This window comes from Marmota monax, unplaced genomic scaffold (genome assembly GCF_021218885.2).
Source record: "Marmota monax isolate L192 unplaced genomic scaffold, Marmota_monax_Labrador192_F-V1.1 WCK01_AAM20220418_F8-fsc00025, whole genome shotgun sequence".
NCBI lineage: Eukaryota > Metazoa > Chordata > Mammalia > Rodentia > Sciuridae > Marmota > Marmota monax.
The window spans coordinates 13,641,601-13,785,779 of NW_026691950.1; the positions used below are offsets into that span (position 1 = coordinate 13,641,601).

Consider the following 144,179-nt stretch of genomic DNA (forward strand, 5'->3'; position numbering starts at 1 on the left):
ATGGACTCCTGGACACATCCCTTAATCATCTTGGTCTTCTCTCTATAAATGGATCTAGCCCATTGTAGACTACTTCCAGCCCTGGGTTTGAATTCTATGCTCTCTCTTCCCTGTGAATTCTAATGGGGATCAGAGGCCTATATAGTTCCTTGATGCCTTTTTCATAGGTGATACCAAAAGCTTTCAGGATGAGGGATGATAGGTCTGTTCTTCCTTGTTTGGTCTTTTTTTTTCTCACATTCTGATACTTTTCTGCATTTTGGTAACAAATGCTGTTGCTAAAATAACTGGAGTTTTTCTTTCAGGGAACAGTTAAGTACCAATGTGATCATCATTGCATGATGCTGGGGAATGAGTAAAGCAGAGACCCTAAACTCGAGATGCTCTCAGGCTAGCAATGCAGGTCATGTCACAGGGGTTTTCAATGGAAATGGTACTCATCCAGGACAGATTGGTGTGATGTCAGAGAGGCTGCTGGCTGGTAGTCTTCCCATCAGGCCTCAAAATGAAACACTTAATACTTTGGAGGATTTAACACAATCTGGTGTTGCTGCCAGTCTTCTTGACTTAGAAACCATAGATTTTGTTACTGAATCAAATAAGTGATTTGGCCTTTTCATTTATTCAGAAGGTCAACATTTATTAAGCACCAACTAAGTGCCAAGAATCTTTCAGTTAAACAGGATGGGAATTCAACTCAAATTTATGTGTGCACAGGGGCTAGGGTTGTAGCTCAATGGTAGAGCACTTGCCTAATACATGCAAGGCACTGGGTTTGATCCTCAGCACCACATAAAAACAAATAAATAAAACAAAAGTATTAAAAAATAGATCCTAATTTATTTTAAAAAATTTGTTTGTGCCCCAAAGAAAGGGTGGTTTGGGGAAACTCATCATACTGAGAAACCTGAGCATGAGTAGACTCAGGGCTTCAGAGATAGTAAGACTGTCTTTCCATCTCTTGGTCCTGCTAACCTCTGCCTGGATTAATACTCAGACTCTTGTTACCCTCACCAAGGTAGTAAGATGATTGCTGTTGACATCAAGCCTACGCTATTCATATAGTCCATGATATCAGGATATTATGAACCCTCTTTCAACAGCCAGACAGCAAATCTCATTGAGGGGCACTGATTGGCTCTGCTGAGGTCACATCTTTATACCTGAACAGATTATTGTGGCCAGATTGGCTGGATCCAGAGTAGGAAGGAGGATTAGCTCCCTCAAACCATATGAAATCCATGTTCTCATAGAAAGGAGGTGGTCTGCTTTCAAAAGAAGAGGGAAGGGAGTCTAGGCAGGAAAATATCAGTTGTTCCTAGTCATTCACTGTACTTGGTACTAGAATACTTTAAAATTAATATGGGCTGGACATGTTCTTGGATAAGCAGAATTAATATTGTCAAAATGGCCATACTACCAAAAGCAATATACAGGTTTAAGGCAATCCCCATCAAAATACCAAAGACATTCTTCACAGAAGTAGGAAAAAAATCCTTAAATTTAATTGGAGGAATAAGAGACCCAGAATAGCCAAAGCAATACTAAGCAAGAAAAATGAAACAGGGGTTGGGGTTGTGGCTCAATGGTAGAGTGCTTATCTAGCCTGTGTGAGGCACTGGGTTTGATCCTTAGCACCACATTAAAAAATAAATAAACAAAATAAAGGTATTGTGTAAATATACAAATAAAAATATTTTTAAAAAGTGAAGCAGAAGGCATCAGAATATCTGATCTGAAATTATATACAGAGCTGTAGTAACAAAACCAGCATGGTACTGGCAACAAAATAGACATGAAGACCAGTGGAATAGAAGACACAAATACAAACCCACCTACTTACAGCCATCTGATACTTGAAAGAGGTGCCAAAAATATGTTGGAGAAAAGACAGCCTTTTAAACAAAAGGTGCAGGACAATGGCATATCCATATGTAGAAAAACAAAATTAGACCCTATCTTTCACCCTGCACAAAAGTCAAAGTGGATCAAAAATTTAGGAATTAGACCAGAAATCTTGCAACTTTTAGAAGAAAACATAGGGTCAACATTCTATCATATAGGTGCAGGCATCAATTACCTCAACAAGACCACTAAAGCTCAAGAAATAAAAACTAAGACACTCAATAGTGCGATGTCATCAAATTAAACAGAAAAGGAAACAATCCAGAGAGTAAAGAGAGAGTCTATGGAATGAGAAAAAATTTTTTGTCAGTTACTCCTCTGACCCTGGATTTTGATTAAGAACTCAAAAACTCAACCCCTCAGAAAAATAACAAAATCAATAAATGAGCAAAAGAACTAAATAAATTTCTCAAAAGAAGAAACACAAATTGTCAATAATTATATGAAAAAATATTCAACATCTCTGGCAATCAGGGAAATGCAAATCAAAACTACACTAAGATTTCATTTCACTCCAGTCAGAATGGCAGTTATCAAGAATACAAATAATAATAAATGCTGGCAAAGGTATGGAGGAAAAGGTACACTCATACACTGTTGGTGGAATTGGTGGAATTGCAAATTAGTACAACCTCTTTGGAAAGCAGTGTGAAGTTTCCTCAAAAAACCAGAAATGGAACCACCATATGACCCAGCTATCCTACTCCTCTGTATTTATCTGAAAAAACTAAAACTAAAATCAGCATACTATAGTAATAACAGCCACTACAATGTTTATAGTAGCACAGTTCACACAAAGCCAAATTATGGAATCAACCCAGATGCTTGTCAATAGATGAATGGTTCAAGAAAATTTGGCATATATACACAATGGAGTTTTACTCAACCATAAAGAACAACAAAATAATAGCATTTGCAGGTAAATGGATAGAAATGAAGAAAATCATGCTAAATGAAATAAATCAGACTCAGAAAATTAAGGGTGGAATGTTTTTCTTGTGTAGGCTAGAACAAAATAAGGGGAGAAAGGCAGTGGGGGGAGGGGATTGGATATCAAAGATAAAGGGAAAACCAGTGGAGGAGAAAGAGGAGAATGAGAGGGACAGAGGGAGGACAGAAACAAAGAAATATGGGATGAATTTATTTAATTTTATTAAATTATGCTATATACACATATAAATGTACCAGAGGGAATTCATCCTTATGTATAGAAAACCTCAATCAAAAATAAAGGAGTTGAGCTGGGGATGTGGCTCAAGCGGTAGCGCGCTCGCCTGGCATGCGTGCAGCCCAGGTTCAATCCTCAGCACCACATACAAACAAAGATGTTGTGTCCGCCGAAAACTAAAAAATAAATATTAAAAAAATTCTCTCTCTCTTAAAAAAAAATAAATAAAAATAAAATTGTTAAAAAAAAAATAAAGGAGTTAGGGGCGGGAGTTGTGGTTCAGCGGTAGAGCGCTTGCCTACCATGTGCGAGGTACTGGGTTCCATCCTCAGCACCACATAAAAATAAATAAATAAAATAAAGGTCTTGTGTCCAACTGCAATTTAAAAAAAATGAAATCGAAGATCAGTAGAGGAGGGAGAAAAGGGGGAGGAATGAGGGGAAAAGAAAGGGGGATGGGGATTGAAATAAAATTTCTGCTATGTATAATTTTGTCAGAGTGAACCCAAATACTACGTATAATTATAATACTCTAATAAAAATAATAATTAAATTTTACTCTTTAAAATCCTAGCAGCTGAATTCTGTGCTATTGAAAATATTTTATTATGTTCACTGATAAAATTGTACATATATACAAAAAATTAATAAGAGCTGGAAAGACTCTTTGAGTGGGTAGTATTGAACCTGAGAGTTACAGCATAGAAAACAGCCAGTATGGGAAGAGTGGTGAGAAGTGAACTCCAGACAGCAGAACAGGTGTAGGAAAAGGCTGAAATGGAAAAAAGTTTGACAAACTAGAGAAGAACAGGGAGACTAGAATGTACAGAGCAAGGGTGTAATGACCCGAAGAGTGGACTAGAGAGAAAAAGGACTAGATTGTGGGACCACTTATACTACAAGTGTGTCCTCTCTCTCTTTCTCTCTCTCTCTCTTTATGAATGTTTGGAATGTTATGACTGGAGCTGGACAAAGGTAGAAATCAGAAGGCCTACTGGATGGGGTGGACTAGGTCAGTGACTGGACGTGGAGAGAAAGGGATGCGTTGAAGACATGTATTTTCAGAGTTAACTGGAGTTGCTTATGTATTGGATGTGGGGAGAAGGTGATAGAAAAGGAGAATAAAGATTGATTCCTAAATTTTTCTCAGGAAAGACATTAGTCAGATTCATGTGATTGGTGTATAAAACCAGAGTGTCAATATATAACTGTGAAGTGGACCAGATTTCTTTCTGTGTGATCATTACTAATCTCTCCCAGTAAACAGACTCCCTGGGAAGCTGGGAGCTGCCAGAAAGTTGTCTTGGGAGCATGGATCTTTTGAAGTATAGTGGTGCCAGATCATATATCCATATCAAGAGGACCTGAAGAACAGGATGTAACAGTTGCTTTCTGTTGGCTTAGGTCCTTTCCCCTCTGCATTTTTGCTGGGGAGGGAGTTGTTGGAAGAGGTGCTGGGGATCGAACCTAGGTCCTCCACATAAACAAGCCCTCTGCTACTAAGCTACACTCCAGGCCCCAACCTCTGCAGTTTTTGATAGGTGCAGTCTCTTTGACTCCCATACATCCATTTTTAGCTGAAACCCCTTTTTCAAAATATTTCTGATATGCTCTTTGGCTATTTAAAGACATTTCTTTTAGTGGTGGGCAGCTTTTTCTGATTTAGGGGCCATCCTGCTTTTTAAGGTAAGTTTATATAATTCTTTCCTGATTGTTTATGGGTTGAGTTATAAAACTCCCTGAAGATAGCTAGCTATTGAATCTCAGTACAATATTGCACTATATCAAAATGTGTCTGAAGGAGTAGATTTCCTGATTTACATATGCATATGCCAGACTAGAAAGAATCTCCTAGTTTCATTCTAGATAACATTCACAATCCAAAATGTGAATATAGATGTTTCACATCTATAAGACAAAGTATATCTAAGGATTATCTAGTAATATGCAAAAGGGGTCCTTAGTTTACTATATATTTTGACAGATGACTTGTTCCTTAACACCTCTAGTCCCCTCCCTTGAAAATAAACACATTATTGAAAGCCACCACTTCTTTCCCACACCATCATGGACTTAAAAGGCTAAATGCAGTTCTCAAAGATTATGAAAAGCCCAGGCCACTTACATTTTTAAAATATATTGGCATATTTGTTTAAAAAAGAAGGGTGAGGGCAGTGCCAAAACCAAGATTACAAAAATTGTGGTATACTGGGTTTAAAAGACATCACACTTGCTGGGCATCGTGGCACACACCTGTAATCTCAGCAGCTTCAAAGGCTGAGACAGGAGGATAGCAAGTTCAAAGCCAGCCTCAGCAATTTAGTGAGGCCCTAAGCAGCATATGGAGACCCTCTCAAAGATTTTAAAAAAGGTTAGAGGTGTGGCTCAGTTGTTAAGTGCCCCTGGGTTCAATCCCTGGGGTGTGTGTGTGTGTGTGTATCACAACAAATTAATGTACACACAGAGGACACAATTGTGTTCTTCACAAGATAAAAGTAATGATTTGTAGCAAACTTCAATGGATCATATATCCTGAGATGGGACACAAGTTGTAGGATTTTAAAACCTATCAGTGTTTCCTTGCGACAGCTTGTAGAAATTCAGGTGGAGATAAAATGGAAAAATCTTTCTGAAATGATAAACAAACATCACACTGCTGCCGCCCTCTCCCCACAATCCTTATTCGGTTGATGTGCATTTACTAGAAACTGTCTTAGTGATTGAAGGTCTTAATTTTCTGCATCTGCTCCCAGCCTTTATGTAGAGGAACCTCTGAAATCTAACCCATCTGCCTCTGCTGAGTTGTAAAGCAACTAGATGGGAAGCTGACAGGTTCTGCCCCAGGGCTGTGCAACCAAGAGTTTCAGTTCGGGGATCTTGCCTGGTCCCTGCAGACAATTGCTCTGGATGCTCTGGCTGCCGGCTGCGCTGGGGTTTGCGCTGGGGTTAGGCCCAAGGTCCCCATGACAACCGGACAACGCGAGGGGAGGGGGGAGGGGCGGGGCCAAGTCGGCCTCGGGGCGGGGCGTGGGCTGCCCCCACCCAGTTCAGTCTCCTGAAGACCTTGAACTTGGCTTGGGCCACCCTCCGCGAGAGGGTTTCTGACACAATGGCGGGCCAAGGGTTTTCAGGTTCATCCGAGTTGTCTGAGGTGACGCAGACAGAAACGTCCTCTAACTCCGAAGCCTTCCAGAAACCCTTAGTGCTCAGGATTCTCGATTTGCAGGACGATCTGAAGGAGGAGGCTAAGCGGCGAGACCAGCAAGATGGGGATGAGGGGGACGACGAGGATGACGAGGACGACGAGGACGACGAGGACGACGAGGATGAGGAGGATGAGGAGGTCGACAGGTATAAGGAATCCGAAGAAACCTCTGAGCCCATGGAATCCACCAAATCCTCTGAGTCCGGCCAAACTTCTGGACCCCACAAACTCTATAAGGAGCGCCCACCACCCAGGGCCCAGGTACACTACGCATCCTCTGAGACCCTTGAGTCAGGTGCACCTCACAAGCTCCTTAGGCCATGTGTTAGGCCATGTGAACAGCGCAAGCTCCGCAAGTCCCGTGAACCCTTCCATCCCTGTGAACCCCTCCACCCCCACGAGCGCAGCCAGCCCCGCAAGCCCCACGAGGCCAAGGAGTTAAGGCTGTTTCACAACCCTGCGGTGATGTTCTCCCCATCTCTGATCACCAGATGCCCAACACGGTATCGGGGGTCATCCCAGAATGGTAGGTGTTGCTCCCCACACCCCTGCGACCTTGCACATCTAGAACTGGAAGTCTAGGGTCAAGTTGTGCATGCAAGAATTTGCAGTGTTTTGTGTCATCTACCCACTGCTCTGCAGTCACTCTCTGCACTTCAAGGGACTCTGATGGGATATTGACACCTTGGCAATGACAAACTCTCTTCTTCCTCCACTATCACCTGATGACCCCTTAGCTCTCCTTGAAGACCTGCTATTACCTTATTGAAGCCCTTCTTAATTCTCCTCTGCAGCTAGTCACTGCATCCCTCTGGTTGGTCCTTCCATCATTCCCCTTTATTGCACTTAAGACTTAAGATTACATCATTTCTGTTACTGTCCAACTAATGGTAGGGACCTTGGAAGACAGGATATTTTTGTCAGTGTTTGGCACATGCTGCCAGTGAAGAGACATTCTTGGAGCAAATATTCCTCAGTGCACCTAAGTGCCCACTATCTTTCACTCTTCCCCAAGTTCAAATGGTATTGGGGCTGATGGGACTTGGGATAAACATCCTTGCTCAGGAGCTGGCTTTGGTTGTGCATGCTTATAATCCCAGCATCTCAGAAGGCTGAGGCAGGATGATGGCAAATTGGAGGCCAGCCTCAGCAACAGTGAGATTCTGTTTAAAATAAAATAAAAAGGGCTGGGGATGTGATTCTATGATAGAGGGCCTCTGGGTTCAATCCCCAGTACTGACCCCCCCCCCCCAATCCTTGCTCTGACTACATCAGTTCACTCATGACCTTTCACTAATGATCCAACCCCAAATAATTTTCTTATCCATATGGGACCTCCAATCCCTTGACTGACCATTTTTTTTTTGTTTGTTTGTTTGCTGGGGTTGGTCAGGGAGACACTGGGGATTTAACCAGGGACAATTTACCACTGAACTATATCCCCAGCCCTTTTTTTTGCATGCAAGAGGTGCAAATAAATATTTTTAGACAGAGTTTCATGAAGTTGCTTAGAATCTTCCTAAATTGCTAAGGCTTCCTTGAACTTTTGATCCTTCTGGCTCAGCCTCTCAAGCCATTGGGATTGCAGGTGTGAACCCCCATGCCCAGCTGACTAACCAGTTTTTATCCCCTGTTCTCACTGATTCCTCCTTACCCAGCCTCAATTCCATGGTCCATCATTGCGGTTGCTCTTACAACTTTTCTGCCACTCCTTTGGCTCTCCTGCTATCTGCCATTTCTCTGCCCAAAATCTCAACTCTGGTTAAACCCAGCCATCCATCTACTTTCTTCCTACACCTAGCAGTTACTCTTGCTATACAAATTGCACAATCAGTCTGATGGTTTTATTTCAGTTGCATTACCACAAATCACAACTGGTCATGTAGTACTTCCTAGCAAACTCAATTTGCCTAGTAGGTTAGTTTTCCCAGTCTCTGAGATGATGACTAAATACCTTCTTTATCTCCTCTGACCTTCACATCTTTGACCCTCATCCAGCTACAGACTTTGCCTCAAATTTTATCAAGAAAATAGAAGCAATCAATCATGAATTTATTTCCTTACCATTAATCTATTGCCTTACCCACATCTGGTTCGTGGATTCTGCTTTTTCTTTTCTTTTTTTTTTCTGGGAAGACGTGTACCTTTTGTTTGTTGTTTGTTTTGGTGCTAGGGATTGAACCCAGGTATGCTTTACCACTGAGCAACATCTAGGTCCTTTTTCTTGTATTTATTTATTTATTTTGAGACAGTATCTCCCTAAATTGCTGAGGCTGACCTTAAACTAGTGATCCTCCTGTCTTGGCCTCCTGAGCTGCTGGGATTACAGGCATGTGCCACCACACCAGCTTTGTGCCTTGTTTTATGAAAAGCAAAATCCTTTATTTGTGCTTTAGATTCCACTATTGTCTCCTGAAGAACTTTGTTCCTACTGTTATCCCCTCTTCCTGCAGAACTACTTTGTCCCTTTCTAATGAATCTGTCCTATGAACATACACAAGTACTGTAGAATCTCTTATCTTGAAATAACTCTTGATCCCATGTCTTCCTCAGACCTTTTCTCCCCCACCGTCACCACCATTTTTCTGTTCTTCACTGCAGAACTTGTCAAAAGAGTTGTCTGTGCTCAATGACTCCATTTCCTCACCTCTCATTCTCTCCTCAGCTGTCACCTGGTTGGGCCTCTTTCTCCTCTACTTCACTGAAACTGCTCTGGTTTACTGCCACCCCTGCCATTGCGTGTGGAGATTTCAGTAACCCCATGGATGATCCACTTGGCTCCTCCCAAAATCTCAACATCCCTTGACATCCTCACGTGGAATGATCTGGTTTCTCTCCCCATCTCAGACACCCCCCACTCTATCCCTTGTCAATTGCTGTTCCATTTCCCGAATCTCTGTCATGAGCACTTTGATCTCTAACCATGTCCTATCTTTCCTGCTCAGTGGTTGGAGGTCTGACCCATTGATGGTCGGAGGTCTGATTCATTGATTCTACTAAACCTGTTTTTTTTGTTACTGAGGATTGAACTCAGGGGCACTCGACCACTGAGGCATATACCCAGCCCTATTTTTTCTTTTATTTAGAGATGGCGCTTCACTGTGTTGCTTAGTGTCTTGCTGTTGCTGAGGCTGGCTTTGAACTTGCGATCCTCCTGCCTCAGCCTCCGGAGCCTCTGGGAATACAGGCATGTGCCATGGTGCCCAGCTGATTCTACTAATCTTTATTACTACCTTGCATTCTTCTGTCTCTCCTTACTCATCTTCCGTGGTTTGCCAGCTCAGTCACCCACTTGTAGGTGTCCTTAACTCCCTCATCTGTCTCTCATCTGTCATTTGTGCCTGGTTAAATTTAACTCTTGCCTATACTTATAAAACAGACCAATTCAAGAGAAAGGCAAACAGTATGTGGACTGATCTTTAAATTCATGACCTTGAACTTCAAATGGGCTTTCAGTTGTTGTTGTTTTACCCATTGAGAATAGGAGAAATCACCATATCTTTTCACCTTGCAATCTACTAAACTACCAGCACCTATAAACATAATCTACCTTTTGTCCTGTTAATCATGGATGAATTTTCCTCTCATCTATTAAAGGCCATTCCCTCATTCCATATGTTGGATCTTGTCCCATTTAAGTTCTTTAAGTTCTTTGCTTCTAAAATTAGCCCCTTTCTCTGCTGCATCACTATATTCTCTGTTTTTCCATCAGCACAATAACTATTAAAAAAAGAAAGAAAGAAAAGAAACAGGAACTGGCGATATAGCTTAGTGGTTAAGCACTTGCCTAGCAGATACCTAGTGCTGGGTTTGATCCCCAACGTGGCAGAAAACCAAATAAAAGGTAAACACACACACACACACATACACACACACACAAAGACACACACCCCTTCCATTAATTCCACGTAACTCCTCCAGGTACCACTCTATTTCTTTACAGGAAAAAAATTACTCGAAATAATTGCCTGTAGTTATTATCTCCACATCCTCTTTTTCCATTTCCTTGAGGGCCACTTTAATTAAGCTTTCTAAACTCTATTATTTTTCCCCAGTCCTGGGGGTTGAATTCAAGGGCACTTTACCAGTGATCTATATCCCTGCCCTTTTTATTTTTTCTTTTGAGGCAAGGTCTTCCTAAATTGCTGAGGCTGGCTTTGAACCTGTCTTAGCCTCCCACGTCAGTGGGACTACAGTTGTGTGCCGCTGTGCCCAGCTTAGATTAAGCTTTCATCCCCTCTGCTTACCTAAAGTTACTTTTAATGAGGTCACAATGACCCCTGCCTGGCCAGAGCCAAAGACTTATTCTTCATCCTCACCAACCTCGTTTGGCACCTGCCTTGCCTTAGAACTCTTTCTGATTCTCTCCTGGGATACTAGCACCACCATTCTCCTACCTCATGGATTGTTCCTGACTCAGTTTCTTTTACTGAATTCCCAGTCTTTGGGCTGATGACTGATGACTAACTCACTCAGATTCTTCTAGAACTTTCCTTATTCTCTGGGTGATGTCATTAGTTCCATAACCTTAATTAAACTCTGGTAACTTCTCAGATTATCTCTAGCCTCAGTTTCTCCTCTGAAATCCAGAGTTTTCTAACCAATTATCTATTCAGCATTCCTGCTTTTAATATCTATTAGGCACACAACACTTAATGTTTCTAAAACTTTGACCCATTTTTTTTTCTTATACCCTGCCTCCAAACCGTTAGCAAATCCTAACTTTGAGTTATAGTCTGATTCTATTTCTTTTTATTTTTTGTCCTGGGGATTGAACCCAGGGTGCTTAACCATCAAGCCATGTCCATAGTCCTTTTTATTTTTATTTTTTTTATTTAGAGACAGGGTCTCTATGTTGCTTAGGGCCTTGCCAAATTGCTGAGGCTGGCTTTGAACTTGTGATCCTCCTGCCTTAGCCTTCGGAGCCGCTGGGGCTCTGTTTCTTAACATCCAAAATGTCATCATGGTTGCAGGTCATCATCGCTTGCCAAATCCACTGCAGCTGGGCTCTTGCTTCCACTCCTGCTCACCCTCCAATTCACTGTACTTACACTGGTCTCAGGAGTCCCTTAGAAATGTGGATTCCATGCAGCTGTGTTGCTCTCAACTCTCCAGAGAGGGTTTCCATATCATGAAGTATGTAATCAGAAGTCCTTAGCAAGGCCCACGTGATCTGCCCCCCCCACCACCGTTCACTTGACCTTGCACTTGATCAGACATGCCCGACTTAATTTCCGACCACTCTGTATATAGTTTGTGCTTTCCAGCCACATTTCTTTTCTCTTACCTCAGGATCCTTTCACTTTCTTTGTCTTCTGCCAGGACACTTTTCCCCTCTGAAAGGAAAATGACCACAACATTGGGAGTGACCAAGAGATCTTTATTGCAGCCGTGCAAAAGAGGAGAAAAATAGAGTGGGGGAGGGGGAGAGAGAGAGAGAATCGAGAGAAGAAAGAGAGAGAGAGAGAGCAAAAGCAAGAGCAAGAGAAAGAGAGAGCAAGAGCAAGAGAGAGGGGCCCGGCAGGAGGGAGTTTTTATAGCTCAAATCTAATGGGGTCTCTGGGTCTGCAAGCTGCCTTGTTGGCATACAGTGATTGGATCATACAGTGGTGTCATCTTCTGCCTTCAGGCAGATGGGGCAGGGGCTAGATGTAGGTTTCCGTTGCACCAGACAGGTGGGGGTCGAGTGTTCAGATTTGACGCAAACAGGTGATAAAGGACCAGACAGGGGGGTTTGAGTGTGTTGGTTATCCTGCAGCTAACATGCATTCAGCCTGCCCTGCAGACAACTTAGTTCAGCCTGTCCTGCACCTAACACCCTCAAGTATTTGTCACTTCTTTATGCCAAAAAAGAACACTGTGGCCTGCTGATTTTCTTATCTGATTGTATTATGTATCTCCTTGTTTAGGAGTTTATATTAAGCTCTCAATTACTGTTGAATGAAGAGTCTTTTTCATTTGAACTCTGTGTCACCAAGTCCAGTGGATCTTTCTCTATCCTGAGGGTTGTTAAGAAGATTCAAAGAGTTAATTCATGTAAGGCATTTAGAACAGCTTTTGGTACATGGAGAGAGCTCAGAAGGTGTCAGCTGATGCTAGCAGATGTTTTCCTATTTGACTCTTGGCAGCACAATCAGCTTGTCAACAAAATTGCCCACTTCTTCTCACAGCCTCTATGACACCACAGTCTTCAGTTTATCACATCCCTGACTGACTGCTCTTTCTCCGGCTTGCTTACTGAGCCCTCCTGTATTTCTGAATTCTAATGGGCTCCGTACTGCCCCTTTTTCTTTTTCTTTACATTGTTTTATTTATATTCTTTTATTACATCCTTAGGTGGTCATATTCACATCTTGACTTTAAATAGCATTTTTATGCTGCTGCCTCCTAAAATAATTATTTTCCCTGATAATGGGGATTGAACCCAGAAGTGCTCTACCACTGAGGTACATCCCCAGACCTTTTTAGTTTTTATTTTGAGATAGGGCCTTGCTAAATTGCTAAGACTTGTCCCAAACTTGCAATCTTCGTGCCTCAGCTTCCCAAGTTGCTGGGCTTACAGGTGTGCACCACTGCATGCGGTTTGCCTCCTAAAGATTTTTACGTACAAGACTGAGATGGAGACTGTTTAGTCTCAAGTATACCTAACCTAGAGTGTTTAATCTGGATTCATAAGTAATTAGGGAAATGAGTTGAAAGAAAAAATCTTAGGTAAGAAAAGAAATCAAACCAAGTTTTTTTTTTTTATATTTATTTTTTAGTTCTCGGCAGACACAACATCTTTCTTTGTATGTGGTGCTGAGGATCGAACCCGGGCAGCACGAATGCCAGGCGAGCGCACTACCGCTTGAGCCACATCCCCAGCCCCCAAGTTTTTTTTTTAAATTTAAAACGTTTTAAAATTTATAAGAAATTCACAGTGTTCAAATGCTAAAACAACATAAAAAGACATGCAATGAAATGTCTCACCCCCGCCCTGTGCCCTCTGAAGTCCTTTCATACCTTTTACAGTGTTTATTTTTTCAGCCATTTATTTATTTTTTATTTATAGTTTGTGTTTAATGCAATCAATTCCATAACATGAGTTATTATGAATCAAAGCATAAATACACAAACACAATAAAAAATCCAAATAGATGTATGGCATTCAGGTATGAAGCAAAGGGGCGTGTTCATTCACACACACAGTAGCTTTAGATCTGTTTGATCTGGTTGTTCCTGAGTAGGTTTCTTTTCTTTTTCTTTTTTTTTTTTTTAAAGAAAGAGTGGGAGAGAGAGAGAATTTTTTAATATTTATTTTTTAGTTCTCGGCGGACACAACATCTTTGTTTGTATGTGGTGCTGAGGATCGAACCCGGGCCGCACGCATGCCAGGCGAGCGCGCTACCGCTTGAGCCACATCCCCAGCCCCCCTGAGTAGGTTTCTAAAGATGAGAAAAAATGAGTTGGGTTATCAAGATTACTGTGGCCCTATTAGATATCAGACCATGTAAGCATCAGTGTGTGACCTTGTGAACAAAAGATTTCAGGGAGTTATCTATTTTTAAAAAATGTTTCTGTGTATCAAGGCATTTGTAAAAGATTTATAGGATCAAGACCACTTTTAGGCTTAGGATCAAGTTCTAATTACCTAAAAATATTGACTGATAACAGAAAGTGTCCCAAATATGGCTACTCTGATCCATAGTTTTAAAAAGAAGTATTTACAGAAAAAGTATAAAGGTTTTTGTGAATTTAATATGCAAGCTAGCTTCCAGTCTTCACTTCCCAAATGCTTGATTTATAAATTTGTCTTCTTCACATAGTTGCCTTTATAATTTCCAGATTACCTTCAAAACTGACCATTTTAAATTGTTAAAAGTATTCAACAAATGCAGAAATAAAAAGCATTTTGAAATTAGTTGAGGCCAATGTAATTCTACTCTTTGGAATCAGTTTTGCTAAAGGAATCTGGCACTCTTGTTGAATGAAAACAGGACATGGGAGATGCCTACCATTTGACTTTGAGAGGATAAGTAAGATTGACTCAAGATCCCTGGATTTGGGGTGGATTCCGATCTATCATTGCCCTGGCACATGTCAGTTAGCATATGAAAGTTCAAACAAAATGTCAAATCCAAAACTACAGAGGAAAGAGTTCATTTCCCAAGGGAACAGAAATAGCTTAACAATGTGAAACTTTATCTAGAATATATCAGCATTGAATTAATACTGCTGATAAAATACATTGAGGATTTACAGTAACACCTGGAAGTTCCTTCTAATGTACATATAAATTGCATCATGGAAGCTTCTTATATTACCTGTTTTATGGCCTTATAGATTTCATGAACCAAATGAAAACTGAAATCTCCATTCCACATTCCATCCTTTACCTCTAGATAAAATCTATTCTGGTTTTCAAGATAGAGTTTGAAGTGTCCATATTTCTTATGCGTCATTCAAGGAGATGGTGTCTCAGTTTTAGATGTATTTATTTTTATCTTGTATGTAAAACTACAGCAGATTTAATATTGGCATTCATCACCTGCAAAACCCTTCACGTGTCCTTCAAACCAATCAATTTGGAATTCCAAAAATTTGGAATTTTTCTGTATCAATAAAATCAGGTGTGGAATTGGTAGATTTCATGCAGACTTGCTTCTTCCTTGACACAATGGACTTCTAGTTACCCTTTGGATTGGGTTTAGAAGGTGGGGAGCAGAGACGTTTCTTGGCCTGAGTCTCTAACAGTAGAGATGTAGAATAGAGAGCGGGATCACAAGAAGGCTGGCTGGCTGTTGACTGCAGGGCACTGCCACCTGCCTTGAGTGTAGGACTAGTTGGACTGGGGGCAGCAGAGGTACTCTGTGAGGAGTTATTTAAAAGTGTCACAACAGCTGTTTGGTTTGGATCAATCTGTGTGGGTAGGAGCAGTGCCAAGCAGCAGCCCCAGCCTCCGCCTGGCCACTGTCGCTCTGCCTACGTCCGCTCTGTCGGTGGATTCTAGATTCGAGGAGACAGGACTGCTCTGGCAGCCAATAGGCAAGGTCTGTGTGTTTCTTTATATAAATGCAAGAAAATAACTGTACGAGTGCGGGTGCTTTGCCCTTTTCTCACCGCGGGTGCGTTGCTGTTCTTCACTCTTCCCCTGGACAACATGTCTTTACACTCTAACACATACATGGTTTCCTCCTTTGTTCAAAACCACAGCTGCATCATGTTCCATTATTAACCTCCTCTTGGTTGCTTCTAGGACCTTATTATTATAAACAATGTCAATAGAGAAACCTGTGCATGTCAGTTAGTGCACACGCAGGTGTATCTGTAGAATTCCCAGAAGTGGGCGCTGGAGGGTAAACGCGCTTGCAATTTTGGTTTAGGGAAATTGCCCTCCGTACAATTGATTCTCGTTGTATGCTGAACAGCAAATGGAAGTGTCTTTGTCCCCATAGTCTCACCATTGTAGAATGTGGTTAAACTTTTTAACTTTTTGAAAGGTTAATAGATGAAAACCTATTTTGTCAATTAAGTTGTGATTTGCATTTATCTCATAGGAGTAATATTGGACTTTTTTTTGTTGTTGTTGAACATGGACACAGTACCTTTGTTTTATTTATTTATTTATTTAATGTGGTGCTGAGGATTGAACCCAGTGCCTCACATGTGCAAGACAAGCGCTCTACCACTGAGCCACAACCTCAGCCCCTGGGCATCTTTTTTTGATATATATGTTTTCATATCCTTTGCCTATTTTTCTTTTGGCTTAATAGGTTTGTTTTTTTTAAATTATTTTTAGGGAGATGAGCTCTTTGGGAATTGTGTGACAAATTTTTTTCACTTTGTTGATGTTCTCTTTGTCTTTGGTTATGTTTATTTTGTTTCACCATAAAAACATTTTTGTGGTAAAATTTGTCAAATTTATGGCTTCTGTACTGAATCATAATTAGGATTTTTTCCTACTTCTAGATTATAAAGGACTTGATCCATGTGTTTTCTTTTCAAATATTTTAAAAATTGTAGATGGGCACAATACCTTTATTTTATTTTATTTATTTTAAAAATATTTATTCTTAAGTTTTAGGTGAACACAATATCTTCACTTTACATTTATGTGGTGCTAAGGATCGAACCCAGTGCCTGGTGCATGCTAGGCGAGCACTCTACCACTGAGCTACAACACCAGCCCCATATTTTATTTATTTTTATGTGGTGCTGAGAATAGAACCCAGTGCTTCACACATGCTAGGCCAGTGCTCTACCACTGAGCCACAACCCTAGCCCCAATCCATGTGTTTTCTTTTGTAATATTAAAATAATATTATTTAAATTTTTGGTCCATTTGGAGTGTATGCAGTATATGGTGTAAATTATAAATTCAGTGTTCTCAGGGGCTGTCCAGTGGCCTGCACCATCTTCCCATGGATGAACCAAATGAAAGTGAACATGAAAAATAGATTTGAAGTTAAAGGGACAAAAAGTGACATCTGTGGAAAGTTAGGGGTGTGAGAGGAGGCATAATTTATCCTTTTTCGAAATAGGTAGTGTGGCAATATGGTGTTTCTGAGCACTAGTTGGAACAGAAACCTCAGCCTTGTGGCTTAATATATGAAAGGACTCATCCTCTTTCTCCCTCTGCAGTCTCAACCTTCTCCCATGCTCTCTCTTTTCTCTCTCCCAAGTGACCCTGAGCTAAGGTTCTAAGGCAGCAGCACCAGGTAGGGAGGTGTGCTTAGAAGAGGAGCAAGAAAGAGTGAACTGTAGTAACAGACCCTGCCCTAGTATTTCAAAGAGAGTCCCAATGTTGTTTGTATGGTGATGCCCATTATATAACAGGACTGCACAACAGTGCACCTAGAGCAAGCAGGAATCTTACTTTAAAGAGCCTTTAAGGTTAGTAGAGGATAGGAAAGGCAGCAGAACACAACAGACACTAGTATGGCAATATGTAAATCAATGGATGTGTAACTGATGTGATTCTGCAATCTGTATATGGGGTAAAAATGGGAGTTTATAACCCGCTTGAATCAAAGTGTGAAATATGATATATCAAGAACTATGTAATGTTTTGAACAACCAACAATAAAAAATTAAAAAAAAAAAAAGAGTCTTTAAGGGCTGGGGTTGTGGCTCAGTAGGTAGTGCACTTGTCTGGCATGTGGGATGCACTGGGTTCGATCCTCAGCACCACATAAAAGTAAATAAATAAAATCAAGGTATTGTGTTCAACTACAACTAATAAAAAAAAAAAGAAGAAGAATTTAGAGAGAGAGCACGCCTTTAAAAAACAATGTAAGGATAGGTCCTGCCGCCTACCTGTAATCCCCAGTAGCTCAGGAGACTGAGGCAGGAGGGTCGTAAGTTCAAAGCCAGCCTCAGCAATTTAGTGAGGTCCTAAGCAACTTAATGAGATCCTGTCTCAAAAAATAAATAAAGAAAAAGAGTTGGGGATGTAGCTTACTGGTTAAGCACACCTGGATTCAATCCTGAGTAAAAAAAAAAAAGAAAAAGAAATGTAGGTCTTATTGATGTATCTTCAAGGGAACTAATTCCAACACAGAACAGAACCTGCCAAAATCTTGGGACATTTCACTTCCCAAGTGTCTCATCATCATGACAGCTAATCCCCTCAAATACCTGCGTGATTTCTCTCAAGCTGCAGCCTGCCTCTTCCCAGGCTCTTCTGCCTCCTGGCCCAGATCTGTTGTTGTCTTTTAGAGGCCCTCCTGCCTTTTCTCTGTGGGCCAGCTGTGTCCCATGAAGTACTCAAACACAGCCTTCTTAGGGGCAGGGAGGAGGGTTAAATGGTTTGCTCTGCACGTAGCAGGGCCCGGTGCCAGCACCCGGTCCCCCTTCCGGGAACGACAGCTTTTGAATCCTGCTTTCGCCCAGCAGATGGCAGCCTTCTCCACAGGTGACGCGGAGCCCGGGGTGCTCAGCCTGCTGTGAGCCGCAGAAGTCAGTGTGCCCGACGGGGTTTGCGTGGTGCAGAATAAAATTCAAACACAGAAAAGGAATAAAACAGCCATAATGTCGTGGTGGTCTCCTGTAGGGCATGCTCTTAATCATCTTGCTCCAAATCCTTCAGCGACTTCTTTCTCTTGCCCCTAAAATAAACAGGGAACTCTTCCAGGTCTCGCGGTGATATAACCACAAATCCTGCCGCCCTTTCCCTCCTGCCACCACTTCCCGGCCTGTGCCTCTCACTTGGTTCCCTGTCGGGGCTGCTTCCACCCTCTGAAATGTTCTTCCTTTTGCATTGTTTCTTCTTCTCTCAGATCATCAAATACCTGCCACCTTTATTTCTTTCCATAGTTCAAGTGTTATTTGTTCCAAGAAGCCTTTCTCCATATAGTAAGGCATCTCTGCTTTCTACCTCACCAGGTGCATCACACGAATTAATTTCCTTCCTATCGCTTATCTCTGCCTGAATCTGTTTGCTTTCTTCTTGTCTCTCCTTCTTCCTAAAAGTTAAACTGTGTGAGGGCAGGACAGAGCCTCCGGCCAGGTACTGGGGATTTCAGAAGCTGGATGCTGTTGGAAAGAGCACTGACTAGGAGGAGGAAACTTGGAATTTACTTTTGGTTTTGTAAAGACAGGTGTGCCTTAGCAATTTGGTGAGAACTTGTCTCAAAATAAAGAAGGGCTGGAGATGTTGCTCAGTGGTAGAGTATCTGAGTTCAGGCCCTAGTACATAAAAAAAAAAAAAAGACAACCCACTGAAGTAAGTACTATATGTGTCCTCATTTTACAGATGAATAACCTGAGGCACAGAGGAGTTAAATGACTTGCCAAAGCTCATACACACAGAAACAGAGCAGAGACGGAACCCAGGCAGACAGACCCCATAAAAATAACCTTGCCTTCTTCACTAGCACACTGTTCTCCCCCTCACTGCACAGGGAAGCCTGTTCTAGGTGATAGAGAAGTAAAGGCAATGAAGATAAAGAGCTCAGCACAGTGCTTGGCCCACTCTAAGTGCTCAGTAAACATTACAGTAAGTGTTGGTATAGGAATTAGTATTCCTAAACAATGATAGAAATAAGACATCTATGCATCTATGTACACCACATGGTTCAAGGAGTGTAAAATCAAGCAGAGCACATTGACAATCTAAGAGAAATAATGCAGACATAAATATAACAAAATTTAACAGGGTCTAGATGAGTGATGTGAACATTCAGCTGAATTGTAACAATTATCTCTCAGCCTTATCCCACCTTGGGAAGTATTTTTGTCCCTGATTTACAGACAAGGAACCTGAGACTCAGTATTTTATCAAAAGGTAGAGAGTAGTGGGGCCAGCAACCAAAGCTGTATCAGTTGATGCACAGCCTGTGAAATACTACAGTGACCTGATGGGCAGGGGGCCAGACTGGTCTTTAGTGGGAGAAAGAAGAACAGCAGTTATTGTCGTCGTCGTCGTCGTCGTCTTCTTCTTCTTCTTCTTCTTCTTCTTCTTTTTTTTTTTTGGTTACTGGGGATTGAGCTCAGGGGCACTCCACCACTGAGCCCCATCCCCAGTTTTATTTTGTATTTTATTTAAAGGCAGGGCCTCACTTTTGCTGAGGCTGGCTTTGAACTTGCAATCTTCCTGTCTCAGCCTCCTGAGTTTCTGGGATTAAAGGCATGTACCATCGCACCTGGCAGTTATTGTCTATAGAAGAAGGATCTGGGGAATATTTCAGGGCCAGGAGGTGACAATGGAGTTGTACTATAGGAAGATCAGCCAGGGAGGACCAGTTAGATGTGTGAAATCCTCCTTGCTGCTCCCAGAGAAATCTGAATGCTTGCACACTGCTGTGCCTGAGTCATGACTCCGGCCAAGTACTGGGGATTTCAGAAGCTGGATGCTGTTGGAAAGAGCACTGAGCTAGGAGGCAGAAACTTGGAATTTACTTTTGTTTTGTCATAATTGTTTCCTTTCTAAGGAAAGAGGAAGGTAGACTAGCCAATCGCTCTGGATACCTTTAGTTCTAACAGTCTGTATGTAGATACGACTACTTACTTTGACATTACAAGATGTTGCTGAAGTGTGATTACTGTATATTTTTGAGTATAAGGAGATTTTTTTTGCCAATTTATATATAACTGTTATAGTTTGGACATGAGGTGTTTCCCATAGATTCCTTTGTTCATGCAGGAATATTCAGAGATGAAATGATTAGATTATGAGAACTGTCACCTAATTAGTCCATCCTAGTTTGAATGGACTGAGTGGTCACTATAGGCAGGTGGGCATGGCTGGAGGAGGTAGTCACTGGAGGTATGCTTGGAAGGGTTGTCCTGCCTCACAGGCCTTTCCCCCACCCTTTTTCTGGCCATCAGGAGGTAAGCAGAGCTCCTCAGGACTGGCCCTTTCCCCATGATGTTCTGAAATCATAAGCCAAAATTAACTTTTCCTCCTCTAAATTGTTCTTGTAGGGTATTTCAGTCACAGCTAGGAAAAGCTGTCTAATACAATATATAAACGTTTAGGAATAAAGGCCAAATAGGCAAATGTATATTTATAGTTGCATTAATCTAGTTATACATATAAAATTAAGATGACATATTAAATGGTTAAATATAGAAGTATTTTTTATTTCTAATGTCATTTCATGAAAAAGCTTTTTACCTCATATTTGATATCATTAATGTCACTATTTGAATAATTTAACATATTTTTCAGGGCATATCATTTTTATTTCTAAGTAATTTTAGATAGAAACTTGAAAGTCTTTTTTTTTTAATTATGGAAAATGTCAAACACACGAAGTTGAGACTGTCATAACAAACCTCTGTGTACTCATCACCTAGTTTCATTAAGTATTAACATTTCTTGAATCTTGTTTCATCTGGCTTATGACGACAGGGTGACCTACGAATATTCAGTGAACTGCTGCCACTGAAAGTGATGTAACCTGTGGATTCATTTTTATTTAATAAAGTCTGTCATCACAAACATGTTTGGTGTATGTTAGTGGCATAGCTCACTCAGACAAGTACATGTTCATAATTGGTTTTACACTTCAATAATATTTATCTTTATTTTTGGAACCCTTAGGGGAAATGCTTCCTAAACAACTACTTTACAATAATTTAAATGTGTTTCTCTTAAGTTTTTTTTTTTAAATTTATTTTTTAGTTGTAGTTGGACACAATACCTTTATTTATTTATTTTTATGTGTTGTTGAGGATGGAACCCAGGGCCTTGTATGGGCTAGGTGAGTGCTCTACTGCTGAGCCACAATCCCAGCCCTAAATGTGTGGTGTGTGTGTGTGTGTGTGTGTGTGTGTGTGTGAGTGTTTAATCTGCAGAAGTTTAAAAAGAATATACTAATTTTTAGAATTAATAATAGCTACCCTTTATTGTGTATTTACCATGATTGGGGCAGTATGCAGAGTGCTTAACATTTATTATCTCACTTATTATTTTCACATAACAACCTTGTGAGGCGAGAACTACTTTGTGAATTACAGAGAGTGGAAGTAAATATGCTCAGGATCAGAGTTAGAGCTAGGATTTGGTTCTAGGCAGTCGGATCCCACAGACAGTGATCTAGCCATTAAGTAATATCATGTTGGTCCCCAGACCTGTCTGCTTCAAAAAATGCAGGTGCCTGTGTCCCACCTCCAGTCATTGCAATTTAACTGGTCTTGGGTGTGGCCTGGGACCTTTTTAATATTTATTTTTTAGTTGATTTTAATCCTCAGATGATTTTAATGCACAGATAAGTTTGGAGATGATTATAACATGGCTTTGCTTAGGACATTAGCTAACATTGGCCCTCTGAGAGCTATTCAATCCTACCAGTTAATGAGACAACACCAGAAAAATCTTTTTGAAAGAGTGAAAGCTATGGAGGAGACATTCTGGCAAGAGAGGTCAATAGGAAGGAGTGTTATTCATTCATATTTTCAGTTTTTTTTTTAAATAATAGGGATTGAACCCAGGGATGCTTTACCTCTGAGCTAGATCCCTACCCTTTTAATTTATGTTGAGACAGAGTCTTGCTAAATTGCTGAGGCTGGCCTCTAATTTACAATCCTCCTACCTCAGCCTCCTGAGTTGCTGGGATTACAGGCATGTGCCACCATGTCCAGCTGTCACTGTCAGTATTTAGAGATGGTCATTATTATACTGTGTATATAACACTGAAAGCCAAAGTTAATACATCCATGAAAAATCCATGGAACAAACATAACTCTCATGGATGTCAGCATAAGAACATAAACTACTCCTTCCTTTTTCATAGCTTTCAGTCAGTGTAGACTTAAAAAGTAGAGGGATAGAAAATACTTGAGTTCAAAAGTTCCGTTTACTGGGCTAAGGAACCGAACAGATACTTTACAGAAGAAGAAATACAATTGATCAACAAACATATGAAAAAAAATGTTCAACATCTCTAGCAATTAGAGAAATGCAAATCAAAACTAAAATTTCATCTCACTCAAGTCAGAATGGCAATTATCAAGAATACAAGCAATAATAAGTGTAGGTAAGGATGTCGGGAAAAAGATACTCATACATTGCTGGTGGAACTGCAATTTGGTGCAACTACTCTGGAAAGCAGTATGGAGATTCCTCAGAACATTTGGAATGGAACCACCATACCCAGTATCCCATTCCTCAGTTTATACCCAAAGGACTTAAAATCAGCATACCGCAGTGATGCAGCCACATCAATATTTATAGGAGCTCAATTCACAATAGCTAAACTATGGAACCAACCTAGATGCCCTTTAACAGATGAATGGATAAAGAAACTGTGGTACATATATGCAGTGGAATATTACTTAGCCTGAAAGAGAATGAAATTATGGCACTTGCAGGTGAATGGATGAAGTTAGAGAATATCATGCTTATCATGAAATAAGCCAGTCCCCAAAAGCCAGAGGCTAAATGTTTTCTCTGACAAGCCGATGCTGATCCATAGTGGGAGAGGGAGTAAGGAAGAATGAAGGAACTTTGGATTGGGCAGAGGGAAGTGGGGTGGGGTGGGGTTATGGGGATGGGAAGGACGGTCGAGTGACAGACATTTATTACTCTATATACATGTATGATAATACTACAGGTGTGACTCTGTACCATGTACCACTATAGGACTGAGAAGGTATGCTTCATTTGTGTACAGGGTATCAAAATGCATTCTACCATCATGTATAACTAATTAGAACAAATTTAAAAAATTTTTAAAAGTTCCATTTACTTTTTCCCCCCAAGTTTTTCACCTGTCTCCTGTAGATTGCAAACTCCTTGAGAAGACAGGCATATTTTATTCATTCGTCTCCTCTCCACACTCACTCCAAGCTTGCACATAGAGGCACAATCCACAGTTGTGTGAATAGTAGTTTTTCTACAGCACTCTATGAAAGCCATTGATAATTGTAACTAATTGTAACTAATAATTACAATTACCATTCACCTACTATATGCAAAGTGTTATATATGTGTATGTCTATGTGTGTGCATATTTATACGTATGTATATGTAATATATATATGTGTGTCTGTAATTTTTACAGACCTATTATCCTCCAATCTGAGAGTAGGAAACATCTCAGAGAAATCAATCTACCCACATTGCACAGTTGAGAAACTAACAAACTGGGGTTTGATCCATTCTGATGCCAGAGGGCACCTGCTTAGCTGGGCACGGTGGCACACGCCTGTAACCCCAGCTGCTCCGGAGGCTGAGGCAGGAGGATCAGAAATTCCAGGCTATCCTGCAGCTTTGTGAGACCCTATCTCAAAATAAAAAACAAGGAACTGGGGTTGTAGCTTGGTGGTAGATCACTTGCCTTGCATGCGTGAGGCAGTGGGTTTGAATCTCAGCCCCACATAAAAATAAATAAAGATATTATGTCCATCTACAACTAAAACGTATTTTTAAAAAATTAAAATTAAAAAAGGGGTCTTCGGATATAGCTCAGTGGTAGAGCACTCTTGAATTCACTCCCCAGTACAATAAAAAAAAAAAAAATAGAACTCCCAGGTGTCGTGGTACATGCCTGTAATCCCAGCTACTTGGGAGGCTGAGGCAGGAGGATTGTGAATCCATAGCCAGCCTCAGCAACTCAGTGAGGCCCTGTCGAGAGAGAGAGAGAGAGAGAAAAGAAAGAAAAGAAACAGAAAGCACCTGCTTTATTTTATGAAAAACACTGCAACAGGTATAAAATGTTTTTTTTCAGTTAGAATTCTTAGATGTGATGAAAAACGCCAAAAATCTGTGTGGGGACAATCTGTCATTACGAGGCCTATTATGACAAGCCTTTGGGTATCTCGGCCTTATGATAGTTCACATTATAAAAAAAAAAAAAACTTCTAAAAATAAACTTCCACTTGCTTGACCATGTCATTTGCTTTGGTCATATCAGGCTTGTCCATTTTCCATTTTCAAAGACAACACACGGAACATTTTTGAGCATGAATCTTTGCCCCCATGGAATTATTTCCTTAGGGTACATTTCTAGAAATAGAATTAGATTAAAAAATACTGCTGATTCATACTACTACATTATTTTTCATAAAGTGTACTAATGTAAACTTTTAGCAGCAGTTACAAGAGTGCTCGTCTCATCTTATCCTTCCAGATCATTATCCTTTGCAATGAAATTTGCTAATGTAAAATATTTTTCATTTTGATTTTGATTGTTTTGATTATAAGAAAGTTTTATCTAGGGGCTGGGGATGTGGCTCAAGCGGTAGCCCGCTCGCCTGGCATGCGTGCGGCCCAGGTTCGATCCTCAGCACCACATACAAAGATGTTGTGTCCGCCGAAAACTAAAAAAATAAATATTAAAAAAAATTCTCTCTCTCTCACTCTTTCTAAAAAAAAAAAGAAAGTTTTATCTTATGTTTATTAGCCCTTCATATATATATATATATATATATATATATATATATATATATATATATAAATATTTTTTATTTATTTTTATGTGGTGCTGAGGATAGAACCTCACACATGCTAGGCATGCCCTCTACGGCTGAGCCCCAGCCCCGGCCCCCACTTGACAGATGTTCATATATGGATTCAGGTTCTATCTTTAGCCTATTCAGTTTTGGTACCTCTTACTGTTTTTCTCATTAGTTGATGCTTTTATACTCTTAGAATACTAGTACTACTCAGCTTTTACCTTATTTGCTGCCTGATATTTCTCCAAAATTTTTGTTTCCTCTCTCTGTTTTAATTTTTGACACACAGAAATTTCAAGTTTTAAATATTTTAACCTGTTTTTCTATCTTTTATTGATTTTAACTCTAGATGGTTAAAATCCATGATTATGAAATCCAGTGATTATTTTTTCTCTAATTTGGATTTAAAAAAAATTTTTTTTAGTTGTACATGGACACAATACCTTTGTTTTTATTTATTTATTTTGATGTGGTGCTGAGGATCGAACCCAGTGCCTCACACATGCTAGGAAGCGCTGTACCACTGAGCTACAACCCCAGCCCGTCTAATTTGGATTTTTAAAAAAGCATTCTTTGTTTTTAAACCTTCCTATTTTTATGTGGTGCTAAGGATCAAACCTAGTATTTCCCATGTGCTGGGCAAGTGCTCTGCCACTGAGCTACAGCCCCAGCCTCCTCCTTCCCCTTTTGATTTGTGATGCTATGTTTATCATACCTTTGATTCCTGTTGAACCTAATTTTTGCTTTTATTTCTTTTACCAGACCCTGCCGTCCGTGACTTTATAAAGAAATGGTAAGAGTGTAGCTCTTTTTTCTCACACACCTTGACCAGGGGGCTGGCCAAGCAGGGCCAACTCCTGGGGGCATTCCAAGTGGAAGTCTGTCTGGAGGTTTAGGAAAGGAGATTCCCATTCTGTCCCTTTGTCACAGCCCCTTTCCAACCTCAGTTCCTATGGGAAAAGGAAAGAAGGTATATGAAATAAGAAGTGAAGTGCGACTGGGTACAGTGTCACACACCTGTAATCTCAGTTACTCTGGAGGCTGAGGCAGGAGGATCAGAAGTTCTGGGCAGGCTAGCCTGAAGTTTTGTAAGACTCTGTCTCAAGTAAAAATTTTAAAAAGGGGGCTGGGGATATAGCTAAGTGGTAGAGCACTCTTGGGTTCATTCCCCAGTAACATAAAAAAAAAAAAAAAAACAACTGCCAGGTGTGGTGGTGTGTACCTATAATCCCAGTGGCTTGGGAGGCTGAGGCAGGAGGATCTCAAGTTCAAAGCCAGCCTCAGCAACTTAGCAAGGCCCTAAGCAACTTAGAAAGACCCTGCCTCTAAATAAAATATACAAAAGGGCTGGGGTGTGGCTCAGTGTTTAAGTACCCCTGAGTTCAATTCCTTCAAGTAATGTCTCCTGAGTTAACAAGATTTCCTGTGGCTACATAGGTAGTAAAGATCATTTATACATACTAAGTTTTTATACTTAAAAAAAAAGATTGTGAAGACACCGGTGATGATTTTTTGTCGTTACTATTTCTAACTGCTTCTTGCTTTTGCTTGATTCATTAATTTGGGGTGGATTATTTGAGGAAATTGTTTTATCTCTGTTATCTACCTCTAAGCAGTTCTTCTTCCATATAAAAATGTCTAGGTCTAATTAGTTATGAAATAAAATAATTTCTGGATAAGAGCATTCTGACAGAGACAGAGAGAGAGAGAGAGAGAGAGAGAGAGAGAGAGAGAGAGAGAAGAGAGAGAGAGCGCTATTAGACTGCCCCACTAGTAGAGACCTGGAATCATTTCCATAATGGTTGTTCTACAAACATGTATTTTTTGCTAGGCACCCAAAGTAAAGGTTAAAAAAAAAACAAACAACTTCCTTAGCTATTGACAAGCCATAGGAGACTAATTATCACTGCAGAAAGGGGACAGCAATGTAATAATCCTCATTAAAAAGACATTGTGAGGTAATGCAGTTCCCAAGAGAGAAGGGAAACCCATGTTAGTGAGATCATTTTCAATTGAAATAACAACCCAATTTAACTGTCTACAGGAACAACTAGGAAACTGTCAATAGACTTGCATAAAAGGCTGCATTAAAAAAACAAACAAATTCAAAACCTCTTATTTTGCTGGTGAAAAGAAGGTAGCAGGGGAAGTCTTGGCTCAGGGATGATGTCTGAAGTCAGAAGCTAAATTGCTTTAAAAGCTGAATATATAATAAGATGTTTTGTCTGCAACTCTGGCTTTTGGCTCCCCTGAGCCTCCCTGGAGAGTTGCCCCAGGCTCTCCCATTGGGGATTATCTGGTACCTGTGTGGCAAAGCCACTCCTCTGTTGAATGAGGACATGAGTGTTCTTTCTGGCAATGAACAGTGTCTTCATTGTTTCTAGATGAACATGACTAGGCGTGGCTAGGAGGTTGCATTCTATCAGTTACATAAGGGATGCTAATCTTTTCACAGTCAAAGAATCTTTTGGTTAATTGTCCACAACTACGATCACATGTTTTGAAATATATTTTTTAAAAATGTTCATTGTTCACAGAACAAGTATTCATTAATTAAAAAAAAAACAAGGACACATATAAGTGTTAGAGGTTACTGTCAGTATGAAATAACATGGAGAAGATATAATTCAGAAACAAATTTGGTATTTTGGGTAGCCTCTGCACTCTCTTTGTGGATAATATAGGATTCTACTTGACTTTTTGAGATGATCTAAAGATTCTAGACTCCCATTATTGCCCTTAGGGGGATATATAATCCCATAAGGATTTGGGAACTTCAAGCTAGGAAACCTGAAATTGAGTCCTAAGAGACTAATGTGCAGACAGATTAGTTGGAATAGAAAAGGGGGAAGTTAGGAAAGTTCAGAGAGTGATATTGGTAAGAAAGGGCTTGAGCAGCTGGGGTGGAAGTGGCTCACCATTTTTATTACTTTCTAGTTTGTATTTTATCTAGCAATGTCTTGGATCAATATAACAATTTAAACTATCTTAATTATATCACTATATAGGGTTGAGAGCTCCAAGATTTTTCCTTATAGAACCCTTAACAAAGTTATATTTCAAACAATTAAAAACCAGTTCACTTTAATCCAATCAGCACTTACTAAATACAAGGTATTGTGGTAGGTGATGCAGACGAGAAAGGAGAAAGAAACTGATTTTTGTCTGTTTTATTCACCAGTGTACAACTAGCCTTAGAACATTACTGAGTTCATGGCAAATACTGGAACATTTATTGAATGAATAAAGCTCAAAGAATGAAGTATTCACCTAAAGAGCAGAAAATGACAATAAGGGGCACCAAAACACAGAGAAGGGGAATTCCTTCTGGCTTTTGATGACATAGTCTAAGTAATTATTAGTTAAAACAATCTATGATGTATTTCCAAATGATCAGAAGATATGAAATTTCCAACACATAAAATGATTAACATTTGGAAAGTGAGAAATGTTTAGTAGCCTGATTCGATGATTTACACATTGTACGCATATACCAAAGTACCATAATGTATCCCGTAAAGATGTACAGCTATTATGTCTCAATAAAAAATAATTTAAAGATGGAACTTCCTGTTAAAATTAAACCTAGAATCTCCAAGGTTTGGGAGAATTGTTGGACTAATCCCATGTCCCTGAGATTTGTCATTGCTACCACCTTGCTGGCTTCTAGGGGATGTTCCACTCTTAATATTATGAACTGGTTTGTACATAGATTCCTTTTTAAAAAAATATTTCTTTTGGTTGTAGATGGACATAATAACTTTATTTTATTTATTTATAATTTATGTGGTGTTGAGGATCAAACCCAGTGCCTCACACGTGCTAGGCAAGCGCTCTACCACTGAGCCACAAACCCAGCCTAGAATTCTTGCTTATACAATTCCCATACATAACTAAGTCAAGGCTATAGATGAAATAAGTCTACTATGGACCAAGGGGCAGTACATGAGAGCTCCATGTAATATAGTACATAATAAATAATAAATTAATATAGCACATAATAAATTAAAGACAATAAATATGCAACATAACAAAGAGCCTATTGGCTCCAGAAGATCTTAGCTAAAATACATACTTGTTAGTTGGAAAAAAAACTGCAACTAGCCTATTAAGTTAATTTATAGATGGATTGGTAGCCTTGGATTGTGAAGAGGTTATACTGGTAAATTTCAGACAGGATATAATTTGAAAATAGACAATTTGGAAATAGATAATTGGATTAATGGATTTTAGCTTGTTCTGTAGACTGGATGGCTCAGTTTTGTGAATGTGCAATCTTGGGAGTTGCTGACTTTTACTCCCCCTTTGACTCTTCCCACTTTCTGAAAGGAGGTCCGTGGTATATCAAATGACTTTTAATAAGGAGGTATTTCTTCACATAAGGGTTTGTAGGAGCTATGTCATCAACCAAATCCCACCTGAGCAGGGCCAGGATTTATTTTAACATGGAGAGTTTGTAGCCTATGACAGAGCTCAGGCAAGTTTTGGAGAGCTTTTCCCATCAACTGTTCATCAAAGCTCTTCCTTGGGCTAATTCACTTGGCCTATTTCCTCACTTATGAATTAAGCTTCTCAGGTGTGGGAGTCCATCAATTTAATAGATTTGGGGAAGAGAACTGGACTCTTCTGAGACCTCTCTCTGGGACCTATCCACAGTGGTAATGTTTGTGATCTGCTTTCTATCACATAGCAAGCTTAGCCCCTGCAGTGAATAGCCTGAAGCTCTAGGACCTACATTCAATTCAGTATGTCAGGGATCCAAACTATTCTCTTCCACCCAATTTTATCAATAATAGTGATAGTATTTTTATTCTATTTGTCCAAATCCTGTACCTATTTTTCTTTTGGCTCCTAATTGTGATGGACAAAAAGGATTTTGTTATTGGGCTCTTCAAGCTCCAACCAAGTATATAAATAATTATAATATGAACTTCAGTAACATGGGAGGTATATAGTCTGCATTAGTTAGGCAATGCTGCAGTAACAAACAAGATGCAAAACTCTCCATGACTTAACATTAACACAACAGAAATTTATTTTTCAGGCTGGGGTTACAGCTCAGTGGTAGAGTGTTTGCCTAGGACATGTGAGGCACTGAGTTCAATTCTCAGCACCACATTAAAAAATAAATAAAGATATCATGTTCACCTACAACTAAAAATATTTTTTTTAAAAAAAGAAATTTATTTCTCCCTCGTACTATAGTGTGAATTAGTTGGTCCTCCTCTACCCTGTAGCTCTGTTGCTAACTAGAATACATGACTTCCAGGGTCACAGCAACAAGAAGAGAGAGAGTAGGGGTGTCACATTTGCTCCTAAGTGCATTACACTGGAAGTGATACCCAACACTTCTACTGAATTTAGACATGACCAGTTATGTGACTCCAAACAACTGCAAAGAAGGGTTGGAAATGTATGGAAACATATAGATACTTAGAGAACCCAAACTTAGTCTGCCACAGCTGGAAAAAGAATGATCAGGAAGGTTAAGAGAACAGAGTGGGACATGAAGAGGGTTGAGTGGTACCAAAAGTGTATTTTGTCCATTTCAGAGTTTTGCCAGAGGTGGATAGACATCCTGTCTGAAATTTACCTGTACAATCTCTTCACAATCCAGTGCTTCCAGTCCATCTACAAATTAACTTAATATGCTAGTTGCAGGTTTTTTCCTACTAACAAGTATGGATTTTACCTAGGATCTTCTAGAGCCTATAGGCTCTTTGTTATGTTGTATATTTATTGTCTTTAATTTATTATGTGCTATATTAATCTCTACAAGTGAGAATCTTGAGCCCATAGTAGTTTGGGATCCTTCTACACTCTTCAAACCATCTCAAGTGTAGCATTATTTCCCCTCCTCCCCAACAGACAGATTTCCTTGAGTAGGAGTCATCTAATGTAACTGTATTTCTTAGGCATTCTTTTTAAATTAATCAGCTGGTATTTGTTAGTATTCTTTCTAGAAGGAGAATCCAAGATCTTTCTGAGCCCAAAAAACAATGGGGAACTCCAGATAGGTAAGACATTATTCTGTGGTCTTGTTTGATATGATTGTGTTTGCTACATCAAGTAGATAAGTCTTATCCTACTCTGCCATTAATCCTGTGTCCCAGGTGGATCCACTCACCTCTACCTAACTGGATCCACTGAGCCAATACTGTCACCGTGACATCTCGGGCTAATCCGTGGCCAGCAATTCCCAAATTTGAACATGGGGATCACCTGAGGAACTTTAATACTGATGGTTGCCTTGATGGCATTCCCAGAAATGCTGACTGAATTGGTCTAGGGTACAGCTGTGGGAGTGTTAAAAGCTCCCCAAATGGCTCTAAAAAGCAGAATGTTTTGAGATTCACTGCCCAGAGTGTGACTCCATGCTCCTTTGACACTTTTGTGTCCATTCTGCAGATCCATACCTGTACCACCCAGTCCTGGGGTCTCTAAGCCTCTGCCTAGAACACACCTGTTCTCTGGGTCTCCGGCAGGCTGGACCCTCCGCCCTTCCATGCTTGGCCTTAGGAATCCCCTTTTTCTTCTCTGGCTCCTGAATAAAGCCTGACATTTTAAGAGAAGGTAGATTACAGAAAAATCAAGCAGGAAGTATAGGGAGTTCCCAGTTTACCTCAGTTTCCCCTATTATTCATATCTCACATTTACAGTTGTTACAATTGATGAGCCAGTATTGATACATTATTGTTAACTAAAGTCCATAGTTTATATTGGGTTCACTTTTGGTGTTGAATGCTTTTATGGGTTTTGACAAACGCATAATGTCATGGATCCACCTTTACAGTATCATACAGAATGGTTCCACTTCCCTCAACTCCTCTGTGCTCTCTTCAGTTATTCTTTTTCCTTCCTCCCCACTCTCTGAAACCCTGGCAACCACAGATCTATTCACTGTCTCTGTATTTTTCCCATCCTTTCCACTGCAGCTCCCCTTTTTCTGGCCCTGGTTCTCCTCCCCAGTACTTGCTGCATGACACCATCAGGTGAATCCTCAGTTTTCACCATGCATTCATTCAAACTTTTTTTTTTTTTGGCTCTAAGGATTGAACTCAGGGACCCTTGCCTACTGAGCTGCATCCCCAGCCCTATTTTGTATTTTATTTATTAGAGACAGGTTCTCCCTGAGTTGAGGCTGGCTTTGAACTCCCAATCCTCCTGTCTCAGCCTCCCCAGCTGCTGGGATTACAGGTGTGTGCAACCTCGCCATGCCAAATTCAGACATTTTTGTGTGTGGTGCTGGGGATTGAACCCAGGGCTTTGTGCATGGAAGTCAAGCACTTTACCAACTGAGCTATGTCCCCAGCCCCAAACTTTTATTGAGAACCGGACACATTGTCATGCCTGTAATCCCAGCAGCTCAGGAGGCTGAGACAGAAGGATCGTAGGTTCAAAGCCAGCTTCAGCAAAAGCGAGGCTCTGAGCAACTCAGTGAGACCCCGTTTCTAAATAAAATACAACAAAGGATGAGATTGTAGCTCAGTGGTCAAGTGCCCCTGAGTTCAGTCCCCATTAACCCTCCCCCGCACCCCCACCCCAAAACCAAAACCTTTGTTGAGAAACTCTAGTGAGTAGCAATCAACTACTCAAGAGAAAAATCTCCAAGAGATGAAGACAGGAGCTGGAAGAACAGGTGGGCTGAGTGGGACGCTGTTGATCACAACTGAGGAGGGCATTGGAAGCCATAGCGAGGCGGGTGGTTGGGACTTCAGTCTAAAGTCACTGGAAACCTTTGCACTGTCTTGAACAGTATCTCGATCAGGTTTGTGTTTACAAAGATCACTCTGGCATTAGTGTGGAGAAAGAAGTGGGCATGATGGGTGTATGAACAAGAGAAGCAGCGCTGGAGATGAGGAGAAACCAACAGATCTGAAATGGAATCTGTGGAATGTAGGGAGTGGGGGCATTGATGTTTCTAAGATGACTCTGGATAATGTTTGCAGATCAGAGAAAAAAAGATCATATCCAAAATCAGAGACAAAGTTGAGGCAAGTAGGGAAAGAAACCCCTGGATACTTTGGAAGACATGAACTCAGTTGGCAAATCCAATTTTTTGTTTTTTGTTTTTTTTGTTCTTTCTGGTGCTGGCAATTGAAGCCAGGACCTCACACATGCCAGGCAAGTACTGAGCCACACGCCAGGCCAATTCAGTTATGGGCAAAGTTATGGGTTACTGAGGGACCGTCTAGGCTGCCTTCTGCCATCTTACCCAACCCAGCAGTGCTCCTTCCTTGTTTCCCAGCAGGACTCTCCACTTGCACCCAAACTCTCCTGGTTCAAGACTCAATTATTCCCATTCCTGCCACAGAACATGCTTCATTTCTGGCAGTCTGTGCCCTTCAACTTTCTTCTGTGAAGCCTTTTCAGGTTAATCCTATACATTTCTGTCTGTCTCTCTCTCCCCGCCCTCCTTCATGCTAGTGCACAGGATTGTTGAGACTAAATGAACTGATATCTGTAAAGCACTTAGTACAGTTCCAGGAACACAGTAAATATCACACAAATCATAGTCATTAACATTATTCTGTGACTATTTTCTGACCACCTGGTGTAAGATTTCGCCCAACAGGGAGTGCAGTGGAGAGGAGGGCATGTCCAATTGATGCCCACCTGACTGTAACTTAGACTGTTGATTCCCCGAGGGCAAGAATAGAACTGTCTTATCTCTAATAGGTTATTTTGGGTGACCATTTTTAAGATAGTGGACAAGTAGGGAGGGAGAGCATGGGAGGAGGGATAGATGAAATCTTGATAGGGCAGAAGGGTGGGAGGGGAAGGAAGGGGACATGGGATTAAAAATGATGGTGGAATGTGATGGACATTATTATCCAAAGTACATGTATGAAGACACAAATTGGTGTGAATACACTTTGTATACAACCAGAGATATGAAAAACTGTGCTCTATATGTGTAATAAGAACTGTAATATATTCTGCTGTCATCTATAAATAAAAAAATTAATTAAAAAAAAGATAGTGGACAAAATTGTCTTATTTTATTCTTATTTTGATGTCCATGATTTCTCTCTTTCTGATGACTGGGAATTTTAAAGTTCTTTGATGGCGCTAGTTCTTGAAATGAAGTAAAACCCACATAGACTTGTCAAGAGCTATGTATAAGATGTTCATTCTCAGTGAATCTTTTTTTTTTTTCACCATTTTATCTTTGTGTATTTTAACAGAAAACTATTTTGGGGAAATCAAGATCCCATTTGTCCCATTCGTGAGACTGCTTTGAAGACTCAGCCATCCAAAAGACTCAAGGACCTTGCTCATCCCAAGCCAGTCTCCAAGCATTATGTACCTAACAGGTTGGTGTTTGTGTCATGAGGTCACTTTGCCATGACTCCTTCAAGAAAATGAACATAAAACCCAGGCCTTTCTCCCAAGAGTCCTGCATTGTTCAATCTACCATCAAAATGTATTGAGGATTAGTGAAGCTGTGTCTGTTTCCAATCTCATATGACAGTCAAACTTTTCCAGAGCAAGATCCAGACTCGGATCACATTTCATAATGCTTTGGTTTATGAGAATTTTTAAAAATAAAATAACAGTGTTATAAAATAGCTTTTTTTTTTTAGTGGTGGGGATCAAATCCTAGGCCTTGCACATGCTGGGCAAGGGCTCTACCACTGAGCTACATATTGAGCCCCAAGATCTTCAAGGTGTCTTTAATGAGTTTTATAGAAGCCATTAGTTTTTCAAGTTAGGATCCCTGATTTTAGTATTAAAGACATATTAGAAGTTGAAGGTATATCCAAAGTCACCTGTTGGGACTACTTCAGAGGACAGGCCACTCCTTTCTCTAAGTTCTTGCCTTGCTTGGGAGATGCTGTCTGTCCACGATGCACTCCCCCCCATCTTCCTCGCCTGCCCTCTCAACGTCCTTGGTGGGTTCCTCTTTCTTTTCTGCCATTTCCCAATTGACTTCTTTCTCTTTCTGCTCTAAACAATTCCCAAAACCAAGGCTGTCCTCTCATATGGATTTTGTTTCTAATTGTGTGGTGATGACCTCCAAATCTTCAACTCCTCTCTCTTATCTCAGATGTACTGGGCTCCTGGGGGTGGGGATGGAGCCAGGGAAACCTCCCACTCAGCATGTTCAAAACAGAACAGGACTCCTTTTTAATCAAATGTTGGTTGAATGAGACACTTGTTTCAGAATGACATTTATAATGTGCAATCATTGGTGTAATTGTTTGCTTTTAAAAGTTTATTCAAGAATATGAACTCAAAATGGGTATGGTGGCACACACCTGTAATCCCAGCGACTCAGGACGCTAAGGCAGGAGGATGGCAAGTTTGAGGTCAGCCTGGGCAACTTAGTGAGACCTTGACTCAAAATAACATTAAAGAGGGTTCAGGATGTAGTTTAGTGGTGGAACGCTCACCTAACCTGTGCGAGAGCCTGGGTTCAATTCTAAGTATTGCAAAGAAAATTTTTTTTCAACAAGGTTTTTGAAAAAAACAGGTTCAATGGGAATCACTTTGTCTGAACAAGAGAATTCCAGTTGTACGTTGTTAATTACATCTTCCTTCTTGAATAATGAATAATCCTTGCCTGTTTGATGATGTCTTACCATTCTTTTTGTTTTATTTATTTTTAAAAATTTATTTATTTTTTTACCATTATTTTTGGTGACATGTTACAATTGAATTTAACTCAGCACACGTTAGGTGTGTATCATATTTTGCTTCATATTGTTTTATATTCTTATTATACTTAATTTCCTATTATATAAAAAAGATGTTTAAAAGGAAACAGGGCTGAGGCTGTGGCTCGGTGGCAGAGTGCTTGCCTAGCATGTGTGAGGCACTGGGTTTGATCCTTAGCACCATATACAAATAAAAAAATAAAGGCATTCTGTCCATCTACAACTACAAAAAAATTTTTAAAAATAAAGGTGACAAAAATCTCCTATAGGCCTATAATTCAGATAAATTTTTTTATATTTCCTTCTGGTCTTTTTTTTTGCCATGTATATGTGTGCATTTTATTTATAGTCTACTTACAATTTTTGAGATAATCAATATATACTTTATATAATGTTTTTTTATACTTAATTTTTTTTGCTGATCATTTAGGTTAGAGGTCGATCTATTTTTGATTTCGATCTATTTTTGATTTTCTCTATTATTTTACTGTTTTCTATTCCATTTATTTCTTCTCTGCTCTAAATTATTTTCTTTCTTTTGATTGCTTTGGATTTCATTTGCTTTTCTTTTTCCAGTTTCTTAAAGTAGAAACTAAAATCATTAACTTGAGACCTTTCCTTCTTTCTAATAGTTATTTAGTCTATGTATTTTCCTCTAAGTCCTGTTTTAGCTGGATTTCACAAATGTTGCTATGTTGTGTCTTCATTTTCATTAAGTTCAAAATGTTCATTAACTTCATTAAGTTCATTAACTTCATTAAGTTCATACTTTCTTTTAGTACTGGGGATTGAACTCAGGGGCATTTAACCACTGAGTCACATCCGGAGCCCTTTTTTGTATTTTACTTACAGACAGGTTCTCATTGAGTTGCTTAAGGCCTTGCTAAATTGCTGAGACTGGCTTTGAACTTGCAATCCTCCTGGCTCAGCCTCCTGAATTGCTGGGATTACAGGCATGTGCCACCATGCCTGGCTTCAAAATACTTTTTAATACCTCTTTTGATGTCATATTTGAACCACAAATATTTTTGAGATAGGTTCTTGCTCTGTTGCCCAGGTTCTCTTGAACACCTAGGCTCCAGTTATCTTCCTGCCTCTGTCTTCTTGGTAGCTGGGACTACAGGTGTGTGACACCGTGCCCAGCTTACAGCTTTTAATTTTTGTTCTATAGTGATGACTTCAGGATCCATAGTACACATCTTGAACTTTGCATGGGCTCTGTAGTACACACCTTCACGTTGTACCGCTTTGTGTGGTGTAGTATGTCTCCCGTTCCTCCTGCCTGGCCCCGGGGCTGTTATCATCATGTATTTTACTCTACATTATCTTATAAATCCCACAATGCATTTTTATTTTTCCTTTAAACATTAAATTATCTTTTAAAGATATTTTGAAAAATAAGAAAAGGCATTTTATGTTTACCCACATTCTTACCATTTCCCATACTCTGTTCTTTGAGGTGAATCTAGATTTTATCGGGTATCATTTATGCTCTTTGGAAAACTTTCCTTAATGTTTCTGAAAGTGCAGATCTGCTACTGATGAATTCTTTCAGCTTTTGAGTGTCTGAAAAATTCCTTATTTCACTTTCATTTTGAACTGTATTTCTGTTGGTCATAAAATTCTATATTAACAGATGTTACCTCACTGTCTCCATTGATTTTATTGAGACATTGCTATTCTTTTACATCTGTTTCTTTGCACCTGTGGGAGCCTTAACCTAATAGTGGTTTGATCCACTGATATGGATTCACTGAGTGGTATCTGTAGGCAGGTGGGGAGTGGCAGGAGAAGGTAGGTCATTGGGAGTGTGCCTTTGGGGTATATATTTTGTCCTCGGTTGCCATTTCCTGGGCTGCTTTCCCCTGCCATGCTCCTCCACCACTGTGTTCTGCCTCATCTTGGGCCCAGAGTAATGGAATTGGCTAACCATGGACTGAACCTCTGAAACAATGAGCCAAAATGCAATTTTCCTTCTCTAAATTGTTTTTATTGGGTATTTTGGTCCCAGTGATGCAGAGCTGACTAATACACTAAGTTTCCTTCCTCACAAGCCTGCCTGGGAAGCCTCCATCCCTGCTGCATGACTGACTCCTTAATAATGTCTCTCATCACTCCAGCCTCAAGCTCCAAGAGAACAGAGGTTTTCATGTTCTTCACTCTTTCTTTCCTTAGCATCTCACACTGTGACTGTTGATCAATAAGGACTTTTTTTTTTGAGTATATGAATAAGGGGAAAAAGGATAAAAATTATTCCAAAATACTACCCATTGTTATTTTGAATATGTGCTAGTATGCACTCTTTCTCTCAAGAAATTAAAAAAAAATTAATTTGTTTTTTTAGATATACATGACAGTGGAATGTATTTTTGAATTTTTTTTAGTTGTAGATGAACAACAATATCTTTATTTTTATTTAATTATTTTTATGTGGTGCTGAGGATCGAACCCAAGGCCTCATGCATGCGAGGTAAGAGCTCTACCACTGAGCTTCAACCCCAGTCCCAGTAGAATGTATCTTGACATATTATATATAAATGGAGTATAAATTCCCATTCTTGGGGGTTGTACATGATGTGGAGGTCATGTTGTACTGGTGTGTATTCATATATGAACGTAGGAAAGTGATGTCTGATACATTCTACTGTCTTTCCTTTCCCATCTCTGTCCCTTACCTTCATTCCCCTTTGTCTAATCCAATGAACCTTTATTCTTTCTTCCCCCCACTTATTGTGTGTTAGCATCTGCATATCAGAGAGAACAATCAGCCTTTTGTTCTTTGAGATTGGTTTATTTTACTCAACATTCCAGTTTCATCCATTTACTGGCAAATTCCATAATTTAATTCTTTTTTTAATGACTAATACTCCATTGTGTATATATACCACATTAACAATTTCTATTATTAACCAAGCATGGTGGCATGTGCTTGTAATCCCAACAACTTCAGAGGTGGAGGCAGGAGGAGTCCAAGTTCTAGCTCAGCCTGGGAAACAGTGAAGCTCTGTCTCAAAATAAAAAATAAAAAGAATTGGGATATTGGGCTGGGGTTGTAGATCAGTGGTAAAGCACTTGCCTAGCATGTGTGAAGCACAGGGTTCAATTCTCAGCACCACATATAAATAAACAAACAAACAAATGAATAAATAAATGTCAAATAACAAATGAATAAATAAATGTCTATCAACAACTAAAAAATAATAAAAAAATAATAAGAAGAGGAGCTGGGATGTAACTCAGTGCTAGAGTGCCCCTGAGTTCAATCCCCAGTATTCTCATATATAATATATATGTAATTATATGTGTAGATATTTGTATAATATAATTATATATGTGTTTATTTCTTCTACAATGAGAAAAATACAGCATGCTCTATGTTAAAATAATATTTGAGTACCTGCTAATTGATGGCATTATAAGACTTGGTCTTATGGAAAATTACAGGAGGAGGAAAAACACATGAATGTTAGTAGCACTGCATTTCATTGATATGCAATAATATAATAACTGGAGAAAATATATAATAGAAGGAGAAAATTAATACACGGGGAGAAATTAATACACAATTTGATGAATAAAGTCATATTTGAATAGTGCTTTATAAATTATAAAATGACTTTACTTATTTAATCTTCAGAGCTACATAAAATGTATTATTTTCTCCATTTCCTAAGGCACCCATGTACTTCTAGTTGTTGGCAGCATAAGGCATAAGTCACATGGTCAGTACACATTTTTATGGCATTTGGTGTTCGCCATTCCTCACTGACGGAATGTGGAGTGATTGAGTTTGTCTCCCACTTTATTATTTTTTTTTTTATCTCTGACCCACTGTCTGGGCCTCTGTGCTGCTCATTGGCTGTCTAGTGACCTCTTCTTTCTAATCCCTGTGGTCCCCTTACCTGAATCTAATCTGTCTGAGGCGACCCATTGTTCAAAACCACCTCTTCCTTCTGTTTCTCTGATTCCCAAACTGAACTGCTATTTCCTGCCCCAAGATAACCCAGGTAAGTGCTGGAAACTCCTTACCTGTTTGAACTCATCTGTGTGTGGGGGTGGGCGTGGGGGTGGGGCTGGGTAGTTCAGCAGTCACCGGACTCAGGTCTGGCAGTTGTCAGGCCCCTGAAAACAGATGCAGGTATGGACCCGCCTTAAGCCTGAAGGGTCACAAGGAAGGAGATGCGGGCTAACACAGAGACTGAGGCCCACAGCTGCAGCAAGTAGACGGAGGCGTGGGCAGAGGGACAAGGATCCCTTTCTTAAAAAAACAGAGGTGCTCTGAGAAAGAATAGAATCAGAAGAGACGCTGCAGTCTGAGTTAACCCATGGCCGGAAAGAGTCAGGATCACTTCCTTTTCCACTGATGATACATTTTGATTAAGAAAAGACGAAGAGGCAGGGATAATAAGAACAATATTGTTATTTATCCTAAATACTCTCATACCTGCTCTTCTAGGTCTGGGGATCAAAGCTGAAAAATAACGTGATGATCTGAATTCATGCCTATTTAACTCATTTCTCTTATACAACTTGCAGGCCCCAATATTACTACAGTTGTGGAAGAGAGTCTGTAATTTGGAAGATACCTCCATCTGCCTTGTTTACCCAGCCCTCCAAAAGGACCCAGAAGCTGGCACAGCCCAACAGATTCAAAAGACAGCCTCTACTAAGTCGGTAGGGTATCTTGAGAGTCTCCCTAAATCCTGACTCAATCTAGTTAAATGTCACAATACTGTTGTTCTAATTTCAATATGTGCAGTTTTTTGAGTGTGTGCAATTTCATGAGCTAAAAGTCCATTTGTTTTCCAAAGCATCAGATAAAAAAAGCCAAATATTTGCAGAAACTGTAGCTAATCTGAATATTATCATCAATAATTACATTTGACTCAAATTGTGGTGAAGCTAAAATTCACATTAGACTTTATCATTGTTAGTCAATTAAAAGGAAATTTTTCAGGAGTAGAGTGTTTGCCTAGCATTTATGAGGCCCTGGGTTTGGTCATCCAGTGCCACAAAATCAGAATAAAACCAAAAGGGAAATCAGCAAATGAACATCACAGGCTTCTGCAATTTGCAGAACTTGATGTTCTTTTACATCTTGCTGACTTGGCACATGCTTTTGCTTTTGCTTTTGCTTTGAATGACGAATTTCGCCTTCTCCTTAAAAGACATCTTAGGAGCTGCCTTCCCCAGCTGATTGTGATATGGTTGTTGGAAAAGGTACTTCAACATCAGATTGCATTAGTGGAATATGTTCGGTGTGCAGACGTGGGGAGGCAACAATGCATTCGTGTGCTGCAGTGGTTAGGACACACTGGGTCTCTGTAACCAGTGTCAATGTTATGCCTTAAGAAGATGACAATACATTTGAGACTTGTTCAGAAGGAGGTAAATGTGATGTCAAGGCTTCTGGAAACTGTTATATGAAAAATAGTTAAGAGAAATGACATGTTTAGCTTAGAGACCAAGGAAACAGGGATAGCTCTGTTCAAGTGTATAAAAAGGATGGCATATGAAAGAGGAAGAATGGGAAGAAGAGGAAGAAGGAAAATTAATTTATATCCATCTCAGTACAAGAAGGAATTTACAGCAGATGTCAGCTAATTTTAGAAAAGTCTTTCTGAATAGCTTTCCAGGAATGGAAATTGGAGTGGGAGGGGGGATCGTTCTCTAACCAGTCTCTTATTTGACCTTCAAGTTTGTTGTATGAAAGCAAACAAAGCAGAAACTGTAGCTAATCCAAAGATTAGTGGAGATACAGGGATATACAAAAAAAAAAAATGTACTGCTACACAAGCTTGGGCTCTGAGGCACTAGAGGGGCTGATTGACTAGACGGCTCACCAGCAGATTTGAGCAGGCAGAAGAAAGAATCAGCAAACATGAAGATAGGTCATTTGAGATGATCAGTTCTGAGCAACAGAAAAGAATGAAGTAAAATGAACAGAGGCTCAGAGACTTCTCATCCCTATCTGCATGGGAAGGGAATAAGTAAACTGGGCAGAGGTGTGGGCTGGCTGGAAATAAAAGGCTGAAAAAATAGTATTAAGAAATAAAGATGTGGCTGGGGTTGTAGCTCAGTGGGAGCACGCTCGCCTAGCATGCGTGAGTCCCTGGGTTCGATCCTCAACACCACATATAAATAAATAAAATTAAGGTATTGTGTCTACTTACAACTAAAAAAGAAAGAAAGGAAACTTACTGTTAAAGAAAAAAAAAAGAAAAAAAGAAAGACAAAGGACATAAGAAATATAGTTAAAGGAGGGGATTGATGGGCAGAAAAGACCTGATGGGTCCGATTCTAACAAAGGGAAAAGGGCCCGAGTGTTTATTTGCAGTGACACACATCAAAGGCAGATTTATTGTGAGAAAAACTTTTTCAAGATAAACAAGAAGCAAGAGGCTGTAGGAAATTGGCCTGATTGGAGACTCATCACTTGCACACTAATTCTCCTCCTCCGGCTGCTGGTGCCTCCAGGCTATTTGGGCTCTGGTATCTCTCTGTACCTCTGGGAGTTGAGTGAACCTAGGGCTGTCTGAGCCAATAAATTCTGGGGTATCACAGAATTCTCTTTGAGCAGGATGTTGCCAAGGCAACGCAGCATTGGTGGGATGACACTGAGAATTCTCTGAGGGGCACACCTCTGCTTAGAGATGGCTCAGACAAGCCCACAATTCATTCCTGGCTCCCCACAGAGACGTGTGGGACACCATCAATCAAGTGTATCAACAGAGTCACAAGGAGAATCTTACAAAGAGAGGAGAGAAATAAAGAGTCCGAATGAATATATGAAGAAAGCAATGGTCCCAAACATACAAAGTTTGATGAAAAACATGGCCATCCAAGAAATTCAACAAAAGCTCCAAAGAGGAAAAACTCAGAGAGTCACAGCTTGCCACATCATCAGCAAACTCAACAGCCAAGGAAAAAAAGAGTCTTGAAAGCAGCCAGAGAGAAGCCACTCATCACATACAAAGGATCTACAATAAGGTTCATGAATGAATTCTCGTCAGAAATCATGGTGATTAGAAGGCAGTGAGTGACATAGAGCAGTGAAAGAAAAAGACTACCAGCCAAGATCGTCTATCTAGCAAAACTATCCTTCAAAAGTGAAGGACAGGGGTGAGGTTTTAGCTCAGTGGTAGAGCGTTTGCCTACATGTGTGAGGTACCAGGTTCGATCCTCAGCACAGCATAAAAATAAATAAATAAAGCAAAAGTTTTGTGTCTAAAAGAGGAAGAATAGGAAGAAGGTAAAGTTATGATTTGAGATCTATCTACAACTAAAAAATATATTTAAAAGAAAATGAAGGTCAGAAGGCTGAGGCAGGGGGATCGCAAGTTCAAAGTCAGCCTCAGCAACTTAGCGTGGCTCTAAGTAACTCAGTTAAGACCCTGTCTCTAAATAAAATACAAAAGGACTTGGGATGTGGTTCAGTGGTTGAGTGCTTTTAGTTCAATCCCCAGTATCCCGACACACACACACACACACAAAAAAAAAGAGAGAGAGAGAGAGAGAGAGAGAGAGAGAGAGAAAGAAATGAAGTTATTTCAGGATAAAAACTTAATTGAGACTTAATTACCAGCAGACTTGCTATATAAGAAATATTAGAGTCCCTCAAGTGTCTTTTCAGACACTAGATAATAACTTGAATTTACATAAGAAGTATCAATAAATAAATTTCATTAAATATAAAAGACAATATAATGTACTTTTTGTTTATAATTCTTTATTCTCCTGCATGATTGAAGGGCAGCTGCATAAAACAATAGTATAGTCCTGTGTTGATAGACATACAGTGTATTTTAGAAGAGCACAAAGAGGGGTGGAGGATAAACAGACTTGGTCAGGAAGCATAGTATTTTTATATTTTAATGGATTTGGTTTGTTAGTATTTTGATGTCAATCTTGCATGTACATTTGAATTTAGTTTGCTGATGTTTTGGTATGGATCTCTGTATGTATGTATATTCATAAGAAGTATAAAAAGATCTCAAATCATAACTTCACCTTAAGAAATTAGAAAGAAAAGCAAACTTACTCTAAACATAAAGAAGTAAGGAAATAATAAAGATTGAGTGGAAATCAATGAAATAGTGATTAGAAAATGAGAAAAATGACAACCCCCTAAAAGTTGATTCTTTGGGAATTGACAACATTGACAAGTCTTTGGCTAGTTTAATCAAGACAAAAAGAAGACTGAAGTTAGTAAAATCAGGGGGGAAAATAAGAAACCTTTCTAAGGGGGGGTCATACAAGGAGTTATTACTTCTGATGTTATAGAAATTAAAAAATTATAAGGGATTACTAGGAACAATTACAAGGCTAACAAATTAGATAGTCTAGATGAAATGGACGTATTCCTAGAAAGACAAACTACTGAAAACGACTCAAGAAAAAATAGGAAATCTCAACAGACCCATCAACAGTAAAGGAAATCAAATTAATAGTTTTCAAAAATCCTCCCTGCAAAGAATCACCTAGGACTAGTAATTTCATTACATGCAAATGAATTATTGGTGAATTCTATTACATGTTTGAGAAGAATTAACATATTCATCAGTTCATTCCCAAAAGTAAGACACTTCCTAACTCATTCTATTATATTTGTATCATCCTCATACAAAACCAGAAAAGACTATTATATATTTTTAAGTATATATTTTTTTTAATTGTAGATGAACACTATACTTTTATTTTATTAATTTTTATGTGGTGCTGAGGATTGAACCCAGTGTCTAACATGCTAGGCAAGCATTCTACTGCTGAGTCCCAGCCCCAGCCCCTATTATATATTTTAATCATAATATCTCTTGTGAATATATATGCAGAGATCCACACCAAAACCACAAAACCAAAACCGCAAATCAAATCCAAATGTTCATGCAACAATTCACATTAAAATATTAACAAATCAAATCCAATAATATATAAAAATATTGTACTTCTTGGGCTGGGGTTGTGCTCAGTGGTAGAGTGCTGGCCTAGCACATGCAAGGCCCTGGATTTTTTTTACCACATAAAAATAAATAAATAAGTAAATAAATAAATAAAATAAAGGTATAAAAAAATTGTGCTTCTTAAGATTGTTTTATCCCAGAAATGTAAGAATAATATGTTGGGTTCAAAATGATAAAATCAATAAAATAAATGTAATACACTGAATTGGTAGAAGAAAAAAAAAATCTACATGATCATCTCAGTACACCAAGAAGAAGCATTTGACAACATTTAACACACTTTCATAATAAAAATGCTCAATAAACTAGGAATAGAAGGGAATATACTTAATTTGATAAAGGACATATGTAAAAACGCCTCAACAAATACAATTGATGGTGAAATACTTTCTCCCTAAGATCAGAACAATACAAGATTGTGAGTTTTCACCATTTCTATTTAATATCATACCAGAGATTCAGATTTTGTTTTATATACACAAATCCACATGTACATACTATATCACAAGATAAAATATACTACTTATTGTGGATTATAGTAAAGAAATTTTGAGAAACACCAATCTGAAAGAGCACTATGATTATGGGAAAAGGTGTTCCTAAGATGGAAACAGTATGTATCATTGACTGGAAGTTGATTATAGCAATGACAAATTCAATTATTGTCCCCATATTCAATAGATATGACATTTTATATTTCCATTTGCATATAGGTCCACCAATGATAATGTAGTAAGAAGTTCTTTTCAAATACCTGATCCTTCTCCCCGGATTTTACGACTGTCAATTGCCAAAGGCATAGATCCTAACTATGTTCCTCCAAAAGAAGTAAGTGATCCATGTGAAAGAACCAGTTCTTAATTGACTTTACAACATGGTACTCTCTTATGTCTAGGTGCCTATTTTTTTTTCTTCCTTTGTACTTCTCCTCTCATGAAATGAACTTTTCTGACTAACTCTCCTATGCTCAATGAATTGGTCAGGAGTGGATTAGAGAAGCAGAACCATGAGTGATATAGAATAAATGGTTTCTTATACAGATTAAGCATTAAGCAATGTGGGGGGAAAAAGTCTATGGAAGGCCTGGATGGCATCTGGGATTTGGTCCTGGTAATTGATATAGAAGCAAAGAGAGGTAGTAGAGACAGGTCTGTGGCTCCCTGGGAGATGTCTGAGCCAGGGGAGTCTAACCTCTTCAGGGGTGGAAGGGCTGATTCTAGTAAGGAAGCTTTAGCGCATTTAGGGGCTTAAAGTCTCCAGCTTCCTTGGGAACCACCCATATGTCCCCATTTCAATTTTCAAGGTTCTAGTCCCTCACAATCATTGCCCCAACTTTAACATAAAGGTCTGTGAAATACCTTCATTTTAACTCACCCACGCACAGAATTAGATTTTGCTTTTCAGAACTTTCAGCCCTCTGACAATAGAATAAAAGGATTTTTATTTTTTTATGGAAGACAGAGGCTTTCTGTTCCCTTATCAGAACTTTCAGTTAGGAATTCAAAGACTTGCGTGGATGGTTTCTTTTCTCCAGTTCTCAAGTGCACTTACAAACAGTCAGCCAACCCCATTGTACTTCTTGATATCACTACAGTGTCCTTTGATAGCAATGTTGATCACCCAAAGCCTGTCTTTCTATTTTGCTACTGCATGCCATGAGCTGCCAGTGGGATTTTTTTTTAAAGACCGCTGGTAGTAGTGGGCTGTTGTTATTATTATTATTATTATAGTTATTGTTTATAATAAATAATGAGCTCATTAATGCCTTTAAATCTAATCAGCTCAGAAAACAATTTCTAGATAATCTTGAACCCATATAGAGAATCTTTCCTTTGGTAATAACCTGACCTGGTGGTTGCTTCATACCAAAATACCCTAAACTTAGTGGCATAAAACAGCAATAATTTTATTATGCTCAAGGATTTTATGAGTCAGAAATTCTGACAGGAAAATAAGTAATGTTTGTCCCAGCTCTAAGATGTGTGAGGTCTCAGCTGGAAAGCTTAGAAAATTACTTAGGTGTCTGAAGTAGTAAGGGGCTGGCATCATCTGGAGGCTCCTTCGTGTTTTCGTCAGTTTAACGTGCTATAACCTAATACCCCAGCCTGGGTACTTAAACAGAAAATATTTATTTCTCACAGTTCTGGGGGTTGGGAAGCCCAAAATGCCAGCAGATTCTGTTCTAGCTTGCAGATGGCTATCATCCTGCTGTGTGCTCACATGACCACTTTGAAAATTGGGGTGTGTGGCTGGGGGTGGAGGGGTATGGAGGTAGAGGGATAGAGAGCACTCTGGTCTCTCTCTCTCTTTTTAATAAGAACACTAATCCCATTATGGGGAGTTCCCTGCTCATGACCTCATCTTACCCTAATTACTTTCCAAAGACCCCCCTGCTAAATTTCAACACACTAGGGCTTCAACATATGAATTTTGGAGAGGCACGGACATTCAACATTAAAAAAAAAAAATCTATAACAGCACCTATGTGTGACGTCTAGCTGGAAATGACTTGAGGCTAGACTCAGTTGGTAATGTGTACACCTTCCCAAGCCCTCTCCATGTGGGCAAAGACCTCTCTCAGCTTGGCAGCCATGCTCTGGGGAGTATCCTAAAATGGAGTGCCCTGAGGATGAGCATTCCTAGAGAATAGGAGGCAGCTACATAGCTTCTGGTGACTTGCCTTTGGAAGTCACAAGTCACCACAATTATACTCTGTTGATTGATGCAGGTAAGTGTGGTCTGGTTGGATTCAAGGGGGCGGGGAAGCAAACCCTACCTCCCAATGAGAGAAGTATGAAAGAATTTATAGGCGCTTAAAAAACCCTGCCACACCCAATGATGTGAGTATTTTGGTATCCTTGAGCAGATTACGAGTTAATAGTCTCATGTTTAAAATTTCAAATTTAAAAATCAAAATTTCGGGGCTGGGGTTGTGGCTCAGTGGTAGAGCACTTGCTTAGCACCTACGTGTGAGGCCCTGGGTTCGATCCCCAGCACTACATAAAAATAAGTAAATAAAATAAAGACATTATGCCCAACTACGACTAAAAAATAAATATTAAAAAAAGTCAAAATTTCTTAGACTTTCAAGTTTTGCTTACAGGTTTTATTATATTTATAATTCAAGCAGTTTTAATAATTAATTTTAAGAGTCCCAAACCATGTTTGGTTGTATTAACAAACCTAGTTAATAAAATACCTTCAAACAATTTAAACTACATTTATCAATATATTACATTTGATTTATGTTCAAGTACTTTACTTCACCCATCTACACTAGCAAACAAAATCTTCTGAAATACTAAAACATTACTTTAAAATTTAACATGTTAAGTTTATAAACATGGGGGAACTAAAGTTTTTTTTTTAAATATTGTAAGAATGGACAGAAAGCTAAGATTTTAATTTAATGTCATAATTCTAATTTGATTAATCAGTTATACATTTCTAATGGCCGTTGTAAATTTTTCACTCTCTTTAACATGAATATACTTTTTATTCTAATATACATATAGTTTCATTGTAATAATTTTAAACTTATTGAAAATTTGTAAAAATTCACATTTCATTCCCTTTCCTTTATCATTCTCCCTCTTCCATGTGTATTGTATGCAAGTGTGTGTGAATAATTTTCCCTTGAATTATTTTTGAGACAAGCTACAGCTGGTCTTTATAAATGTTATATCCAAGTTTCCCTAAATATTTCAATGTTAATTTCCTAAAAACAAGGACATTGTATTATCTAACCACAGAATAATAGTATTATCAAAATCAGGAAATTTAACATTGGTACGATATACTATATCCACCCTATCTATGATCTAGGTTCAAGTTTCATCATCTCTTGCACATACTTATTCTTAACAAAATGTTAAGTTAATGATTTGATCCTCTTAAGGTTTTTTTTTTAATAGTTAATCATTACTCTTCCTCAAGTTTAATAATAATAAGACATGCTCATAAAGGAAGTCAAGGTACTCTCACAGGTGCCTGAGGTTACTTGCCACCAGAGATCTTGGAAGGATGAACTACAGGAAGTCGTTCTCTGTCAATGGCTAGTCCTATTGAATTCCCTTTTTATAGTACAGTTTTTGGAGCCCGCACAACTTAAAAATGGACTGAGCTCAATGGTCGAGACTCACCTTGTGCTCAATCCCGGTACTGCAAAACCAACAAAAACCCACCCAGCCAAATCAAATCCAACTTAAAAGTGGATCACTCTCATGGCTCACTTAGCCCGTATCAGTGATTCTCTATTTAACCAATGTCTGCAGCTCCTACCCAGACACATCGACCTGTTTTGGATTTTAAACATCTTTAACTTTTGAGAGACTTTGGACTCTTCAGACTCATTTTCTATCTGGCAGATACCTAGATACCTTTGAGTACAAAGCACTTGAACTCTGGCTATCCCGCTTGGCTCTGTCTCACTTGCTGTCCTGATTCATAAGGTCATTGTACTCATACCCCCTCCCCCACCCATCTTCCTCAGTCTCTGTTTTCCTAGAATAAAAATTCTAGAACTAAAATCGCTGGGTTGATAAAGTGCATGAACATTTTGAGGCGATGTGTGTAAGATTCCAAAACATGGTCCCCAAAAGTAACTGATTTGCATATTTGCTTGCATTCTTTGGCTGCCTTTCCTTTGCACCAACCAATATGAAATACTACTTCTTTTGCAAAATGTTAATTGGTAGTAAAACAGTATATCTTTAAATTTCTCTGATAATAACAAAGTCAAATAGTTAATGAACTATTTACCATGCATATTTTTTTTTTCTGAAAAACTCATCACTTCATGATTTTAATTATTTTTCTACTGGCCTATATTTTTTCATTGATTTATAAAGTTCTTTACATATTAGGGATAATTATCTTCATCTGTTATATATGGTACAAATACTTTCTCCTCACTTATAATTTAAAATTATTGAATTTTAATTTATATAAAACACACATCTTAAGTGTGTAGTTTAATAAGCTCTTAACAAATGCATATGTCTATTCAATAACTACTCCAATCAAGATACAAAACATATCCACAGTTCCAGAAAGTTTCTTTCTATTTCCAGTCAATTCCTAATCTAACCCTTTCCCTAAAGGCAACTACCATTCAGATTCCTATCAGCACAGACTAGCTTTGGCTGCTCTTGAACTTGATTTAAATGAAATCATACAATATATACTCTTTAGTATCTGGCTTTTTTTGCTCAATCAACACAGTGTTTTTGAGGTTCATGCATACTATTGAGTGTATCAATACATTGTGTTCCTTTTTATTAAGGATTATTCTATTGTAAAACTACATTATAATTTTTTTTCATTCCTTTGATGGACATTTGGGATATTTCCAAATGGGCTATTGTAAATACAGTTGTGCTGGGCGTGATGGCGCATGCCTGTAATCCCAGTGGCCTGGGAGGCTGAGGCAGGAGGATCGTGAGTTCAAAGCCAGCCTCAGCAATGGCGAGGTGCTAAGCAACTCAGTGAGACCCTGACTCTGAATAAAATACAAAATAGGACTGGGGGTGTGGCTCAGTGGTCAAGTGCCCCTAAATTCAATCCCTGATCCAAAAAGCAAAGAAAAAAAGAATACAGTTTTGAACATGGTTTTATTTCTTTAGGGTAAATACATAGCAGTAGAATTGTTGAGTCATAGGGTAAGTGTAGATTTAGCTTTATAAGAAACTCTTATTTTGCAGGTGAATGTATCATTTTTGTTCTTTTTCTCCCCTCCTCTGGGAATCAAACTCAGGGCCTAATGCATGCTAGGCAAGCACTCCACAGCTGAGCCACAGCCCTTCATTTCCATCTATGTATGAGGGGTCCAGATGCTTCAGATTTGCCAGCATTTGCCATTGTCCCTTCTTAGAAGTTTTAGACATTTTAAAGCGAGATAGTCGTGTCTCATAGTGATTTTAAATTGCATTTCCAGGTCAAATATGCATGTTCAGCATTTGCCATGTGCTTCTTGGCATTTGTAGCTTCTTCTGTCCTTGAGTGTAGTTGTATTTTTGTTTGGTTTGGTTTGGGGTTTTTACATTCTTCAGGATTTTTCCACCTCGCAATAATTTGTGTTTGAAAGGAGTTGTCTGTCTTATTAAACTTAAAAAAATTAGGTTGTAGTGTTTCCTCTTTATTGATGTTTTCAAATTTTATTTATTTTTGAATATGTGTCTTTTCCTCAGGGTTATGATTTCGTGAATATCTTCTCTCTGTTTACAGCTAAACCTATTAATTTTATTAAAGGTATCATTTGATTATAAAAAAATGTTTCCAAATTTGATAAAGTTAAATTTGTCGATCTTTACTTTTACAGTTAATGGTGTCCTGGCTAAGAAGTATTCGTTCACTGTAAGCTCATGAAGGTGCTTTATGTTTTCCTATAGAAGCCTTATTATTTTTACTTTTGTGTTTTTATGTATATGATCCACTTGGAATTACTTTTTTCTGGCATATGTGAAGTTCAGGTTAAGGCGCCTCCCATATGGATATTCAGTTTTTCAACTACAATAGGATGAATTTCTTTTTTCTAATTGAATTACTTTGAATCTATTTCTGGACTCCCGAATCTGTCCTAATTGCTTATTGTTTTCCTTACACCAATGCCTTACTCTCTTGATTATTGTAGTTTTAAAATAGTTTTGAAAATAAGGTACTATAAGTCCTCCCCTTTGTTCTCTTTTATCAATGTATTTTTGGCTTTCTAGGTCTTATTCATTTTCACATAAACTTTGCAATCACCTTGTTCGTTTCTATAAAAGTGCTTTGTAGCTCTTCACTGTGTCTCACACCTATAATTTCAACAACTCAGGAGCCTGAGGCAGGAGGATCCCAATTTTGAGACCATTTTTAGCAACTTAGTGAGGCCCTCAGCAGCTTAGTGAGATTGAAGATTGAAGATGGCCGCTGCGTACGGGGGTTGCTGAAGTGCTGAGCGTGGTGCTCAAAGCAGCGGCTTTAATAGAGATTTCGCACAGTCTGTTAAAGCTCCTTTCACCGTTAATCTGTAGTGGACCACTTTGCCAAGGAACAGGAAGAACAAAGAAATCGAAAAAGAGACGCTTGGCTGCTCAGAGCCGCGGGCGCTTTGCTCCCATCTGCTTCCTCTTTCGCTTCGCTCCGGGCGGAGAAGCTGAATGTGTAATCAGCAGTGGATTGTAAGTACCCGAGGCAAAGAAAGCTCAGTGCACCCCGCCTTTTTTTTTCTTTTTTTTTTTTGAATATTTTTTATACAGGGAGAGTTTGTGGATTGGGATTGTTGGCGGGGCTGTGGTTTCTGTGCCGAAAATCCACTCCGCGGGAGCCGCCATTTGCTTTCTGCTTGCTGTCTTGATGGCTCTGTATACACTGTCCGGCAGCCGCACCTAGAGGTTGGAGCTGGGCTGCGTGCCGAGCCCTGTCCTCTGAAGGCTGGACTGCAGCCTCGAGCGTCTCTGTGGCCTGTTCACCGCTGCACCTTCGGGCAGAGCCTGCTCTGGGGTCATTCTGCACCCCCCTGCCAGGGGACCCGTGCTCCGGAGGAGGGGGATGGAGAGCCGCGGCGGCAGCCACTTGGGCCCCTGGGGCCTGGCACCCTGCTGAAGAGCTGCGGAGGCCAGGGCGGCTCTGCTACGGTCGCAGACAAGCGCGACGCTCGTCAGCGCGGCCCAGAGACGGAGGCGACGGCGGCAGGGTTTCATTTCTAGAAATCTGGACTGGAAACAGAAGCAGCAGTTTGTATAATCCCAAGAACTTGCTTATACCAGGAAGCTGTAAGGGCAACATGAATATCACTGAGGAGATGTAACATGGTGGCAGGCGCAGAGAGATCAAGTCTCTGACATCTTCAACTGCGCGGGCATAGGGAGCCGTAAACTGTCTAAATGCTGTTTGCTCAGGATCACTAGGCAATGCTGAGCTGACGTGGATCTGGGGCGTACAGGCTGGGCCCCTCAGAACACACACACAGAGCCCGAATCGGAGGCAATTAAGCTCCGGTTCGCCTGCTTCGTGTGACTCAGCACCAACGATCCCGCTGAAATAATTGGCCGGCCCTTAGGAACTTACAGAGGTAAAAGCCAACCGAGCCTTCATAGGCAGTGGCCACAGGACTGAAACGGGGATTGGGAGAGACAGTCAGGACCCACCCGTTGCATTGGTCACCCGGCAAAGGGAACAAACGGTCACCATTTGCATGGGATATCACCATGGCAGAGAAATGGCGTCACGGGCGGAGGAGATAACTGCATTGAAACCAGCGTGACAGGTGTGTAATCCCCTAGCCATCTCTCTCCACACAGCGGGGAAACCTTAAGGGCCACTCCCAGCTCTCCTGTGAACGCAATAACCAGACCGAGGGAATCAGGAGTGGCGCGGGACTCGCGGTGCGGAACTCCCAGCTACCGCTCCCACCAGTGCTGACAACTGAGGTCTCTTGCACCAGCTACCGGGGGCGTGGCTACAGGAGGGCAAGCAAATTCGCTGGGGGATCTCAGCCCCAAGCTCTACAAACTTAGGGTCTGAGGGAGGCAAACAGGGAGAGTGAGCCCAGGTGTTCATGAAAACAGGGCTCCAAGGAGCAGTAGACCTGGCGTGTAGCCAGTATTGTGGTGAGCGCCACAGGTGAGCACGGCCTGGCTTGAGGAAACACAAGACAAGGCCCTAGACACTCAGGATTGGAGACCCGCCCAGTCTAGGAGAAAGAGCTGCTGCACAGTGAATGGTTCCCACCTATTGAGAGGAGAAGCTTGGCCCAGTGGGCACAGCTCCACCTACTGGAAGAGAAGTTAATAGAACTCTAGGACTGCATTTATTATTATTATTATCATTTTTTTTCTTTTCTTTTTCTTTTTTTTTCTTCTTTTTATTTCATTTTCAATTTTTATTTGTTGTTTAATTTTTTTTCAATGTTTCTATTTTTTTTAATTTTTTTTTATTTTATTATTATTATTTTTTTTAATTTTAATTTTCATTTTTTATTATCACTATTATTTTTGTTAAAATTTTTTTTTTCATCTTTTCTTTCTTTCTTTATTATCTAATCTTTGTTATTCTTGTTTCTTTTGTCTTTTCATTTCTTTTCAATCTTCTTATTCCCCCTTCCTTGAATTCTACCTGCCTACTCTCATTCTCTTTAGTGACTTCTTCCCTTCCCTTCTAATATCTTTCCTCTCAAGCATCAAATAAATCTATAAGAGTAAACAGTAACTCAGCAGTCAAACAGAACAAGAAGTAACATGAGCAGCATAAAAAAGCAAGGAAGAAAATGAGTACAAACAATGAAGGACAGCCTAAATATTCAGGAGGACCTAGAGTCAGCAGAAAAATGGTCATATAAAGAACTCAAGGAATACCTTAGACAGATGGAATGGAACCTTAAAGAAGATACGAGACAGCAAATCCAAACAGTGAAAGAACACTTTGAAAATGAATTACATAGACAGATAAAAGAAGAAGTTAAGCATCTTTATCAGGAGATTGAGATTATTAAAAAAAACCAAACAATAATTCTAGAAATGAAGGAAACGATAAACCAAATTAAAAACTCAATTGAGAGTATCACTAACAGAGTGGAGCAAGTAGAAGCCAGAACATCAGATAATGAAGACAAAATATATCATCTTGAAAAGAGCCTAGCCAACTCAGAAAGGCTGGTTAAAAACCACGAGAAAAACATCCAAGAGATATGGGATAACATAAAGAAACCAAACCTACGAGTCATCGGGATAGAAGAAGGTACAGAGATTCAAACCAAGGGAATGAGTAACCTGCTGAAAGAAATAATTACAGAAAACTTTCCAGAAATAAAAAAGGAAACGGATATACAAATTGTAGATGCATACAGGACACCGAGCACACAAAATCACAGTAGACCAACGCCAAGACACATTGTTATGAAGATATCCAATATACAGAACAAAGAGAAAATACTAAAAGCTACAAGAGAAAGGAGGCAGATTACATTCAGGGGTAAACCAATAAGGTTAACAACGGATTTTTCATCACAGACGCTGAAAGCGAGAAGATCCTGGAACAACGTATTTCAAACACTGAAAGACAATGGATGCCAACCAAGAATTCTGTATCCAGCAAAATTAAGCTTCAGGTACGATAGCGAAATAAAAATCTTTCATGATAAACAAAAGCTAAAAGAATTTGCAGCCAGAAAACCAGCATTGCAAAGCATCTTGAGCAAAACACTACACGAGGAAGAAATGAAAAACAATAACCAAAACCATCAGTGGGAAGTGCCTCTATAAAGACAGAGGGCGGGGGGAAAGCTAACCATGGAGAAACAAACTAAATTAAAAAAAAAAAAGAAGAAGATAAATAATCAAACATGGCTGGAAGTACAAACCATATATCAATAGTAACTCTAAACATTAATGGCTTAAACTCTCCAATAAAGCGACATAGGCTGGTAACATGGATTAAAAAAACAAATCCAACAATATGCTGCCTCCAGGAGACACATCTGATTGGAAAAGACATACACAGGCTGAAGGTGAAAGGTTGGGAAAAAATATACCATGCACACGGTCCTCGTAAGCAAGCAGGGGTGGCCATCCTCATATCGAATAATATTGACTTCAAGACTAAATTAATCAAAAGGGATAAGGAAGGACATTATATACTGTTAAAAGGAACCATTCACCAACAAGACATAACAATTATCAATATTTATGCACCAAATAATGGTGCGGTGACGTTCATAAAACAAATTCTCCTCAAGTTCAAGAATCAAATAGACCACAACACAATAATTATGGGTGACTTCAACACACCTCTCTCACAATTGGACAGATCCTCCAAACAAAAGCTGAATAAAGAAACTATAGAACTCAATATCACAATTAACAACCTAGACTTAACTGACATATATAGAATATATCAACCATCATCAAGTGGATATACTTTTTTCTCAGCAGCACATGGATCCTCCTCAAAAATAGACCATATATTATGCCATAGGGCAACCCTCAGTAAATATACAGGGGTGGAGATAATACCATGCATTTTATCTGATCATAATGGAATGAAACTGGAAATCAATGATAAAAGACGGAAGGAAAAATCCTACATCACATGGAAAATGAACAATATGTTACTGAATGATCAATGGGTTACAGAAGACATAAAGGAAGAAATCAAAAAATTCTTAGAGATAAATGAAAATACAGACACAACATATCGGAATCTATGGGACACAATGAAAGCAGTTTTAAGAGGGAAATTCATCGCTTGGAGGTCATTCCTCAAAAAAAGGAAAAACCAACAAATAAATGAGCTCACACTTCATCTCAAAGCCCTAGAAAAGGAAGAGCAAAACAACAGCAAATGTAGCAGAAGGCAAGAAATAATTAAAATCAGAGCAGAAATCAACGAAATTGAAACAAAAGAAACTATTGAAAAAATTAACAAAACTAAAAGTTGGTTCTTTGAAAAAATAAATAAGATCGACAGACCCTTAGCCATGCTAACGAAGAGAAGAAGAGCGAGAACTCAAATCACTAACATACGGGATGAAAAAGGCAATATCACAACAGACACTACAGAAATACAGAAGACAATTAGAAATTATTTTGAAAACCTATATTCCAATAAAATAGAAGATAGTGAAGACATTGATAAATTCCTTAAGTCATATGATTTGCCCAGACTGAGTCAGGAGGATACTCACAACTTAAACAGACCAATAACAATAGATGAAATAGAAGAAGCAATCAAAAGACTTCCAACCAAGAAAAGCCCAGGACCGGATGGGTATACAGCGGAGTTTTACAAAACCTTTAAGGAAGAATTAATACCAATACTTTTCAAGTTATTTCAGGAAATAGAAAAAGAAGGAGCTCTGCCAAATTCATTCTATGAGGCCAACATCACCCTGATTCCGAAACCAGACAAAGACACCTCAAAGAAAGAAAACTACAGACCAATATCTCTGATGAACATAGATGCAAAAATCCTCAATAAAATTCTGGCGAATCGGATACAAAGGCACATCAAAAAAATTGTGCACCATGATCAAGTAGGATTCATCCCTGGGATGCAAGGCTGGTTCAATATACAGAAATCAATAAATGTTATTCACCACATCAATAGACTTAAAAATAAGAACCATATGATCATCTCAATAGACGCAGAAAAAGCATTCGACAAAGTACAGCATCCCTTTATGTTCAAAACATTAGAAAAACTAGGGATAACAGGAACTTACCTCGACATTGTAAAAGCTATCTATGCTAAGCCTCAGGCTAGCATCATTCTCAATGGAGAAAAATTGAAGGCATTCCCCCTAAAATCTGGAACAAGACAGGGATGCCCTCTATCACCACTTCTATTCAATACAGTTCTCGAAACACTGGCCAGAGCAATTAGACAGACGAAAGAAATTAAAGGCATAAAAATAGGAAAGGAAGAACTTAAATTATCACTATTTGCAGATGACATGATTCTATACCTAGAAGACCCAAAAGGGTCTACAAAAAAACTACTAGAACTAATAAATGAATTCAGCAAAGTGGCAGGATATAAAATCAACACGCATAAATCAAAGGCATTTCTGTATATCAGCGACAAAACTTCTGAAACGGAAATGAGGAAAAACACTCCATTCACAATATCCTCAAAAAAAATAAAATACTTGGGAATCAACCTAACAAAAGAGGTGAAAGATTTATATAATGAAAACTACAAAACCCTAAAAAGAGAAGTAGAAGAAGATCTTAGAAGATGGAAAAATATACCCTGTTCATGGATAGGCAGAACTAACATCATCAAAATGGCGATATTACCAAAAGTTCTCTATAGGTTTAATGCAATGCCAATCAAAATCCCAACGGCATTTCTTGTAGAAATGGATAAAGCAATCATGAAATTCATATGGAAAAATAAAAGACCCAGAATAGCAAAAGCAATTCTAAGCAGGAAGTGCGAATCAGGCGGTATAGCGATACCAGACTTAAAACTATATTACAGAGCAATAGTAACAAAAACAGCATGGTACTGGTACCAAAACAGGAGGGTGGACCAATGGTACAGAATAGAGGACACAGAGACTAATCCACAAAGCTACAACTACCTTATATTTGATAAAGGAGCTAAAAGCATGCAATGGAGGGAGGATAGCATCTTCAACAAATGGTGCTGGGAAAACTGGAAATCCATATGCAACAAAATGAAACTGAATCCCCTCCTCTCGCCATGCACAAAAGTTAACTCAAAGTGGATCAAGGAGCTAGATATCAAATCAGAGACTCTGCGTCTGATAGAAGAAAAAGTTGGCTCCGATCTACATATTGTAGGGTCGGGCTCCAAATTCCTTGATAGGACACCCATAGCACAAAAGTTGATAACAAAAATCAACAAATGGGACTTACTTAAACTGAAAAGTTTTCTCTCAGCAAGAGAAACAATAAAAGAGGTAAATAGGGAGCCTACATCATGGGAACAAATTTTTACTCCTCACACTTCAGATAGAGCCCTAATATCCAGAGTATACAAAGAACTCAAAAAATTAAACAATAAGAAAACAAATAACCCAATCAACAAATGGGCCAAAGACCTGAACAGACACTTCTCAGAGGAGGACATACAATCAATCAACAAGTACATGAAAAAATGCTCACCATCTCTAGCAGTCAGAGAAATGCAAATCAAAACCACCCTAAGATACCATCTCACTCCAGTAAGATTGGCAGCCATTATGAAGTCAAACAACAACAAGTGCTGGAGAGGATGTGGGGAAAAGGGTACTCTTGTACATTGCTGGTGGGACTGCAAACTGGTGCGGCCAATCTGGAAAACAGTATGGAGACTCCTGGGAAAGCTGGGAATGGAACCACCATTTGACCCAGCTATTGCCCTTCTTGGACTTTTCCCTGAAGACCTTAAAAGAGCGTACTACAGGGATACTGCTACATCGATGTTCATAGCAGCACAATTCACAATTGCTAGACTGTGGAACCAACCCAGATGCCCTTCAATAGATGAATGAATAAAAAAAATGTGGCATTTATACACCATGGAGTATTACGCAGCACTAAAAAATGACAAAATCATAGAATTTGCAGGGAAATGGATGGCACTAGAGCAGATTATGCTTAGTGAAGCTAGCCAATCCCTAAAAAACAATTACCAAATGTCTTCTTTGATATAATGAGAGCAACTAAGAACAGAGCAGGGAGGAAGAGCAGGAAGAAAAGATTAACATTAAACAGATACATGAGGTGGGATAGAAAGGGAGAGAAAAGGGAAATTGCATGGTAATGGAGGGAGACCCTCATTGTTATACAAAATTACATATAAGAGGTTGTGAGGGGAATGGGAAAATAAACAAGGAGAGATATGAATTACAGTGGATGGGGTAGAGAGAGAAGATGGGAGGGGAGGGAGGGGGGATGGTAGAGGATAGGAAAGGTAGCAGAATACAACAGTTAATAATAGGGCATTATGTAAAAATGTGGATGTGTAACCGATGTGATTCTGCAATCTGTATTTGGGGTAAAATTGGGAGTTCATAACCAACTTGAATCTAATGTATGAAATATGATATGTCAAGAGCTTTATAATGTTTTGAACAACCAATAAAAAAAATAAATAAAAAATAACCTATCAGCTGTAATGAAAATGCACCTATTATTACATGCATATTTTAAAATTTTTCTGATACATCTACAATCTACTTTTTGTCATGTTGTAAAATAAGAATTGTGATGCTGAGAGAGAGAAATGCATTCCATATGTATCAACAGGAAAATAATACTTCAAATATACATGGAAACTTTTCATTGGAAAAAAAAAAAACCCAAAAAGGGCTGGGGATGTAGCTCAGTGGTAAAGTACCCCTGGGTTAAATCTCTAGTACCCAAAATAAATAAATAAATAAATAATAAAACAAAAATAGATAAAAATAAACGTTTGATGGAAATTTTGAGTAAGATTGCATTGAATATGTAAAATAATCTAAAAAAATTTACATCTTAGTAATAGTAAGTATTCTAATCCATAAACATTTTATATCTTCCCTATTTATTTAGAGCATCTTTAATTCTTTCAATTATGTTTTGTTCTTACACATCTTTTGTTATTTTTTCCCTCTTCTTCTATGGGGTTTTTTGTTTGTTTTATTTTTATGGGGTATCACTGTGTTGCCCTGGTTGGGCTCCAGTTTGTGTACCCAAGTCTTCCTCCTGCCTCAGCAGCCCAAGTAGCTCTGACTATAGGTACACGCCACCCTATCTGTCTTAGTCTTTTATGTTTTTGATGATATCCGTAAGTGGTATCTTTGATTTCATTTTCCAATTGTTTATTGATAATATGTTGACTTTATGACCTTGTTAAATTCTCATAATCTATTTTTTTATAGATTCCTTTGGATTTTCTCTCTATATATGTATAAAATCATATTATCTGTGAATAATTTTTTTTCTAATCCAAGGGACTTTTAATACTTTTTCTTGCCTTTTGTATTGGCTAGGAGTCTAGTTCATGGGACACAGACTGGTGAGTGTGGGAATTCTTACCTTGTTCCTCATCTTAGTGAAGAAGTGTTCAATATTTACCATAAAACATGATGCTAGCTTCAGGTTTTGTAGATTCCCTTTGTTAAGTTGGACAAATTCTCTTCTACTCTGAGTTTTCCCAAAGAGTTTTTTGTTTTCCTTCTTTAAATTCTAATGTTAAAAACATTAGAATTGAATTTCCCCAAATGTTTTTCCAGATCTATTGAGGGGACAACTACGATTTTTGTCCGCCGTTTACTTTGTTAATGTGGGGACTTCTATACATCATTGCTTTTAGTGTTTTTCAAACCAGAAATTTTACCAAATAATAAAAGATCTGGCTATTAAAAGGGCTGTATGGCTGGGTATGGTAGCATGCACTTGTGTTCCCAGCAAGTTCAAGGCCAACCTGGGCAATTTAGCAAGACCCTGTCTTAAAAGGGCAGGGGATGTAGCTAGTGGTAGAGTGCTTGCCTAACCAGCACGAAGACCTGGGTTCAATCCCCCAGTACTGAAAAACAAACAAAATAAAAAGCATCTTCTTCAGGCAGATATTAAAGGTATTTGCAAAAAGGCAAAACATGACTCTGCTCACTGTTTTTTATTTTGAAAAAGAGTTATGTCATAAGTGTCTGTTTAACAACATGTAATGTGTTTATTATTGTTATTCATTTATTGTCAGTGCTGGGAATTGAACCCAGGGCCTCCTGCTAGGGAAGGGCTTTTCAACCAAGCAAAACCCATGCCCCTCTTGTTCGTTGTAGATGGAATAATTTTTAAAAACTGTTTTCATATTTGGAAGCTCTCATTTACTTTTTAAAAGAGTTTTATTTTATTGGTTTTTCTTAGTTATACATGACAGTGGAATTTCATTTTGACAAAATTATACAAGCATAGGATATTACTAGGTTAGAAGAAAAGTTGAAAGCCACTGTAATTCGCTTATATTTCTGGTTACATTGATGTATTATTATGCAGGTATTGTTTTGTTTAAATTATTGTAACTTCAAAAACTATTTTAAGAGCTGGTTGTGGCTGAGGCTGGCTTCAAACTTGCAGTCCTCCTACCTCAGCCTCCTGAGTCACCAGGATCACAAGCGTGCACACCACCGTACCTGGGTCAATGTTTGATTTCTTAACCTACATGGTGTTTCATGGGAATTTTTGTGTTATGTTTTATGCTTAAGCACTTTTGTTGGGCATACAGCTATCATCCCAGTGACTTGGGAGACTGAGGCAGGAGGATTGAAAGCAGGAGGCCAGCCTAAGCAACTTAGCAAAACCCTGTCTTAAGGAAAAAAGGGGTGGGGGCTGAGGATATAGCTCAATGGTACAGTTCCCCTGGACTAAACCCCCAGTACCCACCCCAACACCATTTCAGAATGGGAAAAGGTGTTTGGTTCTCTTCTTTGAGCCCCTATCGTTCCTTGCCTCCCTGCTTCCTGTGGCCCTGCGTGTCTTTCTCATTCATTGCTGCAGGGTAGTCTCCAGCTCTGATCTTGTTTCTTCTCTAGTGAAGGCTCCTTGGTTCTTCCCTGGTTGTGAAGATGCCCTCCCACCCTCCTCACCTGGTTTCAAGTGTATCTACAAGCCTGATCTCCCTGCATAGCCTGCCCCATTCTCAACCACCAATGTTCTCAGACCCCCTTCCTTCATTTCCCTCATGTTTCCTCCTCCATTTGTCAAAATCTGATCCTTCCTTCAAGGTCCAATCCAATGACTCTTTATCCCTGAAAAAAAGTCCTTGCTGGGTGGTGGCACATGCCTGTAATCCCAGAGGCTGAGGCAGGAGGATGGCAAGTTCAAAGCCAGCCTCAGCAAAAGTGAGGCGCTAAGCAACTCATTGAGACCCTGTCTCTAAATAAAATACAAAATAGCGCTGGGGATGTGGCTCAGTGGTTGAGTGCCCCTGAGTTCAATCCCTGATACCCACCTCTGCCAAAAAAAAGAGCATCCTTCCTGATTTTTTCCCACCTTTCATCTGATATCTTTTGATTTTTTTCCCTTCTCTTTTGAGCACCAAATAATCTTAATTATTTGCCTATAGGTCTATGGTTCTTTATAAGGTGAAAATTACATTAAGGAAAAAAACTGTATTTTATTATTATTTATTATGCATTACATAATATACTTGATTAAGAAATATTTGTTAATGAATTGGATTAATGATTGATTGTTTTATTTCCTTTTTGATTGGAAGGCTTAATTGAAGGCAATGGTTGCCATATACTTCTTCAATTTGCCAGAGCCTGATAGGAGACAAAAGCTTTATTCATAGGAAATGCTTAAATGTTTAATCAGTCCTTCATGGTGTTGTACCAACATGCAAGACCTTTGGTTAGAATTCCAGACCTGCCGCTTACTAACTATGTAAACTTCAACTACTGAATCTCAAGTACCTTGGTTACTCCATTAGTGAAATAGAAATAAAAATTGATACTCCAGGATAGAAATAAACTAATTACATGTGAAACTGTCAGTGTCAGTGTCATCATCATCATCATTTAAATAACACAAGAAAGAATTCAGAAAATACTTTATGTATATCATATTTTTCTACCCATGGTTGAAGACTCATTTTATTTCCAGTTGTTGATTATATTCCCTTTCAAAATCTTATATAAGAAGTTACTTAAATACAAGTAATTTAAATAGAGGACCATGTAATTTGATCTAATTTTCATAATCAAGAAAATGAGGAATGACTTGGGGGGGGGTCCAATGCAGGTATATAGTTCTCCATTATTCTTATTGGCTTCATTATTCTGTTGGCTATTTTTTTGTTGTTGTTATTTATCCCAATTAGAAGACAGCCACTTAAATTCCCTTTGGCACAGTGATAATATGAGTCCCAGTTTCCAAAGGGCAAAAATCATCAAGAACAAAGCAGAATCTATCTGGTAAAGCATTCTTCTGTGTTAGGGTTGAATTTTCCCTGAGTTTATCAGTCTACAAATCAATGCTATCATTTTTTTCTGAGTCGATATGTAACATTGTTTGCTATGTCCTCTATCTCTGTAGTCTAACAGGTAAGTTCCTAAAAAGTTGGTTTGGAATCTATATAGTTTGAGAAATTGATCCTTCCAGATGTGACCAGGGGTTATTATAAGATTCTCATCATTTCTGCTGGTTATTGGGAAGCCTGGACCAGAGATCAGATAATACTCTTTAATCTTGGAACTAGATGGTGTTTGTTATTGAATACTTATAGGTACTGTTTTATTTTTTTCCTCTAGGTTGAAACTAAGATTTCAGTTTCTACCCTGGGTGCTATTGCAACTCCGAGAACTATAGACCTTGCCCACCCAAAGATCAAGTTAGATGGTCTGTGCTATGAGAGACAAAGAAGCGAAATGCCCATCCGACCTGTAAGCCCCCACTGCCTGTCTTGCCATCCTTCTGCTCTCTTTCTGGTTGCTCCTAAGGTGTTCCCTCCTCCCCCTACAGGACATAGCCCAAAATCATTGAAAGAAAGAATCTTGGAAGAGTGTTCTGTGGCAGGAAGGAAAACCTAGCGACATGATATCGAGGGAGGCAGAGGAGTTGAGGGCAAAGAGCATGGCTTTGGAGTCAGCAGGAGCTGGGTTCAAATTCCCACCTCACCGATGCTAGCTTTATGATGTCGAGGCAGCCTTCCTGAGCCTTGGTCATTCAGTATTCGAAGGTGTATTGTGCGCCAAGTACTCTTCCCAGGGAACAAATGCAGCTAATGGGGGGGGGCAATAAATAAGTAAAAAGATAAGACAATGCCAGGTAGTGATAAATGCTATGGAGAAAATGAAATAGGAAGTGAGTGACTGTGGTGGTGATGGGGGGAATAATTTACTTGGCATGTGGTAGTTGGTGATACCACTCTAAGGAATAAAAGTTCGGGCCAACCCTGAGGAGGGAGAAGGGGTCAGTTGAGTGAAGATCTGGGGGAGGAATGTTCCAATGTAGGGAAGAGCACATGCCCAAGCCCTCAATCTGGGGTGAACTTGGAGTTGGGTGGAGCAGGTGAGCAAGGGAATGGCAGGTGTTTGACCTCCTACTTAGAAGTCAGCTGTGACATAGTTAGCACCGAAGGCAAGTGCTCAGCCTGGAGCCTGGCGCACCCATGGCTTCCCTCTTCTTCCTCCTTGACATTTCCCTTCTTTAATTGCAGTGCCAACTTGGTGCCCTGTCTCAGTTGGGTTTTTATTATATATCATGTTGCCGAAAGAGGTAGGACCAGGTCTACCCTCTCTCTGGAAACCTCAGGATTTAACAAGGAAAACCATTCTGGGAACCAAAAACTCTTGGGAGAGTGTCTTGAATTTGCAGGAATATGACTTAATGCTATTTTTTTTGTAAGGAAATGGGAATGATAGATATCTTTCCTTTATTGCTAGAATTGTTTGAGTTTTTTGTTTTACAACAAGTTTTTAAAAAAGGGGGGATGCTGCTGTGAAAAATCATACTGTTAGAATCCAGAACTAACTGGCCTCATGCAACTCAGAATACTTTCAGGGTTGCTGAGAAGTTTAGGATGAACACTTAACAGAGAGAACAGTAGCTACATGTCATTCTTATTTTACCGATAAAGCCACATAATAGAAAGGCACTCCAGCAGAAGATCAAAGGGGGACTGTTAGTTGACATATTATCAGCACCAATTACAAGCCAGAGCCTGTTCTAGTTATTGCCCAACAAGCGCATCCCCTCCAGGGGCTTCTATTCTGTTGGGGAGAAGCAGGCAATAAACTGTACTATACAAGCTGGTTCCGGTGTGGATAAGTGCTAGCCAGGAGAGTAGACGGGAACCACAGAGGCGCTTCATTGGAGAGGCTGGTTTATTTTGGCTGGTCAGCAAGCTCCCTGTGAGGACTTGATGTTTGAGTCCAGACACTTGGAAGAGGAAAAGGCAGTCGAGCCAAGACTGCAGAAAGAGGTTTTCAAGCAGAATTAGCAGCTATAAAGGTCATGAGCAGAAGAAGCTGGACCAGAGGGGCCTCCTGTGACCAGGGTCATAGTAACCCAGTGGGGAAGGGAAAAGATAAGATCAGAGGAGTGGCAGGTAGCCCAATCCTACAGGGCCTCTTAGGCACAGGAAGAAGCTATGTTAGCAAAATGGGCAGCTACAGGAAGGGTTTCAAGCCTGGAGTGCCATGTTCTGATTGGGCTTTAGAAAGGGCTTACCTCACCGGGTGCGGTGGCACATGCCCATAATCCCAGGGGCTTGGGAGGCTGAGACAGGAGGATCTTAAGTTCTAAGCCAGCCTCAGCAAAAGCAAGGCACTAAGCAACTCAGTGAGACCCTGTCTCTAAATAAAATACAGAACAGGGCGGGGGATGTGGCTCAGGGGTCAAGTGCCCCTGAGTTCAATCCCCAGTACAAATAAATAAATAAATTAAAGTAAAAAGTGCTTACCTCATGGGGTTGTCATAGTGATGAAGTGAGAGTGACATGGGCAAATCACTTAGAACTCGATCTGTCTCAGGGAACACACTATCTACTTGTTCATTCCCTGGTAACTCTCATGGGGAGGCTGGATCGCACAGGCCAGGATGGAAGTAGGACGCCTGTCAGGAGTCTGTGCAGCAGTCCAGGAGAGGGACAGGAGCCAGCGGTCGAGATAGGGAGATATGGTGAAAGCTGGGATGTATTTTTGTGTCTCTTTGTTTCCCCTACAGGTATCCCCAGCAGCCATGTTCGCCATACCTAGCTCCCGAACGCTAGATCTAGCTAAATTCAAGCCTGTCCATCAAGATTACCTACCTGCCCGTGATGCCCAGTGGCCAGTGTCTCATGCTGCTACCCATTCTCAGATATCTGCTAGAATTCAGGAACTAGCTAATCCAAGTTCAAGGTATGCCAATTTAAGGCTAATGTGGACTAGGATAGGTTGGGTGTCTGGGGACCGGGAGAAGGTTGATCTAATAAGGTTAATGAAAAGAGTTGTCAAAATTTTAAAAAATTGCAATAACATCTCACTAGTTACTTTTTTTTGTTTGTTCGTTTTAGTACCAGGGATTGAACCCAGGGTTGCTTAACAACTGAGCTACATCCGCAGCCCTTTTTTTTTATATTTTTTTTTATGTACTGACAGGGTCTTGCTGAGTTACTTAGGGCCTCACTAACTTGCTGAGGCTGGCTTTGAACCTGAGATCCTCCTGCCTTAGCCTTCTGAGCAGCTGGGATTACAGTGCCACCACATCCAGCTCACTAGTTACATTTATTGTAACAAATATATGGTCTTATTCTAATAAATATAAAGATACCAGTAGGGTAGTGGACTAGGCACCGAACCTTAGATTTAGAAGATAGCTCTGTAAGTATGTAGATGAAATATTTATCCAATGTATATTGTTCATTGAAATGAGTTGTGAAACAGAGCACTGTTGTAATTTGTGTAAGAAAAAATATATTTGCTTAGAGATGCTCAAGGTAGAAAGAACACTTGTGGTTTGATCCCCAGCATACCCACAAAAGAATTACATATTTTTCTAGACTGCTAGATGACTATAGGAGACTGTCTGGCTTATTTTAACATTGCTAATTATTGAAAAATTTTCCAGAATTCACTTTCTGTGGAAAGAGCAAAGTCTTTGGAATCTGACAGATGTGCAAATCTGGATTTGGCCATTGATCATTCTTACAACCTCTTTGAGCCTTCCTTTTCTTGTCTGCAAGTGGAGGTCATGAAAATCTCAATGAGATGGTGTCCTAGTGATTAACACATAGTGGGTGCTTGGGAAACTCTAGTTCTTCAGGCTGATTTCTTTTCCTCCCATTTCAGGGCTCCTATGCATATTCTCTTCTACGATCCTAATGCCTTTAAAGTCAAGCTGGCTGCTTTGAAAGCACAATGTTCTTCAAGGATCCAGGAGTTGGCAGAACCTGTTGTTCGCTAAACATAGAGAGTCACCGCTGTAGACACTAGTTACATATCTGTCACATGTATTAGAGGACTTGGTTCTCTACTCTGGTACTGTCCACTTACGACTTGTCCAACTGCCCCTCAAATACGAGACCTCCAGGGAACAGCACTGTAAGCATGAAATAGCAATTGCTGCTAATGCCTGTAATCTCTTCTTTAGAAGGTTTTTGGGACTTCAGTACATAATAAAAAGAAACTGAGAGCCTGCCTTGCTATTCTTACTACTTTGTCATGAGCATTATGACTGTTCACTGCTGTGGCCGATCCCAGACACTTCCTTAGAGGGCTTTGTTTTCTTCCTGGCAAGTTCCATGTTCCTGGTAGCCAATCCTGCCTTAGTCCCTTCTCTGGTAAGTCCTGGGAATTGATATTGTTCTTTTTTTTTTTTTAAGATGTTGATGGATGTTTATTTTATTCATTTATTTATAGGCAGTGCTGAGAATCAAACCCAGTGCCTCACACATGCTAGGCAAGCACTCTGCCACTGAGCCACATTCCCAGCCCCAACTGACATCATTCTTTATGTTACTTTGCCAACCTTCCCTCATTACCTAGAAAAAACACTAATACATGAGGCCCTTTCAGATAACTTGAAATGCTTTACTACAGCAACGCAGCCATATCAATATTCATAGCCACCGAATTCACAATAGCTAAGCCAGGGAGCCAACCTAGGTGCCCTTCAACAAATGAATGGATAAAGAAAATGTGGTAAATAAACACAATGGAATAATAGCCCATAAAGAAGAAGGACTTTATGACATTTGCTGGTAAATGGATAGAGCTAGAGACTATCACACTAAGTCGAAAGACTCAAGGTCAAATATTTTCTCGATATGTGAAAGCTAACCCACAATAAAGGGTGGTGGGGTAGAAGTTCAGTGGACTAGACAAAGGGAAATGAAGAGAAGGGAGTGGGGATGGGAAAAAGGAAGAACAGTGGAAGGAATCTCTCACAACTTTCCTATTTATGAATATACCACAGTGAATCTCAACATCATGTACATCCACAAGAAATGAATTTTAAAAAAGGTAACTATGGCAGGAAGATCAATAGAGTGAAGGGAGCACAGGGAGGTGAAAAAGAAGGGGAAGAAGAGGTATTGGGGTCTGAATTAGAATAAGATATAACCCATGCTTCTATAATTATGTCAAAATGGATTCTACTGTTACATATAACTAAAAAGAAACAATAAAAATATTTTAAAAATTGAAATGCTTCTCATAATCTGTAGCTTGATACTTAGGAAATGGGTTACCTTAAATGACCCCATCTCCACCACCAATCTATTCCTTCACTCTTTTTTTAAAAATATTTTTTAGTTGTTGATGGACCTTTATTTATTTATTTGTATGTGGTACTGAGAATCAAACCCAGTGCCCCATGCATGCTAGGCAAGCACGCCACCCCTGAGCCACAACCCCAGCCCTATTCCTTCACTCTTGATCAGAGTAGATTACCACAAATAGCAGAGAAAGCAAGATACGGCTTTTAGTGGCAGACATGAAAAAGTCTCTAATTGTATCTGTTCATAGTTTTTATTTTATTTACTTTCTTCACACTTCATATTTTATAAATTAAACTAGCTTTTAATGGGACAAACCTAGAATTGTGTCAAAAGGAATTATTATGATTTGGATATGAGGTGTCCCCCAAAACCTCCTGTATTAATGCAGGAGGTGAAATATTAGATTATGAGAGTTGTAACCTAATTAATGGATTAATCCATATGATGGATTAATAATTTGAATTGATTAACTGGGAGGTAAATTTAGGCAGGTGTGGGGTATGGCTGGAGGAGGTGGGTCACTGGGGAAATGCCTTGGGAATTATGTATTTTCTTCCTGGCTCCTGCTACTTACTCTGTACTTCCTGACTTATATAAAGTGAGTGGCTTTCCTCCACTATGGCCTTCCGCCATGATCTGCCTGCCTTAGGCCATGGTGGGAGTCAGTCCCACCATGGAGTAAACTGCCGCAGTCTGGCTGGGCACACAATCACGAGCCACCACACAGCTTGTACATTCAAACAGCAACTCTTTATTCCCGAACTCACACCAGCCGTCTACAATCACGTTCTGGGGAAATCCACGTTCTCTGCCCAAATCCACGTTCTCTGGGCTTCTGTCTCCCAAAATATACTGTCTGAATCCCGTGAGAACTCAAGGGGAACTCAGGCAGCAGGATACGCCCTATTCCCAGCAGGAATAATCTTAAACCTTAAACCTGGAACCTAAACTGGGAACGCCCTAAACAAGATTATCTTAAAACCGGGAACACCCTAATCTGCCTTGGTCCTTGAGCAAGGTCACTTACATTCAATGTCACTGCAACATGTCAGCAACATGGGGTACGCTGGCAAGGAAATTGTCATACCTACTTGGCTAATGGCTCCCAGCAGTAAACTTCTGAAACCATGAGCCCCAAATAAACTTCTCCTCAAAGTTGTTCTTGTCTGATATTTTGGTCACAGAGACAAAAAGCTGACTAATAGAAACTTTACTTGAAAACCTATTTTACTACTAGATGAGTTCTATCTTTATGCTCTTTGCAGTTTTGAACTTTTTGGGGGATCAGAACGATCTGGGTTTGTATCTCCCACAGGTTATTTACCAGGTGTGTGATCTTCAACAAATTTCCTATTCTCTGTGCCTCAGTTTATGTATAAAGTGAGTTTCTACCACATTAGCATAAAGATTATATGAGGAGATGTATATAATAAAGCATGAATTAAATAAAAATTGTTCCCTTTTCTCAAAACCATGTCCTTGTTAGGGGTTTGCATTGGGGACAAGGACTGAATTTTCAGCAACAGTGGTGCTAGCTATAGTATGAACAAAACCACAGTCTTCCTATCAAGAGGAGAAGGAGGCTAGCAGCCCAGTGGTACACACCTGTAATCCCAGCCACTGGAGAGCCTGAGATAGGAAGATTGCAACTTTAAGTCCAGCCTCAACAACTTAGGGAGACCTGTCTCTAAAGAAAAACTAAAAAGGCTGGGGATATAGATCAGTGGTAGAACATCCCTAAATTCAATCCCCAGTTTGAGATTGGGTTGGAGTCTACTTCCCCCTCCTCGCTGGCCTGGACTTGCACAGTGGAAGACCGAAATGTCACCACCATATTTAATAAGGCTTGTTCTGAGCTGATTATTTTGAGAATACAGATAGAGGAGAAACTCTGAAAACCATGAAAGTTATCCTTTTGAAATGGAAATTCACATCTGTAAAGGGATTCTCTATTTGTAGTATGTCTCCCTTTCACCATAACTGAGAAGAGTTCAGTTCTCTGCTGCCATTCAAAAGTGTCGACAATTCATGAGACAAGTGGAAGAAGAAAAATTCTTATCAGGAACAAGCCAAGAAGCTGGATGATGAATGCTTAGTGCAATGTCACTGCTTTTTTTTCTGTCAGAGTTAAACCTGTAATGTAATACATAAACATGTTTACTATAACCTAGATCCCAGGATGCATTATGGAGATGTTACCAAGTCATATGGTTAAAATGTAGCCACTTTTTTTAAGCTCCCGAACATGTATCCAATGCAATTATAACCTTTCCCTTTTCCCTTTTCTATTTTTTTTTAAATTTAAAAATTTGTTTTAATTAGTTATACATGAAAGTAGAATGCATTTATGCACTTTGATAATATGATACATAGATGGAGTATAATTCCTCATTTTTCTGATTGTACATATTGTAGAATCACATTGGCCATGCAGTCATACATGTACATAAGGTAATAATGTCTGTTTCATTCTACTATCCTTCCTATCTCCCATATCCCCTCTCCTCCCCTCCTTTCACTCTCCTCTACCTAATCTAAAGTAATTCTATTCTTCCCTAGTGCCCCGCCCCCCTCAGTGTGAATTGGAACCACCATTTGACCCAGCTATCCCACTCCTTGGTTTATACCCAAAGGACTTAAAATCAGCATACTACAGTGACTGCAGCCACAAAAAATGTTTATAGTGGCTCACTTCACAATAGCTAAACTATGGAACCCCAACCTAGGTGCCCTTAAATAGATGAATGGATAAAGAAAATATGATACATATATTCAATGGAATATTACTAAGCTTTAAAGAAGAATGAAATTATGGCATTTGCCAGTAAATGGATGAAGTTGGATGCCGTGTCCGGCTAATGGAGCCGAGTCCGGCGAGGGACGGCCGGGTTAAAAAATACACAGGACACCAAGGTTCTTCATCCAGGAGGGAGCGTGTGCGCGCTTTATTGCCAAATTTGTTCCCCTTATATATCTTTTTAACAGCTGCGGGAAATCACTCAAAAGTGAGGAGGGAAGAGTAATAACTGCGTCCTTGGGTTACCGTCACGTCACCGTCCCCTATCAGGAGGCTCGAACAGGTCAAGATGTTCCCGAGAGACACATATGCTCTAGGCAGATAAACAGGGAACCGCAAGCCCGTGTCACAGCCTTGTGAGCTGGCCACATTGACATGCATAACAAAGAACTGGGGGTTGAGTCCCCAGGGGCCAGGGTGGGCCTGCTACCAGCAGTTGGAGGATACCACGCTAAGTGAAATAAGCCAATCCTATTTTAAATTAACCAGTCACATAGATTGTAATCCCAAGTTTCTCCTGTCAGAACAAGAGGCAGTTCTGCATTAGGGATAAAAACCAGGCAGACTGGCCAACCACGTGTGCTTGTTTGCCAGACTGAGTTCAGTACACAACCTTCTGCAAAAGTAAAGCTTGCCTTGCAGAGCTACTTCTGAGCATGTAGTTTTGTTTGTTTTTAGGTGGGGGATACTGGAGATTGAACCTAGCTAGGGGTGTTTTACCATTGAGTATACTCCCAGGACTGCCCCAATTTTTATCTAGTTTTGAGGTAGGATCTTGCTAAATTGCTGGTGCTGGCCTCAAATTTGCGGGCCTCCTCCCTCAGCCTCTGAGTTGCTGGAATTATAGGCATATATATATCATCTTTTTGTGAGATTGTTTGATCTCAGAGATTGGGCACCAAGGAGGTTCATCAGTGTTGATAAATGGTCAGTTCTAGAACTGGCATTTTAACTCAGTCCTGAGGCCACCTTGTTAACCTATTACCAAAAGCTTGGTCCTTGTCCCCAATACCAATCCAATAAAAAGGACATGGTTTTGAGAAAAAGGAAAAAAGAAGGTTTATTGCTTTGTTAGCAAAGGATAAACACAGGGAACTCCTGTCCTAAAGGCTTTGATTCTGTCCATCTGCAGGAATGGGGCTTTTATAGAGGTGATTCAGAGAAAATGAGATTAGGGAGGAGAGATCAAGAAGGAGAAAATCAGGGAAAAGAAGATCAGGGAGGAGAAGTTTAGGGAAAAGAAGATTAGAAAAGATCAGGGAAAAAGTTAGGGAAAAGAAGATCAGGGAAAAGGTTAGGGAAAAGATGATCAGGGAGGAGAAGATCAGGAAAGAGAAGGTTGGGAAAAAGAAAAAAAAAACATTTAAGTTTCAAACCATAAGGGATATAGTCAAAGCATCAAGTGAACCCCTGTAACAAACTTAGGCCTGTGAACCTAAGCAAATGCGATGATTTTGAGGTTGGCCATTTGAAGTTCAGTGTGTGTGATTCCTCAGTTTGTTTTACATTTTTACAACTCTGTTTTAATTGGGGCCTTGCCTGTGACCTGGGAGGAGAGAGCGTGCAGGGAGAGTTAGTTCTTTAACTAACTCTGTGGCAGCTGGCCATAAGATATAGAGCAGGTCATACAAAGAAAACAAAAGTCATGGCTTACAAATTGAAAAATCCTTACTATGCTTTTCCTGGGCATCTCCTCATAATCGGAGTCCCTCCACACCTATCTTTCTTTGTTTCAGTGGGATGATGGTAATCAAGTATGATTTTTTTTTTTTTAACCAGGGTTTGAACTCAGGGGTGCTTAACTACCATGCCACATCACCAACCCTTTTAAATGTTTCATTTAGAGACAGGGTCTCACTGAGTTGTTTAGCATCTTAGTGTTGCTGAGTCTAGCTTTGAATTTGCGATCCTCCTGACTCAACCTCCTGAGCCACTGGCAGATTATAGGCATGTGCCACCGTGCCAGCTCAAGTCTGAATTTAAGGACACTTGTGTGTGTGTGTGTGTGTGTGTGAGGGGGGTGCTGGGGATTGAACCCATGGCTTTGTGCATGCGAGGCAAGCACTCCACCAACTGAGCTATATCCCCAGCCCACCTAAGGACACTTTTTTTAAAAAAATTTTTTAGTTGTTAATGGGCCTTTATTTTACTTAGTTATATGTGGTGCTGAGACTCAAACCCAGGGCCTCACACATGCTAGCCAAGCACTCTACCAGTGAACTACAGCCTCAGCCCAAGGACACTTTTTTGAGATAACTCATAAGAAACTTGTGTTTGTGTTCTCTTTAATCTGTGCATTGTTACAGGAGTCCAAACTAACCAACAACTACAACTGTTAGAAAATTTTTGTCCTTCCACCAAATTACAGTAAGAGAATATGGCAGAATCGAGATTGTGTGGCTTCTAAGCCCAGGCCACAATAAGCCTGGCAACTTCTATTCTTTCCCTCTGAGAAGAAACCCAGACTCCTCAAAAGAACTGCTGGAGTGAGGACCTGCCCTCCACATGTCTCCAGCTAACACTCTGCAGATGCATGTGCCTGAGAGCCAGTGAGGACCTGCAGCACCGCCCGGCTAACCCTCAGAATCACCCAGAAAAAAAGGGTTGCTGCTTTACAGTTTGGGGTTAGTTTTATAAAGGAAAGAAAAATACTTTTTTCTTTAACTCTCATAGGTTCTCACTTGTGTCAGGGGTAGGGAACTTGTGCCCTTTGAAGTTTGGTAGGAGAGGCTTCGGAAAGAAGCTGACAACAGATTAATAGAAGAGTAGCACAAGTGTGTTACATGTAGGGGGACGTCACAAAACACAGTGTCAATAAGCCAGTGAGGTGTAGAAGCTTATATGATCTTTGCAGGAGAGAAGCAAGGGGTGTGTGTGTGACTGATTCTTAGGGGAGATGAATAGGCCTGAAGAATATTGAGCTGGGTCCCCGTTGGCCCGGGTTTTGAGGGCGACACTCACTCTAGTCTTTCCTTCCAGTTAATCTTTCCTGTTGGATGAGGTTACAGGGAGAAGGGTTTTGACAAAGGGTTTATGTTTCTTCTGGAGGAACTTCCTTTAGATAAAGGAACTTCTGAGAAAGCCCCTCCCTGTGTTTGGGAGAGGGAGGAGGAAGGTGAGAGACCTTGAGGCTGTTGCTTTAGCTCAAATGGCAGCTGGTCAAGGACCCTGTAACAAAAGACATTAACAAGAAGAAAATAGAGGCTTATTAACATGACCTTGTGCCTCAGGGAGGCTTGCATGCAATTTTCTTATTAAGTTGAAAACTTTTACTCTTTTGCTTTAAGGAAGCACTTTAGAGCTTCTCTTGGGCATGTCCAAATTGCCAGCATCACCTCTCTTGTGCCTTAGAACCATTATGAAGTGAAAAATAAAGGTGACTTGAAACAGAGATGCTGCGACAGTGCAGCCAGTCTGATAACTGAGATGGCTACTGAGTGACTTACAGGTAGCATATAGGACTCAGATACCCTGAACAAAGGGATTGCTACCAAAAGAATGCTCCGTCCTTGTCCCCAATGCCAATCCATTATCCAAGACTCAGTTCTGAGAAAAAGGAGAAAGAAGGATTATTGCTTTGCTAGTAGGATAAGCACAGGGCATTCCTGTCCCAAAGGCTGTGATTCTGCCCATTCGCTGGAACAGGAGGCTTTCATAGAGGTGATTCAGAGGGAATGAGATTAGGGAGGGGAGATCAGGAAGATCAGGGAGGAGAAGTTTAGGGAAAAGATTGGGGGGAAAAACATGTAAGGTTCAAAGCCACAAGGGGTAAGTCAAAGCATCAAGTGAACCCCTGTTACAGGATGATTCATGCTCCAGGCAAGAGAAGCAGGCAGTGTGAGACCTCACTGTGGTACCCAGAACAACACACAATTTGAAACTTGCTGGAATTTTCCATTCAATATTGTCAGGCCACTGTTGACCGCAGATAACTGAAACTGTGGGGAATGAAACCACAAGTAAGGGGGACTAAAATAGGTACCTGAAACAGGTCCTAACCCGGTGGAAGAACAACTGAAGGCCAGCCTTGGGCAGAGGAGAACAAGGGGAGCAGATCTTCAACAGCTGGCTGATTTTTCAGAGGCTTCTGAGCATGCCCTCGACTGTGGTCTGCTAAAAGGTAGACACTTCTTCATTTAGGAGACCCCCATCAGCTTGCATGAACCAGCTCACAGCAGCAGACGAACTAATAAGAGCCCAAGGGGATTGAGAACAGTGTGTCCGCGCCAGGCCTCCCTCCTTCTCTGACTCCCCTCTTCCCCCTGAGGCTTTGTTTCCTAAGGGCCTGGGTGAGGAGGTCCTGGCCTGTGGCCACCCTTGCCAGCAGGCACAGCAGAGGCAGCAGGGAGAGGGAGCCTGAAGACACATGTTCTTTCATAGTTTGTGATGATGTTCCTTTTCCATATAGGAGGGCTTCCCAGGTGAGAGAACATTGCTAAGCCCCAGCAGCATGCATCCGCCTGCCCACTCCCCATTGCCAAGGCAGAACCTTCTAGAACTTTCAGGCTGCTGCGCATCCTGGGCAGGACTGCAAGGCAAGGCGGGCATCAGGCCAGGATTTAGGCAATGGAGAGTAGAAAGAAGCAGTTGGCCTTCTGTGTGAGGTGGGGTGAGTCACCCTGGATGCCACAGACACAGTGGCTGTGGGTGGGCAGCACTATAGAAAAGGCCAGGGGGCTGGGACTCAGGCAGGTGGACATCAGAGGAAAGCAGTCACAGACCCCACGTGACACAATGCTTTCTGTGTAATGATCTAAGCCATCAGGAGTGCCTTGTGGCTTGGATAGATTGAAAGTACCACCTTCCTGGCTTCTGCAAACTCAACACGTGGCCTAGGTGGGACAGATGGCACTGCGTGTAATCCCAGCCATGTGGGAGGCTGAGGCTAGAGGATTGCAAGTTCCAGGCCAACCTCAGCAACTCAATGAAACCCTATTTCAAAATAAAATAGAAAAGGCTAGGGATGTACCAAACTCAGTACCTGCCTATCAAGTGCTAGGCCTGGGTTCAATCCCCAGAACAACAACAACAAAATGTGACCTGAGTTAGGAAGCCTAGGTTCCGGCTTCTCTGGGATTATTCCCACACTGGTGACCATTTGTAGAGAAACAAGGGACTGTATCACATGACTTTGAAATATCACAGGGAGGTCTTGTAGGTGTTCTGTAGCTGTGTCTTCAAGGTCTCTCGACCTCAATTTCCTTACCTGTAAAATGGAGGCAAGAATAGCACATGTCAATCCTGGCTCCACAAAGCACCATCAGATAGCTAGGGTCAGAGCAAAGCTGATTATAGGTGACTAAGCTAAGCAGCATCTAGTAGAGGGAGGCAGTGTGGGTTACTTATTAGGTGTTGGGGTCTGGCCTCAGGCAGGTCTTTCAGTGGGAAAGCTTGATTCAGATTGGGCAGGGAACTGATAAACCTTGCAAGGGAAAGTTTTCCAAAGAAGCCTTGGAGAATTGATGAGTCTGGGAAAATACTTTCAGCATAATAATCATAAATTATTTGCAACTTCATCTTCCTGGGCTAAAGTTTCCTAGAGCCATATTACTGAAGGCTGTGGAAAAAGTCATGTAGACAGACAACTATGGGGGTGTTGATGGTTTAGATTTGAGTCCTCTGAACTTACCTCCAACATTGTGAAAATAAAATGAAACAAGGGATGAAATGTTCAGGGAACTACATGGTACACAGTAAATACTCAATGACTATTACCACCAGTAGTATTTTTCCTGTCCAAACCCACCTCCTTTGCCACTTTGCTAATGCATAAAATTCCACCTCCAGAATTATTTTGCCATCACCTAAGACTTATCTCTCTTGAAAATGCAAACACAGGCAGAAAAGGCACTAAATCTTTACAACATGTACACCCCAGCATGCAGTTGTTTATAAAAACCCTAAGTAAATGCTTATAATTTTATGTCTTACGAAGCCCTTGGGAGACACAGTACCACACGCTATACATCATCGTGAGGGGGCCCTGCACATGCTCCATTCCATGCAAGACAGGGACAGAAGCACCAGATTCAGAACTTCTGCCTTTTTCTCCCCAGGGAGTCAGGCTGCTCTGATTTATTAAGGTGCTTCCCCAGCCACAGGAGGGAGCCGTTGATCTGCAGGCAGAGGAAAGGATGCTTCATTATCTCTAGAGAAGAAGTCTATTCCTTGAAATCACACACCTTCTCAGAAGATCCTTAAGCCAGGGAAATAGTACATTGCTTTGGTTTCCCCCAAAGTGTCTGCAGTCAGTTGTCATTGCTGAGGCTTCTACACCATGCCAGCAGGCTCTAGACCAGGGGATCTCAACCTGCCTGCATCTTAGGAATAATAGGGGACTTTAGAAAACAAAAATACCACAGCTAGATTTATTCTGGCAACCGTAACCATGCAACCCTTGACCAACTGAGTCAAAATTTAAAGATGAGGCTCAGGTGCTGCTTGGTTCCCAAAGCCAAGTCTGATGTGCACATGAACGAGAGCTCCTGTTCTAGATCAGTGCTGTTCAAACATCAGCCATGCAAAACTCACTGAGAGACTCTGGGGACTTGTCTCAGAGGTTCTGATTCAGGAGGCCCAAGTTGGGGCTTGAGAATGAGCATCTCTAAGGACCTCTCAGGTGAGGCTGGGGCTGTGGTTTAGTTTCCTGGGGCTGTCAAAGTACCACGACTGGGGGGCTTAAAAAACAGGCATTTATTACTTCTAGGATCTGGGGGCTTCAAATCTGAGGTCAAGGTTGTTTTCTTCTGAAGTTTGTTCTTGGCAAGTTGTGTTCTTACCTGGTCCTCCCTCCGGACAGGAGTCTGTGTCCTAATCTCTTCTTATATGAACATAGGTCAGGTTGGATTAGGGTCCATCCTACTGACCTTATTTTACCTTAATTTCCTTTCAAAAGGCTCCATATCTAAGTACAGTCTCATTCTGAAGTATGGAGGTTAGGACTTGTGCATATGGACTTTATGGAGACACATTTCAGCCCCTCATGTGTTGTTCTCTGAGTGTGGACCCTGCCACTTTCGGTAACAAAAGATCTGAGAACCAGTGCAGGTTTGCCAGTTAGGTCATTATAAGAAGTAGGATGTTTTTCTGGCTTTTAAAATTTGTTCCTTTAATATGAATAAAATGCCTGTGTTCTCTTCCTCCTTTCCTCTGGACCAAAGAGAGAGAGGGAGAGAGAGAGAGAGAGACCCTAAAGTCAGAGAAATAGTCAGGAACCAGGGCTTGTAGATGGATGTGAGGACTTTTCATAAAAGAAGCACATGAAATCCATCTTCAGACTCTGCTGAATGCTCTGAGATGTGGGAGTTCTTTCTTTGTCAAGATCTGTCTTCATCAGTCAACTCAGATGCTCAGTGGAAGGTAGCTATTTTTCTTTGCTCATCTCTCTATGCTAATCTACAGAATCCTTTTTAAAAATTTAATTTTAATTACAGAAAGAACACTGAACAAAAGACCTACCCTCTTAACAAATTTGTGAATGCATTAAATACGGTGGCTAACTGCATTATGTACAGTGTGATTCAGCAGATCTCCAGAGTGCCTCAATCTTGATTGACTGAAGCTTTAGTACACCCAATTTTCTCCTAGCAACCACGATTCCATTCTTTGGTTCTATGAATTTGATTATGTGAAGGTACTTCATATAAGTGGAATCATGCAGTATTTATCACTTTGTCCCTGGTTCATTTCCCTTACCATAAGGTCCTCAATATTTATCTATGTTGTTATATATGGCAGGATTTCCTTCTTTTTTGAGTAATGTTACATTGTATGTATATACACAGATACTCAGGTCCCTTAGGTAAAATGGTGTAGTATTTACATATAATCTGTGCATATCCTTTCATATACTTTAAATAATTTTTAGATTACTTTTAATACCTAAAACAATGTAAATAATATGAAAATAGTTGTTATATTATATTACTTAGAGAATAATGATGATAAGAAAAATCTAAACATGTTCACTATAGACTTGAGTTTTTCCCCAAATATTTTTCTGTCTGTATTTGTTTGAATCTGTGGATGCAGAACCCAGAGACACTGGGGAATGACTGATTTTTCAAACCATATACACAATAAGGGAATAATTTTCAAAATATATAAGGAAATCCTACAATTCAATAAAAAAAAATCGAGGCAGTAAAACAAAACATGAGTATTGCAGCTTTGTTATCCATGGAATGGCTGTTGTAGAATTGCCTGACCTGAGGAAATCATAGGCAGCACTAATAGGCACTGCAGAATCACAGTTAAAGCCAGCTGGCTGGGATTCTTCAGCACCTACATTTACCTGAGTGAATATAAGAAGTTGGTGAAAAGTGGCTGTTCCAAAGCTTCTCACTGGGCTGCCCTTCAACAGTGACGTTTTAAGGAAGTCCTGCATGGGAAATGGCAGACCAGGGCCCTAGCCCTGCCAGCAAGTTATGCAAAGCAACTTCCTAAGACAAGGAAAGTCAGGACCCAAGAATCACACTAATTCTTGCATAGATAGGAAGAAACCTCTTTAAATTAGCTGCTGTTGACCAATTCCTTGGGAGTTTTCCTTATTGGGAAAAAAAAAAAAAAGAAAACCTTTAGTTTTCATTTCAAATTTCTGCTTATGAGAACAAAATAAACTTTTAGTGTTTTTAAGGTACATGCAATTCAGAGGGGCCAGCTGGAGACTGCGATCTGCTATGGAAATATGTTCTAAGCCATTTGATTTTTGTGACTTTGAAGTGATGTGATACAAAAATATTGTCTTCCTGTATAAGGAAGTAACTTGCAAACCTATTACTGCCTAGCGCCCGAGAGAGCCTATTTAGCTGGCAAACTGTAATCGTCTTCATTTTCGTTGTCAGGAGAACCAGGAACATTTGAAGACATCTGAAATTTTGTGATTAATTTAAATGTTTATGACATTGCTATTCTAATGTTTACTATTTGCAAATGGAAAGATTTTACAAATCCTATATCATTCAAGTTATGATGTTGGTGAAGGTGCTCCCCCTCCCACTGTCTTGACAAGGTCACAGTGAGGATAAGTGCTGGCAAAGCCTCTCTGGTGGGAAACCGAAACCATGAGACCCTTTTTTATGTAATTGGGACTTTTCATTTTCATGCTCACATTCCTGACAGGAAGCATGAGTATGCTTAATGCCAAACCAAATTAAATTTCAGATGGCTAGAATACAACAGGTAGTTCATGCCTTGAAGGCTGTTCTACTACCCCTCAGCACATTGAGGACAAGATAGAAGGCTGCTCTTCTATCTCAGCACATTGAGGACAAAACTGATAATGGACAACAGTCATTCTCCGAAAGGTCATGAGAATTTTAGGTACCACATTGATTATATCAACTAAGAACCCAAGCCCCTATTTCCGGTCTCTTAGAAAGCCTAATCATTATGTTTATTGCACAAAGCCCACCATATGCAGTTTTATTTGATTAAGGGAAAGTTATGTTATACCCTTAGGAAAGTTAAAGTTAGCAAATAAAGATACATGCTCCTCTTTTGTATAAATCCTCTTTTACTTCACATAGGGACTTATGATGAGCATAGTTAATGTTGGCGGTAAGTGGACTGATGTTCAGACCTTGCCTTCCAGTGAAAGAGATTACAAAGATATAAGAAATAGTGTACCTTGACTAAGAAACAAAGAAACTCTTTGAGAAAGCAGCCCAACCAGTTTTATGTGAGTAAATTTAGAAATTAATTGAAGTAGCTTTATAAGACATATTTTTAGAATAATTTTAGAAATATTATTTTATTTAGATTCTTAAGTTTAGAATTCTTAAGCTTTTAGCTGTACGGGTTCTTAAGATGCTTTAAGAATAGTTTATAGACTTTAGGAAATTTTAAGTATAAGATTTAAGGGGACTTCTTTAGATGGGAATTTTAGATTGGAAATAAAGTACAGGTATACTTTAAACTTAAAGGTTAATGATAGGTTACGAGACTTAGAGTCTGGTTATGTAGTTTGGCATCTGTTAATAAGAAAATAGTACATCTTGGGAAAAACAGTACATCTTGGGAAAATGTGAAAAATGCAAATTAGTGATGCATTTTATTAACGATTTGGTACCCATAATAATTGATAAGGAAATGTCACATACTGAAAAAACGTAAATTGATGTCACATTTTTCTATACCCCTAATGATTGTTAAGGAAATGTCACATCTTGGTAAAATTTGGAAATTATATAATCATTGATGTATTCTGAATCCATAATGATGAGAAAAATTACAATAAAAGATGACCCAGAGAAAGCTGCATTAGAGCTCTCTCTGTAGATTGCTCTAATGGAACAACTCCTGTCTCATCCTTTGCACCGATGCCACTCATCCTTCAGGACCCCCAGGACCCCGCTAGGGCAGGACCCCGACATGATATTGCTAAAACCAGGGTCGAAAAATGCAATTAAAGCCAAAAAGTCCAGAGTAAAAGATGTTATAAAGTAGCATGAATAAGGAAAATTAATATTATATAATACCATTAATTTAGCAGACAGCCTATGGAAAAATTAAAGATAGTGTTACAGCATTAAAAGTAACATTAAAGCAAAAAATATTCTCCTGTAGTTATTAATATTATGTAATGCTATCAGGTAGCCTATAAAAAATTAAAAATAGTGTTAAAGCATTAAAAGTAATACTAAAGCAAAAAATGTGCTCCTATGGTTAGAGATTGCTTACACTCCAGGAATGTTTTTTATTTATTCCGGTGGGAAAATGATTGTTGAATTATGAGAGATCTCCAGGAACTTGTTCCTTGAAAAAAATACATGGCCCTCTGTAGGACTGGGTGAACATTTGGTTCGCAAGTATAGAATCAAATTGTATTTCTATGTCAATTATTTATGTTTAAGAACTAGAACTTTGAATAAACATCTCATATCTGTAGAGCAATTCATCCTGAAAAGTGCCATTCTAAGGTTACACATTGTGGCAGGGTTAGCAATGGTAAGTGTGTGGACTCTGCTTGGACATGGAAATAGATCTATGAAGTAATGTTGACTGAAAACAATTAGAGTAGCCAGGTGCGGTGGCGTATGCCTGTAATCCCAGCAGTTTGGCAGGCTGAGGCAGGAGGATCACAAGTTTAAAGCCAGACTCAGCAACTTAGTGAGGCCCTAAGCAACTTAGCAAGACCCTGTCTCTAAATAAAATATGAAAAGGGCTCAGTGGTTAAGCACCCCTGGGTTCAATCCCCAGTACCAAAAAAAAAAACAACAACAAAACAAAACAATTTGAGTGCAAATGAGTATGCCATTATCCTAGCTCTGGAAATACTTAGGTTTGCCTACTGATAAAGATGGAAGCTTAACTTAAACTGATGTAAATGATGCCTACATTCAGTGGATTCTCAGTTTCTTAGTGGTTTGTGTGATTAATAAAAGCACATTGAAGTGGTTTCCAGAGTTGGATAATAAGTGGATCTCAGAGGATTTTTAGAGCAGTGGAACTTACTCTGTATGGTATTGTCGTGGTGGATACATGCCATACATTCGTTCAAACACCAAGAGTGAACTCTAACATAAACTATAGACTTTAGTTAATAAAATATCAATTTTGCCTCCTCAAATGTTTAATAATTGTATCACGTCAGTGCAAGATGTTAATGGAGGGACCTGGGAGGTGGGCATGAGAAAGTGTAAAGGAACTCTATATATTTTGTTCAATTTTTCTGTAAACTTAAAACTGCTAAAAAAAAAATCTGTTAATTTTTTTTTTTTTTAAGTAAGTTGGTGGAAGAGGAGACTGCTGTGTGATGTACTCTTGGGGAAATCTTGAATCATCCAACACAAGTCAGGCTAAAACATGATTTCAGTTCTTGTTTATTTTCCATGAAGGCTCATTGCTTATTTTCAAAGGTGTAAAAGATTCAGAATGAAATGAGGATGATAAAAAGGGCTTTCACTCATTGCCAAAATAAACTTTCTCATTTGGTGATTATCATGAACATTAAATCTGTGTACTCAGAGGAATCAATTTCACCCCTCCTAGGAAAAGTTCCAAATCTCCTCAGACTGTTTATCAAGTAAGCACTGTATCTTAGCAATTCTTACCATAGAAGTCACCACACCAGCAAACATATACAAAGGTGCTTAACAAATGATGACATCAGATGGCGACTATCTGATTCAGCCTTAACCATTACGGCAAGATTAGTGATAAGAAGCACGTGTGCATCTCAATCAGCAATAACGTGCTTCATGCTATCAGAACACGTGGCTTCTGCTTAGGCAGAAAACCAGGTCTTGAGGTCTCTTCCTGATGTGGAAGTTTGGCCAATCCAGGCAAATCCAAACTGGCTCTCCACAATCACACCCCAACCAGGGACCAGCCAATCACAATCCAGCCCAGGGACTCCTCTCATCCTTTTATCTCATGTCATTCACTAACTTCTTTTTCATGAAACATGGGCACAAACTCAGGCCTATAATACACAGTACTTTATTCTCTATAACAGTTTGCTTTCTGACCTTGAGCCTTTTCCAATCCAGCTGAGGGAAAAATAGCTTCACACTCTTCTGGGATTTCAGGAACCTCCCAAGTGCCAAGACTCTGAGCAGTGGGGTGCGGGGCTGAGGACAGAAAAATCCTTGGGCCTCACTGCACACTGGTTGCTGCTGAGGCACGTTATCCCTCTCTGTATGCTCTGCTGTTTTTCTGTCCCAACTAGGATGTGGGAGTCTTTGGCAAAGCTGTCTTTGAGCCTACCTGTGTAGACACAGACCTTTTCTCTCCGGGGGTTTCTTTCCTTGGTACTGACTGGGTTGCCAAGCCAGGTAGGATCCTTTCCTCTCCTGGAACTCACAATCTCTCATTTCCCCCTCTATATTCCCACCTAAGGAAAACTTTTTCCAGTCTGACACAAATTCTCTACCTTTAATCTCCTCCACAGTGCCCTAAACCTAGGATTCCCTATGGGTTTAAGCTTTTGGAGCGAGAAGCAAAACTACTTCCAAACCACATCTGTTTTCTTCCTTGCTACATTTCCCTGCCAAAGCAATGGAGCCAGAGCCTGCTAGGATAGAAGGAGCATTCTAGAAAGAAAAGGGAAAAACCATATTTCAAAATATTATTTGGCCATCTATTCTACAGTTGATCTTTTGTATCCATAGCTTCTGCATCTACAGATTCAATCAACCACAGATGGAAAAGGACTTAGGTCTATAACAGTTGCATCTGTATTGGACACATACTGACTTTTTTCCTTGTCATTATTCCCTAAACAATATAGCATAACAACTATTTACAGTGTGCGGTTGTTATGGTTGTTATGAGTACCCTAGAGATGATCTACAGCATATGGAGGAGCTACATAGTGTATATGTCACACCATTTTATATAAGGGACTTGAGCTATGGCCAGCTTTGAGGAAAGCTCCAACCCCTCCTGTTGGTCACAATGGCCCTATCCCTGCTGCTAAGACCTAATCCCTTCCCAGGGGTTGCCAGCTATTACATTTTTGTTCACCTTTGGGGACATTGGATTCCTCTGAACACAGTTCACTAGGTTGGATGAAATTTTTAAAATAGTTTTTCACCAACTGGAAAGATTTCAGCTCAATTCATTCAAGAGAACGGTAGATATAAATAATCACATTACTATGAGGAGGGAGGAGAAAGGGATAGAAACTTTGATATTTTGCATCTTCTTCTCCCCAGTACCATGGTGCTCAACCGGGATTCACACACGGGATACTCCTTGAGCTGACACTGAAGGCCCATCTTAAAATGTGAAAGTGCTGTTTTCTGATCTCCTTAGATTGCCTTCATAATACTGAGTAGTGTATAATCCCTGAAGGAATGAGAAAGAGGACAGGTTAGTTTTGGTGGAAGAAGGTAGGATGGGGAAAAGATAAAGCCATGGTCTCCATTGGGCAACTGGGATCTGCTGGGGTTCTGGAACCGACCCTCATGGATCCCCAAGGGACAACTGCATTTGAACATAGGTCTTCTCTTTGCTGTATATGCTAACTTGCAGGATTTGTTTCTCAGTAGAGTGGCATCTGAGGGTGTATTTCCTTAGAAATGAGATATAAGAGAGTCTCCTAAACCCATTCCAAAGTTTATCATTCGCCTAGGATGGACCATGCTTCTGTGGAAAGGAAATTGTGTAAACCCTTCACATTATTTTTAGTGAGTCGTCCCAGGGGAGCCTATTCACTCTCCACTCAACTGGGCAGGGAGCCCAGGCTGTGTGTTTATCCTGGTATGTAGCTCCCCAGGGTTTCCGCTCACCCTGCAGGCTGGAGTCCCAGGGCCCAGGTTGGTGGCTCACCACCAGGAGGCACCACTTGGATGTGGATTTGGAAGACAGTCCCTCTTTGCTCCAGCTACCCAGTCTCCCCACCCTCCTCTCCTGCCTCTGCTGCCCAAGGCTGAAGGTGATCTTCAGCCCCCAGTAGCCCTAGGGCCATTAACTCTTCTAAACCTTCTGGCATTTCCTGTCTAAAAGGGGGATGATTTTATCTTAACTTCACAGATGGGTTTAGGCAAGCTATTTGGGGGCCTATCTTCTGTTGCCTGCTGAGAGGAGAAAACAGAGCAGTTAGAGAGACAGTTTTGTTCCTCTACCCCCTCAGGGATGAGCCCTTATCTCAAAATGTGCAAACCAGCTACGGAGGTTCTGCTGGACATCCCAGGGTAGAGTAAGCTTATACATGTTTGGCTTTACTCTTTTTTTTTTTTTTGGTACTGGTAAGTGCATCCTTTTAACCACTGAGCCACATCCCCAGCCCCCCCTTTTTTTTTTATTTAGTGACAGGATCTCACTTACTTAAGGCCTTGTTAATTTACTGAGGGTGGTTTTGAACTCTTGGTCCTCCTGCCTCAGCCTCCTGAGCCGCTGGGCTTACAGGCATGCACCACCGTGCCTGCCTGGCTTTATTATTTTTAGTAAAGAAGGCCAAGCCCCTTATTCAAACCTATCTGAATTTCTGCTTGATCCTTAATCTGAGTCCAGTTCTGAAGGTGCCTGCTGTCATGGTGAGCAATTGTTTCTATACTTGGCAGGAAACATGGCCTTTGGGAGCTCAACTAAAATGCTGAGTTCAGATGCTGAGGGGAACCTGTCTATGGAGAGCTTTGTTCCTCCCTGCACCTGGTGCCCAGCCCTGGTCTGCCACCTGGTAGCCACTCTGTCCATGTTTACTGTACTGAGAAGAAACTGCGCTCAGTCTTCATTTGTAAAATTGGAGTCTATCTTACCAAACTTTAATATCCCCAAATAAGTCTCGGGCTCTGAAAAAGATTTGGCTAATTTTACTAAATGACCTTGAAGTTCCTAATGCTTTGCTGTGACTTTTCTCATTGCTCTCCACTCCTCCAGGCATGAAGGAGTACAGAGTGCAAAGGAATCAAGTGGAGGAAAGGCCCCTTCTATGCTTATTACCAGAGCAGATGCTCATGAGCTTTTATGGAATAAGTATTTCCTGTCAGAACTGGACACCCTAGTGGATTCCTTATGAGAGAAGATGAAAGGAATGATGGTGCTGGCCGGAGCAGGAATACCAAAGGTTCTTTCTTCCCTCTGGCCAGCTGCTTGGCTCCTTGGAGCAAAGTAATCTTTCTGTCTGCCCTTGCTGTGGCTTCCCCTAGGACAATGCAAGGCAAGTTCCCTGATCATTATCCTGGTTTAGACTTGGTGGAGCCCGTCCACAAGGCCCCTTAGGTTGCTGCTGTTGTTTTGGAACTTTTTTTGGCTTTAGACACAGTCTGTGACTTATTTAGCTAATTGCAGAGTCTCCACTATTAATGGGGTTTTCACTCATTAACCCCCACAGATTTCAATTGTTGTTATAAATGCAATAACCTATCTCAAAAGACAAAATTACATATTACAAATTTAGTTTAAGGATCTAATTGGCTTGCATTTGTTATTTAAGAAATTGGACGATACTGAAATAGATACCCTTTGAAATTAAAAGTTTCAATTTTTTTTTTTGTGTGTGAGATTGTGTGTGTTCAGTTGGTTTTGGTTTTGGTAGTACTAGGGATGGAATCCAGTCTTGCACAAGCTCAGCAAGTGTTCTATCACAGCTATATCCCCAACCCTTCTTCATTTTTTATTTTGAGACAGGCCTTCACTAAGTTGCTGAAGCGACCTTGAACTTGTGATCCTCCTGTGTCAGCCTCCCCAATCACTGCAAATACAGGAGTGCCCCACATCCAAATTGTTTTAAATTTCCAAATTCCTCATACTGAGGATGTAGGCAGAGGGGCTGTGACTTGTTTCCAATTAATACAGCCTAGCTAAATCTTCATATGTATGTTTCCTACTTTTCATCACATTCTGCCTCTTCTCCTCTAATAGAAAATTTCCTTGCCCCTGAATCCCTGAAGATGGAGATGTGAGAAAGAAAAAGTTCTCCTCTGTCTTCCTTTCTTGAATAAAATCTGTTTTTCCTGGCCAGTCTGACCCCTGAGTTTTAATGGAGCACAACAAGTATTAAAGTCTTTCCTTCTGGTTACAATGTAGCATTCTATTTTATGCTGGGCATGACAGAATAGTTGGTTTTTGTAAATAGAACAATCAAAAAGGCAAGAAAACCCTGGCCTTTCTCCTAAGGGTTGAAGCAGAGAGAATTTCCTTACTGGGTTGACTCAGGTGGATGGGACTCCTTCTGGCTGGTTACTGTTCTCAGAAAAAGTCTCCTGTTTTCAGGAGGAGCTGGTCTATTTGGAGATTTATCTGCTTCTCTTACCTTGAGTGCCTCCATTTTGGCTTGGTCTGGCCTCTGCAGCTAGCATATGAAGTTAGTCCAAAACAGTGGAAGTCACCTGAGTTACCATAAACTTCCATAAACTCTGCTTAACACCTAATTGAAATGGAATCAAAGTATCTAAACCAGAAAAAGATGCAGATGGTTTCTGCTTGACCTTGTGTTTTACTAAATGACCTTGGAAAAGACATGGCAAGTCTTTTTCTGAACCCCAAACAGGATACATTTGGACCATAAGAAAATATATTTGAAATCTGGGGGGCCTTGGGAATGGATCATGTGGTAACTTTACGTAGATTACATATTATTTGGATAAATACATTGTTTTCCTAATTTTATTTTGCTTAGACAGATAATTGCTTGTGTTCTTCAATTCATACCAGTTTGAAAGTGGTGCAATCAGGTGAAGGTAAAAGGGGAAAAGTAGGGGAAAATGGGTTTATATTTTTTGTTTGTGTTTAAAGGATACAGGTGCTACTGTTCTAAAATTAGTTGTATTGATATATTGTGTTGTTCTTGGAAATCCATTCAGTAAATAAAACCGGCTGTGCTGGGATGGTTCACCATGGGATAGAATGGCTGCATTCTGGTCACTTAATTTTTAGAGGCAGAGTGCTTTACTGATGGGGGCTTTCGTTTACCTTGCTATTGCCCCTCATTTTGCCTTTGTGGGAAGTCACCTGAGTTACCTATTACCATATAATGAACTAACCTAAAATGGAGTGGCTTAAAACCGTAAGTATTTATGATCTCAGTTTCCATGGGCTGGGTATCTGGGTGCAGCTTCAGTGGTGTGTCACTCCTGGCTGGCTGTGAGCCAGAGACTTCCCTCAGCTCTTTGGCATGTGGGCCTGTCCACAGGGCAGCTCACGCACAGCAGCAGGCTCCCTCCAATGAGTCTGAGATTGAGCAAAAGAGAACAAGGGAGAAGTCATAGTCTTTTTGTAACCTAATCTTGGAAGCAACTTTCCAACACTTTGACATAATGTATATGTTTGAAGTGAGTCACTGGGTCTAGTCCACAAACAAAGGGAGATGACATAAGAGCATGAGTAGCTGGAGGTAAAGAACATTGGCGCCATCTTAGATGCTACCTACCACAGCTAAAGAGAGATAAGTAACCATGCTATTTGTTATCACAATTACTATGACCTTGCTATGGCACCAAATACATAAGCAAAGAAGGAAAAAAAGACTAACTGGACTTCTTCAATACTAAAGACTTTTGTTCTTCAAAGGATAGTACCAAGAAAATGACAACCTGCAGAATGGGAGAAAATATTTGAAAAATCACACATATGATAAAGATTAGTATCCTGAATATATAAAGAACACTTACAACTCAATAAAAAGACAACCCCATTTAAAAATGAGCAAAAGATTTAAATAGGTATTTCTCAAAGAAGATACAGGAATGGCCAATAAGCACACAAAAAGATATTCAATATCATTAGTCATTAGAGAAATGCAAACTCAAACCACAATGATTACCACTTTAGACCTGTTGGAATGATTTTAATTTAAAAAAAAAAAAGGAAAATAACAAGTGTTTGAAAAGATGTGTGAAAACTGGAATTCTTATGAAATGGGACTTGCCACAGGGTTGGCAAATGTGAGAAGAAGCCAAGGTGGTGGAGTGAGGTGGGCCTTGACCATCTGGCCATCTGGTCTTTGGGGAGGCAGGCCCTGGGAGATTGAATGCGTCTTCTGGACCATGGAAGGATCCTTATCATACAGGAAGAACATTTTGTTGACTTTTAGATGCTTTTATATTTGTGTCAAAACAAAATTTAAACGTAGGTCATGGCAGGTATTTCTATGTTGTCTTCCAGAGAGAGTCATCCTGCTTCTTCTATCCAGCCACTCTCCCCAATGAAAAGTGGATATCTTTCTACACATACCTCCATGGTTTGGAATGGAAAAGATTGCTTTTCTTTTGTTCCAATTTGCTGACTTCTCCAGAAAGAAAAAAGCAACTCACATGGGTCTTCTGCTATCGTTTGCCTAATTATCAAGAAATTATTTTGCAAGCTGAAGGCTGATGTTTAATTTGAAACAGGTGCTTAAGTAATGGTATTTATGAGTTCTTTGCCTTTTGTTCCAAGAAGACTAAATTAATGGCAAGTTTGGATGACTTTAGGGTTTTTTTTTAAAAAAAGTCTTTCAGTTTCAGTCACTATATGATAAGCACAGTTGAGACTGCAGCAATGAATTCCACATATTTGTAACTTGAAAAGAAAGAGATGTTAAAAAGTGAAATATGTCTCTAAATCCTAGTTCATCTTGTGACAGATTTACTGGACATAAGCTAAAGTCCAGTTTTTCAGTTAACCCTGTGATGTGACAAACAAGCATATGGACACGATGTCAAGACTGACTGATTTCACATCTGAACAAACAATAACAATTGATGTACAAATACACATTGTTACATGTGTAAATCCACATTTTGGGATGAAAGAAGGGATTTTTTTCTCCTGGAAAAGGAAGTTGTTGTTGACTTTTTCAAGAGTCTTGGGACATTTGCTATTTTTAAAGTTTTTTTTTTTTTTAATTCTTCCATGGAAGGACCAGATTGTGCCTCAGCTAACCCTGTGAATGCATGCTTACAGTTAGTGGAGACAATTGCAAAAGCAAACAACACAGTTTAAGTCCAATGATGGAACCCTATTCACCCCCCTAAGATGAGAAGCTGCTGTGTTATAGTCATTTTCAACTTTTTTTGTGTGTGCATGAAGTCATAAGCACATAAGACTGTTTTCTAGGTGGCCAAGGCTGAAAGAAAAGTAACATCTTTTAGTTAAGAAGATGTAATGGACCCTAAAATATAATCTGCCTTCAGCCTTGGACACAGAGGAATGGAAGAAAAAAATTGAGACATTTTCATAAAACTCCTTTCTTCTAACAAAAAGAAACAAAAATATCTTATTAGCATCATCTGACTTTTTGGAATTATATTACATAGTTCCATTTTTAATAAAAAACATAACTCTTTTTCTTTAAAAAAATGGGGTAGTCACCATACAAAACAGCTTGGTGATTCCTCAGAAAATTAAATATAGAATTACTACATGACCCATCAATGTTAATTTTAGATATATACCCAAGAGTTGAAGTTTATGTTAAAAAAAAATTTGTATGCAAGCGTTCACAGAGGCATTTTATTCAGAACAGCCCCAAAGTGGAAACAACACAAATGTCCGTCAATGATGAACAGATACAATGTGACAAATCATACATTGGAATACTTTTCAGCCATACAAAGAAATGAAGTATTGATACCAGCTAAAACAAGGATGAACCTTGAAAGTATACTGAGCCTCACTGGAGACCACATAACGTATTATTCCATTTATATGAAATGCCCAGAATAGGCAAATTCACAAAGACAGAAAGTAAAATTGGTGGTTGTCAGAGGGTGAGGGGAAGAGAGAATGGAGACAGATTTGTTTTGGGGGTTGTTTTAATCTAAGCTATGTAACAAATTACCACAGACTGGTGGTTTAAATAAATAAATTTAAACTTGTTTCTCTGTTTTAGAAAGCCCTAGACCAAGATGCTAGCAGTGCCTGTGTCTGGTGAGGACCTACCTCTTGGTTTGCAAATGGCGGACTTCATTATTCCTTCACATGGTGTAGAGCAGAGAATCCTTGTGTCTCTTTTTATAAGGGCACTAATTGCATGCATGAGGCTCTCCCCTTATGACCTACTCACCTCCCAAAGATACCACCTCCATGCTGTCACACTAAGGGTTAGGGTTTCAACATATAAATATTGGGAAGACAAAATATTCAGTCCATAACAGGGTGATGAAAATGTTCTGGAAGTAGATAGTAGTGATGATTATGCAATATAAGAAACAGATGAGAAACCACTAAATCACACTTTTAAATGGTGAATTTATGTTGTGTGAAATATATCTCTATTTTAAAATTACTATTGTCAGTACAACCAATATTTCTTGAGTGTTTGGTTGCCTTCAGTACCCTGCAGAATCTAACTTCTAGAATCTAGAACAGTGGTTCTCAACTTTGCACCTTAAGATCACAGGGGAGCTTTGAAGAATCCCGGGTCCAGGCCACACCCTAGACCAGTGAAATCAGAATCTCTGGAAATATATATATTAGATGGACACAATACCTTTATTCTATTTATTTATTTTTATGTGGTGCTGAGGATCAAACCCAGTGCCCCATACATGCAAGGCAAGCACTCCACACTGTGCCACAACCCCAGCCCCAAGGCTGCAGGGGTTTTTAAAGTTCCCCATGTAATTCCAGTGTGCAGCCATGATTGGGAACCACTGGCCCTGACTGCGACCTTTCAGCATGTTGGATCCACTTGAGAAGTGATGCCTCTGGCTCCCTCTTCTTTCCACACACAGCAGTCCAGCAAAGACAGCTGCCTGCCCTCAGGGACAGACAGCTCCCGAGTCAGGAGGCCTCCTTAATTTCAACAAGTTCACCCATACTCTCACTTTTATGGGTGACTCAGTAGTTCAGCTATATTTTATGCTTTCCATTTTCTTTCTCATGTGGGATTAGGTTGCTGTGATTCAAATGTGGGCAGAGATGCATTTGTTCCACTCTGGAACAAAAGTTGGATTCTGGCCAAAAGTGTTGGCACTCTTGCTCTGAAAAATCTAGACTTATAGTTTGTGAAGTTTTGAGCAGAGAATTAAGTTACAAGGAGCTAAACATGCTAAACATTGACCCACGCCTGCGCTAATTATCATCCGACTGTAATATCCCGTCTATTTAACTATCTGTAATCTTGGCCTCCAGGAGTCTTAGCCTCTGGTGTTCCACACCCTTCTTTGCCAGTGGCTCACTAAGTTGCTTGGCCACCACAGCCACTCTGTTTGGCAAACCTATCTGGAGTGGTGTCCAAAACCACAGTGGTCCTAACTGAATCCAGTAATCAACATTTATTAACTTTTTTTTTTTATTCATTCCCCAGTGCTCGAGCATTGAGGTGAAAAAGATGGCAATGAAGAAAGAAATAGAACTTGGAAGATTTAAAAGAGCCATAAAGAAAGAAGTGACAATAGCAACTTTGGTGTCTAGAAGGGCCAAACCTGTGGGGATCTAAGTAGTGACCCACTCTGGGCCCCCTTGGTCACTTACCTTTGGTGGTTAGGGGGTGGATACAGAGCATCAGTATTGGTGCACTCACAGCCACAACAGTGGAAGAAAACTCTAGAAAGGAGACTGAGCAGAGACCGGTGGCTACAGGAAATGTCTGGCAAATAAGAAGACAAAAGTTGTTGGAGCCTGTGGAGTGGAGGAAACCCAGAGAAGGAGGGGTGGGGAAGGACCGGCATGTGGGTCTGTCTTTGGATAGCCGTGAGTCTAGCCACCTGCCTAGAATTAAAGTAAAATAAACAAATCTTATTGTGTGTACTGCTCACTGATTTATTACACATATGCACCTGTGGAAGGTTTAGAACATTTCCATCTTCCCAGAAAATCCTCTTATAGTCCAGGTTCCTGGACCTCTCCTCTTGTCTAGAAGTAGTTTCCACTCTTACTTATATCACGACAGAATTGTCTTGCCTTTTTCTTAAACTTCATATGAATGGACTCCTAAAGCATTTTTTTTTTAACTTGTGGATGGCATGTTTTTGAGGTCTTTCTATATTGTTATGACTTTTTTTTCTTATTGCTGTGTGGTAGGTATTTCATAGTATAAATATGTCATGTTTATCCATTCTCCTGTTAATGGAAAAAAACCCCAAATATTGAAGGTTTTGTATTTTTCTAATACTGGGATTGAATCCAGAAGTGCTCTAACACTGAGCTATATCCTCAGCCTTTTAAATTTTGTATTTTGAGATAGGCTCTCACTAAGTTGCTTAGGGCCTAAGTTACTGAGGCTGGCCTTGAACTTGAGATCTTCCTGCTTCAGTCTCCTTAGTCACTGGGATTGTGGATGTGCGCTACTGTGTCTGGTGCAGGAACATGCACTTTTTCTTTTTTTAATTCTTATTTGTTACACATGATGGCAGAATGCAATTCATTTCCTATTACACATATAAAGCCCAATTTTTCAAGTCACTGATTGTACACAAAGTATTTTCACACCATTCGTATCTTCATACATGTACCTAGGGTAAAGTACCTAATTCATTCCACCATCATCCCTGCCCCCTTGCCCCTTCCCTTCCCCTCCCTCCTCTTTGCCCTATATAAAGTTTCTCCATTCCTCCGGTGCCCCCCACCCCCAAATTGCCATTATGAGTCAGCATCCTCATATCAAAGAAAACTTTTGGCCTTTTGGTTTTTGGGGATTGGCTTATTTCACTTAGCATTATATTCTCCAACTCCATCCATTTACCTGCAAATGCCATGATTTTCTTCTCTTTTAATGCTGAGTATTGTTCCATTATGTACATATACCAAAGTTTCCCTATCCATTCATCTACTGAAGGGCATCTAGGTTGTTCCACAGTTTAGCTGTTGTGAATTGTGCTGCTATAAATGTTGATGTGGCTGTGTCCCTGTAGTATGTTGTTTTTAAGTCCTTGGGTATAAACTGAGGAGTGGGATAGCTGGGTCAAATGGTGGTTCCATCCCAAGTTTTCCAAGGAATATCCATACTGCTTTCCAGATTGGCTGCACCAATTTGCAGTTCCACCAGCAATGTATGAGCGTGCCTTTTCCCCCATATCCACGCCAACACTTATTTTTGTTTGTATTCATAATAGCTGCCATTCTGACTGGAGTGAGATGAAATCTTAGAGTAGTTTTGATTTGCATTTCTCTAATTGCTAGAGATGTTGAACATTTTCTCATAGGTTTGTTGATTGATTGTATATCCTCTTCTGAGAAGTGTCTGTTCAGTTCCTTGGCTCATTTATTGATTGGGTTGTTTGGTGTTTTTTTTTTTGTTTTGTTTTGTTTTTTGGTGTTAAGGTTTTTGAGTTCTTTATATATCCTAGAGATTAGTGCTCTATCTGATGTGCTTGTAGTAAAGATTTGCTCCCATTCTGTAGGCTCTCTATTCATCTCACTGATTGTTTCTTTTGCTGAGAAGAAGCTAGGAACATGCAATTTTAAAGACAGATCCCAGGTATTTTTTTTTTTCTTTTTTTTGGATGGACACAATACCTTTATTTTATTGGTTAATTTTTTAATGTTTTAATTTTTAATGTGGTGCTGTGGATCAAACCCAGTATCTCACACATGCTAGGCAAGCGCTCTACCACTTTAAGTGCTGGCTGTCTTTTTTTGGGGGGGCACAACCCCGGCCCCCTCAGGTTATTTTTATTTGATATCTCAGCAAACATCTATTTAGAAACCCTGTGTAGAGATGCAGTGGTGCTTGCACATAATGTGTGCTGAGGTAATGGCAAAGACATTTTAGCACCTTGTTGATTGACATTACTTTTTTTTTTTTTCAGAAGTTTTAAACATTTTGTTGAGTGTTCAGCTACTATGGATCTAACCCAGGGCCTTGAGCATGCTGGGTAACACTTTTACCACTGAGCTACATCCCCATTCCTTTTAAACTCACAAAAATCGAGGGAAAGTTTTGCCCTTCACTTCTCTGCAATTCTTCTTTGTCGTCATTCAGGTTAAAAAGTGGGATGCAGCTCTCCTCCTCTCCTTCCTTGATGACAAGGAGGACAGTCACCAGAGGCAACCCTCATCTCCCGATTTGAAGGGATTTAGGCGATTGGGTAGTTTCTATGGCCAGGCCTGGAAGTGGCCCACATCACTTTAGCCACATTCCAATGACCACCCTCACTCACACAGTTCACTCACCTGCAAAGTGGGGTGGGAAACGTAGCTGTGGGCACAGAAAGAAAAGGAAGAGGGTTTGGTAAACACGTGCAAACCTCTCCTGCAGGGAGGAAGGAAGAGACAGGGAGGCATAAGCCAGCAGCTAAGTGTTGTATTACGAGGAGGGAAAGATACAAACCAAATTTGGGCTTGGGCAGGCAGAATATCCGAAGGAACTGAGTTCTAAGCTGGTGGGGGTGGGGGCGGAGTTCATTTCTCTTTAGAACATGGTAACTTGTTTACTAGTGTGACTCTTTCTCCTGTGAGCAATTTTTTTAAACACCCAAACTTTCTATTTATTTTAAATTTTTTAAAATTGCATTTTATTTTTTGGTACTGGGATTGAACTCAGGGGCACTCGACCACTGAGCCACATCCTCAGCCCTATTTTGTATTTTATTTAGAGACAGATTCTCACTGAGTTACTTAGCGCCTTGCTGTTGCTGAGGCTGGCTTTGAACTTGAGATCCTCCTTGTCAGACTTCTGAGCTGCTGGGATTACAGGTGTGTGCCACTGTGCCCAGTGTCCAAACTTTTTTTTTAAAACAATATAGCCATTGGGAGATAATTATCTCTTTTACTGAGCTACTCTTGTTCCCTGCGTTAAGAATAAATAGTGTAATGTGGCATATACTGTTGACTGACTGCCCAGAAGTGGTCATTCCTTTCTTGTCTCTTGATAAGAAAATGCCAATTGTCTTCAGCAACAATGTCTTTTAGAAAAATGGGCACAAGGAATGGGCTGCAGTTGGTCTAAGCCAACCATGGTGATCCAATTTACCCTTTGTTCATTCAATAGGTATTTAATAAGCTTCTGCTATATGCCAGTCTGCTTTAAGTGCTGGCTGTCTTTTATTTTTTTTGGGGGGGGGGGTGAACCAGGGATTGAACCCATGGGCACTCAACCACCGAGCCACATTTTTATTTTGAGGCAGGGTCTTGCTAAGTTGCTTAGGGCCTCACTAAATTGCTGAGGCTGGTTTTGAATTTGCGATCCTCCTACTTTAGCCTCCCGAGTGCTGGGATTACAGGCGTGTGCCAACACACCCAGCTGTGCTGGCTGTGTTTACCAGTTATCAACATGGAGTTGGGCCTTATGCCCACTCCAGACAAATGGGAAGGAAGGGGAAGACAGCTAGGAGCTTCTGGGAAGAGGCCTTTCCTCCTGATAAAATAGATGCCCAAAGAGAAAGCGGGGCTTTTTCTTCCTGTGGTTGGATGATGTCATTTGGGATATGATGCCTGGAACTGGAGCAGTTATCTTGTAACCATGAGGAGGATGAGGAAAATCCCAGAAAAGATGACTGGAGCTCTGGCCGAGCTAACCAACCAAACCTGGAATCACACCTTTGTTATACAGGAAAATAGAAACCCGGTAATACACTTTCAATAGAATATTGCTTTCTAACAAATGTACATTATTTTGTTTTTCTTGTGTTTTTTTTTTTTTTTGGTTAAGAATAGGTAAATATTTTAATAAATGGATGAAGAACCTGATTTTCCACATTTTCTTCCTAGCTCTGTTGTTTAATCGTAGAGGGATTTCCATCTCAGAAATCTTTGAGGACAGAAATCAAGTTCCATGAGCTGTGTGTACTCCTTGTGGCCTACGAGAGTTTTGGAGACCTCCCTGAAGCTTGTTCAAACAGAAACGTGGCAAACTCCATATTCTAATTCAGAGCTTCCTGGCTTCTGGTTCAGTGAAACCCCAGCTAATGAATTAGGTTGGAAAGTCAATGATAGATATTTGAAATGAATAATAGAAATATTTGGGGAAAAAACCCTTTAATTTTGAAATAAGTAGGTTAGATAGCTTTTTACTGGAATGATTTGGCCTAAAGTCACAAATATTTCAGACATCACTTGGCTTTTCACTAACATCATGGTGACAAAAAAGCAAAAGACCTTTCTCATGCACTCTGGGATTTAGGTGTGAAAACATGTTTGCTCCGATTATTACACAGTTGATCCAAAAGACATTCATTTCTGCCCAGTTCTCAGGTTCTTCCATTGTTTTGACCAATCACTATCATTTGAGTGAGAACTATGGCATTGGTCTGCGAACCAACAGAAAATATATGGCAGAGGTAACTGGAGATACTTTAATAAAGGTACTTATTAAGGGAAACCAACAAGGGACAGTGGAGCATTGGGGCTAATGATAGTTATCACTTCTAGGCTTAGGATGGGTCATGGAAGGAGACATTACTGGAAGGTGGAGAGGCCTGTGGCTGTGGAGACGGCCTCCTGCCTGCACTGTGGCCTTGGGCAGAAGAACATAGCCACTGTCAAACCACAACTCTATAGGCTCAAAGCCAGGGGAAAAATAGCTGACATTTCTCTATGTTTATCTTATGATCTTCTGCTAGTGCTTCTTATTGGCTAAACCCAACCAGAAGTGAGAGGACCAGGGATCCTGGCTGACACTATCTATAATGGCATCCTCCTTGGCCACAGGGTAGGATGAAAAAGAATGAAGAATGGACATGAAAGGACAAGTGGAGACTGTTTATGTGCCTCTGTTTTCCCTTGTCAACAATTTAAGACCACTAAGCAGGTAGGCGGGCCTAGGCCCATTCTTAGCTAGATAAATGCCTTTATTGCTTACAATACAGACTAGGGTCTATAACAAGAAGCCCCTAAACACTGTAACTCAACTAAGATAAAATTTATTTCTGTATCCAGCTATTTCCTAGATAAGAGTCCAGGACTGGTGCATTGAGGTCAATATGAAGCTGAATTCCTGGGTAGATTGTAATTCTGCTAAAAAACGTATTTCCAGGTCTTCATTCTTCAGAAATAAGGGAGGATTGTACTTCTCTGCCCCCTTGGGGTTAGATATGGTCATGCAACTTGCTTTGGCCAATGAAATGTGAGTGCAAATGTGTGTCACAGAAGTAGTTGGTTGCCAGTGCAAGACTCTCTCTTTTTCTCTTTGACTGAAATTTCTGGGAGCACTATTGATATACAGGACAGTTATCCTAGAAATTGCCCAGAGCTTCAGCAAATTTGTAGAAGTGAGAAATAACACCATTACTTTCAAAACACTGAGAATGGAGGTTGTTGGTCAGTGCCAATAAATCTAGTATTTCCTGACTAATAACAGAGACCGAGGCTCTTTCTCTGTGATTATCCTACAGTCCTTAGGCATCATCGTCATCCACATGATCTCAGATGGCTCATCACTACCTAGAATGGTTGCATGCTAGCTCAGGATGTGGCAAGGAAAGAGGAGAGAGCACACTTAATCTTTTCAGGGGCATGTGCACAAATGCCACCTATCTTTTTCTTGGCCACATCTAGTTTTGGATATCTCCTGCTGCATAACACATTGCCCCAAAGCTTAGCAGATTAAAACAACAAACATTTATTATATCAAACGATTTTGAGAGCGGCATAGGGAAGTGGGGGTGGCTAAGGGGCTGAAGTTATCTGACACAGGCCAGAGGATGTACTTCCAATCTCGCTCACATGGTTGTTGGCAAACAGTTCCTCACTGGCTGTTGTCACGAGGCCTCGGTTCCTTGCTGTGTGGGCCTCTCCATAGGGTTGCTCAACATGGCTTCCACCAGAGCAAATAATATCAGAGGGAGGGAGGGTGGGGCTGGGCAAGGAAGAGGTCTTTCATGTCTTTTGGGAGCTTATCTCAGAAATGACACCCAATAATTTCTGCTGTATTTTATTAGTCACACAGACTGCCATGGTTTGAATATTATTTGTCCTCTCTGGAACTCATGTTGAAATTGGACTGCCATTATGGTGGTGTTGGAGGTGGGGGTCTTTAAGAGGGGATTAGGTTGTTAAGAGGGATTAATAACTTTCTTGTGGGACTGGGGTAATTCTGGTGGGACTGCGTGGGTTGCTGTGTGAGCAGGCAGTTATAAAGCAGGTCAACTCCTCAGGTTTCACTTCTGCACATGCTGGCTTGCCCCTTCTGACTTCCGCCAGGTTGTAAAGCAGCCTTCTCTAGATGTGGCTGCCCAATCTGGGACTTTCCAGTATCCAGAAACGTGAGCCTAAATAAACTTCTTTTCTTTATAAATTACTCCATCTCAGGCATTCTGTACAGCAACACAAAATGGATCAAGACACAGACTAAGCCTGGTGTGGGGTAGGAAGGAACTATGCAAAGCTGTGAATACCAGGAGGCAGAGATCCTTGGGGGCATCTTGGAAGCTGGCTAAAAACCTAATGACAAAGAAAAGTGAAAAAACTTAGTCTTTAGGTGGGTCACCATCTCTCAGACGAAACTCAAGAAGGGGAGAGGGCTAAGGGGACAAACAAAACTCTGTCTCAGCTGTCCCCCATGGCCATGCAAATATACATGTGCATTCTTATAAATCTACCCACGTTCTGTATCCTGACCATATTCTGTGCTTTGGGTTGGTAGTTCTTATGCCCCTGAGGATTCTTATTCTTAGGGTTAACATCTCCAGAAATTTGCATTCTTCACTCCCAGATGATGCCAAATTCCCATTTAGAAAGCTTTTAAAAACAGGAGTGGGAAGAAGAAGAAAGAAAATCCTTCTGCATTGCTAATCTGGAATTCTCAGGATGATTCATACAAACTCTGAGTCAGCTCATCACTGTATTTAAGTAATTGGATGAGTTACCTAAGTTTAGATTCAAACCAACATTTCTTATGTTTTTCTAAGTTTAGGGAGAAAACTCTTATAAGAAGCCACATTGATATTTGTTAACAGGAACACATTCCTCATGAGGGTTTGTAATAGTACAACTGGAATAGTGCAGGTGAAAGTGAAGGTGTAGGAAAAGGACTCTAGGAACCTTGGCTTCCATTCTTATACTTGTGTATAAAGGGCACAACAGCACAGCACCAGCCTACCTACATAAAAAGAACACACACGCAAATCTCATTATTTCATATTCCTGCTTTGCCAACATAAGCAGTGGCAGGTGTCCTACGTCCTTGCCTGACTATTGAGTGATACCTTTCAGCAGTTTCATCATGGGAAAAGAATGTACCTTCAAATTATTTTTATTATTATCATTATTGGTAGTCACTTTGGCACTGAGTGTAGGGACACATCTCAAACAGTTGGTATGAGGTTTTTAAATGACAGTAAAATATGTGGGACAAGATTTATATGTGGAAGGCAAGGGTTGAGAGAGTGAGTAGCAAAATGTGCCCAAGAAGGTAACAAAAGCTTATCTAACCACACATTTGCATCTACTTCAAAACAGAACATAACTTGGATGTCTGCAAATATTCTATTTATCTTTTCCTTTAATATGCAAAAATATTTTTTTTCTCAATTTCCTTTTGACTAAGAAAAGTCTGCTACTCTGCCCAGTTATTTTCAAGATTTGTTGAACTGCTTCTTCTGGGTTCTAAATTATCCTAGTGGCTGATACTCGTCTTTCCATGTACTACTCTCTTCCTTTCTTCATCCTGCCATTAGTCAGGACTCCTTTTATGATGCATCACAGATATACACTATGAAGGGAATTCACAAGTTCATAGAGATAGTAAGGCTTAGGTAGACCACGGGGAGAATGATGATCAGAGTTGCAGGACTCTCTCTCTCTCTCTGTCTCTCTCTATCACTCTAACTCCCATCTCTGCTAGCTCCATCCTTTCCCATTACAGAGTGGCTGAAAAATGGATTCCTGCAACCAGTCCATCCTCAGAACTTTCCATGTAAGATCAATTGGGAAATTATCTCCAGATCAATTGGGAAAATTCTGGTAAAGGTCTTTCGATCACTTTGATTGCCTTAACTTACATTAGGAGCCTCTACATTGCTTCAGGGCCTGGAATTGTGATTGGTAATACTGGTCATGTGTCCACCTATCATGGTGTGGGTGGGGCATTTAGGACACCGGAATTAAGTGTTCTACCAGGATTGTGTGAAGTGGGAGGAGTTTCTGAAATGTACAGATAGCAGAAGAGGAGAGAAAGGAACAGCATAAAGTTCCTAAGCCAAGCCCACTGTCCTCTCAAAGGTCCTCTTCTGGGTCAACTGACATTATATTTTCCTCAGTCTCTTCCTTGTTCAAATGCCAAAAGTTCCCAAATATTCTCCTACCAGAGTTTCCACACTAAATTTACACTTTTTAAAAAAATTGAGCATAGTCACTGAATTTTTTCCCCTCTTCTCCTTCTAGATCTATATTTTGGACAGTCCCCCAAATATATCAAGATCTTTTTCTAAACAAAAAGCCAAGTTTTTTTCCTTAGGGAGAATCTTTTCGTTCTCTCAGGGCAATAGTTCAAACTGCAACTAACTTCTAAATATCAAGTATTTTTTTTCCTTGATCTCTGATTATGCACAGAAAGTAGTCCTTCCCTTCAATATGGTAGTCCATAATACTAAGATTAACAAGTGGTTACCTCTGGGTGGTGTGATCCTGAGTAATTTTTATGAATTTTGTTTGTTATGTTGTATGTTTCCTTTTTGGATTATTTCTACAGTTAACAAATGAAACTAGTTCAAGTCAAAACAGGAGAAAAGGATAGCAGCCTGCTGTGTTACCTTTTATCAAGAAATGCAAAAATTACACAACCGAGTGTTACTCAGCAATAAAAGAGAATTAAATCATGGCATTTGCAGGTAATGGATGGAGTTGGTGTTATCATGCTAAGCGAAGTAAGCCAATCCCAAAAAACCAAAGGCTGAATGTTTTCTTTGATGAGTGGATGCCAATCCAATCAGGTGGGGCATGGGATGAGTGGAAAACTTTGGATGGGGCAAAGGGGAAGGGGGAAGGGGGCGCATAGGGGTAGGAAAGATGGTGACATGAGATGGGCATCATTACCCTAGGTACACGTATGATTGCATGAATGGTGTGACCCTACTTTGGGTACAATCAGAGAAGTCAAAAATTGTGCTCCATTTGTGTATAATGAATCGAAGAGCATTCTGCTATCATGTATAACTGATTAGAACACATAAATAAATTTTTAAAAAACCCCAGAAATATTATATCTATAAGAAATATGCATCAACACAATAAAGGCTATATATTACAAACCCACAATAGCCAACATCATGCTGATTGAAGGAAACACTGAAAACCCTTTTTTTCTAACACCAGGAACAACACAAGGGTATAGTGGCGGTTACCAGAGGCTGTGGAGAGTAAGGTTAAGAAGAGTGGGGAAAGATTGATAAGGGATAGTGAGTTACAGTGAGATAGGAGCAAGACGTTCTGTTGTGTTATTGAACAGTAGTATGACTCTATAGATAACAAAAATGTATTCTACACTTCAAAAATAAATTATTTTGAAAGTTTTACTATGAAGAAATGATAAATGAGAATATAGATACCTTTACCATGAGTTAAAAATTACACAATGTCTGTATGTATCAAACCATCCTATGGTACCCCTCTTAATATGTACTATATGTAAGTTTTTATGTATCAGAGAAAATAAATTTAATTAAAAATCTCAAAAAAAAAATGTGAACTGGAGACTATCATGCTAAGTGAAATAAGCCAATCCAAAAGTTCTTTCTGATATATGGATACTAACACACAATAAGGGTGGGGGAGGAAGCATAGACGTTCATTAGATTAGGCAAAGGGGAATGAAGAGAAGGGAGGGGGGATGGGAATGGGAAAGACAGTAGAATGAATCGGACCCTACTTTCCTACGCTCATATATGAATACACCACCAGTGTAACTCCACATCAAGTACAACCACAAGAATGGAAAGTTATACTCTATGTATGTGTGATATGTCAAAATATACTCTATTGTCATGTAAATCTAAAAAGAGACAAAAAAAAAAAAAAGAAAGAAATGCAAAAATGCAGCCAAGCATGCCCTGACCCCTGGGTTCAATTCCCAGCATTTCAAAAAATAAAATAAGAAATGCAAAAATGCTCCTTCAAGCCCCACCCCCAGTCTTCAATTTAAGTCTCATTGGGTAGACAGTGTCACATCACCACAACCACTTCAAGAGTGAGTAGAAAAGGGAGTATTTCATTTTTCCAGCTTCTATAGCCTGAGTGGCCACAGCGAGGGACTTTGAGGATGATCTGTGCTGTGTCTGCAGTAGTGGAGCTAGGACACAAGGTGAGGAGAGAGAGCTTGGGCAATTTCTCTCAGTCTGGGGTGGATATTATCAGTTAGGGGCCTGACCCTGGGTGTCCAGCAGAGACTCTAGGATAACACTTGGAGCTCTGTTTTCTCATAAAGGCTTATGGATCAAAATAAGCCTGCCCTATGTACTTTAGTACTTTGTAGCAATGGTAATTATTACCTATTTACAAGAGGCTCTTTTTTAATAAAGTGTTACAATCTTTGTTTTATGGTTTAAAAAAAGCAAACTCAAGAATATTAGTCTTGGGAACAAATTCACATCTTAAAGAACACTGAATCCTCCTTCCTTCCCACTAGGGCGCTCAAGGACTCTATACTCCCTCAAGGGAAGTGAGACTTCTGCCCACAGGTTAACTCTTCTTGTCCTGGATTGTTCTTGAATCATGGCTCAGATGGGCTGGAAAGACTTCCCCCCTAGGTCTTAGACCTGGTTCAGCTTCTCTCTCTCATTACTGTATGAGCAGATCTGTGCTCTGGGTCACTGGCCCACGGTCCTCTCAATGTGTATCCAGTATCTGTGAGAATGCTTAGAAAAGTTTAAAAATGCTCTCTATGAGCAAGCGTTAATATATAGACATACTTCTGCCTCATCCCTACAAGGAATATGCCTCAACACAATAAAGGCTGTATATTACAAACCCTGCCTTCACCCTTCTTTTTTTCCAGAAAAAAAGTCAGCATCCAACCCTGTGGCTGGCAGATGCTTAGACCATCACTAATTAGGTTGAGGGGAGGATGCCAAGATGAGGCTATTCTGTTCAAGCCCTGGCTCACTATTTGTTTACAGAAGAAATGTTTTAAGGTGGGGGAGAGGAAGCTTGCCAAGGATGTTTAACAGGATCTTGTAAACAGTTGTATTCAGAACAGTCGTTAGTGTTTTTACTCTTGGGTTCTTTATTTTAAAGAACTGGAAAACTGAGCTGGAATTGCAGGTAAGAGTTCAGAAGTGTTCACCAGCATCATTCCTGGCTGCATTGATAGATATTATTAGTGGCCTTTCCAATATCCATCCTTTCCGTGTGTGTGTGTGTGTGTGTGTGTGTGTGTTTTACTAGGGATCAAATGCTGGTTGCTGGTGCACTTGAATCACTGAGCACATCCCAGCCTTTTCAATTTTTTAATTTTGAGACAGAGTGTTGTTAAGTTGCCCAGCCTTGCCTCAAGTTTGCAATCCTCCTGCTTCAGCCTCCCAAATTGCTGGGATTACAAATGTGTTCCAACATGCCTGGCTCTTTCCTTCTTGCTTTTTCTTTTCTTTTTGGTTGGTTGGTTTTTGCAGTGCTGGGGTTAAACCCAGTAGGCAAGCACCCTATCACCCAGCTGCACCCTCCAGGCTTTCCTTCTTAGCAACTGTACCCCATGCCCAATCACAAATGGACACTTTCCCAGATTCCCAGATTCACTTAGTGTTGGCCTTGTGACCCATTCTGGCCAGTGAGATGTAGATGAAAGCTGCTAGTGGGGACTTCAGGGCAGTGTGTGTGTGTGTGTGTGTGTGTGTGTGTGTGTGACCCCCCCCCCCTTTTTTTTGTATTTTATTTAGAGACAGGGTCTGAATTGCTTAGTGCCTCTCTTTTGCTGAGGCTGGCTTTGAACTCGTGATCCTCCTGCCTCAGCCTCTTCAGCCGCTGGGATTATAGGCCTACACCACCTTGCCTGGCATGTGTGCGTAAACCTTTTTTAAAAATATTTTTTCAAGTTGTAGATGGATACAATACCTTTATTTAATATATTTTTTAAAATTATTTTTAGTTGTAGTTGGACACAATACCAATGTAGGTATTGTGTCCATTTTTATGCTGTGAACCCAGCACCTCACATGTGCTAGACAAGAGCTCTACCACTGAGCCACAGCCTCAGCCCCATGTGCAAACCTTTTTAAAAGGAAAGTCTGAGCTGGCATTTGCCTTTGGCTTGAGCACTTGCTCTAGCTGCCTCCCTCCCACCTCCTTTCCCCCACTACCATTGAAATGCAGATTCAGTCCCAGAATTGTCTCCTGTCTCTGGAGCCAAGTGCTAAAGATAGCAAAGTTGAGAATACAGAGGGACCCTAAATCCTTAACAGCATTAGGGAACTACTTGAATAGCCCAGGATTACCCACCTTTGTCTATTTGGTTCATCTGTTACCAAGTTACTATTCCATGCAATCTGACACCATCTTAACTGAGAGACCATTAAGACATTTATGAGCTACCTTAGCAAATGGATGTGAATTGATATAAACTGACGGGTAGTGTCCTTTGAAACAGTGCTGCTCAAAGTTTCCTATGAATTAAAACCATTTGGGGACCTCAGTAGGAATGTAGAATCTGATTCCATAGGTCTGGATTGGGGTCTGAGATTCTGGGAGTCTCCCACTACCAGGCTTCACTGCTAATGCTAATGACTGGTCTTGGACCACACTTGGAAAAGCAAGGATTTGGAAAATGACAACTCTCAGTTCCTAGGAAGAACTGTTCTGATTCTCTTTGATATGTTTCTTATTAGGTTAAAAAAATGTGTAAAGGACTCAATGCATTTTCAACAAAAAGTTAAGGTTTTATTTAGAATACCATTTCGGAGACAAAAAGCAGTTCATTTTATTTAGCAAAATAAATTTAACAAATGCATTAAATAAGGTAAATTCAAGACTTTTTGAATCTCTGGAGTTGCATTTTGGTTGACGTCTCTTCTAATCCATCGGGGTTCTTTCCCAATTAATGCAGCTATATGCCAAGGAACTGTTTTATAAAATCTGAATGACTCAAATACACCTCTGTATTCTCACCCAACCAAAAATGTATCAAAATGAAACATAAGGAGAAAAACTTAGGTAAGGAGATTCAGAAGGAAATGCCTTCCCTGCTCCATCATGTTATCTTTTCAACAGAGGCCTTGCTTGTTTTGAAATGGATGGTAAAAGCAAATTGTCATTGGGAGGTGAGGGTCCAAAGCAAACTTAGATGGCTTTCACACCATCTGTCATTCCAACCCAGAGGGAAACCAAGCCACACTGAGTTCCCAGCCAAGCCACTGCTTTATATGGAAGTTGAGGTTAGCTTCCGGTTGTTATTTTCTAGTTATATACAGCTAAAAAAAACACAACACTGTGTTAAATCCAGGACAGCTAACAATGGAACATACATCATTACACTGAAAAGTTGAATCGGCGTGGTGAAGTTGAGGAGAATCAGCAGACGGACCTCACGGAGGGGAGCTGCTGGTGCGGGGCCTCCTTAGTCTGTGACAGATCTGCACTCTGAGGGCAGGCCTTCCGACTGCCGCCACTGGGCCAGGCGCTGTTTAAACCATTTCTGGAAGAGAGAAGTGGGCAAGATTATCTGTCACATACTGAGAAACTGAAATGCCTGTTTACTTTCTAAAACATAGCCTCTGTGGCCCAGTTGGGAAGGAGGGAAGCAAGGGATGGGTTCATGGTGAAACGTTTCTCACATTTCACCCAACTTTTCTGTCTCAGGACATTTGCACAGTCATTTCCTATGCTTAGAATGGGCTATATTCTTTATCTGAGGGTCTTTCTGTGATCCACAGTTTTCAGCTTGAATAGAACCGTCTTGATGAAGTCTTCCTGACCACTCTTATCAAAAGTAGGTTCTCCTTATAGCTTTTAGTACCTTGTTGCCTTCTTAGAACTTTTAATATATTTAAAAAAATTATTTGCTTATGCATTCACTTTTCTTTTTGTTTTGTTTTTGGTACTCAGGAGTGAACCAGTGGAGTATTCTACCATTGAATTACATCCCCAGCTCTTTTTATTTTTATTTTGAGACAGGGTTCTCACAAGTTGCTGAAGCTGACTTTGAACTTGCCATCCTCCTGCCTTGGCTTCCTGAGTCACTGAGATTATGATTGTATGCCACAGTTCCTGGACTATTCACTTTTTAAAAAATCTATCCATCCTTCTAGAAACAGAAACTGTTTTCATATCATCACCATTGCATCAAGAGTTAGAGATTAATCAATATTTGTTGAATGAATAAAAGGAATTAAAGACATTGCTTGATGCTCAGATAGATCTCTATGGCTGATCTACTGTGGGCTTTGCTCATTGACAGCTAATTAGTAAGAATTTGATGAATAAAATGAATGGTAACTGAGCACTAGACAACCTGGCAGCACTCAGGGATCTGTGGAGTGGGCCAGCCCCCTCTCTCCTGCTCCAGGGCCACTGAGCAGTGAGAGAAGATGGAGAGGACCTAAGTTTATTAGAATCTTCCAGCTCTGTATGACTCACGTAGTCACATCTCATAGTGATCATGTGCCGGGCGAGGTGGCACAGATCTGCAACCCAGCAGCTCAGGAGGCCAAGGCAGGAGGATTGTGAGTTCAAAGCCAGCCTCAGCAAAAGCGAGGCACTAAGCAACTCAGTGTCTCTAAAGAAAATACAAAATAGGGCTGGGGATGTGGCTCAGTAATTGAGTGCCCCTGAGTTCAATCCCCAGTACTGCCCCAAAAAAAGAAGTGGCCATAATTTGGGGAATCTCCCCGATGGCATGCTTCTAGACCTGGTACCATAGGAAGACTAAAACATTTTGATGTGTTGTGATAATGCAGTATGTTACTCTCCTAGTCCCTGGCTGTCTTTGTTATGCTATGGAGTGGGTGAGAGTTCAGGAGAAGCATGCTGGGAATAGGGCTGGGGTCTGGACCAGGTTGATCAGGATTTAAGAAGTTGGGATTTAAGAAAACAAATTGGTAGGGTGTGGTGGTTCATGTCTGTAATCCCAGATACTCAGGGCTGACGCAGGAGGATTGTAAGTTTGAGGCCAGCCTCAAATTTAGTGAGATCCTATCTCAAATAAAAAGTAAAAAGGGTTGGGAGTATAGCTCAGTGGTAGAGCCCTTGCCTAGCATGCATGAATCCCTGGGTTCCATCCCTAGTACTGCCAAGGAACCCCCCCCCCCCAACAAAACAAACAAAAAACCCCAAACAAAACAAACAAAACCCCCCCAAACAAACAAAACTTTGAAGAGGGAGCAGACAGAACAGGTTAGCTTGACAAGGAAGTCGGGATCCCCAAGCTCTGTCCACCTCTGTGCTTCCCAGCGGCTCACATGTCCTGGTACACATTGGGAATAATGGTAGTGCCTGTCACTCAGTGTAAACAGGCAAGCTGCTTGGGGAGGTGGCCCAGGGCTCTGCAGCACTGGGCCCTTCCACCAGAAAGCTATATTGTAACTATTAGTTATGAAAACTTGAAAAAAAGTCCCTAAAAATAGAGCATCACTCAGCTCTTCTATAAATGAAGTAAGCTTGGTGGTGGGGGATGTCTCTACTCTCCCTTCTGAGCTTTCTGAAACTCACTCCTTCTAGGGGCAAGGGAATGAGGGGACAGAAAGGAAACAACAGAAACAGCCCAGCTCTGAGACACCAGACCTGGGATGTGCTGATGGAGGCGGTGCAGAGGGAAGCATCTAGAGTGGCTCCATGCTTAGCATGACCTGATGGCTGCTCAGATGCAGTTTCAACCTCAGAACAGTGGGCCAGGCTCTAGGGCCATACTGGGGAAGATCTCATCTCTGTAGAGATCTAGAGATCTGAAAGGGAGTTTTAGTGTCAGCTCAAGATCAGAAGAAAGTGGGAAAAGCACAGGAGCAGAAGTGCCTGTAAGGACAAGTGCTGGAGGACAGGCTGTGGCGCTAGAAAGGGTGTGAGGCTCGAGGATGGCTTGGGGCTCTGTGTCAGTGCTAGGCTGGATGAACATCACAGGGCCACACCACATCGCCCCGATTGGTACAGCAGAGGTGTACCTCACGGCCACACACAGCTGTCAAGGTCAGTTGTCTATCCTCCTTTATACTGGGGGGTGGCAGCAGAGAAAAGGAATCTAAAGCCAGAGCAGAGGCCAGCAAGATGGGAAGGGAAGCCCTTTCTTTGGGGGTTGCTCTCTGGATGCCATATTTTACTCCTGGGGATCACTAATCTTTGAGAAGAGAAAGCTCCCATAACTTTGGTGGCTTCAACCCAAGTTCTGTGAAAGTTGGGCACATTTTCTTCTAGAATCCATATGTGTGTTCAGCTAACTCTGGGTTCTGGCCTGAGCACAGCGTGACACCAGCTTCCTTAATGAGGTAGCCCTGTGGGGGTTTCGAGGCCTCAAGTGCTGATTAAATAGGATTTCCAGTGACCAGAGCCCAATAAATGACAGCATTTTAAAGACTGACTAATTAAAACCTAGAGGAGGAAAATCTCACTTTCTATCAGAACTCATTTAAGACAAAATGGTTGAGCTGGCCCCATTCAAAAGAACCACCCACATCTTTACACTATGGAGTGAGGTAGAATATTGATGGCATTACCGAAAATTGCTTCAGCCTGTAACACGTTTGCGAATTTGCAAGTTGGCATCCAAATGTTTAACCAATTGAGTTCTAGCACTGGGGGATGGGAGTAGGTGCCAGAAAAGCTCAACTTTTTTTTCCAAATATATATATATATTTTAAAATCAAATACATACATAATAATTTAACAAACCAGTTGCTATCCAACAAAAACCATTAAATCCCTCACTTGCGCCACCCCCCAACACAGTGGAATCTTATATGTCTCAGTTCTATGAGACATATAAGAGACATATAAATCTATGCTGAGAGAGACATATAAATCTATGCTGATTTTCCACCTGGCTTTGTCCTTCCCTCCGTTTGTTTCTGTCATCCCCTGGGAAAGATATTCATCCCTAGCTTGCTTATAAATGCGTGCCCTCATTACCCTCACCCTCTGATGGAGATTTATTTACTCTGATTGAACAGATGATAATGAGACACTGGGATGGGAGGAGTTAGTGCAAAATAACATTGTTCGTATCCTTTTCTCTAGCAACTAACATTTCATTCTTTTCACGGGGAGACCTTTAGAGGTCTTTATTCCACAGATAAAACATCCAACAACTAAAAACCACTGGGTTCTGGGAACAAGCCCAAAACATCAAGAGGAGATTAAAAAAAAAAAATACTGGAAACTTCTCCAAGAACCAATGCCAACTACACTGCACTTCAATTGTGTGTGTGTGTGTGTGTGTGTTCGTAAAATAGAGAACACTAGATCATCCTAGGCTCCCAAAGGGCTGATGAAAGAGCTTTCCCAGCCCCTTCTAACACTGACTTCAAAATGATAAAAAGCATTCTAAATGGGTTCAACTAACTTAAATGTAGGTGATGTTTAGGTTACTATCTAAAGAGGGAAAAATCATTCTAGGACCCTAATACAACTTAAAAAAATTAGAGCATCCTTCATGTCACTCTGAATATCTGCCTGCCCACCCCCCCATAGCAAAGAGTTTTGTCCTACAGTGGGACAGCTATAAAGAGAGCTGCAGATTCTTTTGTGGTTGGTTCATAAGTGTAATGACTAGGTTTTTTCACGCCATCATGAGAGATGTGTCTTCCTCAAACTTGTTAGGATGTCAGTACATTACTCAACTGATGTAAGGAGGGTTGGAGGAAAAAACAAGAGGTCCACAACCCCTACCCCCCAGTCAGAGAATGTGTCTACCTTTTGGCTCCTCTTGCCCCTGTCAAATCATCAGTAGTGAGTCGTTGCAGGAACTGCCTCATAAGAATACCTCATGCTTATTTTTCTTGTTGTAAAGTATTATTTGTTGTAGGAAAATTAAGTGTGATGCTATCTGGAGGTGGCTGGTGTTAGGGTAGGGTGAAGATTCGGGTCTATGTGATGAATATTATTTTGGCTTTGAACCTTGCTGTGTGAAAAGAGCCACACTGGTGAAGAACAGAGACAGGGATGTGTTGATACAGATCCTGCTTATATGTGGGCCCAGCGGGCCTTGGCCCCCATGGAGCTATTCCAAGGTCCCCAAAAGAACTGCTACAAATAAAAATGATTTCATGAATGCCTGAAAGTTCATCATTGGACACTATATCTCCAAAAGATGCTTTTCTTTTTTGTAGAAGACACTTTTTAAAAAAATGTATAAGTTGTTTGAAGAGATTAGAGAACCATTCCTATCTCCTAGTATAGATGAAGATGGCAGGAGTGGGGGGCAGAAAGATTGGGAAGATGAGACCCAGTCTAGTAAGAAGTGACCAAGGACAGGCTGTCCGAGGAACCTAGGGGTCTTCTTTCCTGAAACTTGCTAAGCTGTTTCTCTTTGAAGCTCTGTGTTCCAGATGCCTCCCTGCAGGTCTAGGCAGGAAGACAGAGGCAGGCTGAGCTGTGGTAGCCGCAGGGAGGAAGAAGGTGTTGGCCCCATGGCAGGAAGAGGAAGCCAAGGGGCCCCTGCTATGAGGCTGACTCACCCACACCCACTGCTGTCAGGGCTGGGTCTACCATTTGTTTATTTGAGGATGGCAGAAGAGAGGGAATGGAGGGAGGGCTGCCTGAGAGGGGCAGGTGGATCTGATGTGTAGGTGTCTGTGCTGCAGACCTCAACCACAGAAAGAAGCAGGTGCCTTTCTTTCTGTGCCTACCCCAATTTAGTTTTTATTCTCTAATATCAGGTAGCTCTCGAGGAACGGTTGACTATGGCCTGGAGTGATCATTGTTTAATGCATGGAATTTTTTTTTTTTTCAGAACGAAATATGAGTTTTCAGTCCTTTCCTCCTACCCACCCCGTTGTTTCCGTCCTTCCTCTATCCTATAGAGGTCAAGAGTCTGGAATGTGAAACCAAACTTCCCAGGTTCAAGTCCTAGCTTGGCTGCCCCCTAACTGTGATCTTGGGCAAGTTAACCTTTCTAAGCCTCAGTCTCTTATCTAGACAATTGGGCTAATGCCGCAGTCCGAGGGTAATGCATCTTGACTTGTTTACAGACCCTAACAGGCTAACAGTACCTACCCTCATGCTATGGTGGCAAATAAATAACAATACTTAGAGGATTCCTTGAACAACACATGGCATGTATTATCCATTCCAAAGATCCACACAGGGCTGGGGGTGTAGTTCAGTGGTAGAATAGAGTGTAAGTTTAACATGCTTGAGGGCTTGGGTTTGATGCCTAGCATCCATCTAACTTTCTCTTTTTCTCTCTCTCATACACACACAATATACACAGACACAAAACAGTGAACAACAAATATCAACATAATTACTCGGCTTTACAAGTAAAGGGGTTAAAGCTAACTTGCCATGGGACAATCAGACACTGAGAAGGGATTACCATCCCTTGTTGGTACTGTCCCTACAGTATCCTACAGCCTTAAAATGATGAGCTGTCTCTATAATCATTCCTCTTTCCTAAATATAGCATGGGGTTTAAAATGCTCAAACTTCAGTAGGCTGCCTCCTCAGGGTGTTCCAAGAAACATGAGCTGTTAGACTTGGGTTACAATAAATCACCTCCCGTGTAGTTCTGGTTCTGGTTAATCAGACAGCTGTTCCATTTCCTAGAAACAGATATGTTTGCCTTTCTACTTGATCTGTGAAGGAGAAGATTATCCATGGGCAGGTTTTCCAAAATGCCTCTGGCTTAATTAGCAGAAATTATTTTGGGTTTGGGTCCAGGGTCTTGGTTCTAGGATCCTAGGGAGTGTGGATTACAAGGTTTTAAGCTTCAAATGAGCATGGTGAGGAGAGGACAGAGTCCCTGGTGCTCTAGAAAATGGGAATAGTAACAATGTCCTTTGCTTTAGCTTTGAGATTAGAGGTGTGAAGTGCTTTGGGTTCGCACAAGAAATGCTAGTTCAGTTCCAAGTAGTTTATCACTAATAACAAATTGTCTTTTCATGATGGAAGGAAAAACAGAAGCCAGAGTTTGGACAGGGTTTATTAAAAAAAAAAAGTCAGCTAAAGACTCCAACATTGCACATAGGCAAGTGCTGCATTCTCTAAGCAATGTGGGGGATTAATAAGAGAGTTCTTAAAAAAAATCAGAGCACTTAAGGGGTATGTGCTGCCAATTCTCCTCCAGCTGTGTTGTCAAATGTCTTCATTGTTGAAAAACTCCAGAAAAAGACTCTAAACCTTAAAACCAGGGAATTAAAAAAAAAAAAATCTGAGCCAAATTGGCCTGGCTAGGTACAATTTCAGTTTTGCAGCTAAGAGGGGCATGCTGTGGTGAAGAAAACACCCTTAAGGACCCTTGCCATCCTAACAACTCCCTCCCTCTGGGCCTTAGTTTCCTCATTTGCCAAATCTGAGGACTGAATTTGTTGCTAAATTCTAAGGTCCCTTCCAACTGTGACATCCCCTTTGAGAATAGATGCTCCTGAAGTTCTCCCGCCACAGCCCGGAGGGGATACCAAGCTGCCAGGGAAATCGAAACAAGAGCAGGCGACCGACGCGGCTCCCAGCCCAGAGGGAGGACAGAATTTATCCCTGGCTGTGTGAGAGAGAGAGAGTGGAAAAGCGGGGGACATAAAGGTGACCATGGTGCCTTCGCAGATCCTGGGGCAACCACCGCAGGCTGAGGGTAGAGGGCAGACGGGGCGCCCTTGGGAACCAGGGAGCTGGGCTTGCGGGGGTGGCAGCGATACAGGGTCCGGGCTCTAAACCGCCGGCGATCAGGCGAGGGCGCGAGGCGGGAGGCGACCGGGACTCCTCCGCCCTAGCAGGTCCGGCCCCGGGCACGTGCGGCACTCACCTGGGTCTCCTCCTCCGAAAGGCCGGCCTCGGCCGCGATGAGGCACAGCGTGGTGGGGTCCGGGTGCTTGTTGACCTTGTTGAAGTTGTACTCCAGGATCTCCACCTGGTCCTCCGTGGGGCCGCTCGCCGTCTCCGCTGACATGGTCCTGGCGCGGCTGCAGGGAAGCGAGAAGCGGCTGCCGTGAGCGAGGCCGCGGGCGGGGAGCACCGGAGGGACCCAACTTCTTTGGGACGCGGCTGGACCACTGTGCTCGGCTGTCCCCTCCCGCTGCCCAGCTGCGCGAGTCCCCGGTGGCCGCAGGCAGCGGCGGGAGCTCGCGAGCGCCCTCCCCGGGGCCGACCTTCCCGGGTTGCACAAGGGGTCGCACAGCGGAGCGGCGCGTCCTCCTGCCTCGCAGGACTGGTCCCCGCGACTTCCCCGACCTAGTCTAGGCTGGTGCAGAGGAAGATGGCACCGCGCCCTCGCCTCCCGCCCTCTCCGAGAGGTGCTTTTGAAAACTCGACTTAAAAGCTATCTCCCGGGACGGAGAGCTCCCAGGGTGAGGACGACAGATGGGAGGGTGGGTTCCCTCAAGTCCGCTGCGGCCACGCCTCCCCCGCGCGTTCTTGGCAGCCTGCGCCAGGGAGGGCTGAGCACCCACACTTCCTCCGGAAAAACTTCCCACCAGGGCAGGCTACCTCTGAAAGTTGGAGAAGTGGTGATGCGCTTTTAAGATCTTTCTGTTTTACAGAGATGAAGACAGGTTTACAGAGCATAGGGGATTTAGGATGGGAGACTGAGTCACCTGCAGGGCTTGCGTGGGCCACTCTGAACCCTGTAACCTCCTCCTCCAACTGTCCTGCCTACTCTCTCTAATGCAATCCCTGAGTCCTCAAGACTGCAGCCTCTGGGCCAGTATTCCACAGTAAATGGTAAAGAGCCCACTTCATTAAGTGCCCCCCCCCCCAAAAGTAATCACTTCCAAGATGAAGCCCACACTCAGGAGGATCAAAGTCAACTGTCATTTAAAACCTCAGACTTCCCCTGTGATGGTAGTATAGACTTCCTATAAAGTCACGTCCACCATAAATGACATTAAGCCTTTCTTTTAGAGCCAAACATTGCCCAGATTTGGGACAACATGACTGCCTGCTACTCCGTCTTTCCATACCTAGGCAGCCTTCAAATTGGGGCAAAAAAAATTGGCAGATGTGCCCCCTCTCCCAATTTAAGTTGTATCCAGGTGTAGAAAGTGAGCCTACAAGATATTCTTGACTGTGGATTTGGTACAGACCTGTCAGGACTTGACTGTTACTGACAGTAAAATAAAAAACAAGTGTAGGAATTATGAAATCACATTGGTTTGTTGTTTTAACAAACAATTGCAAAATCATCCAGCACAATCCTGAGTAGGTTTTGATGTGGTTTGTGCCTGGGGATGAGCCACACTCCCCTAATCTCCCTGTATCATGTACCCAATGCTGTTACAACCTTTTCTTCTGTGACCTGAATCGTCTTCTCCCTAAATAAATGTCTTTGCCTTTCTACTAGGTCACCTTAAGGAACTTCAGGCAAGACAAGAAGCTGCAATACTGTGAGCCAGTCATGTTCAAATCGCTTGCCAGCTGTGAAATCATGTGTTTTGAGGGAACTGTGCTTCCCCACCACCATCACCTAAAAATCAGTAGCAACAATTCCTGTCTCAACACTGAGGCAGGAGGGGGGTCAAGCCACCTCTGAAACAGCTCCTCCCCTGTTTGCACCCATGTCTCAGCTGTCTTTGACACACAACTCCAGAGTTGGAAAGAGCCTTCCAAATTACCTCCTGCAGTCTCTTCTGTCACAGTCCAGGAAAATGGCTAACTTTCCCAATGCTTCCCAGTTAGTGACCAGCATCCTAGAATGGAAAGCCTTAGCTTTGGATTCAGCCCATGTTTGGCTTACCCCTTCTCAGCAGGCCAGTCTGTCTTCAAAGAGACCAACAGTCTAAATGCAGGTGGGGGCTTGTCATTTTGAATGGGCACGAACTATCCTAGTGGTGACACCACTTCAGGCCACAGCTGCCCACTGAAACCACCTACCACTACTTATTTTGCCTAGAAGAGACCAGGACAGGGAGACTACTGCTTCTAATTTTATTTCTTGCTCTAGAAAGTTTTCGTCTAATTCCACTTGATACTGTCGTGCTGGCTATGCCTTGAGGATCTCTGCTGCTGCTTTGTAGAATCCTCAGTCCTTCAGAAATGTTAGATTTCTAAACTAGATTCAAGATTGAAAGGCTGTTCTGTATATATTTCTTCCTTTCTTTTTGTTACCACTGTTATATAACTCAAGGGCTGCTTATGTTCTTACGTGGGTCAGGTGCGTTCTATTTTATTAGATTTCTGTGGCTTACTGTTAGAGGACTTTGTTTGAGGTTTCATAGGGAGGTTGACTTTAAAGTACTCCTTGGATTAGTTGGCAGAAAGCCATTGGTTTTGGTTGGCAGTTAAGAAGATCTGTGGGAGGGCCATTTGACAGCACCTACTTCTCCAAGGTACACCCAAATAAACTTGCTTGGTTTCTAGAAACATAGGCAAAAGATCTCTACCGTCAGATATATTTGTTATTTCTCTACAAAGCTCAATCTCTGTTATTTCAGCCCTTGGTGGTTGACAAATGTTTGCTGTTGCTTCGTTTCTTCTCTCTTTTCCTCTTACTGTATAAAGGTTAGCCCTGCTAACCTTGGCCTTAGAAAGCGTCTCAACAGTTTCTAATAAGGAAATGATTAAGAAGTTTCTCTGAAGGTAGTCTAAACAATTTCAGATAAAAAGAACTAAAAATATTTTAAAGCTACTTAAACTTTAATCTTAGCACAGGTTTTGTTTTTGTGGTTATTCACATCTTATGAAACATTCAAAGAGTAATGTGTCCTGTGATTGTATTTTTCTTTCATGGTTTGGTCAAGTCATTGCATAAATATTTTCAAGAGGTTAAGTGAACACTGGGCAAAGTAGTGTACGCCTGTAATCTCAGTGACTTGGGAGATTGAAGCAGGAGGATGGTGAGTTCAAAGCCAGCCTTAGCAATTTAGCGAGGCCCTAAGAAACTCAGCAAGACCCTGTCTCTAAATTAAACAAAAAAAGGGCGGGGCTAGGGATGAGGCTCAGTGGTAAAGGACCTCTGGGTTGAATCCCTAGTACCAACAACAACAACAAAAAAAGAGGTTAAGTAAAAACTGCTGGTTTTTCCTAAATTAATTCTAATGACAGAGTAGACAGTTGTGTCAATCTGACAACTTTACTTCTACCTTTATAAACTAGCTCAGGGAAAGTGCTACCAACTGGTAATCTGTAGTTACCGTTTTTTGGCATCTTTTCCTTCCTCTCCCAGCTAATCTGACCTCTTTGTAATGCCACCAATATGAAACCAAGAAACAGAGATTATCAACAGCAGATCCTCTCCCAAACTGGCCAAAAGGGAAACAAGCAGGTGGATGTTTCTTTAGGACCTTCTTTATATTCAGAACAACAAAACTCTGGCCCAGCCTTTGCACTGGCCTGGAGAGGCAGATCAATATTCCACCCCTTTTTGTAAAGAATTTTTTCTTTTCTTTCACCTATGTTTCTTTTATGTCTCTGTGAACTTCCTGTGAACAATGGGCTCTTGAAACATATTATATTTTGCTAAGTGAGAAAATTGATGTGTGGCCACTTCCCTAGTCAAATGGTGGGAAAAGCACTTCCCACTCATCACTGATTGAGCTGATCTGGAGCAACTAGGAGGGGGCTCACCCAGGCTGTCGGTGTCTCTCAGAAATTGATAAAAAGAAGGACTGGGGCTGCAGCTCAGTGATAGAACCTTGCCCAGCATGCTACACCTTGTGTTCCATCCCCAGCCCTGCCAAAAAAGAAAAGAAAAAAAAATTGACAAAAAGGGGTGGAATATTGATCTGCCTCTCCAGGCCAGTGCAAAGGGTTGGGACAGAGTTTTGTTGTTTTGAATATAAAACTGGTGGTTAGTGTCCTTAAGGTACTAAGAGCAGGAGATATCCAGCCTGGTTAGGCTTCAGAATCACCTGCAGAAATGTCCAAGCCCACCAAAGACCTTCTGAATCAGAATCACACTTTAGGAACCCAGCATGGGAGAGATGAAAAGTATTCCAGTTCTTACAAGATTTTGCAATTTAATCATTAAAATCAACTATGAATGTTTAGAAATTCTTATGCCTGATACCTGCTCTGATGTTGCATATATCATTAATATATGAGTAGATGTTGAGGTATTTTTAAAGGAATATTTTTTTTTGAGAGAGAGAGAGAGAGAGAGAGAGAGAGAATTTTTTTAATATTTATTTTTTTAGTTTTTGGTGGACACAACATCTTTATTTTATTTTTATGCGGTGCTGAGGATTGAATCCAGCACCCCGTGCATGCCAGGTGAGCACACTACCGCTTGAGCCACATCCCCAGCCCAGGAATAAATTTTTAAAGTACATATAAGAATGAACAATTTAATCTTTTGTATATATGGTAAGAAATGGGAAAAGGCCTTTAAACTTATGTTAGCCAGAGAGATGCTGAGCTTTCAAAAATTCAGAAATAACATGTAACAACAAATCCCATCATTAGGTACAGCTGTAATGTACCAATAAAAATGTAGAAAAAAAAGAAAACTATTTCAAAAATAAAACAAGTCTTTAAAAAATATTATATTGAGATTAGAGGTTTTAAAAGCATATCATCAAAAGAAAAACCCTGTCCCATCACATTTATTTATTCTAATTGACTTAGAAGCTAAATATTACATAGAAAATATTTGGCAACCTTTGGTTTGATTGTCCTCTTTTAATTCCTTAAAATTTCCAGTGAGGAAATGCTAAAATTTAAGTTATACTTTATGTAGATAATATAGTTAATATAACTTAAAACTGAACATTCGACTCAAGATGCTTTATGTACGTATAAGCATCATTGCTGCCTTCAGGGAAGCAAGATTCCAAATCTAAGCAGGAAAATATATTTTGAATTGTTCTATTGAAGATAGGAGTAGTGACGTTTGCCTGTAATTACAGCAACTTGTGAGGCTGAGGCAGGAGAATAGCAAGTTTGAGGCCAGCCTGGGTAACTTAGTGGGACCCTGTCTCAAAATAATAATAATAATAATAATAATAATAATAATAATAATAGAGATGTATCTTAGTGGGAGAGTGTTCGCTAACACGTGTGAGGACCTGAGCTCAATCCCTAGTACTAAAAAAAATTTTTAAAAAATGCTATATTGATTCCATCTTTTTACATATGAAAAAAAGAGGAAAATACAATAAATGTTAACATTGGTTATATTGTACAACTATGAATGGCCCAAAGAGTTTTCTTCTTTATGCTTTTCTGCTTTTCCAAACTTTGTATAATAAGCTCTCATCACTTTAAAATTTAAAAAATAGTTTTATTCTTTAAAAAACAAAACATTCTTGATTAGACCAGAGACCTACCTTGCGCTGAGTTTTATTATTGGTACAAAGTTACATTTCCAGAAAGAATGTGGGAATTGTTTCTCAAATCTAGTTAGAGATATAGACATTTTCATTTTCCACTCAAACATTATTAGTATTCAAAAGGGCATATGTTGCCGGGCACAGTGGTATACACTTCTAATCCTAGCTTCTCAGGAGGCTGAGGTAGGAGGATACAAGTTTGAGGCCAACCTAAGCAACTTAGAATATATCTCAAAAAATAAAATAGGTTTGGGGGTGTTTTTTGGTGGTAGAGCACCCCTAGGTTCAACCTCCTGTACCACAAAAGAAAAAAAAGATAGTATATATATTATGCACATAAAAATTATGAAACATAAATTAAGAAAACACTAGTTTTATGAACCCCACCTGGTTTAAGAATTAAAGCATCACTGAACTTCTGGAAGCTACCTGTATTTTTCCCTCAAGTCCCTTTTGTTGGCCTGTCCCCAGAGGAAACCATGATTCTTAATTTTGTGTTACTTATTGTTTTGTTTTTAAGATTAGTTCTAGCACATGTGTATGGATCTCTAATTTTTTTTTTAAGTTTTATATGTTATTAAATTGTATAAAAATCGTATTATACCTTTTATTTATTTCTCTTGCCCAATTGCTCTAAAATTTCTAGAATTATATTGAATAAGAGTGGTGAGAGAAAAGAAAAAAGAGTGGTGAGAATGGACACACTTGTCTTGTGCCTTTGCTTAGAAGAAACCCTTTTTTAGTTTTTCCTCATCTAATATGATGTTGGCTATAGGTTTGTCATATATAGCCTTTATGATATTGAGGTATGATCCTTCCATATCTTATTTATTCAGGGCTTTTATCATGAAGGGTGTTTAATTTTATCAAACTTTTTCTTTTCATCTATTGAGATGATCATGTGATTTTTATCCTTGATTTTATTTATGTGATATATTCTGTTTATTAATTTGTATATATTAAACTATCCTTGCATCCTTGATTGAAACTAACTTGATCATGGTATGTGATATTTTTAATGTGCTATTGAATTTGATTTGCAAGTATTTTGTTGAGGATTAATTTGTATAATTAATATGCATTTAGAATTATAATTAAAATAGTATCATAATATATATAATTCTTTGGGAAATTACTTCTTTCACCCAGCATTTAGAGAAGTTCATTCATGTTCACTGTTGATTCCATTGTATAAATATATTTTGACTGATTGACATCTCCTCATACGTGGGTTGTTTCTTGTTTTGCTGTTATCAACACTGTGTCCCTGAATAATTTTTTTTGAAGTGTTGGAGCTCAAACCCAGAGCCTCCCACATGCTAATCAAGCACTCTACCATGGAGCTATATCTCCAGTCCTTTTAAATTTTATTTCGAGGCAGAGTGTAAGTTGCCCAGGCAACTTACAAAACTCCTGCCTCAGTCTCCAGAGTCTTCTGGAATTACAGGTATGTGCTACTGTGCCTGACTCCTTGAACATTCTTCTCTTTTCCCCACCATTAGGAGTTCTCTGGAATCTTGCCAGGTCTGGAACTGCAGGCTTACATTAAGTGGGGTGTGACTATTTAACTTTACAACATATTATAAACTTATTTTCCAAAGTTGTTGAACAAAACTACCCTTTTACCTGCAGTATATAGCATTTCCTTTTCTCCACATCCTCATCAATAATTGTACTGTCAATCTTAGTTTTTGCCAAAGTTGATGTGTATTCTTTTTATACACGAACACTATCTAAACCTTGTTGAAGCTATTTATGTTTTCAGCTTGCATGACCGCTTGGGGTTAAAAGGTTCCATATGTTTACTATTTACTCTGCAAAAGTATTTCCTGTTCCAGGCCAGAAGGGGATTTGAGGTTTGTTTTTTTTGTTTTTTGAGAGTCAGGACTTGGTCTCCAGGCTAGCTCAGTTATTTCCATTGGTGACCATGAACAATACCAAAATAATAATAATAATAATAATAATAATAATAATAATAATAATAATGGAAAACTAATTACTAAGACTTTTCATCTGGATCAGGATAGAAGTGTTACTCATTTTGCTGGGCATGGTAGTGTATGCCTGTAAATTCTAGCAACCCAGGAGGTTGAGGCAGGAGGATCACAAGTTCAAGGCCAGCCTCAGCAATTTAATGAGGCCCTAGGCTTCCTAGAGAGACCCTGTATCAAATTTTTTTTTTTTAAAAAAAGAGTGCTGGGGATGTGGTTCAGTGGTTAAGTGCCTCTGGGTTCTGGTACCAAAAGTGTTACTGGTTTTGCTTCCATAGAGCTCAGGGAGTCAGGACTTGATTATGTACTTTAAAAATGTGTTAACCTATTAGTTCCCCCCAAAGTAAATATCAAAGTCTTCAAGTGAAAATCACAGAGATAGGTTTAAAATGACTGAGTAAAGAAGAAATGATACGAGATGGACAGACAGTGCAAAAAAGAGACATGATTAGGCTATGAGTTTAAAATAGCGTGTCCATGTGCACTCAGCGTGCTCAAATGTTTGAAAGCAGTGCACAGAGCTCCAGGCCACCAGCAGGTTGATATTAGTCATTTCAGTTTCTCTCACATTCTTCTCTTAGAAATGAAAATGAAATTAGTCCTGTTTTGCAGTCAAGAGAGGTTAACTAACTTTTCTACATATCAGGGGGAGACTAAGGATTCTACCTTTTTTTCTGGCTATGGCAATAATGCAAATCAAGGCTTTGTTATCATCAAAATTTATTTACGCCCCCACAGACATTCTCTGTATGCTCTACTGATGTCAGAAATCCTAAGCTATCGCTGAATCTATTGGGATCTTTGAGCTTTAACATGGTCATCCTCTATCATTTTATTATTATTATTAGTAGTAGTAGTACTGGGGGTTAAACTCAGGGACATTTAACCACTGAGCTACATCCCCAATTCTTTTTATTTTTTATTTTGAGGGAAGGTCTCACTAAATTGCTAAGGCTGGTCTTGAACTTGTGATCCTCCTGCCTTAACCTCTGGAGTTGCTGGGATTACAGGTGACCACCACTTCATCCAGCTTCCTCTGTCATTTTAGTAAAGAATTGGATGCAGGTGGTGCCAGTGTGGGTGGGGCAGTTGCTGGCTGGCTGTGGCCTCTCCAGCCTCTCTCTCCAGCTTCTCAGCAAGCAGTCTTGCCGACTTCCACGCATCTCTTGACATCAGACAACTGAGGTCATGGAATCTCCCTCTCAAGGTTTGTTCTTACTCCATTTTATGGATGAGGAAATGGAGGTACAGATAACTTGGGGAGATTGTTCAAGTTTGTCCTGGAGTGTCCGTACTCTTAACTTTAAGCCTGTGAAACGGGTACAGGCACAGGCAGAACCATGGGAATTCCGAAGTGGAGCATCTGTCCTCCTGGGACATTCTGGGCTTGACCATGAGGCAGGAAGACTGAAATGCTTGCTAAAAGTCAAACCTCTCCAATGGGTCACCAGCCAGACCCTCCCAAGTACCTTATTCCTGCAAGGTTTGTCAGGCAAGGGTAGTTTTAGCCCTGCTGTGGATTGTATATTTTAGTTGTTAATTCATATCTTAAAAACATAAAGTACTGCCTTTTAAAAATTTTTCACTTCTGCATTTATGATGCTTTTTTAATATTTATTTTTTAGTTGTAGTTGGACACAATACTTCTATTTTATTTATTTTTATGTGGTGCTGAGGATTGAACCCAGGGCCTCGAACATGCTAAGCAGGTGCTCTACCGCTGAGCCACAACCCCAGCCCTCTGATGCTTTTTTAATATGTGTCCTGCAGAGTTGTTAATTATTCACTTTGCTATTTTCCTGTCCTCCTCCTCTTTAAGTTAGCTTTCCTCTTGCCTTGGAGACCCCCTGGCTCTAAGAAACATAGTAGAATTAAGAACAACATGAAATGTGAGTTAATATAGTATTTTTACCATACTGACCTTTTAGTTGAATATTTAGAAGAACCAAGTACTAATCACTTGAAATATCATTAGTGAGCTTCCATTTTTCTCAAGTAAAGAAGGGCTATAATAACGCACACCTTTGCCCAGCTTACAACTTTGTTGTAGAGTTCACATAGTATTACAGGGGCATTTCTGTAAAGTGTAAAGCGCTTGCTTATGGAATAGATTATTGTCCCCCGCACCCCTCAGGACCAAGGACAGAACTCAGGGCCTTGCATGTGCTAGGCAAGTGCCCTGCCACTGAGCTAAATCCCCAACCCCAGATTATTACTCTTTAAATGGCTGTGAGCTACTGTCAAATGAAGCATCTCCAGGTTGGGAAACTGGTAAGAACTGTTTCTAAATTTCACTTATGATATCTTTTTTAAATCTTTCCAAAATGGTAAAGTACAATGATTGAAATTAGAACCTGTTTTTAAAAAAACCAAATGCTGCATATGTTACTTCCTTATAAAATGCATGCCTGGAGGAAGATCTCCAGACTGACAGGTGGGTGCAGGGGACTCAGCATCTCTTCTCTGCGTGGTACACTGGTTGTATTTCATTATTGTTGGCATTTTCACTGAAATAGCGATTTCTTTGCCTATTCTTCACCACCACTTCATAATTTCTCCATTTATTTAATCTATTAACAAGGAAGTATTACTAAGACAGGAGTAGTAAAAAAAGATAATAATAATAAGAGGGAACAAATATTCTATGAATTAGTGAGTTGAGAAGTTTTTTGAAGTTCTCTTGGCCTTTGAGAATAATGACCACACTGAAATTGTTTAGAAATAACTTGTTCATGGGCCTGTTTTCCCCACCAAATTTTATACTCTTCTGTGGAGGCTGTGTTCACTTTTATACGTTTGTGTCTCCTAAACATTCATAAGAGTATCTGGTGGGGCATGGTGGTACATACCTGTAATTCCAGCCACTCAGGAGGCTGAAACAGAAGGATTGTGAGTTCAAAGTCAGCCTCAGCAATTTAGGGAGGCCCTTAGCAACTTAGTGAGACCCTGTCTCTAAGTAAAATAAAAAAAGGGCTGGTGATATGACTCAGTGGTTAAGTGCCCCTGGGTTCAATCTCTGGTACAAAAAAAAAGTATTTGGCATTTAATAGGTGCTCTTTTGGTGTCTGCTGAACAGAGCTTAAACAATGGCATCTGATGTGACTTGGATGGTATATAACTTAGAAAAAGACTGCTCTGTGTTTTTAACAACCAAGACTAGCCAAAGGATAAACATAGAAAGAACTTTATAGTTTTTGATATCTTTCCATCCTCAGTACCCCCAACAACATAGAGTTGATTCCTGTTGTTTAATTACATACAGAAATATCACCCATTTTAATAGCAATAGTATTATTTAATAGCAAAAGTTATTCATTACCATGTGCTAGGCACTGTCCCAAGTGCCTTCGCTGAACTAATTCATTTAATCATCAGAGGAATGGCAACTCTGTGACAGGCATGCCCCTCTGCATCTCACACCCGTGCAAACTGGCACAGAGGGAAATTATACACCTTAGCGAAGGAGATGGATACAGCTTCCCCCAAATCACAAATCTCATAAGTGAAAAATGGAGATTCAAACTCAGTCTGACTTCTGCATCTACTTTCTTAAACACTATACTGTATTTCCTCTTTGTACTGAGCAGCTACGTAGATGAAGATCCTTGTTGGGTAGTTGTGGTTAGAGGGACAGCAGAGCTGGGTGGTGCCACCAGGGTCAGGAGCAGGGCAGTGCCCTGGCTCTCATGGGAGCCACACTTCCTTTCTGTGGCATATTTCTCAATTTTGGTGACCCAGCTCAAAGGCTCAGCCAGTAATTTCCATTAATATCACCAGCACCACCTGCTTGGCTGGCTTTCCTTCCCCTCACACTCTTCTTTCAGTGGTATAGACAGAGTTGAAAGAGGACATTAGCAAATAATGTATAAATGAGAAAAAGTTACAGCAGCCACTGGAATGGAATAGAAAGGTTAATAACTTCCACCGCACCACAGTAGGAGCTTAGTGACCATTGCTACCCCTTAATACTTAGATGGGCAGAATTTTATTGAATTAAGGATCCTCCTAAAACAAAATTCCCAGTGATATAGACTTTCTAGATCCCTTCAGAAAATAAGAAGATACTATTAAAAAAAAAGAAGTTATTGGAGGGGAGGGCATCTGTGAATGACTTCCAACCATGAATCATTGATTAACTGTGGATTCCTTGCATACACACTGAGTTCTTCTCATTGAGAACCCAACTCCTGTTTTAATCTTGTATGTGACAACATGGGAAAATGGTGACAGAGAGTAACAAAGTTTTAGTTTCTTCTTTGAGCATGTTGTGAAATAAGTGGAGACTCTAGCCTACCTTTTTAGAAATAAATGGGCTCATGAAGGAGGGCAATGCCGTTTCCATAATTCCCTTGGAGGAGGATCTCCATTTTGAAAACTGGCTGCTTTTTCCAAAGTCCATGAATTCAGAAAAAGTTTTCTTTGTAAAGAACATTTTAAATGTAGATAGAATTCCAGGGTAACACCCACAGAGACCAGGGATGGGAGTTACTACGTATTTGTAACTATAAAAGAAAATAATCCTATCAAAATATCCTAGTGACATTGAATAAGAAGTTATTTATTTGGAAGATGCTTATGAAAAAGCTGTTTTAGTTGAAACCTGTCTTAGGGAAAGGAGGTTTGGATGCAGGTATGGACGGGACTTTCAGGGGATTTTTGAAGATAATAGATGCTTGCAGCACAATTCTGTTGTGTGTCAAGTTTCCACAAGAGTCCATCAAACATAGATTACTAAGTACTTACTGAATTCATGCTGATTAGAGCTTATTTTCACTTCAAGAAGTAGGTTTTTCTTTATCTTTATAATATAAAAGCATAATAATTAGAGCTGTGCTTGTGTCAGAGAGGGAAGGATGAGGGAGAGACAGGACAGTGATCGGGACTGTGGAGTGTTGATGTGAGACTTCCATTGTCTAAGATCTGATTAATGATGCTCACTGTGGGCAATAAAGAAAACACCAGTTACTTTGCATTTTGTCCTGCTGTTCATTCTTCCATTCAAAATGCCTCAAGGAAGAGAATAGGAAAGATTTTGTGGGTCACGTTCCCTGAGCCAGACACCAAGGGGCACTGTCACACGAGGACAGTTTAGTTGCTGACCACAGCTCAAGGCAGCTGGCAATTAGGGGCTCTTGGGTATGTGGCACTAGTCACAGAGGGGGTGTTTGTGTGTCTTCAATGGATAGTTTCACAGGAATAGCAGGGGATACTTTTTAAATTCTCTCTAGTGAGTGAGACCGTTAAACTGTGGGACGAATGGGGGCACTGGGTGAGGACTCAGCTGAGTTTCAATTTTAACTCCTCTACTTAGTCATCACACGACCTTGGCTGTGTCATTTGGCTTATTTAAACATAGTTCTCCAGTCTGTAAAATGTGGCTAGGAATTTCCTTTCTTGCCTGTTTACTCCAGTAGTGATCCAGTGGTGGATGCTCATGAAACACAAATTAGAAAAGTGTAAAATGACGTACACATTTCTATAAGTGTTATAATCACTTTTTTTTTTATATCAGGGTTTGAGTTCTTTTTATTCTTTATTTAGAGACAGGATCTCACTAAGTTGCTTAGGGTCTTGCTAAGTTGCTGAGGATGGCTTTGAACCTGTGATCCTCCTGCCTCAGCCTCCCACATTTCTGGTAACACAAATGTGCGCAACAGTGTCCGGCAATTTACTTAATACAGAGAAGCAATGGTGTTGGGCAATGTGACAGTGATATCATTCCTCTCCTAAAATTCTGAGGATTGGTGTGGCCTGGGTTCTAAATTATCATGTTCTTCCTTATCAACAGTTTACTGATGTCATTGACCTGAGAAAGGGAGTAGACAGGCCTATTCTGAGCTCTGTCCTTGGTATGCTGAACACTTTGTGCCCAGTTCCTTCTTCAAAGGACAACTGAGAAGACTGAAAAATTTGGAACCCCTGTGCTTTTTAATATTCAGCCTGTCTGTTAAATTAAGGTGGCCGTATAATTTGTCATCTAACCCAGAACATTTAAGAATAAATGGAATGTTCTGAATACATACACCACTATAACAGGCAGACACCAGGAGCATTCGGGGCAAGCCTGGACATTGAGTCCCCTTATTATATGTAAGATTCTAAATTCCTCACTTCAGTTTGAGATGGTGAAGATTCCTGTTGAACTTGGACATTTTTGCTGCTGTTATGGATCAGCAAAATTTAGACCTGTGAGGCCCTTAGAGAACAGAATAACATAGATGAAGAAGAAGCTGTTTTTCAGTCTTAAGGAAAGACGACACTGAAGCTCTGTTGTTAAAGGTAAGAGGATACACGATAGCTTCAAATTTCCTGACCTTTCATTTTTTTTGCAATGTAGGGTAGAAATTGCCTGGCAGGATGGATAATGCTTGGGCCTCTGCCTGCTGTGGGATTGTTGGTGTGTCCTGCTGATGCTTAATAGGCATGAATATCCATTACACCTCAAACAGAGTTCAGTCCTATGATCAAATATAAACAGGAACAAAAACGGTGTGTCCTGGAGATTTCTATGGGGCCCTGCCACGCACGCAGGGCTTTTCAAACCAGATCATACAGAAGGGATGAGGTTTGGGAAGCAAACTGAATGATCAAATAGCCTCTCTGAAAATGTCTGATGACCCAATGCACCAAGAAATCAGACAAATAGATTTCTGCCCTGGGGGAAAATTCTCAATATTTGCTAAAGAGAACCATTAAAGCCAAAGAGAAACTTGCATGACTAAGTGTGGAAGCAAATATCCAAAAGATCAACTTTTTAAATAGTTTGGGGAGAGGAAAAATGGCCCAAATAATTAAAAATGGTAGCTAATAAATATACTTTTATTGTTTTGGAGGATATTATTAACTTTTGGTTATCCTTTGACTTCCTTGTCATGTTTTGTTCAGAAGAGTGTTAGCTTAATTAGACCAACAGACTGCAAGGTAGGGAGACGTATTTGTTGCATACTGAGAAACATAAATGCCGATGATAGAAATCAGTCTGGCGTTCCAAAAACATCTAATAAAGATAAGTCACTCACAGATAATTGAGAATCAAGTAGATAAACTTGTCTGATTGCCCTGTCACCATCCAGTCACCTTAGAATGTTAAAAACTTAGAGCTTCTTTCCCAAAATATTCTCATTCCCACTGCCTGGCTTTGTAAAGGGATATTCATTTGTAATTCTGGGAATGTGAAACCATGATTTATTTGTTTGCGAATCTATGCTGGGTTCTACAGTATTTTTGCCCTAGCCCAAATTCCATGGTAAGAAATTTAGGGACCTGTGTGATATCGTGAACAATAGGCTCTTATACTGCCAGGGTGTGCCCTTTCTTAGGCTATTGTACTCTGCCTAAAGCAAGCAGGCATAGCTTCCTTGGATGCTTTGTGAATTCTGAGAAGTCCAGAAGAGATTCTTTGAAAGACTGGACTGGTAAATTTGTACAAAAATTCTTTAATCAATGATTTTTTTATGATCCAACGACCATTCTTATTTTATTGACTACAATTAAGTAACGGATAAAGTGACACACAGCAGTACCTGATAGAATTCCAAATTGTGCCAAAGTCCAAACACCCATACTACTTTTTGCTGCAATACATAGTTATATGGGTGAACAAACAGAGGTGCATAGCTTTAACTTACTTGTTAACATCACAAAATGACTGAAAGGGACAGATACACTAGAAGACCTGCTTAGGGCATAACTCTGAATTTATAATAGATCACCCTCTAAACATTAGACATGTTTCAGAAAGAGACTAGATGGAGCTTCAGGAAACCCGAAACTGCCTTCCAGCTTTTTTGCTTTCTTTTCCAAGCGACTTTGGACAGCTCACAATTGCTTTGGAACTTCATTTCTTCATCTCCCATTGTTATCATCCTACCCCACCTGTCTCACAGCATAGGATTCATTGAGATGGATTAAGTTTACGAATGGAAGTATCAATTATAAAACTATATAAATACAATGTACTACTCCAGCTTTCCCAGTGACCTGGGATTAATAATATTGGGCAACCTGAATGACATCAAATTTGCGATCGTTAAAATGGCAAAACATTTTAGAAACTTTGCCTAACCTCAGAAGAAGTCATATGATTTCTTAGAACATTTCATTTGCTTTGCTCAAGATCATCTATGACCTATGTGGGAAAAATGAAATGCTTCTAGGATAGATGAATCCAAGTTTAAGAAAATGAGATCAAAAAAGGAAAATGGGGCTGGGGTACAGCTTAGTGGCAGAGCACTGGCCTACTATGTGCAAGGCCCTGGGTTCAATCCCTAGGACCAACCAACAAACAAATAAAATGGAGGAGGGGGACAGCTAAATATCTCTAAGTTCCATAAAATTACTTTTGCCACTCTGTCTCTTATTAAAATGTTAAGGAATCCAGAGCAGTTCCTAAATGTTTAAAAAAGGACTTGCGATGTCATATCTCTCCTTCATTGCTAAAGGACACACAGGCCACTTATCCTGCACCTTTCCCTCCCAACAGCCAGATCTGAAGGGCAGGGAGCATATGTTTGAGGATATGCATCACAGCATCATTTGTGGGAGTCAGGGGCAGGAGAGATGGCCAACACCAGAGGATAAGTTCTATTTACTTACCTATTCCATAAATGACAGACTAATAATAAGTAGTGTAAAACAATATATTAGAATTATCAGTGACATACATGGCTCTCTCTCAAAAAAAAAAAAAAAACAGCATGAAGCTCAACAGAGAGATGAAGGAGAAAGCAAGGGAGGAGGAGGAAACAAGAATGAGGTACAAAACCTTAGATATAATCTGAATTAAGAAATGTGTTAATGTAAGCCTAGAGGCCAAAGCAAAGAGTAAACAAACAAAAAACACTTAATAATTAAAAGGCGAATGGATTGCCCCATCTTCCAGAGAGACCTGTGTAATTCTTCCCAAAATATTTTTTTCACAACGAGGGGCTACCTTGTGGCTTGCTCAATGTCCCTTGTGCTGCAGCACATACCCATCCCTGGGCTTGGTTTTTACCCTCAAAGGACAAGATGAAGAGCTGGCCATTGACTTCCATGCTTTTCAACATCACCATTAAAAGGCCCTTTAGCTTTCTCTTGTCCAAGCTGAATCACACCAGGGCCTCTCGCTGCTCTTTCTAGATGTGCTTTTATTGCGTTTAGTCACCGAGGAGCTCTTTTGAACTAGTTCCAAGGACTCTCCTCCTTTTTCAATTGTGGAGCCCAGAACTAGGTGGATGACCTAATCCAAGGGGGAGTGACCTCCTACTGTTTTCCCTGCTTCTTTATAAACCCCAGTTGTAGCCAGCTCCAAAGGGTGAAGAGTGAGAAGATTTGATAAAGTTACGATACTTCCAGCATTCATTATGGAAGGTTTTTATAAAACCGATTTCTCCTAGCACTAGTAGACTAGAAATTTAGAAAGGGCTGAGGGGATACAAGCACTAAGGAAGATTGTTTATGTAAATTTCCTTAGGGAGACGCCACACAGGAAGGAAAGGGAAAAACATCAGTAGAGACTCACTATGTAAGCAGATCTGTCAGGACTGAAGAATTCCAGGAAATTTCCATCTTGATCTCTCTAGATCCAATGGCTAGAATGACTGTCATTAGCTTCCTGCTCAGTATATACTAAGATCAGAATGGATCACCATCTGTCTCAGGTTTTTTTTTCTTTCTTTCCTTTTAATATACAAGGGCAGAACAGTTATTTGGAAATGACCTGGCAGGGTTTTCATGTTGGATCACATTTTATCAACACCACCGAAAGCACATTATAACAAATTATGGTGGCATAGATAAAAACTGACTTCCCTATTTTTAATCGAGCTTCTATTGCTACCCAAACATGACTATGAGCTCATAAGAGCCTAAAGCAAACAGAGTAACTTGACCATGTGATGAATAATTCCTTGAGCCCCCACATAGACTCTGAACTTCTTGATGATGAGCCAACATAAATAACCAGTTCTCAGTCTGGGCAGTATAGGTACAAGGCTTCACATAGGGAACCTGAGCATAGGGGCAGTCAATGACTTGTCACAGAGGCCAGATTGAGGTGTGGGGCGGCCTGGGTCCCCGAGCCAGGCCAGCTAAATCCCACGATTCCAGGCAAGCGAGCGTGCTCTCTCGTACCTTCATTGGCTGTTCTCGTGGGTGATCAGATAGATTATGGGTCAGGCCAGGTGTTTTGAGAGTGAAAGGGGGTACTATTAATAATCCCACTTGGGTGATTAATCTTTTGGGCTTCTTCCTGTTTTAAAATTCTATTACAGATGAGAAAATAGGGTTCAGGCTGCTCCTGAGCACCAGGCCAGTGCTTTGCTCCCTGAGCTGGACTATCTTCCGCCAGGACTAGCTAATGCTGCAGTTATGTGGAGGATCGGGACTGAAAGATTGATATAGGCATTTCCCAGCAACTGGAAGGCACAGCCTATCCCGCTCCTGCTTGGTTGCACACTCACACACCTCAAATCCCACATGTGTTCAGCATCTACACCACTGGAATGCCAAATCCACACCAGGGCCACTGAAAGCCAGGGCAGCCTGGTGATCAGGGCCAGGGGGCAGCAGATGCACCCCCTTCCGTAGGACACAGCCTCCTGCCACCTGCAGTGTGGGACTCACCCGCATCCCCACCAGCATGCTTCAGGTAATCAGGAGGGATGAATGGAACCCAGGAGGACAGGCATTGCCCTCAGGGCCCTCAGGGGTCAGGTTTTAACTGGCAGGTTGGTGCTTTATCCATCCCTCCAGGCCACAGGTCACCTTTCTGCTGTCCACCACCCCCATTTACTTGATATTTTAGATGCCTGAGGAAACCATCAACAACATTCAACACTTAATTCAGGTTAGATCATAGCACAGCCTGTTAAAAAAATGTTCAAGTGACCCTTTGAACTAAGCCATTCCACACTGAAAGAATCTAAAAATAAAGGAGAAGGGGAAATGTTCAAAGAAAAGTTATCCAAGGAGGACATTCTCCTTGGATACGAACCTATTTTTTCAGCAGTATAAACCTATCACTTGTTTAAAAATTATTATTTTTTTTATTTTTGGTGAAACTCTGAACGACAGGAAGTAGTATTTGACTTTCCAACAGTAGCATTAAACCAGGGTTGGCTATCACCCCAAAGCCAATGGAAATTAGTCCTCTTTTACCAGAGCACAGTATCCAGTCCCCAGGGCTGAGGATGGCGCTCACCTCCGCCCTCTCTTCCCCAGGACAGCTCTTACTGCTGATCCTCTGGTTCCACCACACTCCTCTTCCAGGGCAGAGCACGTCAAATGCAGCTGCCACTTGCTGTCCCAAGCTGAAGTAATCTGGGACAAAAGGGCTGACATGGGCAGAGAGCCACAGGGACTGGGGTGGGTGGGATGCACAGGTTGACTGGCCTACAAAAATGGGTCCTCAAGGAAGAAGGCTCCTGGTCACTAAAGTTGGCCAAGCTCCTCTGCTGGTGCTTACCTTCTGCTCCAGAGAGGAAATAGCTCATGTTTTTAAAACTCTATGAGCATGCTGGGTCTGGTCACATGCCTGTAATCCCAGTGGCTTGGGAGGCAGAAATGGGAGAATTGCAAGTTCAAAGCCAGCCTCAGCAACTTTGCAAGGCCCTAAGCAATTTAGCAAGACCCTGTCTCAAAATAAAAAGGGCTGGGGATGTGGCTCAGTGATTAAGCACCCCTGGGTTTAATTCTCAGTATATATAAAAAGAGAGAGTGCAGAATTTCTTGACATTTTGTCTCTAGAGATCTTAGGAGGGCTCTTCATTTTTTTCAGAAACACAAGTGAAATGTAGCTTCCTCCAACGAGTATAAATACATTTAACAAAGAGTGGTCTAATTCAGAAAAAGAAATCTATCCAACCAAGTCCACGGTCTGGAGATGGTTGCATACAAGATTCTACTGAAAACCCACAATCTGGGTATATTGTCTACCAACAAGTTGTTTGAAAATTCTGACCAGTAGGGTTTATATATTTTACCTAAAACTGATTCTCCCGATTGCCCCATTTTAGAATTCAGATGGCAATTATGTTTACATAACAGTCCAAAGAACTCCCAGATATGTTATTTGGGTGGAACTTACTTAATATCCCAGGGAGGGATATCACTCGTTAAGCAATTATTGTCCATTAACAGTATGACTTTAATTAGTTTCCCAACGATGGGTAGGCAAAGCCCTGGGAGAATGAGACCCCAGAAATGGCACACTGTGGTGAAAGGAGAGATGGGAACCCACCAGAACATGGCAGCTGGCCAGGGCAGTGCGGTGAGGTACTGTGGTCCCATGCCCCAGTACCCACACAGGTGGTGAGGGATAGGCAGGAAGGGTATAAGTCACAAAGACAGAGGTCACTCACTCAGGCTTTTGCCCAGGGCTGCTCTGGATATCCTAATGAAAGACCCTGGGCTAGACAGACTCACCCCAATGCTGAGAACTCATGACATTTCCTGAACCAGCAAAGGAACGTGGCTGGGCACCAGAGCAGAGCGCCCTGTGCTTCCGCAGAGATATCTTTCAATAAGTATTATCCTCTTGCTTAGACCAGATATTATGTAGGGAACAAAAGGAGGCTATAGTTTTGAAACATCCCTTCTTACCCTCCTTTTTGACTCATAGCACAATCCTTAAATAATGCACCTCTGAGGCTCAGAGTAATTCCTGCCGCTTGCTGCCTGGAGCACTTCTGGGTTCCAGGAATTCTCTTGGAAGGTGTTGGATACCCTAGCCAGAGCTGGAAGTGTGACTTTGAGGACCCAGAGCAGCCTCTTCCTTATCCTGTAAGCTCCCATTACTGTGCTCCCCAGGCTTCCCAGCCTCTCTTACCCTGGGACACACTGGTCATAGGGCTGGGGGACCATCCCCACCCCTTGTCTGGGCCTTACTATCCTCTCAAAATACAATAAAAGAGCTGGTGACATGGCTGAGTGGTAAAGGGCTTGCCTAGCATGTGTGATGCCCTGGTTTCCGTCCCTGGTACTGCAAACAAAAACCAAGAAAATAACCAAGGTCAGAGTGGCCCACCAAAGAGCTGCTGATTTAATTGCACTGGGGTGGGGCTGAGTCCTGATGTTTTTAAAAAGATTCTCCAGGTCCAATAACCTTTGAGTTAGATGATCTCTACAGACCTTTCTAGTCCTAAAAGGTCTATATCCTGACTCTCTCATTCCTCCACTTTATGTCTTTAGTTTCTCCAAAACTACTCAGTTTATTTTCATGTTAAATTGGCTGATTTAATTGTAAAAAAGAACTATATTGTACAGTACTGCCACAGTATTGTTGAGCTGTAATTGACATCTAATAATGTACGTGTTCATAGTATACAAAGTGATAAGTTTTCACAATAAGAAATGGTCACTGTAGTCACAATGGCAAACATATCTGTCAGCCCCCAAATTTCCTGTGCCTTTGGCAATCCCTGATCTGTCTTCCTCTACTACAGATGAGTTTGTGTCTTCTACAAATTGAATCATAAGTAAATACTGTTGCTTCTTATTATTACATCCTTGGACTTTACATTTCAAGACCAGGGTCTTTTTTATTTCTTTTTTCCTCCTCCCAGCCCCCAGTTGATCTTTGCTCAGAGAAACCGCTTAATCATTATTTGTTGGATTGAAAAAAAGGCCTTTGTAAAATTATAATAGCTTCAGTTTGGTGATCAAGAAGTGCCCATCGAGTTAAGGTTTTAACTTTCCACTTCTTCCCAGTTAAAAAAATAAAGCATGATTTAAAACCAAGGTATCTTAATTTAGGGTCTGTGGACTTCCAGGGGTCTAGACAGTGAGCTTCTAGATATGTGTTGAGGACAGGGGAAGCGGCTGGGGGCTGAATACCTGGGAAAGATCCTTGGCTTCTGCCAGTCTCTTAATCCCTAGATTCTAGACCCAAATGGCTGAGCTATGGAATGAATGCCACACTGTCTTCCTTTAATATCCTACATGCATTTTATAAATATGATGTCTAGTTATAAATCCTCTGTAATCTACTCCCTCCTTCTCTCCCTCCCTGCCTCCCTGGTACCTGTATTTTGTTCTCTGCCCGGCCCTGGTTGGTAATGCTTCACATGGTTAACCTCAGGGTGTGATAAACACTCCAGGCGCTGTCTACTGCCTGGGAACGTTTGGCATTCTTCTCTTCCACATCTTCTCATCTAAGCTGTGTGGCATGAGTCCTTTTATTCAAGGGCTCTTCCTCCAGCTTAATACCAGAGTTAAAAAATCACAAACCTCCATTTCCTGAAAATTCCAGAGTTTAGGATTTCTATTAATCTTTTTTTTTAAAGAGAGAGAGAGAGAGAGAGAGAGAGAGAGAGAGAATTTTTTTTAATATTTATTTTTTAGTTTTCGGCGGACACAACATCTTTGTTTGTATGTGGTGCTGAGGATGGAACCCTGGCCACACACATGCCAGGCGAGCGCGCTACCGCTTGAGCCACATCCCCAGCCCTCTATTAATCTTAAACAAGATCAATACTTTCACTGTTATTTATAAGCGTAATGAGAACAAAAAATATACTAAGTAACACTGCAAATTCATCATTAAGCCATCTCTACTCAATCCAGAGATGCCCCCTCTTATACATCCCACATACAAAAAAAATTTTTAAACTGATCTTAGAAAAGGCTGAAATATACAGTAGCAATTATCAGCTTCTAAATAACAAAACTACGCATCTGGCAGTTACACAAATGCAGGTTTCAAAGTGTCTTAATAGGGAGAGAGCAAAAAGAAAATACCTCACCTGCTGGCCAAAAGACCAACAGGACTCCCCCCCTTGCTTCATCCAAAGTCAGCTCAACCCCATGTTTGTTGGCAGGGGGTCTGGTGTTTTACTTCCAGCAGCATTCTCTGGCTCCCTGCTGGGGGTAGGCATTACATGTTTATTCTCCCTTTCACGTCCACCCTTTTCCAACAGAAAAGCTATCATGGTAACTATAGCATTTTGGTCTAGTTTCTATGCAAGTTCATTCTCTGCATTAAAGGCAGAGAATGAAAGTTACTTACGTGCAAGTGGCCAAGGGGAGCCCTGGATTTGGAAGCTGCGTTTGCTGATGCCTGCCTGCTTAAATAGCTTGGCTGGCTGACGCAAGCTGCTGATAGCACTTTTGTTTACGCCCCGTGAATGCACGCTCAAGCAAGGACCTGAAAAACCTGCAGCGTGGGCAGGAGGGAAACAGTCTGCCCGGGGAGGGTACGTCTCTCCTGGTTATTCAGGTTTGATACCCAGACGGTGACTTCTGAGAGTCCCGTGGAACTCTCCCCTCCTCCCATCCTCCTCATCCCTGTCCTCTTACTTATCCAAATAAGACTCTTCAAGATTGGATGGAAGATGCGGCTGCAGGAAGAAGGGGAAGCGAAATAGGACCCTGGACCCTTTCCCTCAACTTCCCTATTTGGAATGTGCTTCCTGTTAGATGTCACTTCATTTCAAAGCTTAGGACTGATGTGGCTCTGCAGGCGGGATGCCCAGCTCAGTGCCTGGACAATTGCCCAATTAATGAAAAGCGGTTTTCCCTCTGGACACCGCATATACAAATAAAGGAACAATTAAAGGAGAGGGCAGCCAGTATGAAACAACTTTAGGTCCCCTTCAAACCCTGTTTTCACCCACTCCCGGTCCGCATCTATGCTGTCCTCCTCCTTTCCCCTGCCCTTCCTTTGCTAATGAAATTCCTAAGAGTTGAAAGATTCTCCACGGGATTGCCAATCAAAAGGCAGTGTGTGAGCAAGGCTATGGGAAGATGCACACCAAAGGTGAACGAATGAGCTCAGGGTCTCCTGTGACTATCCCTGGAACTGTTTCTAAAAATGAGGGTGTGTGGGGGTGTGAGGACCCAGCTGGTCGATGTTTATCTTTTCTTTTAGCTAGATACAGCAGTTAACAGTCAATTGCAGCACACTGAACACATGAAGTGGGCATGATATGGAGAAGAGGAGGGAAAGGGGCAGGCTTTGGTGAGATCATTTGTGGGGGTATCTGTGTGTATTTGCTGATATGAAGCACAAACCCTTAAATGGCAACCCTTATGTACCCCCCACTTGATTCTCTTGGGAAAGTAGCCGTATTATGAAAGAAGAGCAGCAATCATTCAGAATATTTCTTTCCCTCTTGCAAAAGAGGGTAGGTTATGGTTATAATATGTGTATGGAGAAAAGCACCCTACCTGGTCACCAGGAGATTCTTTGGTTCTCCCTGTTAGTTGTGTAACTGCCAACTGTTCTATGGACAGATCTGGATTCTTGCCCCCAGATTTCTTGAGAGCAGGGTATATGTATTTTCATCTCTTGACACCCACAATGCCTTGCATTAGTTATTATGATGATGATGATGACACTCTAAAATCTAGAAGGACAATTGTGACAGGTTCTTTGTGGAACACTTCACAGAGAGTCTTTGCTCGCTGATTCCCTACAAGTCTGTGAATTAGTGTCTTGGTGATCAACATCTTGCCCATAAGAAACTGTTACCCAGAAAGATTAAATAACTTTCCCAAGGTCAGAGTAAATGGTGAAGGTGGGATTTGAATGCAGATCTCTCTGATTTCAGAGTCTGGGTTTATATTGAGAACTATTTTAAGCCAATATTTAGAAAGTTGGCTATGAATGTTTCCTCTTATCCTTAATTTTCTGCTTGTTTATCACCCGTCTTCCAGAACATGATTTCCAGGATCACAATGACTCTGTCTGCTCTGTCCACTCTTGTAACCCAGCATCCAGCACAGTGCTTGGCATATAGAAGATGCTCAATAAATATGTGCTATTTGCTCAGCTTCTAAATTCCTTTGGAATTTGGCAACAATAGAGTCTCATCTTGGTTCAGTCAGATACATTTCTTTTGCTCCTACATGATGTGTTGGCTTCAAGCTATTTTCCTTTTCCAGCATATCACTGAGATGAAACCAAAAAGCAGTTTGTATGTCACCAAGATTGTTCTCTTTTATATTGTGGACCTCAATGAAGCAGCATTGTCTCCCCTCATGGTGACATGTGATGCAGTAGATACGTGCATCACATCCTTAAGCAAAAACATCCAAAGACAAGTAGGAAAGTGCCTGGGATTTCTCCTAAGTATCTTTTTTTTTTTACTTGTTAAGAGTAGAAAATCTTTTCAGAAGCCATGTGCAGACTTCCACTTACATGTCCTTGCTGAGAACAGGGTAAATGGCCACTACATTGACTAAGTCCATCATTTGCAAAAAGGAAATGAATCAGGCTGATGATATAGTTTCTTCACTGGGCACAAGGGAAGGATTTACCTTCCTTAGACAAATAGCTTAGGATGCAGTTAATAGGGGAGATGTAGAAAAGTGCTACCAACAGTTCTGCCAATCCAGGAAGTCATTTAAATGATAACCAAAACTGCTTTAGTTTAGTTCGGAGCATGGTAATTTGGTTTCACCATATCAGCTTGATTTTTATTTGTTTGTTTTTAACAAGGAAAGCTTGCCCTGCCTTTCAGCAAAATTAAAAGTATTTGAATGACTCACAAACAAGGGAAGTAACTGGCTTCAGTGACATTTTTGTTGTTGTTTTGGGTTTTCCTTATAGGTTTGGAACATTATGTCACTACTGATTTCTAGAGACCAGCACACAGTCCGTCAGCCTCTTGTTTTGGTACCACGAGGGATCGGTGATGTTGTTGGTTTCTTAGAAACGTTGGTTCCAATACTGCAAATACTTATAAAAAGATAGCAACACAGTCTTTAATGCTTTAACACTCATTTGCCCTACTCCTCCTCTTGCCTATTATACTTCAGTGGGATTTCCTAATCCACGTTTGCATCTATCTCAGCCACTGCCTGGAATATGCCAACTAGAAACACCTTTCTCACAGTTCCTCTCTCTGCCGTCAACAAACTTCAAATGAACACAGGCAAATAGTTCGTTCTTACCCTTCTATTTGCTGTTCTAGACTTTTCCTTGGGAATTCTAGAACAGACCTTGGGCATTCTTTTCTACATGGTCAAAGATCAAAAGAAATGGGAGAAAAGATAAGCTAGTTGTTCAGCTGCACAGGGGAGGAGCCTGTCTGGGAAATGGCAGATGCTCAACATATGTCTGGTGAGTGAGTGGGAGAATGGTGGACAGGAAAGAGTGAAGGCTTTTGAATCATGCGGATTCACTTGTGTTCACCACCTATGTGATCCAGGGCAACTTCTCTCAGCCTCAGTTTCCTTATGTGTAAAATGAGAGTAGTGATATTTTTTCAGAGATGTGTTGTAAACATTAATGATAATATATGCAAAGCACTTAGCATTAATGCCTCAAACATAATATATGCCCAATAAAATGGTAGCTACTGCTAATGATTACAACCAAGCCCATCCCTAGTCATCTTTGTGAAATCCACAAAAAATTGGTAAAATTTAGCCGGGGCAGGCCTGTAATCCCAATGGCTTGGGAGGCTGAGTCAGGAAGATCACGAGTTCAAAGCCAGCCTCAGCAATGGCGAGGCCCTAAGCATTCAGTGAGACCCTGTCTCTAAATAAAATACAAAATAGGGCTGGGGATGTGGCTCAGTGGTTGAGTGCCCCTGGGTTTAATCCCCAGTACCAAAATAAATAAATAAATAAAAATTAGTGAAATCTAAAACTCCTCATTGCTATAGCGAACCAGGGCATTGGTAGAGCCACATAGAAGGGAGTGATAGCTGGTTAGTAGGAGCAGCTAATCTTTTCCTACCCAAAATAGAGATTATGGTGCAGGAAGCTAATTTATAATAGGGGGAATGTGGAACTAACAATGGTGGAAAGAGACAGAAGCCATTCCTCAAGAGACAGAAAATTACTGACATTTCAGCAAGTTCACAATGTACAAATCTCCCAAGGACCAAAATCTGAGCTGTAGGAAAGCAAATGAGGAAGAGGTGCGGTCAGAAGATAGGAGCATCCCTGCCCCAAATTCTGCCCCTAGAATATGAACTTGCAGACCCAGAGACTGAATCTGCAGACCTCTGGAAGTTCTAACTGACTTAGGGCCCTTCTTGGCCTAACCTGGCTGGGACCAATGAAGTGGAAGAAGCAGAGGGGGGAGTGGCAGATGACAGAGAAGCTGCACAAAGAAAAATTTGAATGCCAACCCACTGATAGAGACAGTTCCCCTGGCTTCTCCTGGTAGAGGAGTTCTCATGATCCCTGGTGAGCGGGGAGTGAAAGTCAAGACGTAATTACACTAGGTATTCTTGGTAGTTGGTTGTTGACATGGTAATGATGCCGTCATCCTTTCAATGAACTGTATAGGCTTTATTCAAGGTGTGGATTCCATCATTTCATCTGACCCACTGTGTCCTCATGGAGCCCTAGTCAGTCGATGCCTGGTGGATAGATGGGGTGGCCCATGAGCAGTGCCTGTTACAGAGGGGTGCCTGGACAGAGCTGTTCAATTTGGGGTGACCCTAATTGTGTTCACCTTTCTGCTTAAGAACCAAAGTTTCTTCAGCTTCCTCATCCAGGGTCTAATGCATGAGCAGGTTCCAGGCTCATAATGAATGAGCTCATTTCCTTGTCATCTCATTCAGATGATTGGCTGGAGGAGGGCAGCCTTGGATAACGGGGGAACGGACATCACCCCCATCCATGGATTGAGGGAGGGAGGAGGTCTCTTTCTTCACCTACGAATCCTGGCTCCTTTCCTGAACACCAGGGCTTCGCTGCTGCTGGCAGAAGCTGCCAAGAAGCACAGGGCATCATTCTCGAGGGGGCGGGGGCGGTGCCTCACCTAAGAGGCGGTCCCCTGGGTGAAGGACGGGAAGACGCTGTGGGTTGAGGCCACCCACCCAACGGCAATCCCCTGTGCGGAGGAGGAGAGTCCCCACACCCCTCCTGAAATTCCAGGGATGGTCTCTGTGCTTTGAGAAAGCAGCCAGCCAGGAGCTGGGGCGGAGAACAACAGAATCCTATGGAAAAAGGCTCCTTGGCCGGGCAGCAGACCTGGCCCCTCTGCCCGCTGGTCCCTTGGGCTCCTGGTCTGCACTCCTAACCTCTGTGCAGCACAGCCTTTGCAGCCACTTCCAACGCGTCTCACCGGAGCCCCAGGTGGCAGATGAAGAGCAGGCGTCGCCTCAGCCACACTGGGTGCTCCTGACCCCAAGTTCCACCAAAGTCGCTTGAATTCTACTCATGGTTTTACTTGGCCACAGAGAGGACAGGGAAAGGAAGACTGAGCGGACAAAAAAATGAAGTTGAGAGACAAAGACAAGGCAAAATCTAAGTACATGTTTGACACAGTAGAGAAAGAAAGGGTTGAAAATGATGTAGGCTAGTCAGGTGCCTCAAACCTGGAATCCCAGCAACTAGCTGGGGGCTCAGGCAGGAGGATTGCAAGTTCAAGGTTAGCCTCCACAATTTAGCAAGACCCTCAGCAACTTCAGGAGACCCTGACTCAAAATAAAAAATAAAAAGGACTGGGGATATAGCTTCACATCCTTTGGTTTAATCCCCAATACCAAACTCTTTTTTTTTTTTTTTAAGATTTAAGTTAAATCATGGAGCAGCAGGCCAGAGAGGGGGAAGATTTTTCAAAATTTAATGCATGTGTGTATGTACATATGTATTTATACTAGGAATTAAACCCAGGGACACTGTACCACTGAGTTACATCTCCAGTTCCTTTTTATCTATCTATCTATTTATTTAAAAATTTTAAGAGCATGTCTTTTTTTTTAATATTTATTTATTTTTTGGCGGACACAACATCTTTGTTTGTATGTGGTGCTGAGGATCGAACCCGGGCCACACGCATGCCAGGCAAGCACGCTACCGCTTGAGCCACATCTCCAGCCCTCCTTTTTATTTTTATTTGGAGACACATGGTCTCCTTAAGTGGATGAGGTTGGCTTCAAACTTGGAATCCTCCTGCTTCTGCCTCTGGAATCTCTGGCATTAAAGGCATGCACCACCAACAGAGGAGAGCTTTGACTAGAAGCCACAAGACCCTTTTCTTCCTCCCTCCTTCTCTGCCCCAGAGGCACCAAGATGGAGAGGCAGATGTCACTTTGAGAAGTTCATACCTTCATCCTCTCCTCCTTGTGTTAAGGAGGAAGCAAACCTGATACGTTCTCTGAGGTCCTTTCTGTTTTAACCTCCTGTCCTCCAAGAGAAGCATTTCTGGGGCAGGTGAATGGGGAGGAGGCCCCAGAGCAGTTCAGTAAAAGTCTGCCTCCTCCATGGCCCTCTCTGAGGTTTCTGCAACCAGGCCTGGCAGGTCTGCTGGCGATGATTTATAGCTGCTTCTGGAACACCTTCTGATGTGGCATGTTACATAAATAATGGTGCACACTCACGCATCTAGCTTTTACCTCTCTAGAGAGTCAGCTCCCCGACTAGACTTTCCAGTGGGTTCTGAATAACCTGTGTGAGGACCTGGTGTCCCAGTTTGACACACCTGACTTTGTCCTCTGACTCTGCCTTCTTCATGGTACTGCCAGTAGATGCCCTGATGTCCCAGAGCCCAATCTCAGGCTGAGAACAATTGAGGGTTGTGTCGGGTTTCAGAGGAGAGGCTTTGGAGACAGATTGGACTTGGTTCAAACCTGTGGTGTCCACCTTTCTAGTTTTCCATAATTGTCCTAATTTTAGAACTGCAAGTCCTGTATCCCGGAAAACCACTCAGTCCCGGGGAAGCCAGGATGGTTGGCCAGTCTCCTTCAGCTCTCTCGTTCCCAAGACATTAACTTCTTTGAGACTTAGTTTCATTCAGTGTGAAATAAGGATAATAATAATAGCAATCTCATAGAGTGTGTTTGAGGACCAGAGTTGAACTGCATCTAAAGGTTCAGGAAAGAAGTGGAAGACTAGGTGACAAAAATCCTATCTTTCTGCCCTCTGTCTGAAGGAGTAAATGTCTCCTCCCCCACAATGTGCTTTGACTTTTCCAAGTGTACTTATGAGGGCAGCTCTTGAGGATTCCAGAACACTCTTCAGAAAGCCTCCCCGGCTCTAGCTAATGCAGAAGGGTGGATTAAGCGCTCTCCCAGCCCTGTGATTATCCGATAAAGAGTAAATGACTGTTTGCAGAAGTCACTTTTAGCAGCTACCATTTGGGAGTCACAAATAAGGGATTATGAAGCTTTTTCTTTTCAGCCTCTTTGTTGCTACTCAGCTATTGTCTACAGAGATTCTAACCACGTTCTGAATGACTGTTTTCCAGTAACTACTGTTTCATGGCTCAATAAGGAAAAGAAGTCAATGTTTTCTAAGGACTCCCTTGCAAGGCATTTGCAGTGCAAGGGTGGATTTCACAGGCATCTTAATTCCTGGCACTAAACGCTGGGAGCTGTCTTGGAGACCAGAAGCAGCAGGCAAGAACTCCATTAACAAAAGAGAGGCAAGGGATTATTAATGCAAATGCCCTGATAGAAGGAGGCCTAATCAAAGACACCATAGAAA

At 40.7% G+C, this 144,179-nt stretch overlaps 2 protein-coding genes and 1 pseudogene across 6 annotated transcripts; 2 read left to right on the top strand and 1 right to left on the bottom strand.

Moving 5' to 3' along the window:
- The first annotated feature begins 6,182 nt into the window (after nucleotides 1-6,182).
- On the top strand, nucleotides 6,183-67,392 carry Spmap2l (sperm microtubule associated protein 2 like). Its single transcript, XM_046445874.2, has 9 exons — nucleotides 6,183-6,804; nucleotides 18,082-18,202; nucleotides 31,121-31,174; nucleotides 34,346-34,474; nucleotides 40,355-40,492; nucleotides 45,492-45,606; nucleotides 63,500-63,631; nucleotides 65,916-66,091; nucleotides 67,022-67,392. The coding sequence occupies exons 1-9, from the start codon at nucleotides 6,183-6,185 to the stop codon at nucleotides 67,134-67,136; spliced, it is 1,602 nt and encodes a 533-aa protein (XP_046301830.1). The 3' UTR covers nucleotides 67,137-67,392.
- A 38,946-nt stretch (nucleotides 67,393-106,338) lies between these two features.
- Nucleotides 106,339-137,027, bottom strand: Hopx (HOP homeobox). Of its 5 annotated transcripts, none has more exons than XM_046467361.2 (3): nucleotides 136,798-137,027; nucleotides 114,363-114,519; nucleotides 106,339-107,114 (listed from the first exon to the last, which is right to left on the bottom strand). In XM_046467361.2, the coding sequence occupies exons 2-3, from the start codon at nucleotides 114,504-114,506 to the stop codon at nucleotides 107,037-107,039; spliced, it is 222 nt and encodes a 73-aa protein (XP_046323317.1). In that variant the 5' UTR covers nucleotides 114,507-114,519; nucleotides 136,798-137,027; the 3' UTR covers nucleotides 106,339-107,036. The 5 variants fall into 5 exon arrangements, with proteins under 5 accessions (XP_046323317.1, XP_046323367.1, XP_046323254.1 ...); XM_046467411.2 differs by lacking the exon at nucleotides 136,798-137,027 and adding an exon at nucleotides 114,788-114,936; XM_046467298.2 differs by lacking the exon at nucleotides 136,798-137,027 and adding an exon at nucleotides 114,706-114,864.
- Nucleotides 111,141-111,249, top strand: LOC124075563 (small nucleolar RNA U13; annotated as a pseudogene).
- Nucleotides 137,028-144,179: the final 7,152 nt, after the last annotated feature.

Bases quoted from the DNA above. Each gene is read 5' to 3' on its own strand.
- Spmap2l (XM_046445874.2), top strand. From the start codon at position 6,183: ATGGCGGGCCAAGGGTTTTCAGGTTCATCCGAGTTGTCTGAGGTGACG. The intron at 18,203-31,120 runs GTGAGCCGCAGA...TATTCTTTCTAG, and splicing joins CCCGGGGTGCTCAGCCTGCT to AAGGAGAATCCAAGATCTTT. The intron at 40,493-45,491 runs GTAGGGTATCTT...ATTTGCATATAG, and splicing joins AGACAGCCTCTACTAAGTCG to GTCCACCAATGATAATGTAG.
- Hopx (XM_046467361.2), bottom strand. From the start codon at position 114,506: ATGTCAGCGGAGACGGCGAGCGGCCCCACGGAGGACCAGGTGGAGATC. The intron at 107,115-114,362 runs GTGAGTGCCGCA...TCTCTCTTCCAG, and splicing joins TTTCGGAGGAGGAGACCCAG to AAATGGTTTAAACAGCGCCT.